Source organism: Alexandromys fortis, unplaced genomic scaffold (assembly GCF_014885135.2).
Source record: "Alexandromys fortis isolate MF-2015 unplaced genomic scaffold, M_Fortis_MF-2015_v1.1 scaffold_7, whole genome shotgun sequence".
NCBI classification, from domain to species: Eukaryota; Metazoa; Chordata; class Mammalia; order Rodentia; family Cricetidae; genus Alexandromys; species Alexandromys fortis.
This window is the reverse complement of record NW_026067920.1, coordinates 7501000-7642903: the sequence shown is the minus strand read 5'-3', so window position 1 is coordinate 7642903 and position 141904 is coordinate 7501000. Positions and strand designations below refer to the sequence as shown.

Sequence of the window (141904 nt, the reverse complement as noted above, 5' to 3'; positions counted from 1 at the left end):
TGGATGCTAAGCCAAGAAGTGCGGTCTAGCCTGAGGGAAAGGAGGATCTACTGGTGGATTTTCAAGTAGGATTTATTTATTTTTGGTTTTGTTTTTCAAGACAGTGTTTCTCTGTGTAGCCCTGGCTGGCTTGGAACTCGCTCTATAGACTAAGATGGCTTCACATTCACACATCTGCTTGCCTCTACCTCCCAAAGGCTGGGATTAAAGTCATGTGCCACCATGCCTGACAAGGTAGTATTTTTTTAAGGTTCCCAGGCTGCTTGGGTTATATTCTCTCCCTAGAGTATTTTTTCCTCTCTATGTAAAGTGATAAAGATCAGGGGGGAAAACAATATCTCTTCTGGCTTGTGATAATCTTAGCAGTGTATCTTAGGAAAAAAGATCTATTGAGAAACAGAAATACCTTCAAGGAACAAGTACCCCTTAACCATCTGAAACACAACAAAGTAAAAACCTAGCACAAACCATGCCTGCTTCCTGTTAGCACTTCAGGCTCTGGTGCCCGACTTCAGGGTTTTTGGGAAGTGAGCAGTGCAGATGTGCAAGTCTCGGGTATGACTGGCAAACGATGACAGTACAGCCCAGCCTCAGCTACACCCACAACTAAACTGTCCTTACAAACTTTTAGGAAGTGAAGTGAGAAGAATGGATGGGAGTGGTCCTTAACAATTATTGATCTAACTGGAGAAGGAAGCAGTAACCTTGCTGGGCAGCCAGCCTTCCTCAAACACAGGCCCCAGCAGGTGTCATGTCAACAGTAACATGCTCTGCAAGACAGGCTCCTCTAACACCTACAGACACGGGAGGTGGGTCAATAGTGCTTCCTTATGATTATGTTGAGACACGGTCTTTTTATGTAGCCATGGCTGGAACTTACTATACAGATCAAGTTGGCCTCGTCCTGCCTCAGCCTAATGTGTGGCTGGGATTATAGGCATGTACCACCACATTTCCCCCAAAACCTTATTTTTATTGGTGGTAGGAATGGAAACCAGGAGCTCGCAAATGCTAGACAAGTACTCTGCCACTTAGATATACCTACATATTTTATTAGGATAGAAACCCAACTGAAGCGAATTATCCCAGCCACACTACTACGAAGCTGCTGACCTGGGGATGGAGCCAGGAGCTGACTGGTAGGCAGTCGGAATGCTCTTTCCATTGGACCTCTGAGCCTGTCAAGTTACCCAGCGTGAAGATTCCAGTCAACCCACATTCATTAGATGATCGCTACACAGACTCTGAAGGTCTGAGTCTCTAGGACTAGCAAAGGCCTCTTGACAGTTCCTAAGAAACAGAGGGTCAGGTGGGCTAGACAGTGCTAGAGTCCTGAGCTCTGTGTCTGTTCCTACAACCTGTGACAAGTTGTTCTATTTCCAATTATCCTCTGGAAGGATAGGGATAAGGTGACACTATTAAGTTTCTGTGAGTTCGATAGAACTAAAAAAAAAAAAAAAAAAAAAAAAAACAAACAAACAAAAAACCCAACCCAGACTACAGAGCTTATAATAAATAAATAGGAGAACTGGGTGTGGTGGCTTAGGTCTGTAATCAGTCCCAGAACTTGGGAGGCTGAGGCAGGATGACTGCTATGGATTCAAGACACAATGAAATCCTGGCCAGCGTGGAACTAGAGCCCCTTTTATTTTTTAAGAAGGCAACTAATGTAACATTTTTACTTACTACTTTTTCCAAAAGCACAAGAAAACCTCCACAGTTCATTATAGTTCAATGCACTCAAGAGGAAGTAAGAAGGAAGTCTTTTTGGTTGCTGTCGGGGAAACTAAGGCATAAGTGGAGCAAGAAAATGTCTACAGAGGAAGAGAATGCCACCATCCAGCCACCAAATCACTGTGCCATCTCCCTGGCAAGTAACTCCTCCCAGGCACCACGACACGGCCAAAGCCCCTTCCTTCTGGCAGGTTCTTCTAGAACCTAGCATCAAGGATCCCCTAAGTGGTCCTGTTGTTCCAACCACGGGGTAGGGAGTGTCTGGATGTTAGTTTCATGAATAGCTCATTTGGTCTTTCACAGTTCCCAATAGTAAGGAAAACCTTCGGACTCTTGCCCTGAAAGGAAAAACACTGAAAGCGCAGAGCCTGCGACAGAACAGCCTCCTAATGAACGTGAAGCAAATGCTTCTTCTGAAGATCAGACCACACAAGAGGCCAGAAGGCGGCCTCCTGACACCAATCCAAACAATATAATGGCGGGCGACTAGATATATCAAATCACTCCTAGACCCCAAACGGGCTTCTGGTTCCTTTGTCCCTGGAAACCTGCAGAGGAAGCCTGGTTTTGCCTCTACTCCTCGAATGACCTTCCATATGTGATTTAACCTCCTGTGCCTCCGTGCCCTCGTGGATAAAACGACTAAAGTAATAGTAGCTACCTTGCAGGGGCTGCTGTGATCAGGACACAGAGTGCTTAGCACAGAGCTTCGAAGTCAAAAGGGGTGGACAACCAATGACAGACATCCTTGTTGTGTTAGCACTACTACAAGTGTCCCCATTCCGTCAACGTGTCCCTGAGGACCCTAAGGACGGGGGGCGGGCGGCATAAGGCCATTTCTAGATTTTTGTCCCTTTTTGGTGGCGGTGGCCAAGAGATTAAAGCCCTGAACGAGGAGGCCTCCGGTCGGCCACGGAGTGGGAATGGGAAAGCAGAGCGGAGGAGTGGCCTAAGTCCAGGAGTCTCTCCAGCCGGCCACTCCAAAGGGGACTGCGGACCTCAGGTGACGGGGTGACGCCGGGCCACCAAGCGGGGGGTGAATGAATGAGCACGCAGCCCTTTCACCTTCGCCGACACGCGGCTCGAGCCCCTCCAGCGTGGCGTCCTCTCCGTGACCTCTGACCCCGCCGACCCCTCACCTCGGACCCCTTCACTTCTTTTATCTCGCCGGGGCGCCTTTTTCCTCACCCGCAAGTCCAAACGGCTCCGGGCGCCACGGCTCGGCTTGCTTCAGCAGCAAAATGTCCGCAGCCTCCGCCTCCCTCTCCGCGGGTGCGTCGCTGCAGCCGGCCGCTCCGAGCCCCGCGGCTGTCACCTGCCGAGCGGAAGTGAGCTGCCAGTGCCGCGGAACTTCCGGTGGACGCACACCCCGGGGGCGGGGTCAAGGGTGCAACCCGGGAGGGAGGGGCTGGGGCCAAGGTAGGGCGGGGCCTGGAGCGGGAGGGGCGGAGCCTTGTGATGAGGGCGGGGCCTGGGCGGGTCAAGCTGTTGTGGCAGTCTGTGCAGTCCTTGCCTAGACACCCTGGTCGGGCAGGAGAACCGCGGAGTCGGAAAGGGTCTTAGAAGACTTAACGTCCATCTTTTTCTGAGTTACAGATGGGAAGACTGAGGCCAAGATTTTGGCCTGGTAAGTGGAAGAGTCAAAACCGGAGCTGTAATCAGCCGCCAAACTACGGCTGTCTACTAGGTTGAATCTAGACTTCTTTCTACAGTCCTTGGAGAATTCATTGTTCTAGGAGGACAGCATAAGTTACTCCTAAGACTTTTCACCCAAGGGGAACTTCAGAGTGAGCTAAGGTGTATACATCTCCCAGGACCTCAACTGACACAGCCATTTCTTTCCTGACTGTGGTCCTATTAATTTTCTCTTATAGATAATTTGTGTTCGTCCCCTTTAAAACATTATAAAACAGCTATCCTAACATTTTTATTGAACCAATAATATTTGCAGTGCAGAAAAAAGGGAATATATTAGAAAAAGAGGAAGAAGAAGAAGAAGAAGAAGAAGAAGAAGAAGAAGAAGAAGAAGAAGAAAAAGAAGAAAAAGAAGAAGAAAAAACTATGCAGGCTTCTGAGACACTTTTTAATACTTGGTTATTAAACCTAGATATGATGTGTCTTCTGACTTTTATTTCATTATTTGTGTGTTCGTTATTGTTGTTTTTGAGACAGGAGCTCACTAAGTAACCCAGGCTGGCCCCAGTGTTGAGGTTTCAGTAATGTATTTCCATGCTTTGTTTATGTAGTACTATGAATCTGACTCAGGGTTTTGGGCATCCTAAACACTCTAACAACTGAATTACTGTTGCCGTGACTGACCGGGAACTCTCTGTGAAAACCAAGGAAAGATCCCCCTGCCTCTGTCTCCCAATGCTGGAATTAAAGGTGTGCACAACCACACCCATTCATTTTTACATTCTTCAAAGCTTGGCAAAAACTGTGGCATTACAGCAATTGTAAACAACAACAACAACAAACTACGGACAAAGTAGAATCCCATGGGGCTAGAGAGATGGTTCATCAGTTAAAAACACTGGCTGCTCTTCTAGACAACCTGAGTTTGATTCCCAGCACCCATATGGCAGCTCACAGCCATCTTGTAACTCCAGTCCTAGGGGATTTAATATCCTCTTCTGACCTCCACAGGCACATGCATGCACATGCCACACATACATATGAACATAAAATAAAAATAAATAAATCTTGCTGGATGGTGGTAGCACAGGCCTTTAATTCCAGCACTTAGGAAGCAGATGTAGGTGGATTTCTGTGAGTTCAAAGCCAGCCTGATCTACATAGAAAGTTCCAGGCTAACCAAAAGTTACATAGTGAGACCCTGTCTCAAAAACAAACAAAAGCAACAACAAAAAGAATAACATATACCCTTCACCCGGCTTCTCTCAATGGTGACATTTTTATATATGTAGAATAACATTAACACCAGGAAATTGTCACTAGTAAAATATCTTTAGTAGAGTGCCTTGGTTTGAAAAACAGGATCTGAATGAGATTACAACTGACCTAGCTCAGCCCAGAGAAGAATGCTTGAAGAGACAGCCTGTCTCCCAAGATCATCTGTCTTGCTTGACACAGACAATTCCAGGAAAGAGAGATCACAGACCTGCACACAGCCTGCACACAGACCTGCACAACTGCATCAACTTCCTCAGTCCAAAACCCCTTCCCTCCCCTTATAAAGGGTCTCAGCAGCTCACCCTCCATTCCCTCTGGAGAGAATCTGCCCCTCGCTCTGTGCTGTGTGTGCCAATAAACACAGCCTCATCTGCTAAGGTCAGACTCCTGCCTCTTTCTGCTTTCTGCCTCCAAAATCCAGCAAACTTTATCTCAGTGGCAGACTTTATTCCATTTTTAAATCCTTTGTTAAAAATACAAAGGGGGGGGGGAGCTAGAGAGATGGCTCAGTGGTTAAGAGCATTGACTCTTCTTCCAGAGGTCCTGAGTTCAATTCCCAGCAACCATATGGTGGCTCACAACCATCTATAATGAGGTCTGGTGTCCTCTTCTGGGGTGCAGGTACACATGCAGGCAGAATACTGTATACATAATAAATAGATCTATAAAAAATATACAAAGCAGGGAACCTTTTTGGTGCAGCAACAGAAATTTTTCTCACAGTTCTGCTGGCTGGAAATCAAAAGTCAAGACCAGGTTGGTTTCTTCTTTACACCTAGAATAACTGTATATGAACATATCTGCCTGTTGATATGGTGATAGCAGGTGTCTGGAGGAAACTTCTCTAATGAGAAACGCTGGCAGTTGTCAATCATACAGAAAACAAAATTTCACTGGGTATGTGAAATGAAAAGAGAAGAATTATCCAACAACAATGAAATAAAACAATTTAAAAACGCCCTAAAAGCACCCTGCTGCTGGGAGTTCATGGCTAAGTGACTAAGTTATGGGAGAGGCAGAACCAAAAAGATCCAAGCAATGCGGGTGTGGTGGGCACACCTGTAACTCAGCACTGGGGAGTGGGCGGCAGAGACAGGAGCATCACCAGCTCCGTGCAAGCCTGGGCCACTTACAGAGACTTTGTCTCAAAACCAAAATTTCCAAGGACTTAGAGGTCATGGACCTGACCCCTAAGGAAGACCTCCAGGGGCGTGTGGCTTTTTTGCTACATCTTCTGAATGAGAATGTGGTTTCTTCTTACACTGAGATGCTGGGAAAGGGAATTCCAAGAAGAAAAAAAACCATTTCAGAGGCGGGTAAGGGGGGGGGGGGAAGGGGAGGGAGGCTTGCAAGGGAAGTCCTGTGGAAGGAAACTAGCTAGGCATCTGTGGAGTCTTCCGGATTTGTGAATCTCTACTATTCAGCAGGTACTGAGGGAGCGAGTGCTGGACAGTCAGAGGATAAGGCAAAGGCCTGAGCCCTACTGAGTTATGTCCCCAGCCTCCAATATAACAGCTATTTACATAGTTTCTATGCTATGTTACATATTATACAAGTCACTGAATAATGTCTTAAAGTATACAGGAGGCTATATGTAGGTACTATGCAAATATCATATTTCAATATCAGGGCCTTGGGCCTCTAGGGACTTTCGGTCCTGGTACCACTTCCTGGTAGCTAGCAAGCTAGACTTAATTTGGGCAGATTAAATAAGTGTTCTTCACTTCTGTGTCCACTAGAGGGTCAACAAAGGCCGTTAACTGCCTTCCTTTCTCTAAACATGATCTTGGCACAGGCCCTGCAACATGCCCTTCTAGTCCCAAGTTTCCCAGCTCGTCTTCCTATATGATTATGGATCTGAGAGCCCAGTCTTCGCTTCCTGCTCCTTATTCTTTTTAATCCCTCAAATCCCTAAACGTTGGCACGGATCCTTTTGGACGTGAGGAAGGAAATGACTATGTTCACCTCCTCACGGATCACCAGTCCTGCACCTGCAGAGGATGGCCAGCTTCCTATCCTTCTACACTGACCGAGTGGGGCACAGCTAGCAGAGGGCCCCAGAGGCATCCGGGGATCCCTTCTTCCCCACTCTCTCCTTGCTGCCAATGCTGCCATGACACCATTGCAGAATCAAAACTCTGGCCAGCCCCCCCCCCCCCCCCCCCCCCCCCCCCCCCCCCCCCCCCCCCCCCCCCCCCCCCCCCCCCCCTCTCAGAGGACTCTCTGCTTGCTCCAGTCCCTGGGCAGGACCAATCTCTACTGCACAACTGAAGTGTTCCAGGCTAGAGTTGGGGAGATAGAGCCCAGTGGAAGAACACTTGCCTAGCATGCTCAAAGGCCTAGTTTCAGCCCCCAGTACAAGGAAAGAAAGAAGGAAGGAAGGAAGGAAGGAAGGAAGGAAGGAAGGAAGGAAGGAAGGAAGGAAGGAAGGAAGGCAGGAAGGCCACCCAGGCTCCAAATCTCATCTGGATTCAAATCCCCAGCTGTGGGAAATCTGTCCTCAACCTAGAAAATGGGACGACAGTGATTCCTTGTAAGATTGCTAATAGAGATACAGAGATTAAGTCTTAGCATTTATGGACAGTCCCGTCATCTTGATGTCTCTGTTAAATGGCATCTACTGTTTGCATTGATTTTGGTTCAACTCGGCCACTTGCTGACTGTGTTCAAGAGCATGTAATTCAGTGTCTTTGAGCTTCAACATCCCGTTTAAAAAACGGGACTAATACCCTATTTTATACAGATGTCAAGAAAATCTAGATATTTTCTAGATAGGTAAAGTGCTTAAGGCACAGATAGCCAGCACTAAGTATCAGTAGTGACTGCAGATTCTCAAGACACCAGGTGCGAGCCATGCACACCTGCATTTTCAGCATTCAGGAGGCAGACTAAGCCAGCCTGTACTGCATATTAGGTTCAAGTCTAGCCTGGGCTATTTAGGAAGACCCAGTCTCGAAAACTGCAATGAACCTGTCTATCATGTGTAAGGCCTTGGATTCAACCTCCAGAAAAAAACAAAATCCAAAGTGGGCACAAAGAACAGAGCAACAAGCCCAGATACTGCAGGGATGGTTCGTGCCCCGGATCTGAGCACTTTACCCCAGTGTGCAGTCCTTACCTGTATTCGCCTCCCTACAGAACCAGACATTCTCATCTCAGACGGAAACCATGTGCTCCCACTGCCTTCCCTCCTCAGTCTCTGAAGGACCTACCTCAGCTAGTGGCTACTCAGGGCCACCGTGTGGGAATTCTATACCCAAAATGAACGGCGGCTTGGAGCCTGACTACGGCTGGCTAGAGCCGCCAGAGACTCTAGCCCCATGTTGGGCACCAACTGTAAAAATTAGCTCAATTTGGGAAATAACCAGGCTAGCTAAAGGATAAAACAAGAAGTCCAAGACCCCACAAATTCACTGCAATATTAGCTACAAATGGCCTTAGCCTTCCTCTTTGCCCTTCAAGGTTCATTGATGGAGACGCCTTGTTAGCCAACTATCTTTATCTTTAAGAGGCGGGTTCAAGTTAAGGTATGGCTTTCTGGGACTGGGAAAAAAATGAGTGCATGGCCCAGGTGTGCTCTCTCTGTGTGATTCCCACGGGGCACAGCTGAGCTTGGACTTCTTGTTCCTGTTTCGTGAGTTTTCCCCTTATAATAAATAAAAATATAATTGTTTTACCCTTTAGCTGGCCTGGTTATTTCTCGAATCGAGCTAATTTCTACAGTTCATACATGGTGTAGCCTCTGTGAGAATCCCTTAACCCAGGGTCTTGTGTAACCTAGGTAAACAAACACTCTACCACTAAGCTACACTCCCAGACCTCCTTCTTAATTTAAACACGTGTGTCTTTGCGTGCACACACGTTTACATAGAAGATGGAGGACAAACTGCAGGAGACAGTTCTCTCCTCTGCCATGTGCATCCCGAGGGATCAAATCCAGGTCATCAGGCTTAGCAACAAGCCACTTCTACCTGCTGAACCATCTCACCAGCTCAAAGCTGGACAATACTCCTAGATATGTGTGTGTGTGTGTGTGTGTGTGTGTGTGTGAGTGAGTGTGTATCCTATCATTGTTTATTATTTCATTTGTCTCAACTGAGTGGAGTTTTTAAGTTGGCTCCTTCCAACAAACACAACTCTGTCTGTCTGTCTGTCTGCCTGTCTGTCTGTCTATCGAGACAAGGTCTCTCTATGTAGCCCTGGCTGTCCTGGAACTCACTCTATAGACCAGAGATCTCACTGCCTCTGCCTCTGAGAGATTAATAAAGATATACACACCTCCACCCCACGACACCCCCACCCTGGCAAACATTATCTATTTTTGAGACTGGCTGTGTAGCCCAGATAGCCTTCATCTGGAGTCTCCTGAGTGCTGGGATTACAGGCATGCACTGCCAAGTCCAGCAGCTTTTTTAGTTTTATTTTCTTGTAGCACTTCCTTACTTTCTCGTAACTCAAGATGACCCAGGCTGGCCTTGTACTTCCCCTGTTCCACTACCGTTATCAATCATTTTTCCAAATGTTCTTAATGCCTTTTATTGAGAATGAGGGTAGAGATCCACCCTGAATGCTAGGTGTGCTCAGTGCTATGAGGTGTTCTAGAACTTCTCAGTGGTCAGAGGTAAACCTGACCATATCATCTATTACAGCACAAACGGAGGGCAAACCTCGCTCCCTCCGAACCACTTAAAAACTGAGGTTGTTGACTTCCGTTTAAAGTACCCCCAAGGCAGTGGTCCTAGCCTTGCAATGGGCATTCCCAGTGCCCAGAGATGGAAGCAATGGTTTGGACTGGGTCCTTGCAATCGCTGGGGAATGAACACAGCACATCCCAGTTTGTTTGCATGACAGGTACTCATCGTTATCTTTCTTTCTTTTCTTTTCTTTCTTTTTTATTTTTTAAAGACAGGATTTCTCTGTGTAACAGTCCTGGCTGTCCTGGAACTCACTTTGTGGACCAGGCTGGCCTCGAACTCATTGAGCTCTCCCTGCCTCTGCCTCCTGAGTGCTGGATTAAAGGTGTGTGTCATCACAGCCCAGCTCCTCATTACCTTTCAACCTTCAGGAAAAGCCTCACGGGACAGGAGCCAAGGGACTCAGTCCCAGAGTCCTCAGATCTTCTTTTGGAGCTCACTCTTAATGTTTGATCTTTGAAGGCTATTAAACCCTTCTCCAAGCCACGTCATCAGTCGGTGTAAAGCCTAATGCTTCCCCATGGGGTTGCAAGAGTTAGCGACCTCATAGCAAATCTATATTTGTTTTCTATTGCTGGGTAACAAATTACCACCTCTTTAGCAGCTTCAGACAGCATCCACTTATTACTTCACAGTTCTGTGAGGCACACAGTCAGCATAGTTTGCCTGGGTTCTCTCCTGGAAATCTGGCTTGGGCTGAAGCAGTGTTGGCTACCTTGTACTGCTGTCAGTCGGCCGCTCCTTTCCAGGCTCAGACAGGGTTTCTCTGTGGCTTTGGAGCCTGTCCTGGAACTCACTCTGTAGACCAGGCTGGCCTAGAACTCACAGAGATCTGCCTGCCTCTATCTCTCAAGTGCTGAAATTAAAGGCCTGCACCACCTCCACCCCGCTCAGTTATCAGCTTTGTTAGAAGCAAGGGGATAAAAGGTAATAGTCTTAACAATGGCTTTTGTCTTACTGCTAGCATCTCTGTCAACAGCCAGGGGATAACCCTCCTGCTCCTTACAGCTGACAACTGCCTGGACCAAGGTTAACTTTTAACAAGTTGTTCCTCTGTGACTTTGGCTTTATAGAGTTTTGTATCCTTCCCTGCTATGGGAAACCGGTTGTGCCAGGAAAGTTGTAAAGTTCTTTACAGACACTATCAGCTGGGAAGGAGATCCGCAGGCCTCTGCAGACACCTCTTAGCTGAAACCTTTGTTATCGAAAACTGTAATCTTAAAATGCAAATGTCTCTGGGCTTTACCTTGAAATTGTAAAATTTCCTTTGTCCGTGTTTAATGTTTACTTCTTGCTATAAAAAGGAGGTCTCAGATACTGGTAACTTTGTTGTTGTCATCATTTCTCTTGCTGACCAAGCCTTTCCTCTCCTGGAATGCAGTCCTCGCAATCCCTATCTGCCTCTTGAAATAGATTCCTCCTTTGAACTGAGGCTTCCTCCCAGATAAAGTTGCCTGTTTGCTTGAGGATCTCTTTCTTTATTATTTGGTTTTTGTTTTGTTTTTTCCAAGAAAAGGTTTCTCTGTAGCTTTGATGCCTGTCCTGGAACTAGCTCTTGTAGACCAGGCAGGCCTCGAACTCACAGAAATCCACCTGCCTCTGCCTCCCGAGTGCTGGGATAAAAGGCATGTGTCACCAATGCCCGGCCTGTTTCTTTATTATAATGTTAAAATCTTTGTGCCCCCTTCCCAAGTGTTGTATCTCAGCCTCCATGTTTACTTTCATATCAAGGTTTTCACTGACTTCCCCCACTCTGTTTACCGTGGCCTGCAGCTCATTTGGACGTTCAGCAAGTAGTGCTGTATTGTTGGTGAAACACAAGTTATTGATCGCACACAATCTATCTGCACACCTATCTCCATCCTCCAGGGCTGTCGCTATTGTTAATTCCAGGAATAGATTAAAGAGTAGCAGTGAGAGGACGCATCCCTGCAACACTCCTACGATTGTGGAGAACTAAGTGATGAGTTTAAGACAGACTTTGACTGATGCAGAGGTACCTTTATAGGCATTTTCTAATAGTCTTATGATTTTCCCTGGGCACCTGTAGAACCTCATTGTTTCCCAAAGTCCTTCCCTCCAAACGCTACCGAATGCCTCCCTGAAGTCAATGTAACAGACATATAAGTCTTCTCCAAATTCTTCGTATTTTTCTGCCAGTTGCCTCAAAGTGAAGATCTGATCAATTGTGTTCCTGTTAGCTCTGAATCCGCACTGGGCCTCTGCTAGGATTTCCTGTTCTGCCCTTGATCCTTTGCAGGATAATGGAGGAGAAGATCTTGCTGCTATGGCACAACAAACTAATGCCCCTGTAATTTGAGCAGTCCAGCTTGTCCTTCGTGTGTGTGTGGGAATTATGGCTGAGTGCTTCCATTCTGTGGGAATCACTTTGTGTTCCCATTGTAGCTGCCTCCAGCTCCTCTACCGTGATGTCATCCACTCCTGGGGCCTTCGTGCCTTTCGCTCTCCTCTTCCTCTATCTCACTCCTGTTAATAATTCATATTTTCTCATCGGCTCTGGTGTTTGAGTGGCTGCCGAAGTGTTTCTCATTGTAGTCTACGTTGACAGCTACCTTCTTTACAACTCCGAAACCTGGACAATGAGACACTCCTCAGAGCAGCGGCTGAATGTGTTTGAAGGCTGGAGAAGTTGCTCAGTAGCTAAGAGCACTGGCTGTTCTTCCAGAGGACCCAGGTTCGATTCCCAGCACTCACATGGCAGCTTATAACTGTCTGTAACTCCAGTTCCAGGGGATCTGACACCCTCATAGAAACATGCATACAGGCAAAACACCAATGCACATGAAATAAAAATAAATAAATAATTAAACAATAAAAAAAACCCTTCATTGACACTATTAACCAGCACATGCCTATGACTAATCAGCCTACATCTAACAGGCTGAGTTTATATATATATATATACATACACACATATATATATGATTTATATTTATGTATTTATGTTACATTCATAGGCATTTTGCCTGCATGTGTGTCTATGTACCACTTGCATGCATGCATTGCTGGAGAAAGCCAGAATCCCCAGGAACTGGAGTTACTATAGTTATTAGTCTCCAACATAGGTCTTGGGAATTGAACTCAGGCTCTCTGGAAAAGCAGTCAGTGCTCTTAATATCTGAGCTATCTCCCCTGCCCCCTTTCATGTATTATTTCTTCTGCATGAATCTACTTGTAAGGTTCTACTTCCATTTGTTCAGTTGTTTCTGCAGTGCTGGGGATTGAATCAAGGACTTTGCACAGACTGGTCAAGGACCAATGAGCCATACCTCCAGCTCTTGCAACAGAAATTACTGTGGGATTTTAACTAAGTGCAGATTAAACTTATTATTTTGTTTTGTTTTTCCCGATACAGGGTTTCTCTGTGTAGCCCGACTGTCCTGGAACTAGCTCTGTAGAGCAGGCTGGCCTCAAACTCAGAAATCTGCCTGCCTCTGCCTCCTGAGTGCTGGGATTAAAGGCATGCGCCACCACTGCCTGGATCCAGATTACTATTAATTGGATCACCAGGTATGTTAGGTTCCTATTGCTGGGATAAAGATCATGACCAAAAGCAACTTCAAGAAGAAAGGGTTTACTTCTCCTTAGAGCTTACAGGCCATCTAGAAGTCAGCAGTAGTCGAGGCAGGAACCTGGAGGCAGGAACTAAAGCAGAGACCATGAAGGATGCTGCTCACTGGCTTGCTCAACCTGCTTCCTTATACACCCCAGAACCACTTACCCATGGGAGGTGCTGCCACAGTTGGCTGGGCCCTTACACATCAGTTGTCAATCAATAAAATGCCACACAGACTTGGCTACAGGCCATTTAAGGAGGCATTTTCTCAGTCGAGGCTCCCTCTTCCCAGATGACTCGAGCTTGTTAAGTTTGCAAAAAACTAAGTGGTACAGCCAGGATTCACCACCCTGCAAACCTTACCTACATTCATGGATTATATATCCGTGGGCTCTGCCACCCACACACGAATATATACTAGAAAAAAATGTCTACAAAACACACACAAGGGGCTGGAGAGATGGCTCAGTGGTTAAGAGCACTGCCTGTTCTTCCAAAGGTCCTGAGTTCAATTCCCAGCAACCACATGGGGCCTCACAAGCATCTGTAATGAGGTCTGGTGCCCTCTTCTGGCCTTCAGGCATATACACAGACAGAATATTGTATACATAATAAATAAATAAATATTTAAAACACACACACACACACAAGCTGTGGTGGCGCACACCTTTAATCTCAGCACAGTACTAGGGAGGCAGAGGCAGGTGGATCTCTGTGAGTTTGAGGCCAGCCTGGTCTACAAGAGCTAGTTCCAGGAAACCCTGTCTTGAAAAACCAAAAAAGAAAGAAAGAAAGAAAGAAAGAAAGAAAGAAAGAAAGAAAGAAAGGAAAGAAAAGAAAAACCTTGCTTCAAAAAAAAAGAAGTTTTTTTCATTCATTACTTCCTTAACAATGTAGCCTAACCCAGTGGTCCTCAGCCTTTCTAATGCTGTGTGACCCTTCAATATGGTTCCTCAAGTTGTGGTGACCCCCAACCATAAAATTATTTTCATTGCTACTTCATAACTGTAATTTTGCTACTGTTATGAACCAAAATGTAAATATTTGGGGAGATAGAGGTTGTGACAACCAAGGGGTTGTGACCTACAGTTTGAGAACAACTGGTCTAACCATTATTTCCATAGCATTTCGATTGTATTTCTTATCATAAGTTATTAGAGATCAAAGTATAGAAGGGCTGGGTAAGCATAGCTCAGTGGCAGAGCACTTGCCTGGCGTGTCTGAAGCCCAGGACTTCATCCTCAGAACTACAGATAGGAAAAACCAATAGGACTGGCAAGATGGTCCAGTGGGTAGAGGCTTGTCGCCTGGCCTGGCATTCCATGTGACATTCCACGTGACAGGTGGCCTGCAGCTAACCAAGTAGGCCTCACTAGCATTCTACTTCCCCCACAGTACTGAGGTTCCAGGCTCTTGTCACCATGCTCAGTTTCTCATGTGGATCTGGGGATCAGACTCCAGGCCTCACACTTGAGCAGCCGCCTCCGTCGCCTCCCTTCTCTGCCTGCAGTGGACTTCTCTTTCTTTGCTTTGAGGTTTTCTGAGACAGGGTCTTACAATATAGCCCAGGCATGCCTGGAACTTGCTCGAACTGTTTTCTAATTCACTGAGATTAGCCTGACTGCCCATCTCGTGCTAAGGTTACAGGTGTGACCACCTCACGTGGCTTTCCTGGTGGATTTTTAACATACCATTTGGCTGGACTGACATTCCTCACGTCTCCTTTCTCAGGTGGGACAAAAGAAAGACTCGCGCTCAGGAGTGGAGGGCAGAGGTGGAAGCACCACTGCCCGGTGTGTGGCTCTGGCCAGGACCCTCCGACTAGCTCAGCTTGTTGTGGGAAGCTACAGCCCTTCCACAGCTGCTCTATTCTCCCCCACATTGCTTGGGCTCCCTGACTCCCAGGCCGTGAGAGTGTGTGTGGCTTTCTAGGAAGAAGTCCTGCTTCTTTTTATTTTTCTCTTTCTTCCTTTTTTTTTCCCCTTTATTTTCATGTTGTTTGTTTGCTTGTTTATTTATTTATTTATTTTGAGACAGGGTTTTTCTGTTTAGTTTTGGAGACTGTCCTGAAACAAGCTCTGTAGACCAGGGTGGCCTCGAACTCACAGAGATTCATCTGCCTCTGTCTTCTGAGTACTGGGATTACAGGCATGTGCCACCACTGCCTGGCTGGAGTCCTCCTCCTCCTCCTCCTTAGTTTTGGAGACTGTCCTGAAACAAGCTCTGTAGACCAGGGTGGCCTCGAACTCACAGAGATTCATCTGCCTCTGTCTTCTGAGTACTGGGATTACAGGCATGTGCCACCACTGCCTGGCTGGAGTCCTCCTCCTCCTCCTCCTCCTCCTCCTCCTTCTTCTTTTCTTGTTTTTTTTTTTTTTTTTTTTTTTTTTTTTTTTTTTTTTCAAGATAGGGTTTCTCTGTGTTGCTTTGGTGCCTGTCCTGGAACTAGCTCTCATATACCACGCTGGTCTCGAACTCACAGAGATCCCCTGCCTCTACCTCTCAAGTGTTGGGATTAAAGGTGTGAGCCACCACTGCCCAGCCGAGTCCTGCTTCTTTAAGACACCCACACACCCAGGTTTACAAGGGCCAACTTAGGGCTGTGCCCATTCACCTAGGCTCTTGAGGCTTTCTGTGGGTTCCAGCATATTTGTGCTATTTTCCATTTTGAATTCCTCTTCTCTTGTCTTCCTGTGTATTTAAAGCTCTCACATCAGGCTAAAGGGCGTCAGTCTTTCAGAAAGTACTGATGCAGTTACCACAAAAGCAGCTCCCACCATCACATGAGTTCAAACACCTGGGACAAGCTTTTATTCTGTGACCAGGATTCTGCCTTCTGATTCTGAACCCTGATTAGATCGATGTAGCTGCTCTGGGTGAAAAAAAAACTGTAGTGATATTTCATTTGTATTTTAATAAATAAAGCTTGCCTGAAGATCAGCGAGTAAAATAGCCCCACTGGTCAGTCTTACAGATCAGCCAGTGGTGACACACACTTTAATCCCAGTAGCCACACTAGCTGCCATAGAAACCAGGCTGTAGTAGTGCACTCTTTAATCCCAGCACTAGAGAGGAATATAAGGCAGGAGGAGACAGCTCTTGGCTCAGTCTCATCCTGAGATTTCTGGAGGCAGGATCGCCATTTCAGACTCAGATATAGGTAAGAGCCAGTGGCTGGCTGTTTTGCTTTTCTGACCTTCAGGTTGAACCCCAATGTCTGCCTCTGGGTTTTTTATTAATTGTGCTACATTAGAAGTAGGCACCGGTAAGACAGTGGAGTAGCAACGGTGGTGCGCGGTGCACTAGCTGTTCAGGCTACCAGCTGACTTTGGGTCCAGTCTCTGCAGCGGCAGTGACCACTGAGCGAAGAGTGTGTTTGTGTAGTCGCCCAAGATGCGGAATATCAAAATCTTCAGTGGGAACTCCCACCAGGACTTATCCCAGGAAATCGCTGACCACCTGGGCCTGGAGCTAGGCAAGGTGGTGACTAAGAAATTCAGCAACCAGGAGAGCTGTGTGGAGAGTGGAGAAAGTGTACGTGGAGAGGATGTCTACATCGTTCAGAGTGGGTGCCGTGAGATAAATGACAATCTAATGGAACTTTTGATCATAATTAATGCTTGCAAGATCGCTTCAGCCAGCCGGGTTACTGCAGTCATCCCAAGTTTCCCCTACGCCCGCCAGGATAAGAGTCAGGCTCCCGTCTCAGCTGAGCTTGTTGCAAATACTCTGTCGCAGGAGCGGATCATATTATCACCATGGACCTACATGCATCTCAGATTCAGGGCTTTTTTGATAGCCCAGCAGAAAATTTATATGCAGAGCCAGCGGTCTTAAAGCGGATAAGGGAGAACATACCTGAGTGGAGAAACTGTACTATTGTCTCACCTGATGCTGGTGGAGCCGAGAGAGTGACCTCCATTGCAGAATGACTGAACGTGGATTCCGCCTTGATTCACAAGGAACGGAAGAAGGCCATTGAAGTGGATTGCACAGTGATGGTAGGAAACGTGAAGGATCGGGTGGCTACTCTTGTCGGTGACATGGCTGACACTTGTGGTACAATCTGTCACACCGCTGACAAACTTCTCTCAGCTGGAGCTACTAGGGTTCATGCTATCCTGACTCATGAAGTTTTTTCTGGCCCACCCATTTCTCGCATCAACAATGCATGCTTTGAAGCAGTAGTAGTCACCAATACCATGCCTCAGGGGGATAAGATGAAACACTGCTCCAAAATACAGGTGATTGACATCTCCAGGATCCTGGCAGAAGCCATCAGAAGAACCGACAATGGAAAGTCTGTTGCCTACCTGTTCAGCCATGTTCCTTTATAGTAGAATAACTTTGGAAGCATTTTGAAAATAAAACCAACCCTACCTCTCATATTTCTTGGTATTTGAGTTCAGCAGAAGACTCTTTGCTTAAAATAAATGCTTTTTTTTAATTTTCTTTATTGATATTTACTGAGCTCTACATTTTTCTCTGCTCCTCTACCTGCCTCTCCCCTCCCTCCTTCAATCCTTCACCAAGGTCCCCATGTTCCCAATTTACTCAGGAGATCTTGTCTTTTTATACTTTCTACTTCCCTTGTAGATTATATCTAAGTAAGTCTCTCTTAGTGTTCGTATTGTTGTCTAAGTTCTCTGGGATTGTGGTTTGTAGGCTGGCTTTCTTGCTTTATGTTTAAAAACCACCTATGAGTGAGTACATGTAATAATTGAGCGTTACCTCACTCAAAATAATGTTTTCTAGCTCCATCGATTTTCCTACAAAATTCAAGCTGTCATTTTTTTCTGCTGTGTAGTACTCCATTGTATAAATGTACCACATTTTTCTTCTCCATTCTTCGATCGAGGGGCATTTAGGTGGTTTCCAGGTTCTGGCTATGACAAACAAAGCTGCTATGAACATAGTTGAGCACATATCCTTGTGGCACGATTGAGCATCCTTTGGATTTATACCCAAAAGTGGTATTACTGGGTCTTGAGGAAGGCTGTTTCCTAATTTTCTGAGAAATCACCACACTGGACATCCAAAGGGGCTGTACCAGCTTGTATTCCCACCAGCAATGCAGAAGTGTTCCCTTTTCCCCACAACCTCTCCAGCATAAGTTGTCATCAGTGTTTTTGATCTTGGCCATTCTTACAGGTGTAAGATGGAATCTCAGAGTTGTTTTGATTTGCATTTCTCTGATGACTAAGCATGTTTAGCATTTCCTTAGGTGTCTTTCAACCATTTTAGATTTCTCTGTTGTGAGTTCTCTGTTTAGGTCTGTACTCCACTTTTTTTTATTGGATTATGTAATCTTTTGGTGTCCAATTTCTTGAGTTCTTTGCATATTTTGGAGATCAAACCTCTGTCTGATGTGGGGTTGGTGAAGATCTTTTCCCATTCTGTAGGCTGTTGTTTTGTCTTGTTGACCATGTCCTTTGCTTTACAGAAGCTTTTCAGTTTCAGGAGGTCCCATTTATTAATTGTTTCTCTCAGTGTCTGTGCTGCTGGGGTTATATTTAGGAAGTGGTTCCCTGTGACAATGTGTTCAAGTGTACTTCCCACTTTCTCCTTAATAAGGTTCAGTGTGGCTGGCTTTATGTTGAGGTCTTTGATCCATTTGGACTTGAGTTTTGTGCATGGTGATAGATATGGATCTATTTTCATTTTTCTACATGTTGATATCCAGTTATGCCAGCACCACTTGTTAAATATGCTTTCTTTTCTCCATTTGATATATTTTTTTTGCTTCTTTATCAAAGATCAGGTGTTCTTTTTTTTTAAATAAAGGCTTTTACATACAGGACTTGGTCTCCTCGTTGGTTTTTAGGAGACTTTGCATGTCTGGGCATAACATTAGGCAGGGGCGGGTAGCTCGATGCAGTATTAACTTTGGGGAGGAAGAAGCCTGATCCATTGCCATCTGTTTAACTCTATAGCTTGAATTCTCTACACCTGTTCCTTTCCTTTTGGCTTTACTTTTAGCCATCTTGACCTTTTTCTGGCCAAATATCTTGGACTCAGGCAGGGATCATTGTACTTGTACCATACTCTTCTGAAAGACAGACTTGCTTCCTGATGTGTAACCGCTAACATTCATATAAGATAACTTGCTGTGGAGCAATCTTCCTTAGCCTATTACCACTGTGGCGGTAGGTTTTAGGTGGTGTCATAGTGCCTTTCTGCTGCAAGACAATGGTCTTGTATTATTTTAATAAAACGCTGATTGGCCAGTAGCCAGGCAGGAAGTATAGGTGGGACAACCAGGCAGGAAGTAGAGGCAGGGCCATGAGAACAGGAGAATTCTGGGAAGAGGACTCAGTTTGCAGTCATCCAGACACAAGATGAGAATACCTCACTGATAAAAGGTACCAAGCCACATGGTTAACACAGACAAGAATTATGGGCTAAGACATAAGAAATAAGAGTTATAAGAAGCCTGAGCTAATAGGCCAACCAGTTTATAACTAATGTAGACTTCTGTGTGTTTCTTTGGTACTGAATGGCTGTGGGACCAGGCAGGACAGAACCTCGCTCAACACCTTTTGATTAATTTAAGTATTTAATTTTCATCTTTCTTGGATCCATTTGGTCTCTCAATTCAACAGGTTTCTGCTAAACAATTTGCTGTTATAGCTCTTATAGAAAACAAACTTAATAAAATGTCTGTTAATGTATGCACAAAAAGGAAGAAGCCAGCACCAAGAGTTCTGGGCCACAAGCCACAAGCAGCAAGACCAATTTCTTATCTTTTCTTTTTTAAAATTTATTTATTATGTGTACAATATTTTGGAGCACTGGGATTAAAGGTATGTACCACCATCCATTTAAAATAAACTGATAAAAGTCTACTAGATAAAGTTTATTAGATTAAAATTTTTATACTAGATTAAGCAAATTTTAAAATCTATAATTCGCTTTGGGTGTGATGCATACACATGTAGCTCCAGTTAATGGGGAGGCTGAGTCAGGAGGATTTTGAGGTCAACCTGACCTAAACAGTGAGACCCCATTTTCTCTCATTAAAAGTCAGATGTTCCCCCATTATAGGGACTTTAATAAGTGGGGCACCTGAAACTGGTGTGTTCTGGGTACAAAATGTGAGAGAACTTTGGGAATGTGTGCTAGCCACTTCATCCCACCAGTCTGCAGGTGTGTCCTAGCCAGTTCACCCCACTAGTCTGGGGATGTATCCTAGCCAGACCACAACATCAGTCTGCGGGTGTGCGCTAGCCAGTTCACCCCACCGGTCTGCGGGTGTGCGCTAGCCAGTTCATCCCACCAGTTTGGGCCCATAGCTCCCCTGGAGTGGGTCTGGTTTCTAGAGTTCTTCTTGAGTGGCTGCTTCCAGCTGGCACAGAGGCACAGCTGAGTGGGATCCCCAGGGTTGATACTCTCTTGCTCTACCCTTTGCTGGCCACTAGGAGGCTCTAAAGTCAAGTCTAGGAAGGTAGTCTGTCTCTAGGGTGCAAAACAAAACAAAGCAACCACCACGAAGGGGCTTAATCCCGGGGAGGGGGGGGGAATCAGCTGATTGCCTGAGGGGTCTCCAATAGTGAGGAATTTCCCTTCGAGGCTGTCAATTTTGCCGGCGAGAACTCGGTTGTGATTCACCTTGAGCAACTGGGAGGACTCAGCAGGGTTGGTAGGGTCTGGCCTTGCCAGCTACCCTCCTGGCAAGGAATGGTTCGTCACCAGCCAGGGCAGGAGGCTGGAGATGACAGGCTTCATACCCAAGAGGATTTCAGAAGTTTCTTTCTGATTACCAGCCAAGACCCACATGCCCCGCCTGGCCTCAGTTTCTTCCCCTGTGCAGTAATCACTGGGCTGAATCACCCTTCTAGCTTCCCAGTAGGGTGCAAACTGTGGTGCCGACGGTGCAATCACACTGCTACCCTGTATACAGTCCCTCGTGTTGCGATGATCCCCAATCATAAAATTCTTTTCGCTACTTCATAGCTGCAATTTTGCTACTATTATGAATCATAATGTAAATATCTGATGTGCAGCCCTGTGGGGGTCGTGACCCACAGGTTGAGAACAACCGCTAGAGTCTAGACTATGCAAATACATCTCTTCTTTTACACAATGCCGCTGGGATAAGCAAAACTGCTATCCTCATTTCTTGAAGACACCTAAAGCTCAGGGTCTGTCCTGGGAGGAAGCTAGTACTTCCGGAAAGGGTCTAGGTATGATTACATAGGCCCGGGCACCTTGGACACAGGATCTGCTGTTTTGGGCTGTGTGAGCCTGAGTAAGGCTCTTACCCTTTCTGTGCACACAGAGACGTCAATCATTGTGTGTTCAGTGCATCTTCGTCCGTGGCTTGGGTTTGAACCACACTGTCCTTTTCATCCCACAGCCCAGACGCCCCACCCCCGTCCCTGCCCACTTCCCTGTGGGTGAGGCTTTGAGGCATCCGGAGATCTAATCTGGGACTAGGATTTCGGGACAAACTCAGGTTTCCCCCTAGAGGACCCTCACAGGGGGCTGCCCACAAAGCTTCCTGCTCCAGGCATTTTCTCTTGTCCCAGCCAGCAGCCTCTGCCACCCACCGTGGCCTCCTGGCAGCCAGTCTCTTCCGGTTTGCTCCGTACCAAATGCTCTCAGTCTCCTCAGCAAGGCCTGCTGGGGCCCACTTCTCTCAGCCCTGTACAAGCGGTACACCTTCAGGGTTTCAAGAACTGCTATCTTCCCCAAGTGCCCCATGGGATTAAGTTATTCCTGGCAGCTGCTGCCATGTTAGTTCTTCTGGAATTCTCTGGAATCTGCCGGGGACGCTTTGCTCCTCACCTTTATTTCATCGATAGACGCCATGTGTTCCACCTTAGTAGCATCCACACACCATCTCTGTGGAGTCAGAGACAGAATTTGTCATGTCCATCACACACACACACACACACACACACACACACACACTCACACGGTTTCTCTGTGTAGCCCTGGTTGTTCCGAAACTCGCTCTGTAGACCGGACTAACCTCAAGCTCAGCGAACTGCCTGCCCCTACCTCCTGAGTGCTGGGATTAAAGACGGGTTAGAGGTAGAATTGGAATGCAGGATTCTGCTCCACAATCCACATTGTTTACTGGCTGTGTCTTTCCTCGTGTCTCCATCAGTCAATACCCTCCACTTCTCTGAGGAAGGGCCTCATCCATAACAGGCTGGACTGTTCCAGACCCAGAACCACACCAACGTTACACAAATCTGTCTCACACCACCTGTTAGTTGTTGACCATGCTATTTGGCTTTGTTCGGAAAATGAAGGTCACAGGACCCAGGAAGAGAATGGAATGCCCTGGTCTCTCTGAAACAAATCTGAGAAATGCCCTGGGATGTTATTGTTTTGTTCTCTTCAATGCTGGGCACGGAACACAGAGCCGCCTACAGGCTCGGCAGGTGCTCTAAACTGAGCTCTGCCCCCCTCCCCCTCCTGCTCACAGTTGAGGAAAGTGTGTGACTTCTTTGTCAGGCTTAGTTCCTGGGACCACACCCTTTCAGACAATAAAGTTAGGGAACAGGAGAGCGCTGGGGGCTCTCTGAAAGAGGCCCTGTGTATGGCCCTGCCCTCAGGCGCGGAGCATTGTAGGGACCAAGGTTCGGATTAGAGCTGTGGGACTCGCTAAGTATCTTCAGGTCACTCATGTGGCTACCCAAAAGTCGCTGTAGTAATGGTTTAGATAAAACAGCACTGTTCCCTGAGGGGCAGCAGCGAGCCAGAGGGGCAGCGAGGTCCCACCACCCGAGGCCTCTGTGGGTCCCAGGCAGGTGGGAGGCGGCAGGTGAGAGACCTTGGCGAGTCTGCAGGTCCTAGGTCCCAGAGGAGCCGTGGTGGGTTAGAGATGGATAGACGCCATGCAGAGAAAGTGGGTATAGTTTATTTAGTGGGTTATGGAAGAAGAGAGGAGCGGGGAGGGTGGGGCTTGGAAGAGAAGAGAGACTGGATAAAGAGTGCCGATTGGAGGCAGAGGGAAGAGCCAGGCTGGAAGTGGAAGGGGGTAGGCGGGGCTTGTCTCTTAAAGGGACAGGACAAGCCAGTAGCAGGTTATAACAGCTGTTAAAATGCAAACAGTGAAGTGACTCACACTCAAGCCAACCCCCAGTGGAGGTTAGGTGCACAGTGGGTACAGAAGAGATCAGCCAGCCAGGTACGTGGCTCGCTCTGTTCTGAGCTTTCACAATTGGTATTACTACCTTTTTGTTTTTATGAGATAGTTTCAAAGTCAATGTATAGCTAAGGATGACCCTGAACATCCGATCCTACTGCTCTGCCTCCTGAGTGGTGGGAATACAAGCAAGGCTCACCATGTCTCCCATAATATGTGATATTGATTGAGCCCAGGGCCTTGGGCATGTTAGGCAAGCACTCTACCCAGTGAATTACGCCCCCGAGCAAGTCATTAGTCTTAAGCAATTATCACTACTAAAACTAAGGAGCAGTTCAGGTTGAAGTTTGCTTAACCCCTAAGGAGCAAGCCAGGGGTCCTGGCAGCCCCACTTCAGGGGCCTTAGTGAACACATCATTTGGTCAATCTCTCCTCATGCTGCCTCCTCCTCTTTATTCTTCTTCCGGGTTGTGAACTGAATTGAGGGCCTCGCCTGTTAGGCAGGCACGATTACTGAGCTATTGTCCCAGCCTTCAATCTGCCCTTTGAGTCTTTTTCTGGTTTCATAGCACTTCAGATACTCAGCTGTGTGGTCATTAACCTGCGTAACACTGTCATATGCAGGATGAGAGAGAGGAACACTAGTAAAGATATAGCCTCTAAGATCCCAAGGCCATGTGGCTGCTGCTGAAGCCACCTAAAATGGCACTAGGCTTGGGAGCCAAAATTACCTGGGTTATGGAGAAAACAAATGCATCCATACACTAGATAAATGCTTGTATTTACACAAAGCCACGAAACACCAACTCACGCTACAATGCAAATGAACTGTGAAAACTCGCTAAGTGAAAGAAGCCACACATAAGAAGCAAGCCTTGTATACATCTCATTTATTGACATGCCCAGAGCTGGCGAATCCACAAAGAAGGATTTAGTGGTTGCCCGGGACCATAGAGGATGGAGAGGACTGGAATGTGGTAGGTAGATTTGTGTGACTCTATCCCCTTACTCTCTGCTTGCTGGCCTATGACATCACAACCCTGCCCAGGCTGCTTCTTCCCCATGTCCCTCACCCTCTCATCACAGGCTGTTCTGATAAACATTATGTCTGGGGCAACTCAGGAAAGAAAGCCTTTGATTTGGCTTGTGGTTCAGGAGGGGTAGAGTCCACGATGGTGGAGTAAAGAGTGTTTAGAGCTCTCATCTTGATCCACAACCGTGAAGCAAAGAGAGACTGGGAACCTCGCAAGTCTTTTGAAACTTCAAAGCCTGCCCCCCAGTGACACCCCTCCTCCAACACCACACCTCCCAATCCTTCCCAAACAGTTCTGTCAACTGGGGACCAAGTATTCAAATCTAAGAGCCTGTGGGGGCCATTCTCATTCAAACCACCACAGAGAACATAGGCAGTTCAACCCCCGACCTTGTAACTTTCTCTCTTTCTCACTTGACGGCCTCGGGTAGTCACACAAACCTAACTAACGCACCCCAGCTCTCTCCATTCTCTGGAGTCCCTGTGGAGGTGGACTTGGAAGTCTCATGGATGCTTAAGCCACATCCAGTGGAACAGCTCACTGCCTGTTGCCTTTGGATCGAAGCGTAGAATTCTCCAGCACCATGTCTGACCGCATGCCACCATACTCACGGCCACCATGCTCCCTGCCATGGTAACAGAACAACCTCTGAAACTGTAAGCTGCCACCTCAGTTAAATGTTTTCCTTCATGAGAGTTGCCATGGTCACGGTGTCTCTGCACAGCAACGGAGACCCCAGCTGACACAGCCTGTGATAAAAAACGGAACTCTGTACTTTAACATGGTGAATACACCATGTTGAGTGGGTTGTACGTTAGTTAGCGAAAAGGAAAGAGGACAGAAATTGCAGGGCCGCTTCTAGCTGTGTGACACCGGGCACGTTTCCTTCACTTCTCCTTTAAAATGTATTATTTCATTATTTTTGAATAAAGTGTTACCCAGGCTGATCCTAAACTCCTGGATTCAAGGATCCCCTGCCTCAGTTTCCAGAGTAATTGGGATTATCGGTGTGCGGTCAGGTAAGTTTTAAACCATCCGGCACCTCCTTCCTGTCCTCTCCACCTGACAAGCTGCAAGAAGTGGACACAAACCCAAGTGTGAAAGTGCCAAGGGCACATAGATGCCTCTGACAAAAGGAGGACGCCTGACTCCTGGTCACCCTTGTGCCCCTCCCTTCTTCTCGTCTGCTCACTTGCTCCTTCAGCTGCCCAGGTTCAGCCTCCTGGTCCACCACAGGTACAAAGGTTCTCCAGTCCACTGCGGTCCAGGGCATCCCGGGCTGTGGACTAGGAGACTAATTAGAGACCAGCACATGGATGGCTGGATGGCCTATGGAGGACATGCTACAAATCCCCCAGAGACCACAAGACCAAGACAAGGGACACCCCAAGGTTTCATGAGGGTGGTAGAGTGACCACACTCAGGCCAGGGTTAAAACCTTTGTGGGGGTGACATGTCACCCCGCTCCCCATCCCTGTGAGAAGACACGTCACTCAGCTCCCCATCCCTGTGAGAAGACCCGTCACCCTGTTCCCCATCCCTGTGAGAAGACCCGTCACCCTGTTCCCCATCCCTGTGAGAAGACCCGTCACCCAGCTCCCCATCCCTGTGAGAAGACACATCACCCAGCGCCCCATCCCTGTGAGAAGTACCAGAGACACTCAATGTATAGAGAGAAAAGGGTTATTCTGGCTCACAGCTCGAAAGCTTACAGCTTGGGCTTACGATGAGAGAGATCACAGCATGAGAGGACAACCAAACTGCTTCCTTACCATCAGCACACGAGGAAGAGGAAGAAGCCAGGGTCCCATGATCCCTGGTGACTCAAAGATGTCCCATTGATCCTACCTCTTAAAGGTTCTGCCACTTCCCTGAAGGAACAGGTTGGGGACCAGGGCTCTGATACTCAGGCACCAGGGGAATACTCCAGATCTAACCCGTACCAGTGACTATGTAAGTGGGCACCGACCTCTCAAAACTCAATATCCAGGGGCTGGAGAGATGGCTCAGTGGTTAAGAGCATTGTCTGCTCTTCCAAAGGTTCTGAGTTCAATTCCCAGCAACCACATGGTGGCTCACAACCATCTGTAATGAGATCTGGTGCCCTCTTCTGGACTGCAGACATACACACAGACAGAATATTGTATACATAATAAATAAATAAATAAATTAAAAAAAAAACTCAATATCCAATCTCCAAATCCACAAGGAGCCCTAGCCTTGCCACTTGGAAGGGGTTGCTTCCGTGTCCCCTGGTCTGGCCTCCTGCGCTGATTAGCTTTTGTCAATTTGTCACAGGCTAGTCACCTGAGAAGAGGAAACCGCAGTTGAGGAACTGCCTACATCATATTGGTCACCGACAAGCCTGTCATTTTCTCCCAGCCCAGTGTGGGCGGTCCCGTTCCTAGGCGGGTGGTCCTGGACTGTGTAAGAAAGCCAGTCCAGCAAGCCAGAAAAAGTAAGCCAGTAAGCAGAGTTGCTCCACGGTCTCTGCTACCTTGTCTGCCTCCAGGTTCGGGCCTTGACTTCCTGCCCTGAGCTGCATCAGTGTTGGGGAATGACCTGGGAGTTATAAAATGAAAACGTTTTTCTTCAAGTTGTTTTTGATCAGTGTTTTATCACAGCAATAGAAAAGCAAACCAGGATGCCCCCCTTGGCTCCACTTATTTACATGCTGGGGTACCAAGCAGATGTTCTCCGAAGATACTGTTGTCATCTATGTAGGTCCCTGAGCAGGAGTGAAATGCCACCGGGGAGTGAGGCATTATTCTTTTTTTGAGATTGTGTTATGTTTATTTTCTTTTGTTTGTATTTCAAGACAAGGTTTCTGTCTAGCCCTATCTGTCCTGGAACTCTGTTGACTAGGCTGGCCTTAAACTCAGAGCTCCACCTGCTTCTGCCTGTCACTTGCTGGGATTAAAGGCGTGCGCCACCACTGCCCAGCTATGGAATATGATTTCTGCCATGGATTTTCATCCATGTGCTCTGTCATTTTCCAGCTGCATTGTCTTTTCTTTTTTCCCCTGAGACAGGGTTTCTCTGTGTAACAGTCCTAGCTGTCTTGGAACTAGCTCTTGTAGACCAGGCTGGCCTCGAACTCACAGAGACCTGCCTGCCTCTGCCTCCCCAGTGCTTGGATTAAAAGCATGCACCACCATTGCCCAGCTCCAGCTGCAGTTTTGAAAGAATATCTGTATGCAGGTGCACAAATACGCATACACACAGTGAATACACCCCAAAAATAATAAAAAGAATTATAGGGGCCATGGATGCAGCTCATTTGGTAGAGGGATTACCTAGTATGCACAAGGCTCTGGGTTCCATATTCAGCACTGCATAAACCCAGGTTTGATGGTGCATGCCTGTAATCCCAACACTGAAGTGGAGGCAGGAGGATCAATTCAAAGTCATCATCTTCATACAGAATTTGAGGACAGCCTGCCAGTTATGTTTAGGACTTCAGAAATGGCATTCCAGACTCTAATCCATTGATGACCCCAGTGGCCTTGTGCAGGCTTCTGTTTTCGTCAACGTTCTCTGAGCTATACCTCAGCTGCTGGGCAAGCATTTGGCTTCTCTGAGCCATATCAGTGGGGAGAGTAACAGAGCCTCCCTGCTGGGTTTGAGGCTGCTTGGTTGGGGCTACCTGAAGAGTGAAATGGGGGGTGGGGCGATGGGACAGGGGTACCACGCTTAGTAGAGGAGACTTACTCAATGACGGTAGCTGCTTGTTTGGGTGATATGAGACCATCCTGCTGTAGCTAGGAAAGGCCTGCATATCCATGTTCCATAAGGCCTGCCTGGCCGTATTGATGAATCATTCTCAGACGGGCTGGCGATGTAGTTAATAAGTGAATAAGACCTTGCCTAGTATGCACAGGGTCCCACAAAACAGCCAAAATAAAAGAGGGGATCAGGTTCTGCCGATAGGGGTCCTTGCTTGCCCCTTACCCACTCATACTTATACCAGCTTAGGCTAGTTCTGGGAGGGCTGCCCGGAATCTGGAGAAGCCAGCCGCCCACAGGCACTGCAGAGTCCCTGGTACTGCACCAGGTCTTTTCTCTGTAACCTCTGTGGGTACCTGGCAGCTGTAAATCTCTCAGTAGGGACTGCAGAGGCTCATCCTGGCAGCTTGAGCAGGCTGACTCCCTCACCCTCCTGACTCTGCAGGACACAGCTCCTGATGAAGCCAGGGCAGGGTGCCCAGGTCCAGGCGGCTGCAGTATTCTGTTACTGATCTCAAGGCCATCTGAGGGGCCGGTTCCTCATTTGCCTCATCTGAGTCCCTTTCCACCTTGGCCCCTCTTTCTCCATCTAACAAACAAGAATCTTACATCTGGATCACCTTAAATGTAGCAGAGGGGTCACAGGCACTGCTTCTAAAGCTGCTCACAGTGCACCCAGCTCGGTATTTACACAGTGGACTGGTCACTTCACCACAAACCCACCAGCTTAAGAATTTCTGCATTTCAGATGGGTGGTGGTGGTGCACGCCTTTAATCCCAGCACTCAGAAGAAAGAGGCAGGTAGATTTCTGAGTTCGAAGCCAGCCTGGTCAACAGAGTGAGTTCCAGGACAGCCGGAGCTATTTACAGAGAAATCTTGTCTTGGAAACACTCCCACCCCTCCCCCCAAAAATATTCTCTGCGTTTCAAGAGCTACTCTCCTTTGCCTGGTTTGGGCTTTTTATTTCTGGCCCCCAGCTAAGCAAATGGTCCATCATCTCCACATCCAAAGAGCTGCTGCTTTCTGCAAAAAGCAAACTGCAGAACCAGGATAAATGCAGCACGATTGTTTACTTGCTTGTGTTCCCCCACCCCGCAAGGCAGGGTTTCTCTGCTTAGCCTTGGTTGTCCTGCAACTCTGTCTGGGCCTAAAGATGTGCATACCACTGCCCAGGTTAAAAACCTACGTTTTGCCAAGCAGTGGTGACACACGCCTTTAATCCCAGCACTGGTGAGGCAGAAGCAGGCAGATTTTTTTGTGAGTCTGAGGCCAGCCTGGTCTACAGAGTGAGTTCTAGGACAGCTAGGGCTATACAGAGAAACCCTGCCTCAAAAAAACAAAACAAAACAAAAAACAACAAAACCTCCTAAATTTTAACATACACTTGTCCCTGCAGAGGGAAGTCTGGGGGGCCTTATGATGGACAGCTCCATGGCCTATCTCCGGAGAGCAGGACCTCATGGGGCCCCAAGAGCTCTCACTGCATCTGGCAGACACTTTGTAGCATCTGCACTAAGGGACAGTATGGAACCAGGAAAGGGGCTGGAGATTTAAACACATACACACACAGACCAAGACTTGGGGACATGGGTCATCCTTGAAACAAGAACGCTAAGAATGCCCCCTTTAGTGTGGTCCAGGGCAGCTTATATAGGGATCTTTAACTGCTAGCCAGCCACGCCCCAGCCAAACCCACCAGAAACCAATTCTCTGCCATCAGGAACTCCTGAGGGTCTCCTGCTCAGAGTAGCTGCAAACACAGACAAATTGTTTTGCTCAGAGCAGCGGCAAGCATTATAACTCTCTGGTAGGCAAGGGGGGATCACAGGAAATTCAGGGTCTGGGGGTCCACAACTCCCAACACACTTCTGTAATGGGATCTTCCATTTAATAGGTTCATGTTTCTTCTGGAGATTCCTCTTCATTTAAAATACAATCCTAAGTTGGGTACAGTGGCAGATGCCTGTGCTCCCAGCACCCAGGAGACTGAAGCAGGGGGATTTTGAGTTTGAGGCCAGCTAGGGATACACAGCAGGTTCCAGGCTACACTGGGAAATCCTGTTTCAAAGAAAGTAACATAAAAAAAAAAAAACAAAAAAAAATTAAAGTGAAATAAGATGAAACATCTGTACAATACTACAAACACTTTCAAATTCTCTAGGCTGTGGGTCCTTTTGTGGAGCATACAAGAGACCCAGAATAACCGTGAAGACTCAGGCCCTGGAAGTCTGACCCACAATTCATCAATAGCACAAAGTCATGACTTGACACTTAGCTCTAGGCCTCTAAAGGCAAGATAATAAACCCATGTAGGTTTATCCTCTAAAAGGGGTAAGTGGTAGTTCCTACACCTCAAAGAGTTACTTACCCTGGTCAAATGAAATAAAAAATAGTTGTTATTTATTAAAGAAAAGACTCAAAGTTGGAGGTGAGGGAGAAAGACCAGGCACTCAGGGTCATACTTGGCTATACACTGAGTCTGTGTTAACCTGGGCCACATGAGACCCTACTTCAAAAAAAACCAAAGAAAGAGAAAGAAAGGAAGGGAGAGTGACTGACTGACTAAGGGCTCTGCCTGGGTTCCCAGTGGAGGCTGTAGGCTTCATCTGCTACAGGCAACTTTTCTCCAAGGCTGGATCTCAGCGTAGACCCTTAGGGCTCCCCAAGGCCAGGCACACAGAGGACAAATGTGGCTCATGGGATTTGGCCTGGCCTGGCACCTGGCACCAGCTCAGCCGTGGTGCTATAAAAACCCAGACATCACCTCATTGCTGTCTCATCAAAAAAGGGCATTTTCCTGCATCCCTCTCCAAAGGACAGACTCCTGCCAATGTGCTGCCTGGGAGGAGTGCAGGGCAGGATAGAGGGCCTGCAGAGTTCTCCTCTTGGGGGTCAGAGGGCAGGCCTGGGCATCACAGCAGCCCCGAACTGCCTCTTAGTAACCATGGCAGCCCTACTTCAGGCACTGTGTGCCTGCTTACCCCTGCCCTGCAGCCCTGCAGCCCTGCAGCCCTGCAGCCCTGCAGCCCTGCAGCCCTGCAGCCCTGCAGCCCTGCAGCCCTGCAGCCCTGCAACCCTGCAGTGATGGGATTGTTGGTGTCCTTGTCTCATAAGAATGCTTTATTCACGGGGGCTTGCCTGGGTCCTGGCTATGATCTGCATTTGCGGTGCCACTAACTCCAGAGCTGGAGGTCTCAGTTTCCCAGGAGTCAAGAGGCCTCTGATGCGAGCACAGCTCTCCTCTCTCTATATGTAGCCCAGGTGGGCCTTGAACTTGCTATCCTCCTGCCTCAGCCTTCTAAGTAGTCAATATTACAGGACTGTATCACATCCACCCTAGCTAGTCAAATCCCATGGGGAATTCTGGTCTGAATTCAGGTCTGAACCCCTCTCCTGAATACTCTGGTATTCTTCTCAGAGGTATTTGGTTGCTCAGTTGGTTAATATCTCAGACCCACTGCCTGGTCTTCCTCTACATGCGCAGCCTCCTGAGAGCTCATCTCTGCAAACCTCATTTCCCAAGCTCCTTTGCCAACCAGCTCTGGTGCAGTCCAGCCAAGGGAAACATTGAGGGGCCAGTACTGGCTTGAATGTGTTAGGACTAGCATTTTCTAAGTCCCAGTTCCCCAAGGACACACTTCCTCATAGTTCCAAAGGGCTTTGATCTGGGGCACACAACCCCCCCCCACACCCTATCTACTCCCATTGGGCTGGGCTTTTCCAATTGCCCCTACTGAGCTCCATAAAGGGCTGTTTTCCTCACAAAGCAATTACTTCAAATCCCTTCCTCTGACATACATGTTTTAAAATTTGTGTAAAATAGTTGGGAAAAAAGAGAAAGCTCATTTTGCATCACAGGCCCTCTCAGGCTGGGGATATAGCTTAGCTTGTGCTTGTAAAATACACAAAGCCTTGGTTCAGTACCTGGAATTGCATAAACCAGGCATGGGAGGTGGAGAAAGAACGCTCAAAAGCTCAAAGTCATCCTTGACTACCCATTGTCTCTAAATAAATAAATAAATAAATAAGATATGGCATCTTTATTAGTCTTTAAAGCTCACAGCACTGCATCACATACATTAACAGAACTCATGCTGTACCCCAAATTATCACGGTCAATCATCACCCATGTTCACAGTGCTCATGCTGTACCCCCAACCATTATTGTTAATTTTGCAACCCTGTGAGCTACTTGGTTGTGACTTCTACTTTGCAGGTGGTAAATACCCTCTCAGGCATTCCCTTCCCTGACCACCCCAAATCCCATGGGGTTAATGTGAGAGGAATGATCAAGCCCATTTCTCTGGGGTGGAAACTGAGGCGCAGGCAGGCCCAGAGCTCTTGAGTAATTAAGAAGTAGATCCAGAAACCTGACTCCCGACCTGTGATGTTTGTGACCCCCACTCTGGCTCTCTGTGAGCCTCTCCCTTTCCACACCAGTGCACACACCCACTGCTGCCCCCTCTCTAGGTGAGAATAAGTAGCTGTCATTTGATTCATCCATCACGTGTCACCTGCTGGGAGGGTCTCTGCTGTTCTCACACCTGAGAATACCAGGTAAGAGCATAGCAACAATGACAGTGATCATCAATGACAATGCATCTTGCTGGTGCATGCTCAGTCTCTCTCTCTCTCTCTCTCTCTCTCTCTCTCTCTCTCTCTCTCTCTCTGTCTGTCTCTCTGACAGGATTTCTCTGTGCAGCCCTGGCTGTCCTGTCATTCACTCTATAAGACCAAGCTGGCCTCTAACTCACACAGATTCCTCCTGCTTCTGCCTCCCAAGTTCAGGGATTAAAGGCGTGTGCCACCACCAACCACCCTAGAATCTGATTTCTAAGCAGTGGCTCCAAGGCCTGGATGCCTCCAGGAATCAGATACAAACTGGGCACTGGGAAAGTCCAAGTCTCTATAACGAAAGCAACTTGATCTTCTCTTAGGAAGTGCTTCCTCTAGTCCTCAAGTGTATTTAGATCTTGTGATTTCTATCCTCTGAGAGTGGAGAATCCTAGGGAGGCTCATCCACCGGGGGTGAGGGGTGGGAGTGGGGTCAAGTATCCACTTGAAGGGTGACTCCTACAATCTGATGAAGTCCTGTAACACAGCAGTAACCAGGACAGTGAGCCAGAATGTGATGCCAGCAGAGCTGGCCGGGAACCTGGCCATTGGGGAAGGCGAAGCAGCAGCTGGAGGAGCCTGGAACTCGGGATGAGCACCAAAGACTTCAGTGGCCCATATTGCTGCCAGGACATGGTGGGCACACAATATGAGCCATAAACAGCCTAGAATGGAAGGCATCTCACAGGCTCTGATAACCACATATTGGATTTGTCTATAAACCACATATTGGATTTGAGTATAAAAACCTGTTTAGAACGATTTGGAGACTCATCTTGGTTATTTGTCAAGGAGGACCGAGTAGCTGGGAATGGGTGACTCAACATTTTTCAGCAATCTTCTTGTTCCACAATCAGGCTAAGTACAAGGGTACGGAGGTGCAGATCAGGGCTCCAATCTCCTGGCAGAGCCAAATACTGGCAAATGCTTTAAACAAGAGAGGAGTGTTGAGTGAGGACATAGCCTTCCCCAAGAGAGAATTGGTTAGCTAGTATCCATTAGTCAGCCCTGAAAACACATACACACAAGTAACAGACTGGGCAGGTTGTATTTATGTATACAGGAATACAGTCATACTCACACACACATATGTACCAACAAAGAAAAAAAATCACATCACAATCTCCCCTGAAAAAATTTTTTTAAATAGAGACGAATGTTAGAATGATTGTAGCACGGGGGGGGGGGGCAGAGAGGAGGCTCACGTGTCCCATCAGGGAAAATTTAACAAAGTGCCCAGTTTTTGAGAGCAGATAGGGTCTTACCAGGTGTTTTTGGATGCCCTGGAACTTACTGTGTGGACCAGGCTGGCCTTGAACACATAGAGACCCGCCTGCCTCTTCCTCCAAGTACTAGTATTAAGGTATTAAGGACACAACTTTTTTTTTTGAGACAGGTTCACGTGTAGCTGAGGCAGGCCTTGAACTCCTAACTGCATTAAAGGCATGTGCCACGATGCCTGACTCACAGTGGAGTCTGGACCAGCAGTGAGTGGATGAACTAGTGAAGAGGGGGTCAGGAATGGTCAGAAGTATGAGATTAAACAGATTATTCCAGAACTAGTAGGAAGATGGCTTCGAGAACACTGGGAGCCTGAAGAACAGCTTGTTTACTGGGACTATCGGCTTCAGATCCTGGTTAAACCACATATCTTCTGGGTGGCCTTGGGCCAGCTGAGTGACCTCTCTGTTAAAATGAGCCCAGGTAGTGTCATCGTTCTAAGAACAAGGTACTGCAGGAAGGTGCTTTAGGACTGCTCTCCACAGAAGCACAAGGCCACCAAAGAACAGACTGTCAAGCTCTTGGAAGTCCAATGCCCTCCTCACAGGCCCTCAGTGTTGGGACCCACTCCAATGTCCCTCTTCCTTCCCGTAATGGAGCCAGGGTCACCTAGAACACTTGGCTATACCATCACCCAAGTGCTATATCACCACTACCTTGTCCACCACAGATACCCACAATCCATCTTCCTGCTGTTGACTTGGGCCTGAGCCTTGTGACTGGAGCTCAAGGACACTGGGCTGGGCCTTGAGGGAGCAGGAGACCCACGTCTATTGTCACCTGCTAGTGCTGAGTCCGCACAGGGGTCCTAATTTAATAGCCGGGGTTGACTCTTTTTCTGGATGAGAAGGTTGAGGCTCAGAGACTGGAAGCACTGAGGAAGTCAGGAGTCCTGCCTGATGCCACAGGATTCCAAGGCTAGATAGGCCTCTCATTTTCCACCATTGTACACCCCTTTCTAGTCAGCTCCTGTTTGCCTGGTTATCATGGTCCCCACGCAGAAACAATTCGGCCAAAGGATTCACGGATAAAGGGACATGGAGGGGACTCAGAAGTATGGCTATCAGTAGATAACCAGTTTCCCAATCATTTACCCTGAACAAATGGAAAAAAAAAAAAAACAAGGCACAGAGCCCCACTCCTACCCCAGAAAGACACCCATGCCAACCTATGCTGGCCCCCCCCCCCCCCCCCCCCGGGCCCCCCCCCCCCCCCCGCGCGCAGCCCAGGCTGTTGTTTGGAATAATCTGTCTGCACACAGGGATCTAACAGAACTCTTTAAAAGGGTTGTTTTGCCAGCAGTTTTCCTGGAGAGAGCCCAGACAGAGCCGTAGATCAGGCGCTGCAGCTACTGGTGCAGTGCAGAGAGAAGGCCAGGGCCCAGCAGAGCCTCCATTGTGGCCCTGGCTCTGCAGGAGGGACTTGCAAGTTAATGCTGAGCTGGGCTCAGATGGTTCCAGCTCAGTGCGATCTGGAGTCGGAGTGGCCCTTGGGTGCTGCCTGGTGAGCTTCCCTGCAGCAAGGTGGGAGAGGCAGGAGGAAGGCCTCTGGCTGTGACTTCTGCAGCTAGCCCCTACAGGCAGACCACAAGCAGGCTGGGGCTTCTGCCTAGGAGGGGCCAGGTGGGAGAGGCCACAGGGAAAATGAGAATCCAGGACAAGACAGACTGTGATGTAACTCACTGGCAAGGTGGCTGGAGTGGTGTCATAAAAAGGCACTTGGATGCTGATCACTTTCTGACAGTGATTGAGAATATTGTTCTGGGGCAGGGCAGGGAGCAGAGAATATAGGCACTGAAGTACAGACACTGCCAGTCTCCATGACCCCCAGGACCATCTGACAAGGGGGCTCCAGTCAGTGCCCATTTACAGGAAGGTAACCAAGGCCTGAGCAGTGATGGTCACACAGCTGTAGCAAGGCGTCTCCTTCTCAGAACCCAGGGACCTTGTCATCGTCATCCCGGGTTCCAAGGGCCGGCAGGATATACTGTGGGGAGTTCCTGTTCTGTTCACACAGAGTGCCCTGAGTGACATTAGCCCCAAGAGAACAACTACAAGGGCTGAAGGAAGCCACCCCTGGGCAGAGGAGGCGCCAATCCCCAGCCAACCCATGGTCTGATCTAGCCAGCACCTGGAAAGACACCCCATTCCCACATGAGAAAAAGCCCAGGGAGGCGCGAGCCTTGCTAGCCCTCCCTCCCCTTCTCCTGCAGCTGATACAGGCCAGGCCCCTCCCTTCTCGCAGACTTCTCCAGAGGAGGGAGGACTATTTATAAAACACCTGAATTAAGAACATTTTAGGGTATATTCATGATGTACCAGACATGTAGCTTCTCATCTAATTCTCCTAGCAATAGTTGTTATCAGCATTCAGTACAGTGAGGAGTGTCATACTTCTTTACGCAAGTACAGCATGCACTTTGAACATACTCAGACTCCGTACTCTCTCTTCTCCAAACTCTCGAGTCTTCTCCCTTCCCCATTTGCTTCTGCTTCCATGTTATATATAAATGACCCTACACATCTACATAAAGTCTAGGACCCAGGGTTGGAGCGATGTCTCAGGAGTTAAGAGCTCACACTGCTCTTCCAGAGGACCCGAGTTCATTTCCCAGAACCCACATCAGGTAGCTCGATGGCCGCTAACTCCAGCTCCAGGATTAACTGATATCTCTGGCTTCTGGTTATATTGATATAGACATACCAACTCTCTCTCTCTCTCTCTCTCTCTCCTCCCCTCTCTCTCTCTCTCTCACACACACACACACATGACAAAAAGAAAAAAAAACAAATAAATACTAGGCCCTGGGGTGGTGGTGCATGCCTTTAATCCTAGCACTCAGGAGACAGAGGTAGATGAGTCTCCCAGTTCCAGGCCAGCCTGGTCTACGGAGTGAATTACAGGACAGCCAGGGTTACACAGAGAAACCCTGTCTCAAAAAAACGAAAATAAATAAATCCTAAAAAGCAAAGTCTACGGTTTACAAAATGAGAGAGAACAAGCCGTGTTTGTCCTTCTGCAGCTGGTTTGTTTCACGTAACACGTTTTCCAGTCCCATCCATTTTTCTGCAGTGCCGTAAGTGCATTCTCCTTCAAGCTGAAGATGGCATCATTGTGTTTATAGTGATCTGAAAAAGAACGGCTTGCATACTCATATATTTCAATACTTGGGGCCCCAGTTGGTGGAACTGTTTGGGATGGATTAGAAGTGTGGCAGAAGAAGGTGTGTGACAGTATGGGGGGCTTTGAGGTTTAAAAAACCCATGCCAAGCAAAATTAGCTCTGTCTCCCTCTCTCTCCCTCCCTCCCACTCCCTCCTCTCCTCCCGCTTGTGGATTAAGAAGATGTGAGCTCTCAGCTATTCCCTGCCACCATGCCTTTGCTCAGCCATCATGGACTCTAACCCTCTAAAACCATATGCCCGATTAAATTCTTTCTTTTTTAAGTTGCTTTGGTCATTGTATTTCCTCACAGTCATACAACAGTGACTAAGTGTGTATGACACACTTACTTTTCTTATACATTTGCTGGGGACATAAACATCGAGGCTGATCCACAGCTCAGCTGCTGTGAATAGTGTAACAGAAACATGGATGTGTAAGTGTCTCTGTGATGTGTGAAGGGTTTGTCAGGCAGCCAGGCATGGTGGTGCATGCCTTTAATTCAGTACTCAAGAGGCAGAGGCAGAGAGCTCTCTGAGTTTGAGGTAGCCTGATCTACTAAGCAAGTCCCAGGACAACTGGAGCTACACAGAGAAACCCTGTCTTGAAAAAGAAGAAGAAGAAGAGGAGGAGGAGGAGGAGGAGGAGGAGGAGGAGGAGGAGGAGGAGGAGGAGGAAGAAGAAGAAGAAGAAGAAGAAGAAGAAGAAGAAGAAGAAGAAGAAGAAGAAGAAGAAGAAGAAGAAGAAGAAAACATAAACTAAATTTGTTTTATCAATCCCTAGCACCTGTGTCAAGAGCCTGGCATGATGGTGTGTACCTATCTATACTTCCAGCCCTGAGGAGGGGTGGTGGGAAGATCCCTGGGGCTTATTGGCCAGCTAGTTCAATCAGCAAATTCAGGTTCAGTGAGAACACATGCCTTTAATCCCAGTTCTTGGGAGGCAGAGATAGATGGATCTCTGTGAGTTCAAGGCCAGACTGGTCTACAAGAGCTAGTTCCAGGACAGCCAGGGCTGTTACACAGAGAAACCCTGTCTTGAAAAACAAAACAAAGCAAATCAACCCATCTGATCCTGCAGTTTAGGGAGACCCTAGTTCCACACTCACTGCTACCAGAGGGATGTGGTGGCAGAAGTGCCCTTCGCCCATGGTACTTGCTGTGAATGCAGTACGGCCATCCTAGCATCAGCCCTCCAACAGCACACAGCCAGGACCCCTCCCCAGAAGCTGATGCCAGCCCGGAGACACCCCAGGCTGAGCAGAGAACACCTGCAGCCTCAGAGGCCTTCCACACAGGACCCCACTTGTCCTCCTTCTCCCTGACACTATCATAATGGCCCCAGAGGGAGGAGTTAGGGAGTGCAAAGCCCAAGGAACTCCTCCAGGGTCCAGACAACATAGACTCCCCCACCCACCACCAGTTTTGTTTACTGAGTTTTCTCCCTAAGCCCAGTGACAACAACGGCTCCCACTGGAACCATAATTTCTCCACTTGACAAAGGCAGAAACTGAGACCCGGAAAGAAGATGGTGCCTAAGACGCCTGGCCAGAAGTGGCAGTGCTGGCACCCAGCTTTAGGTTAACCCCACTCCAGAGGGAGGCTCTAGATCACACAGGGAGCAAGCACTATGGTCACTGAAAACATCTGGCTGCATCACCAGGGATCTGCTCAGTAAGGTAGCAAATTTTATGCTCACTAGAAATTCTCAGACCTGGGGGAAGAGCTTGGCTACTGTGTGTAAGTCCCGAGGGTCATGTCCAGGAGTGTGATGGGGGAGAGAGAGACAGAGAACAGGAGGAGGAGCAGGATGAAAACGAGAAGAGGGAGGAAAAGAAAGGAAGGAGGGGAGGGGAGGGGAGGGAGGAGAAATACTCAGAGGATGTAGTTTGTTGAATCTCAGGTTGTCTTATCATCTACAAAGTATTGAAGATGGAAGACTGGCAGGGGTGTAGCTTAGTGGTAAGATACTGTCTAGTGTGTATGGGGCCTTACATCCTATCCTTAACTCAGGTGTAACACACACACACACACACACACACACACACACACACACACACACACACGGTGTGTGGACAATGGTGGTGCAAGCCTGCAATCCAGGCACTGATGTCTAAGGTTTTCTCTTGCTGTGAGCACATACCCTGACCATAAAGAACTTGGAATTTATTTCCGTTGAGTCTCAGGATATACTCCATTGCTGAGGGAAGTCAGAGCAGGAACCTGGAGGCGGGAGCTGATGCAGAGTCCATGGAGGATGCTGCTTACCGGTTTGCCTCCTGTGGCTTGTTTAGCCTGCTTTCTTATAGAACCCAGAAACACCAACCCAGGGGTGGCCCCACCCACAATGGACTGGACCCTCCCTTACCAATCACTAGATAAGAAAATACACTACAGGCTTGCCCACAAGCCGATCCTGTGGGAGCACTTCAGCTGGGACCGCCCACCAGTCATTCATCAATGCCCACTCATGCCCACATCCTGGGCCCCTCGATGCAAGAATCACTCCCTGCTCCCGAAGGCTCATGCTGGGAAGGACCTGTGACTCCAGTGCACACCATTACCTAGGTCCCAGGTTACACGCTCAGGAAATGAGCAAGTCACACAGCACTAGGGAAGAGGCACACAGAGGATGAGGTGGGCATCCTGGGAGAAGACAAGCTCTCGAGTGGGACAGCGGTCTTCCAAAGCCAGGCGTGAAATTTCAAATTCTAGCTCTGTATTTGGCAGGTGCCATTCTTTCAACACTAAGCATGGGACTTAGGACCTCATGGGTACAAGCACTCCACCATGGAGCTACACTCCCAGCCTGTGCTGGCAGGTGACTTAACTTCTGCAGGTGACTCCAGCTTCTGCACCACAGCTTTATTGCCTTGTTGTGGCATCTAAACGAAGTAGTGTGTGTGTGTGTGTGTGTGTGTGTGTGTGTGTGTGTGTGTGATACTTTATAGCATGGCTCTTTACGGGGTATGGATGGGTAGGAGAGACCAGATGTAAAGGAACTTCTGCTTTAGGGACACTGACTTAGAAGGGACATTCCTAGACTTTTCCAGAAATTCTGATCTAGATAGTCTGAAGGAACCTGGGACTCAGCATAACACACAGTACTGAATGAAAGAGCCTGGGACTCAGCATAACACACAGTACTGAATGAAGGAGCCTGGGACTCAGCATAACACACAGTACTGAATGAAGGAGCCTGGGACTCAGCATAACAAAGAGTACTGAATGAAGGACAGTTTTTTGTATATGTGTGCCCACGTATGACTGTGTTTGGGTGGGGGTGAGTATGTGTGGTCAGGGCTGAGGCAGACTTCAGACCCTTTCCTGGCACGTCTTCCACGCTGGCATCGCTTGCCTTTGACCAAGTGCTACACTGCTGTCAGGTTATGTCCTCACACAGCTTGTCTGCGGAGTGACAAGTCGGAGTGTGCTGTCCCAGGAAGAACAAGCCTCATCTCCACCCAGCCTGGGGTTGCAGAGCCGCTGTCCCAGGAAGAACAAGCCTCATCTCCACCCAGCCTGGGGTTGCAGAGTCTTATTTATTTGTATGAGACAGGGTCTAATGTATCCAAGGCCATCTTCAAACTTGTGACCTGAGGGTGACTTTAAACTTATGATCCTCCTGCCTCTATCTCCCAGGAGCTGAGATTACAGACATGCCCACCATGGCCAGCTGAAGTAGTGCAGGGGACCAGCTGAATTGCACCTCAAGCCCCTACAGACCTCATTCAAAGCCCAGCCTTGCCTTGTTCACCTGTTAAACTTGACCACCAGGAATAAAATTTTCTCGTTTGTCTGTTTTTGCTTTATTTTTATTTCAAGACAGGGTCTCACTGTGTAGCTCTGGCTATCCTGGAATTCACTATGTAGAGATACCAGGTTGGTATCTCTGTCTCCCAAGTGCTGGGATTAAGGGTGTGCACCACTATGCCCAGCCAGCAACGAACTTTTAAGCCAATGTTAATTATTTCAAGGTCCAACAACTCCCTCTAAATTCTGGCATTGCCTATTCTGGGCTGTGGATGAAGCATCAGTGTGGCGTGGCCACCACCACCCTAGCCCCTTTCCCGGCAGCCTTGTCAGGCACATTCTGTCTCTGACCTCAGTGTCCCACTCTGCAGGAGGATGACCCTGTACCTCTGACAGAGCTGCTGCCGGTACCACGTGTCAGCAGCCAGAACAAGGAGGCAGGTGCTCCTATGCTGAAGCCGCTCAACTGCTTCCTGGATGACTCAGATTTACACTGTGAAAATCAATCATCCTCATCATCACTTTGACTTAGGCGTCTCCAGGACTGGGCAGATCAGGAAGCCAAGCTCATCACCATTTTGACTTCCTGACTATGCTGCCTGGGAATTCTCCCTCTCCCATGCCTCCCATGACAACCTAAAAAAGACAAAAACCTAAAAGCAGAAAACCCAAAGCCACTGCTCAACTCCCCTTACTTCCCACAAGGTGCCAGGATGAACTCCAGAGCAAAGCCTCAGGCAGCTGTAAGGAAGTGGAGAAGGGCTGGCTGCCTTCCTGTGAAAGTGCCGCATGCAGTCTCATGGCTGAGCATATCTGCTGCCCAGCCCAGAGACCGGACAAGAATCCCAGTTTACACACATTCTAGCTGTGTGATTTGGGGCAAGTTACTCAACCTCTCAGAGTATGAGTAGGTAAAGTAACAGAATTTACTTTATAGGGTTGCAGGTATGAAAGGGTGGGCAGAAAAACAGGCACTGGCAAGGGGTGGTGGCACATGTCTACAATCCCAGAACATGGTAGAGGCAGAGAGGGAACAGGTTTGAATCCAGCCTAGGCTATATAGAGAGTTCCAAGGCCAGCCTAAGCTATGCAGTAAGATCCTGCTTTGCAACAAAACAAGAGAGGCTCAGAGGTTACAAAAACTGGCTGCCCTTCTAGAGGACCTGTTCCATTCCTAGGACCCATGCAGCAGCTTGCAAACATCTGCAAATCCAGTCCCAGGGGACCATTCATTCTCTTCTGATCTCCACAAGCACCAGGCACACACAGTGCAGATGGATATGCACAGAAAACACTCAAACACATAAAATAATATCATTAATGAAAAATAAATAAAGCCAAGAGCTGGAGGTACAGAGTGCACTGGCTAGCTGCATGAGCAAGGCCTCTGTGTTTGACTCAGCATAAATAAAGAAATATCATTCTCCCTTTCCATAGGCCACAAGCTTCACGTGTGCTGGTACACAGCTCCTTGCTCCCGGTAAGGAGAGTTCTAAGACCCACAAAGCACTTGTGATAAGCAAGCCCTATTGAATCACTAGACAAAGGTCCCTCAGGACAGACAGATTGACTATTTCACTCCCCATCTTAGAAGCCACTCAACCAAAACACCCCAGAATAGGTATTGGAGCTGGCGGCTATAGGGTAAGCCAGACCTGTGGACCCACCCACCAGCACCAGCCTTCGAGGAGAATTCAGCTTCCCTCTCTACTGAGTCCCAGAGCATCAGATGTGTGGGCTGAATGCAGAACTACTGAAGGCTTCATTGCACCAGGCAGTCCAGCAGTGGTAAGGCCGTGGGTGGAGCTACAAGGGAAGATGCAAAACTGCACATAATTCTGTCATTGCCGTTTGTTTCCCAAAGGGTGTAGGGGTGGGGAGGCTACCTCCTTGTTACTACAGACCAGATTTAAGTCCAGCCAAACGAGGACACATCGTAGAAAGAAGAGGTTGGAAGGGGGAAGAGAGACAGGAGGAATGAAGGCTAAGGAGAAAGGAGGGGGCACATGCTAGAGGGAGGAGAAGATAGGAGGGGAGGGAGGAGGAGGGGGAAGTAGGAGAAGGGAGAGGAGAAAGGGGATGAAGTAGAGAAAGGAAGGGATAAAGGACAGAGTCAAAGGATGTTGCATACACGGCCTCTGAAGAGAAAGAAACAAAGCAAATAAGCAGATTTCACAGACATAAAATTGCTGAACCAGAAAAGGCGAGTCTACAGGTGGCAGAGTGGGCAGGGCCTGAGCCTCAGCAAAGATGACCCAGGGGCTGGATGTGCTCCTTCCCAAGCACCCTGTGAGGTGGCTACCAGGCCAAGCTGAGATCGGGAACTGTCCGCATGCCTGGTGCTGAAGTGTTACCGCTAACCGGGCAGAGCGTTGCTGCCATTTCACAATTGCTTGCTAAGCACCTACTGTACAAAACCACTATTCCAAGCACTGGAGGAAATCAGCAGTGGATAACACGGACAGATATTTCTCTGTAAAAAACTTACAGTGCGTGGGATAAGACAAGGCACTCCTTAGAAAAAGAGAAACAGTAGGGCTAGTGAGATGGTTCAGTTGGTAAAGGCACTTGCTACATACACACCATAGCATCAGTCCATGCACCCATACATGCACATGCACACATACGTGCACACGCACACACAAATGCAATAAATTCTCTCTCTCTCTCTCTCTCTCTCTCTCTCTCTCTCTCTCTCTCTCTTGAGGCAGGGTTTCTCTAGCTTTGGATCCTGCCCTGGGACTAGCTCTTGTGTACCAGGCTGGCCTCCCAAGTGCTGGGACTAAGGTGTGCACCACCACAGCCCAGCAATAAATTCTTGAGAAAGAGACAAGTATTTGAGAGGTACAGACAGAAGGGTCATGAGTTCAAGGTCAATTTCGGCTCTGTACTGAATTTGAGGCCATCGTAGGCTACCAGATATGGGAAAGAGAAAGGGAAGGAAAGGGTAGACAGGCTGAGTGCTGGAACCCACATGCAGGAAAGAGAGAGCCAAGCTTTCCTCCGACCTCCATACGCATGCTGGGGCCGGTGTGCGGCACCTGCACTCTCCCACACACATAAAGAAAAGATAAGTAAGTAGGTAAACATGTGTTTGGAATGAGAAGTTCCCATATTCCTGGACACCTGAATACTTGGTCCCCAGTTGGTGGCACCATTTAGGGAGGCTTAGGAGGTGTGGCTTTGCTGGAGGAAAAGGGTGTTCCTAAGGGTGGGCTTTGAGGTTTCTGTTTGCTGCTTGTGGCTTGAGATGTGAGTTCTCAGCTGTTCCGGCTGCCACGATTTCCTGACTGTGATGGACTCATCCCTCTAGATTGAACCATAACAATCCCTTCCTTCTATAGCTTGCCTTGGTCATTTGTTTTTGTCACAGTCACAGAGAAGTAGCTAATACAAAATGCAATACTCTTAAAAAAAAAAAACAAAGAGAAAGAGCTCTTGTCACACATGAGGGCCTGACCCCAACACCGGACACTAAAAACAAAACATAAACCGGGCAGGCTGACACTGGGTCACAAGACTCACAGCAGAGGCCAAATGCTTTCACCCACCTCAGCTCTAGAAAGCTGCCATTCCTCCTCCAACTTCTCATTCCCGGCCCCAGACATCTGGGCCTCTACCGTGGAGGAGAAATGAGTGGTGCAGTACTGGCTGAGGGTGATTTAAGCTCCTGGGTTCTGTTTGCTATAATACTGAGTTAACTCTGATAGCCCACTCAGGCCTCCTCAGTCTACAAGTCTGTAAAATAAGAAGGATCCCTGCACAGTGGAGGGGTACCACTGAGGCAGCACCAGAGACAATATAGTATAAAAATTCTCTGCTGTACACACAGGACGGGAGGGACCCGTCCCCTGCAGCCTCATTCTTCTGAGTTATCAGAACTCACCAGCAATACTGAACGAGAGAAGTGGCGGCAGCAGTACCTGCTGGGTACTCACAAGGAAGGCCACAGCTTTATCTTGCACCCTGCAAATATGTTTCAAGAAGCAGCAGCCAGGACCATGGAGAGCAGGCAGCAGCCCTGGGGCAGCAGAGGGTGAGGCACCCTTCCCAGTCCTCCACCAGGCGCCCCTGGGACTTTGTCTGGGAGATATTTGAAGCAAGATAGACTCAAGGGCAAATAGGTTCAGGTACTTCAGCATATATGCTTGTCTCTGGAAGATTCCTAAGACTAGGCTCTGGGAAGACACATTGACATCCCCACCTTTTACTCTGTAGTCTAAGCTCACCTGAGATTTACTATGTAGCCAGACTGATCTTGAACTTAGAGCAATCCTTCTGTCTCAGATTCTCAAGTGCTAGCAGTAGTAAGTCATCATATCTGGTTTCTCTTTTCCATTTTGTTGGAGGAATAGCCATCATATTCATAAAAAGGTTCATCTTGGATGGCAGTTTTGGAGGTTCTAGTCCAGGGTCAGCTGAGTCCACTGCGTTGGTGCTCTGAGGTAAGGCAGTTGATGCTGTTGGCGCTCTGCGGTAAGGCAGGTGATGCAGTTGGCGGTGTGGTAAGGCAGCGTGATGAAGTGAAAAAGCAATGAAGATGCCAGGCCTAGTGGTGCACACCTGTAACCCAAGCTCTTAAGCAGGAGGATCAAGGGTTTAAAGACAGTCTGGGTGGCAAAGTTAAGACCCTATCTCAAAAACTAGCAAAAATGATTGTAATATCAGTACTCAGGAGGCTGAGTTAGGAGATCAAGAGTTCAAGGCCATTCTAGGTTACATAGTGATACCCTGCCTCAACAAACCAATAAAAATGCCTGTAATACCAATACTCAGAGCCTGAGACAGGAGGACAGACTTTTTTCTTTTTTCCAGTGTTTTTCAAGACAAGGTTTCTCTGTGTAAAATTCCTGGCTGTCCTGGAACTTACTTTGTAGACCAAGCTGGCCTTGAACTCACAGTTCTCTGCCTCCCAAGTGCTGGGATTAAAGGCGTGCACCACCACTGACTGGCAGACAGAAGGACAGACTCTAAGGCTAGTCTAGGCTATGCTGCAAAACCCTGTCCAAAAAGAAAAAGAGAGTGTCCTGGATAGTTTTATGTCAACTTGACACAACCTAGAGTTATCTGAAAGGAGAGAACCTCAGTTGAGAAAATGCCTCCCTAAAATCTGGCTGTAAGGTATTTTCTTTTTTCTAGCTTTATTATTATTATTAAAAATTTCCACCTCCTCCGTTCTTCCCATTTTCCTCCTCCTCCCGTCCAAAGAGCAGTCAGGGTTCCCTGCCCTGTGGGAAGTCCAAGGTCCTCCCCCCTCCATCCAGTTCTAGGAAGGTGAGCATCCAAACAGACTAGGCTCCCACAAAGCCAATACATACAGTAGAAACAAGACCCAGTGTCATTGTCCTTGGCTTCTCAGTCAGCCTTCATTGTCCGCCATGTTCAGAGAGTCTGGGTTGATCACTTGCTCCATCAGTCCCAGCTGTAAGGTATTTTCTTAACTAGTGATTGATGTGAGACTCAGCCTATGGTAGGTGGTGCCATCCCTAGGCTGGCAGTCCTGGGTTCTATAATAAAGCAGGCTGAACAAGCCACTAGGAAGAAGCCTGTAAGAAGTATCCTTCCATAGCTTCTGCATCAGCTCTAGCCTCCCGGATCCTGTCCTGATTTCCTTCACTGATGGACCACAGTGTGGAAGTGTAAACGGAAATAAACCCTTTCCTCCCCAACTTGCTTTTTGGTTGTGGTATTTCATCACAGTAATAGAAACTCTCACTAACACGGAGTGGGGAAGGAAAAGGAAGAAGAGGGGAGGAAAGGGGGAAGGGAAGAAAGAGAGGAAGATGAGAATAGGAAGGGAGATGGGAGGAAGAGGAGAGGAGGAAGGAGAGCCAGGTCTCAGTCTCCTTTAGGAGCAGGCCCACAGTTCCTAAAGACCTCTGAGCAGGACTTAATTCCTTAAAATTTTCACCATCTTCTGATGGCAACTTCCTGGGGACTAAACCTATAACATGGAATACTGGGGATCCAAGTCACACCTGGAATCATCTTAAAGGTACCCCGGGACATTCTGGGCTGAGATCTGGGAAGGACTGAGAATTTTCCCCAGGGGATACCTGGCAAGGTAGACTTCCAGATTCAGTGACATCATCATCTAATGTGTGCCTATCACACACAACAGAGGCTTAATAAGTGGACGGATGTATAGATGTTGCCTTGTTCACTGCTAAATGTTAACAATGCAGGTAGGGAGGCAAAAGTAATTTGAACCACAAGGTCTCAGGAAAGAATCATTCTTAGTTCTTGCTGAATCCCATGTTTTGCTAGAGAACTAATAGAATTCACTCGTTCATCTACCCATCCATCTCACCCATCCATCCATCCACTCACAATGACAGACTGGTAAGGATACTGCTAGGGATCAGCACCGGGGACCACAGAACCCAGGAGGAGATGATGACGTAAGCACGGGTGATGGAGGCCACAGACAGCTCTCTGAAGGTGAGGCTGAAGGACTGACCAGGGGACCAGCCTTCATGCCCATCTTATAGCCACAAAACTCACACCTGGTGCAATCTGATGGTCACCCCTTTACCCCACATTTCCTGCATTCCTTTTTTGCTATCAGCTGCTTACCAGACTTCCCACACCCAAGAAAATCATGCACATTCTGCAGTCAGCTGAAGAATCTTTGTTCAAAAGAACAAGGATCTAATGGCAAAATTCCAAGCAAGATGAAAACTAAACGGGGAACAATCTGGATGCACGGGGGTCCCTCCCCAGTGACATTTTTCAGTGCCTCATCCTTTCAACAACACCTGCCAACCAGCCCTTCTGGCCCTGCAAGCAGCAAGATGTCTGGACCCCATTGGGAAAATGCCTCATCATGTTCTGTTCTGCATCGCCACGAAAAACTAGAAACTCCCTTCCCCCTCCTCCCTAGTGCACTCTCCTTCCAGTAAAACGTGGTTAAAGGGACAGCGCCATCACTTCCCTAGCAAGTCAGCCTGCAGCCAGAGGCTGGGAATAAAACAGAGGGTAAAGAAAGGGGGACCTGCAGAGGTCTTTTTTAGTTGATCTGCCACGTTCTGGTCTTGAGGATCCCTCTAGAAAGAAAACCACAGTAAACTGGGGTGCAGTAGGACTTGAGGTAATTTCCTGGAAGAAGTTCTGATCTGAAGAAATCTACGCTGGTTCCCAGCACCTGTCAGTGGGCACTGGAGTGGGGTTCTCTCTGCTCCCGGTGGAGAAGGTGTACAGGGAGAGCTTCACAGAAAGCCGGGAACTGGACAGGACATGCAGGGGTGGGTCACTTACATGCAAGGATAGGTCATTTCGAGACCCTGCGGTATGATTCATCCCACCCCTCCCGAGTTCCCACCCGCACAACACAAGGGTGAAGAAGCCTGGTAGAGCTTTGAACCTCTCCACTCTTAGAGGCCTAAATCAATCCGCCCCGGTAGTCTCTGTCTCTGGTGCTGAAGCGGCAGCGGCATAGAAGCTCCACTAATGCGGCATTTGACAGGAAGAGCAAACCAAGAATGAGCCAGCCCTGTAACACAGCAAGGCCTCCAAGTTTGAGCCCCTCCGCCGCCCTTTTACCTGACTCCTCTGTGGGGCTCACGAGGGCGGTAGACTTGGACCTGAAAAGCCACCCACCACTTCTTCGGGATCATGAAGGGATGCCTGTGGTACAGGCTTATCTATTGTGGGGCTAGGAATGGGGTGACAAGATGAAACTGAGAAAAATCAGGCAGGGAAGGGAGAAAGACGAACTTCTCAGGTGTGAGAACGTGGGTTCTACACATCCACTGTCAATGCGGGCTCTCTTCCCAAAATTCAGCCAGAGACTCCCCGAGAAGGAAGCTCCTGGGAGCACTTGGGGGTTTGGAGTTGCATCTTGCCTGTTGTACGCAAGGGAAAACCAAGCAGGAGAGAATACAATTTGTACAAGGTCACTCGGCTAGCAAAGCACAGAGCTGACCCCCCCTCCCTCCCCCGCCCTGTTTGCAGAACTTGGCTTTGGTGTTCTCTGATTCCACACTTAGCAGGGTCTTTCTGCCTAGGCAGGGACCCTCTGCTTCTACGCAGACAGTTTCCCTTGCTGGAAAAGACGCAGTCTCCGCTTCCGGTCTTGGCCACTGGACTTTGTGGAGAGCTCCAAGTTCCCCTCCCATCCTCTGTTCCCTTTCTCCTTCTGCAGTTTCCCAAGTCCCCTCAGCGTAGCTCTGCAGTCCTTTCAAACTCCACACCCCCCTTTCCTACCCCGATGTCAGCGGTAGAGTTCCTTAAGCCCCTCTTGGGTGGCTGCTCTAACTATCAGGGGAGCACTGCACCTCCAGCAAGGGGGTTCTCATTTATCCTCGGTAGCGTCCCTCATGCAACGTCATTCAGAATCCCTCCATGGGTGGTTGTGGTCTCTGTACTCCTCATCTCAAGGTCTGCTCTATTAGGGAACCTTGTGTTGCCTCTCATGAGGGGTCCTCTCGTACTAATCCCTGCAGAGTCTCCCATCGCTTCAACTCGCAAGCACCCTGCCCCACCAGTTCTCAAGCCCTCTTCCTATTTCAGGGGCCCTCTAATTCTGAGCCCACCAATAAGGGTCTTCCTACATGCACCTGGAGGTCTGCACTTGTCCGCTCCGGAAGTCCTTTACTCCTTGGTCTGACCTCGGGAGGCTTCGCTGACGATGCGACGATTCCCCTTCACTCCTGGCCCCCCCCGCCCCGCCCCTCTCACTGCGGCGGAGCCGGAGCCGGTCGGCCCGGGCCGCGGGGGAGGAGGTGGAGAGGGCGGGGCCCTCCTCCCCAGCCCCCCACTGCCGAGGGGCCGGACGCGGCCACCGCGGATATAAAAGAGCCGGCGTCCCGGAGCTGCCGCAGTGCTACCCGCCCCGGCCCCTCGCTCCCGCTCTGCCGGCGGCCGCACCTGCTCCGGCCATGATGAGTTTCGGCGGCGCCGATGCGCTGCTGGGCGCACCGTTCGCTCCGCTGCACGGAGGCGGCAGCCTGCACTACGCGCTGGGCCGCAAGGCGGGCACCGGCGGTCCGCGCTCCGCGGCCGGCTCCTCCAGCGGCTTTCACTCGTGGGCGCGGACGTCTGTGAGCTCCGTGTCCGCCTCGCCCAGCCGCTTCCGCGGAGCCGGCGCCGCCTCGAGCACCGACTCCCTAGACACACTAAGCAACGGGCCGGAGGGCTGCGTGGTGGCGGCGACGGCGGCGCGCAGCGAAAAGGAGCAGCTGCAGGCTCTGAACGACCGCTTCGCGGGCTACATTGACAAGGTGAGGCAGCTCGAGGCGCACAACCGCAGCCTGGAGGGCGAGGCGGCGGCGCTGCGACAGCAGCAAGCCGGCCGAGCCGCCATGGGCGAGCTGTACGAGCGCGAGGTGCGCGAGATGCGCGGCGCCGTGCTGCGCCTGGGGGCGGCGCGCGGGCAGCTGCGCCTGGAGCAGGAGCACCTGCTGGAGGACATCGCGCACGTGCGACAGCGGCTGGACGAAGAGGCCCGGCAGCGCGAGGAGGCGGAGGCGGCGGCGCGCGCCCTAGCGCGCTTCGCGCAGGAGGCGGAGGCGGCGCGCGTGGAGCTGCAGAAGAAGGCGCAGGCGCTGCAGGAGGAGTGCGGCTACCTGCGGCGCCACCACCAGGAGGAGGTGGGCGAGCTGCTCGGGCAGATCCAGGGCTGCGGTGCTGCGCAAGCGCAGGCGCACGCCGAGGCGCGCGATGCCCTCAAGTGCGACGTGACGTCGGCCCTGCGGGAGATCCGTGCGCAGCTCGAAGGCCATGCGGTGCAAAGCACGCTGCAGTCGGAGGAGTGGTTCCGAGGTGCGCGGGCGCGTGGGTTGGGAGGGGGTCGCTCCCCCGGCTGGCCAGTGAGCAGCTGATGATGGTTCACCAAGGAGTCCTCCCTAAAGCTGTTGGACCCTCTGCAGAGTGCATATGCAGCCTCATAAAGTAGCGGTTTTACTTCGGCTCTCCCTTGGGGCGCCCCAACCTTGGATTTTCCTTTAGTTGACGACCCTCATATTATTTATATCTGTACTTAAACGTTGGGGCTAGCTAACCCCTCTGTTCCCCACATTATTAGACGGACCCCAGTTTCAGACCAGTCTCCCTTTCAAACTGAACAAGCTCCATTTAGATTTCAGGGTATCCAGTACCCGCTTGTCCTGCCGACTCTGCCCACCCTTTCTCACACCCTTCGCAGAGGGTGGCACAGGAGTATTCTGCTGACACGTACCATGCTTTTTCCTACTACTAGCTCAGTATGTAACATAATGCCCCCACTTTAGGAATCTTCTGTGTGAGATGAAAGGAGCCTCTCATTTTCACGCCCTTTCTAACCAGTATGGAACCAGCACATGGACCTCATGATTGCAAGTGGCCAAGGCAGCCTCTATTATTAAATATACCCTTTCTCCTCTCAAAAGCTGGCACCTCCCATCTCCCTTTCTCCCCCAACTTCCCAGGGATTCTGAGCAGGCTAGGCTGTAGTTGCCCTGAATTACCGCCCAGTAGCTGCAAGGTGACCTTGACCCTCTCTGGCTCTTGTTTCTTTGGGGACTGGGACATGGAGTCACTGAGTTTCCTAGTTTTACATGCAGAATCCTCTCTGACATCATCTCTATAACCCGGGGCAGGAGAGTGCAGAGCTGAGGTGTCCAAGGCTGTCTGCAATCCATAGTAGCCGAGAATCCTCACTGGGGTAATTTTAAAGCTTGCTAACACCAGGGAAAGCCAGGAATACCAGGGTGGCAGTGAACCATCCCTTCCCCCGTCCCTGCAGCAAGGTTCCTCCCAGAGGGGAATGCTTCTTTTAGGTTTGCCCTTCACCCAAGCAGAGCATCCGAGGATATATGTCCCCACCAGCTGGCCTCTTTCTTTCCACCAGGGTCAACCCTTGAATGTGGGATGTTCCCTTTCAGGAGATTAAGACCGATTTCTGATTTGCACTGGATGATCTGAGAACCAGTTGGTGGCAGAGGCCATTGTATACCTTCGGTTGGCTCAGAAGCTGCTGTGCTAGACAATGAAGTCAGGTAGAGGAAGGGGAAACGGACTGGTCCCCCGTGACCTCGGACTCTGCAATGTCTGTGGGGAGTTACCATGACTACATTGTAACTGACGTGACTCAGGGATGCTAACTTCATCCACAAGCCTGCATTAGACCTCATGGCTTGATTTCCCACCCGAACCCCTCAGTATGCCAGCCCTTTGTTAAGGAACTCTGCCTGACCCTTCCTTTCTCCTGAGTTTAGGGAGAGACAGTCTGTTTTTTAAAACCAATAGACTAAATTTGAATCCTGCCCCTCACTGGCTGGATGGCTTTGGACAAGAGCTTCTGGACTGTCATAGGACGGGGTGGATTAACACCTTGGCACATCTTCACCCCATGCATGTCACCTTCCAGATCGGAGCCCAACTTGGAACCCAAGTTCAGGTGTGCCTAACCCTGTGCCCTGGTTCCTCCCTTATTCAGTGAGGTTGGACCGACTGTCAGAGGCAGCCAAGGTGAACACAGATGCCATGCGCTCAGCACAGGAGGAGATAACAGAGTACCGGCGGCAGCTGCAAGCCAGGACCACGGAGTTGGAGGCGCTGAAAAGCACCAAGGAATCACTGGAGAGGCAGCGCTCTGAGCTAGAGGACCGTCATCAGGCAGACATCGCATCCTACCAGGTGAGCAGGAGGAGGGGAATCACTTTCTTAGCGAAGGATCCTGGTCTCTGAGTCAGACATCGCAGCGTTGCAGACTGTGAAGATCACCAGTGCAGGGGTGTAGCTCAGTGGGAGAGGTCTTGCCTTCCCAGTGTGCATGAGGTCCTGGGCGCCATCCTAGCACCTAATGAATAATTGCCCTCTTAAATATAAATGCTCAGCCTAATCTTGATAGAGTGGGTATTCCATTACTTGTCACCAGAGTCTGTGGCTGGAGGGACAGCCTTGGCAGATTTCTCTGATCAAAAACAACCCTGGGGAGAAAAGTGTCACTTTCTTAGGACTGGATAAATAAATAAACGTGATTACAGAAACATTGGGAACTGGAAAAACATAACAACGCAGGAGGCAAAAGGTAGTTGTAAAGGTTCACTTTAAGCAGTGCTCCAGTGGGAAGAAGTTTCATCTCTATTCAGTATGCTTCTGGGGACCCTCTGCCTTGGCAGGTAATCAAAGAGCAGACACTTGCCAAGCATTTTAGAAAGAATAGAAAACAGAGTAGCTAAAACTGCTTTCTCCCCAGGGCCCTGTGTAGGATGCTACTCAAGTGTCCTACCACGGGGCTACACTTCAGCCCTTCCGTGGAGCACTGTCTAGGACATCTGCAAAAATGCACCCATCATTTTACTTACTGAGTCAGTGTCTGTGATATCTCATTCCAGGTCTTTCCTCAGGCTGAGATTTCTGATCTAGATTTATTTTTCATGTCTGTACATGAGCAGCTTACAGTTTTGACAGGGTGGGGCTTTGTCCCCAGCCAGGTGGCTGAGCAGCATGGCCCCAGCTTACCTGGAACTGAGGGCCAAGTACCAGCTGGCAGATGACTTGCCTGATCTGTCATCCCCAGGATGCTATTCAGCAGCTGGACAATGAGCTGAGAAACACCAAGTGGGAGATGGCTGCACAGCTCCGAGAGTACCAGGACCTGCTCAATGTCAAGATGGCCCTGGATATCGAGATTGCTGCCTACAGGTGAGATGGCCCAGGAGCCTTGAGACAGTATAGAGCCCGTGTTCTCAGAGCCTTGAGACAGTATAGAACCCTGTGTTCTCAGAGCCTTGAGCAATATAGAGCCCCGTGTTCTCAGAGCATTGAGACAGTGTAGAACCCTGAAAATTGTCCCCAACAATGCATGCAGACATGTACCCAAACCCACACATACACATAATAAAATAAAAATGTTTTAAAATCCCTATCATGCTGGGCAGTGGTGGCGCACGTCTTTAATCCCAGTACTCTGGAGACAGAGGCAGCTGGATCTCTGAGAGTTTGAGGCCAGCCTGGTCTACAAAGCAGGTTCCAGGACAGCCAGATTGTTATATAGAGAAACCTTGTATCTTAAAATTTGCCATTTAAGCATTTAAAATCAACAGTTTAGGATGTTAAGGGCATTTGCGTAGGCAGCACTCATCCCCATCCATTCAGAGCTATTTCACCATCCAGATTCAAACTGCACACCCCTTATGAGACGCCTCGTTGTCCCTGCCCTCAGCCCCTCACAGCTATTCTACTTCCCAAGAGGCAGAACTCTTGAAGCCTATTTTCTTTTAATTACATTTTATTTATTTATTTGTATATGTGTGTGTGCTAGCATGGACACACATATGGAGGTTTGAGGGTGTGTGTGTGTGTGTGTGTGTGTGTGTGTGTGGAGAAGACAGTTTGGGGAGTTGGGTGTTTTTTTTTTTTTTTTTTTTTTTGCTTCCACCATGTAGGTGCTGAGTATCAAATTCCCAAGTCTTTGGGCTCCATGGTAGGTGTGCTTACCCACTGAGCTATCTCATTGGCTCAAGAGTGACTTGTTTTCTTTCTGACTGTGACTTACAGTTTAAAGTCTTTATCTACCCCAAACCCAGCTAGTCAGAGACTTGCTTTAGAGGAAAAGAGGTGTTTAGGTAGTCAGGAACCATTATAAGCCCACCTTAGCTCACCAGGCCTTCATTCCTTGCAAGGATAGGCGGAAATGACAGGAACAACATGCATACCATGAATTGTTGGGAGGCTCAGCCAGTCCCGTTCATAGGGAAATCCAGCTGACACAGGTTCTCCTGGGCTCAGTGCTTACTGAATGGCAGCCACGAGAAGAGCAGTTCCCAAAGATGAGCCCTCCCAGTCTAGCAGGGCTGACATCATGAAGGCCTCTTCTGGCTGGTGACCCTTGACTGCCTACCTCCTTGCTCTGGTCTAATCTGCTACTCAGTACAGTGTACTAACCAGGAATCAGAGTGATCTCTGAGTTAGAAAGACAGGCCGGGGCTCTGCCCCAGGCTGCTGGATTGAGCTCTGTAGTTTACCAAGAGCCGGGGTAATGTCAGCTGTTCCACTTGGAAAACACTGTTCTAGGGGAGACCCCCTTTACTTCCCAAGCAGGCCCTCCGCCAAGCCTTTAATAGTCATCATGTCACAGAAACAGCCCTCTGAGTAAGGACTCTGGAGTCATCTCTCTACCAGTGAGGAAAGCGAGCCCTTAGGAGTCTGGGTAGCTTGGGTAAGGTCACCACCTAGTGAGTAGCTAAGTGAAAGGACAGGTCCCAGAGAATGGCTGCAAAAGGTGATGGGACAATTCGAAACAGCAATACTCCCAAACCTCAAACTGAATTTATAAGTATGGGCTTACTTGTTCCCAGCTTTCTTCTTTCAGCCATGGGAGGGATTTATTTTTCATCTTAGGGTGTGTGTGCACAGTGTGCGCATGCAGTGTACCTGCACAGTGTGTGCACAGTGTGCACATGCCATGTACCTGCACAGTGTGTGCGCAGTGTGCACATGCCGTGTACCTGCACAGTGTATGCACAGTGTGTGCGAAGTGTGTGCATGCAGTGTACCTGCACAGTGTGTGCATGCAGTTTACCTGCACAGTGTGCGCAGTGTGTGCATGCAGTGTACCTGCACAGTGTGTGCGCAGTGTGCGCATGCAGTGTACCTGCAAAGTGTATGCACAGTGTGTGTGCAGTGTGTGCACATGCAGTGTACCTGCACAGTATGTGTGCAGTGTGCACGTAGAGGTTTTGCACAACTTTCAGTCGTCCCAGTAGTCACGTCTCTTTTTCCAAACCTGGGACCTCATACACACTGGACCAGCAATATACCACTGAGCCATAACCCCAAACCCTTCAACTTTCTCTTAAATTAGGTTTTAGTTAAGAGACAGTTATCAATGTAGGAGTTTTCTACTGAGGATATTCTTTAGGGAGACATTTCCTCCCATAAACAGCAGTGCATCCCCCAAGGTCAGGCTCTGTGGGTGGCCACGGGAACTTTCTCCATCCTGACAGTGCTTCCTGCTGAGTGGAGAGTGTTCTTGACATGGCTCATGGCTCAGTCCTCAGCACCAGAGAAAAACAGGAGAGCAATGGGGAGGAGAGAGGAAGAAGAAAAAAGGGGGGATGAAAATGAAATTCCTGCCATTCATTCATATCTTTCATTCACCAAACCCTGTCATTGAATGTAATGGGACTTCCAAAAAAACCAAGAAAGATTGCAAACCTGCAGCTCTGCTCCGAGTTAATGGTGTGTCTCATTATCCATTCCACAGAAAGCTTCTGGAAGGCGAAGAGTGTCGGATTGGCTTTGGTCCAAGTCCCTTCTCTCTTACCGAGGCACTCCCGAAAATTCCCTCCACATCCACTCACATAAAGGTCAAAAGTGAAGAGATGATAAAAGTGGTAGAAAAGTCAGAGAAGGAAACCGTGATTGTGGAGGAGCAGACAGAAGAGGTCCAGGTGACTGAAGAAGTGACAGAAGATGAGGAAAAAGAGGCCAGAGAGGAGGAAGAAGGTGAAGAAGAGACAGAGGGAGGAGGAGAAGTAACATCTCCCCCTGCAGAAGAGGCCACATCTCCAGAAAAGGAAACCAAGCCTCCTGTGAAGGAAGAGGCCAAGTCACCAACTGAGACCAAGTCACCAGCTGAGGCCAAGTCACCAACTGAGACCAAGTCACCAGCTGAGATAAAATCTCCAGCTGAGGCCAAGTCACCAGCTGAGGTAAAATCTCCAGCTGCAGCCAAGTCACCAACTGAGGCCAAGTCCCCAGCTGCAGCCAAGTCACCAACGGAGGCTAAGTCACCAGCTGAAGTAAAATCTCCAGCTGAGACCAAGTCACCAGCTGAGGCCAAATCACCAGCTGAGGTAAAATCTCCAGCTGAAGCCAAGTCACCAGCTGAGGTAAAATCTCCAGCTGAGGCCAAGTCACCAGCTGAGGTAAAATCTCCAGCTGAGGCCAAGTCACCAGCTGAGGTAAAATCTCCTGCTGAAGTTAAATCTCCAGAGAAGGCCAAGACCCCTGTGAAGGAAGGTGCAACATCCCCAGCTGAGGAGTCCAAGTCTCCTGTAAAGGAAGGAGCGAAGTCCCCAGCTGAAGTAAAATCTCCAGAGAAGGCCAAGTCCCCAGTCAAGGAAGAAGCAACATCTCCAGCTCAAGTCAAGTCCCCGGAGAAGGAAGAGGCAAAATCACCAGCAGTGGTCAAGTCTCCTGAGAAGGCCAAGTCCCCTGTGAAGGAAGAGGTCAAGCCTCCAGCTGAGGTGAAATCCCCTGAGAAGGCTAAGAGCCCAGTGAAGGAGGAATTGAAGTCTCCTGAGAAGGCCAAGACTCTTGATGTGAAATCTCCAGAAGCCAAGACTCCAGGGAAGGAGGAAGTAAAGTATCCTGCAGACACCAAATCTCCCCAGCAGGCCAAAAGTCCTGCCAAGGAGGAGGTCAAGTCCCCAGAGAAAGTCAAGTCCCCTGAGAAGGAAGATGCCAAGGCTCCTGAGAAGGAAGCTCCCAAGAAGGAAGAGGTAAAGTCTCCTGTGAAGGAGGAGGTGAAAGCCAAAGAACCCCCAAAGAAAGTGGAGGAAGAGAAGACCCCTGCTACACCAAAAACGGAGGAGAAGGCGATCAAGAAAGATGAACCACCCAAGAAGGAGGCCCCAAAGCCCAAGGTGGAGGAGAAGGCCGCTACAGTGGAAGCCAAGAAGGAAGAGTCTGGAGAGAAGAAAAAAGCAGCGACCCCAGAAAAGGAGACTCCTGCCAAGACAGAGGTGAAGGAAGAGAAGACAGAGATGCCCAAGGCAGAAGCAGATGACACCAAGGCCAAAGAACCCAGCAAACCCGCAGAGAAGGAAAAGCCACAGAAAGAAGAGATGCCGGCAGCACCAGAGAAGAAAGACAGCAAGGAAGAGAAGGCCACAGAGTCCAAGAAGCCCGAGGAGAAACCCAAGACAGAAGCCAAGGCCAAGGAGGACGACAAGAGCCTTTCCAAAGAGTCTGGCAAATCCAAGACGGAAAAGGCAGAAAAATCCTCTAGCACAGACCAAAAAGATAGCCAGCCTCCAGAGAAGGCCACAGAGGACAAGGCTGCCAAGGGGGAGAAGTAGGCTGACACAGGAACACCAGAACAGCCAAAGAAACTCAGGAGGGTCCCGGTACTTAAGGGTCAGTGCAATAAGTTTTATTTCTTCCTTTCCTCTCTGTAAGAAGCAGCAGTGTTTAGATGATGGGCCTGCCCTCACCAAACAGGAATTTCTAGTAGGATTAAGTTAGCAAGAGAAGATACCCTGAGCCCTGACCCCCCACATCCCAAGCCCACCTCAGGTGATGGACAATTATGATAGCTTATTGTAGCCGAACGTGATGTATGCTGAATGCTACATGAAAACCACTCGACTAAAAACTGCCCCCTCCTTTCCAAATAAGTGCATTTACTTCTTGTATGTACAATGACAGATGGCCGCAATAATGAATGAGCAGTTAGAAATGCATTATGCTTGAAATGTAACCTATTCCTGAATGCCTTCTTGTTTTCCAAAGGAGTGGTCAGGCCCTTCCCCAGCACTCTCCTGGAAGAGCTGCAGCAGGTGAAGCAGGGCACTGGCCACGGAACCATGCCAGGGCGCACTTTCCACTGAGTCCACTTTCAATTGCTTCCGTGCAATAAAACCAAGTGCTTCTAAAATAAAATGGTGGCTGTTCTTATTTGTTCTCTTCCCTTGGGAAGACTAGGGACGGGGACAGGAGGTCTGGATGTTACACCAGGTCTGTGCTGGTGGCCTGGGGCATCATTCCCGCATATGGTCCATGGGTTACCTTCATCAGCATTACCTGGGAGCTGCAGACTCCTGACTGCGCAGTTAATGTCACAATCTGAGAGGGAGGCATAGGGAAAGTCCACACTTTGCCAAACCCCAGTTTACCCTATGTACATGGATGCTGGGATGCCTGGGAACAGTGAGCGTCAGGAGGATGCTGAATGGTTCACGGACCATAAGAAGTACCTTATATAAGAGGCCACACATGGCTAACTCATCTGTGGTGAAGACTACAGCAGTCACCTAATTTACACCCAATGTGCTTATCTGGGCATGGATTTTACCTTTCTCGTTCCCAACTCCCACCCCTTTTATAGTTTTATTTGCGACAGTGGCTTGCTTAAATGCCCAGGGTTATCTTGAACTTGTCTTCCTGTCTCTGCCTCCCAAATGTCTGGGGTTGCCTGAATCTACCACTATACCTGGCTCTGAAAGCTATAGTCCTGCAGGTTTCCATGGCACCCTCACTGTTAAATCCTTGGTGGGACTGGCATGACCTCTTACTCTGCTTGGTCAACACCTCTCCCAGGAATTGCTTCTCTGTTCCTCACCTTTCCCCCACCCCCACTAGATGGCTCTCGGCTATAATGTTTCTTATTTCCTTCCTCTGGTCACTCTGAGGATTGACCCAGAATAGCCAATGAACCTCTTTTCTGGGATTTTAAACTTGGTCGTGAGATGTGAGTCAGGAGCTGTGGGCAGTCATGTTTCCAGAGCTACGGTAAGATAGTCTGAGAAGGTGAAATGAACAAGACCCCTATGGTGGATTTCCTAACGATCCAACCCACAGCTTGTGGCCATTCCTTGAATGATAAATCCCCTTCTTTACCAGCGCTCTTTGGATAAAGACACCGCTTTACAAACAGAGGGCTCTGAATAACAGTGACTAAAGCAGGAGTCGCTATGATCAAGAATAAATGGCGATACTGCAGGGAAGGAGCGTGCCCCACCCTCAGCACACCCGAGTTCTGGTTCACACTCCAGGCTAGGAGCCACACGTCATCTTCGGCACCCATCTCCATCTGTCACAAAGATTGAATTATTAAAAGAATGCCAAGGTGATCACCTCTAGATAAAAATATTTTTTGACCCAGTCTCATGTATCCCAGGGTTACTTTAAACTTGTTATGTTCCTGGATGACCCTGAATTTCTGCTTCCACCTTCTGAGGGCTAGGATTATAGGCATGCACCTTGGTCCCTGGCAAATAACCACTTATCAGCATGGTCAAGGACTCTGACAACTGAACATTAATTTTCTGAGCTGTCTGCTCTGGAGAAATCAGGCATCCATAGGCCCTAGCACATAGCCACATCTGCACATAAAGTGGAGATCTGAAGGCAAGAAATAAAATCAGTACTAACAGTCCTTGCCTCAGCCTTCTGAATACCATTATTTCAGGCATATACCACCTTGCCTGGCTCTCCCCCATGTAGCTTGCCTAAAAGTGTCAGTCATCTGAATACTCTAGAATTTCTATTTATTTATTTATTTATTTATTTATTTATTTATTTATTGTTTTGTTTTCCGAGACAAGGTTTCTCTGTGGCTTTAGAGCCTGTCCTGGAACTAGCTCTTGTAGACCAGGCTGGTCTTGAACTCACAGAGATCCGCCTGCCTCTGCCTCTCAAGTGCTGGGATTAAAGGCGTGCGCCACCACCGCCCGGCTTACTCTAGAATTTCTTATGATGACAAATATGAAGAGTAGCCATGATATTGCATACATTATCTGTAGTCTGTGTGGGCATCACTCTTTTGAGACAGGGTCTTGTGTAGTCCAGGCTAGTGTCTAATTCACTATGTAGAGAATGACATGGAACCCAAGGGCTGGGGTTCTCTGTGTGTAGTGAAGGACCCTATAGACCACCCCCCCTCTCAGGACCTGCAGCTAGCCGGCTCTCATGAGAACATCCTGTTTGCTTGAGACCCCCAGGACCCTCTCAGGACCTGTAGCTAGCCAGGCTCTCATGAGAACGTCCCGGTCACATAGGAAAATAGGATGCCTATAGTCAGCACATGTGCCTAACTTAAAATATCAGCAGTTTACAAAAGAAATATAAGACCCCAGCTTAACTGCTGTAATACCATTTTACAAGGCTCTTGACAAACAAATGTAAGTGCAGAGTGAGGTCAGAGGCTCTGGCTGTCAAGCAGGATATTTATGAGGTCAGAGTCTCTGGCTCCAAAGCAGGATATTTATGAGGTCAGAGTCTCTGGCTCCAAAGCAGGATATTTATGAGGTCAGAGTCTCTGGCTCCAAAACAGGATATTTATGAGGTCAGAGTCATCTCTGTGTGGGAAAAAGGAAAAACCACTTATGCCCCCTGCCCCATTCTAATCAGACCGATAACCATGCATCTGCTTGGTAATTTGCTTCCGGGCCAGCCCCTTACCTATAAAAAGACCTTCCCCCAGTCTGCAGGCGCGCAAGTCCTCCGAAAGACTTTGCCGCCCGCAGGTACCTGTGTTCACCTAATAAACCTCTTGCTATTTGCATCCGAGTGGTCTCGGCCTGTTCCTTGGCGTCGGGGGAGTCTCCTCTCCAGGGGAGTCCTCTTCGGGGGTCTTTCAGTACCACCATCCCTGGTTTATGTAGTCCCAAGGATCAAATCCAGAGTGTGTGCTCTCTACTAATGGAGCTATCTCCTTAATCCCATTTTCAAGGTCAATAAATGATGGAGAAAGGTGAGGTGGGAGCCCAAAGCTATTTGGCTGGTTTGTGGATTAAAAGAATTAGTGATTAACTGTTGAGTCACCAAGAATACATTGGTGTTGTATTAAGTAAGGATTAAAAAGGATTTTGCCTTGGGAAGCACCTGTAAGGAAGAAAGCTTGCTGCCTGCCCAGCCTAGACATACCCTGTTGACCTTGCTGTGGCCCAGCCTAGAAGACTTACCCTGTTGACTTTGCTGTGGCCCAGGCCCCCATCTTCCAGTATATCTTTCCAATTGTGTCCCTCATCTTCTTCTCAGTTCTAGTTCTCTAGTCTCTGTCTTTGCCCCCTTCTGATGGCATCAGCCCACCCAGGTAACCCAGGCTAATCTCCACATCTTGAGACTCTTGCCCTCATCCATGCAAAGTCCCTTGTGCCATATGCTCTTGTACTCTGTAAAGGTTTGTCACTTGTACTGGTTTAATAAAATGCTGATTGGCCAGTAGCCAGGCAGGAAGTATAGGCGGGATGACCAGAACAGGAGAATTCTGGGAAGAGGAAAGGCTCAGTCTGCAGTTGTCACCCGGACACAAAGGAAGCAAGATGAGACTGCCTCACTAACTTGCTTTTGGTTATGGTGTTTTCATCACAGCAATGGGAACCCTAAGACAGATGGGCTGAGGGGTGTGCTCAGTGCCTAGTAAGCATGACACTCTGTATTATTGGATCCCCAGCACTGAAATAAATAAAAGGCAAGGAACATGAATGGGGTTTCCTGGTGCAAAGCAAGCAGGCAGGGGCTGCAGCTTGGGGTGTGCCCCAGCTCAGAAACTGCAAAGACTATGGGCAGTTCTAGCAGAAGCAGCTGTGAGGTCCTTGCCCTATATAGACATTCTGAAGAGGCTGATTGTCAAGTCTGTTTTGTTACCTTTCTTTATAAGACCAAGAGATTCCTTTGCTCTGCTGGCTCTTTTGCTAGGGACAAGCTGTAACCAGCAAGCAGAGCTCCTCCCAGCACTCTCCACCCAGTCCCTGCTTCTCTAGAGGTGAGCTTTTGTGCTGAGTCAGTTTGGCTGTCTTCCAGACAAGACCAAAGTGGTGGCTGCAGTGCAGGGGCCATTAAAGGAACTAATTTTAGGCCCTGTTTTAATCTTATTCAGCACAGACAGTGAGACACGGCCTGAAAGTAGCCAGACCAAGAAGATGCCAGCAGGGACAAAGTCCCAGGCAAATAGGTCAGGAAGAAAAGCACCCAGAAGCTCAGCTGCATAAGACAGCAGAGAAGGAGCTGCTTAGAAAACTGCCTCTCCCGTGTTCGTGTCGCCAAGAAAAATGAGGGAAGAGAAGGGATAAAAGTACGCCTTCACAGAAAGGCTTCGGCAAAATGCATTTCAGGAGCTTGTTAAAAATGTATTTCCTTGGTCCATCTTAGGCCAGCTGAGTCACTTGGAAAAAAGTGCTTTTCAGATCAGCTTGTAGATCTGTGTAGGCAAGTCTGTGTAGTTGAGGGCCTCTGGCTGAAGAGTGCCTTCCTCTGGTAGTCAGAGAATGGGGGCAGTGTGGGCTGGCGAGGTGTTGATGCTGGACATTCAAGGCTACCCTAAGGAATGAAGAACTTGGCAAGTTTTGGAGTCTCTTGGCTTGTCTTAATTTTATGTTTTTATTTAAGTGTGTGTAGGGTTAAGTGGTGTGTGCATCAGTGCTGCTGCCTGCGGAGGCAGACACACTGGATCCCTTGAAGCTAGAGTTACAGGCCATTGTAAGCCACACCACAAACTTGGGGGCCTCTACAAGAGCAGTACATGCTCTTAACTACTGAACCATCTCTCTAGCCCCAAGCTCCACAAAATCTTTTTCTTCTTCTCCCCACCCCCAATACATGGTTTCTCTGTGCAGCCATGGCTGTCCTGGAACTAGCTCCTTAGACAAGGTGGGCCTCGGACTCACCTGTCTCTGCCTCCCAAGAGCTGGGATTAGAGGTGTGTGCCACCATTGCCTTGCACTCCCCAAAATCTTTATCTTTGAGATGCTCAGCAGAAAGGGCAGAAAAAGCAGTTTCTATGTGGGAAGTTCGTGCTGTCAAGGCTAATCTACTAAGAGTAGACGTGTTTGCAAAGTGCTGGATTGATTGCACTGTTCTACAGAGGTGAAAAGCTTGGAAAATCTTGCCTGGAACTATAATAAAAGGCACCATTAATTTGCCTTTGAGTTAGCAAACCAGATTATACTTCTAACAATAGAATGGTTATTGTTGAAATGATGTGTTCAGTGGCTCAGCTGGCCTCCAACCTATATAGCAGAGAGTGACCTTGAATTGTGTCCCTCCTGACTCCACCTCATGCTGGGATTATAGACATTCACCAGTACAGCTGGTTTATGTGTTGTTGGAGATTAAATCCAGGGCTTCATGAAGTTTAAGCACTCTATCAACTAAGCTATATGTGTAGCCCACAACCATAGAATAATTCTTAATTTTTGTTTTTGAGACAAGGTCTCTCTATATGACCTCCAACTGTCCTAGAACTCAAAATGTAGTCCATGCTGGCCTTGAACCCACAGACCTGCCTGCCTTGGCCTCCTCAGTACTTAAAGGTGTGACCCTCAATAATTTTTAAATATTTTTCTCTGTGTATCCTCGTTCTTTACTTTTTGGTGCTAAGGAATGGCTTGTGCTCTACCACTGAACTACACTCTCAGCCCTGTATTCTACACTTTATGCCAGAAGAGGGCACTGAATCTCACAATAGATGGTTGTGATCACTATTTTGTTGCTGGGATTTGAACCCGGGTCCTCTGGAGGAGCAGTCAGTGCTCTGAACCACTGGGCCATCTCTCCAGCCTCCCTATTCTACTTAAGGTGAACTGTGAATTTAGTATTGATTGGGGCAGAGAGCAGAGTTCTTCAGACAAGTGTCTAAGAAAACTTAGGACAAGGAAGGCTGTTCTTTTTGCATGCTGAGGACTGAACCCCAGGCCTTTAGAATACTAGGCAAGTGTTCTACACCGAGCTTCACTTATAGACCCAAGAACGGATAGTTTTGCAATCATTTTCCTAACCTTTGAGTCAAAACATTTTAGTTTTTGAGACGGAATCTTGTTGTGCAGCTCTGTGGGTCTTCACCTCTGGTGAAGTCCCTGTCATAAGGATCCTCCAGTGTCACCTGGTCTCGCTCTCCATCCATCTCGCTTAACTTCTGAGCACGTCCAGGGCAGTGTGGCCAGCCTGGTCTCAGTCTCGCTATGACAGCGTGCTGCCACGGGTAGTCATTCTGCACATGCCTCTCCAGTACTGGCTCACTGACCGTGAACACTTGAAATATTTAGACCTATTCTTTGTGATGTCTATCTGCTTTCTATTTAAGGTTGCTGCAATGCTAGGCATTTAAAATATCCACCTGCCAAGTGTCAGGCCTTCAAGGAACAAAGACAGTCTAGCAGAAAGAATGAAGGCTGAAAGAAACATCTGGATTTACTGACTTTGGTTTCTCTTGCAACTTCCTAGTAAGTAGAAATCTAGGATAAAAACAAAACAAAAACACCAAGATACTTTGCCCCTGCAAAACTACACAAGACAGGTGTGGACAAACAGGTGTCACCTCCTAGAACCAGAACCGACATTTCTTAGTCTCTCTCTCTCTCTCTCTCTCTCTCTCTCTCTCTCTCTCTCTCTCTCTCTCTCTCTCTCAAAACAGGATTTCTCTGTGTAACAGCCCTGGCTGTCCTGGGACTCACTTTGTAAACCAGGCTGGCCTTGAACTCACAGAGATCTGCCTGCCTCTGCTTCCTGAGTGCTGGGATTAAATGCGTGTGACACCACTGCCTGGCTTCTCAGTCACCTTTAAAAAGCACATCCAGAGTTCCAGAACAGGCAACAAAGCTACACAGAAATTCTGTCTCAAAACAATAAAAAAACAAAAACAAACAAACAAACAAAAAAACCACATCCAAGTGGGAGGTTGGTGGTGGCGTACACCTTTAATCCCAGCACTTGGAAGGCGGAGGTAGGCAAATCTGTGAGCTCAAGGCCAGTCTGGTCTACAGAGTGAGTTTCAGGACTTCCAGGGCTGTTACACAGAGAAACCTCTGTCTTGAGCCTCCCACACCCTACCAAAAAAAAAAAAAAAAAAAAAGCACATCCAGAAATAGTCCTCATGCCATGGTCCCTCCTGCTCTTCCAGACTGCCCAAGTAGTTACAAAGGCCATTTGGTCAGGTGACATTTTAATCAGCTGGTGTCTTTGGAAAATAACAAGAACATGTGGCCAGAGCAAAAAGCAGCGATGCAGGACCCAGGGTTGGGCTTTTGGGGAATGATAGGTTAGAGAGGGAAATCACCGGTGGCTGAAGAATCCTTGAGGATGGTTATATTTAAATGGCTTCATCCTACTTGGACCCCTAGAGAAACAAGAAAAGGGACAGTTATAACATACCTTCTGGACTGATAAAATCAATTACAGTTCACTCACAAGAGAACGCCAGGTAGCTGTCATGGGGAAATGTTACAATTGCATGGCTTAGGCGCAGGGCACAGTGAGAAAATCAGATCACACTGGTTAAGGTGTGACACCATTTTCATAAAAATGTCTCTATATGCTTGCAACATGTGTGGGCCTGAAAGATCCCTTAATGAGGCAGACATTTCGAGGACAGTACATGAACATTCTCATTTTTTGGATCACTATTTGTAACTCTGTCAATGAACACTAGATTCCTATAATTGAAAAAGCAAAAAGAACATTTAAAACTGGAGAAATAGGCAAAGGAAGCAAAATTTTGCACAATAGTATACAGCCAGGAAGCAACAGAAAGAAAAATCAGAGGTCTGACACCAAAATCTGTTCCAGGAAGGCTGAATCATGGTCAAGCAGAGCAAGACCCATGTTCAGACTTCCTCCCAGTGAGAATCAGAGCAGGAAAATGGGTCCTCAACACAACTCTCAGAGGGGCTCTTACACAAAACACAAAGACAAACATCTACAAACAGGACTTCCTCCCCATGTCTGTCTAGGACTGACATCCAACAACAGCTACAGAAGGTGACCCTCCGGGACTTGATCTAAGGGAGTAAGGATGTGCATAGGATAGTTTTTTGTCAACTTACACACGTCAGACCAAATGAGAAGCAAGTGGAGTGAGCAAGTTGGTAAGCAGCACCCTCCATGGCCTCCTCTTCAGGACTACAGAAGGAAACCCTTTCCTGCCCAGGTTGCTTTTGTTTATGTGTCCATCACATAAACAGAAGAGTAATGGGGGATGTGTGAGTAAGAAGCAGGGGTGTAAAAGGTGAGCAAAGTTTTATTCTTCACCAGGGCTGAAGGGAATTAAACCTTCTTCTCCTCAGTGGCTGAGGGCTTATCCAGCCTGTGTTGTGCTGGCACTGTAACATCCCCCATCTCACTTTAATCTTTCCATCAACACATGGAGTATGTGCTGCTTGGAGGATTAAGTACAGAGATCCTTATGTCATGGGTGAGAGCTGGACCTGAAATCTCAGCCTGGATCATCTATGGCATTATAAGCCTACAATCAGAGGGGTACACCTAGGCAGAGTGGTGAAGTGTCAGTCCAAGACAAACCCCAGGTCTACTACTGCCCACACCAGCACCCTGTACTTAGTAGTCGCAGGACCCCAGGTCAAGAACCTTGCAGCCCCATCCATCAACTCTGAAGCTGTCACCTCCCAGAGCACTGATGGAGCTCAACACCTCAGGAAGGGAAAACAAGCACAGGCTGAGCGCGGCTCCCACCTGCAAATGTGCTAGAGCAGGTGGAGAGGTGGAGAGAGCTGAGATTTCACACAGACCCACTGGAGGGAATAAGCTTCAGAGTGGCATTGGTGGTCAGCTCTGCCTTGCAGCCACTCAGGGCTGGAGCTAGCTATTATCAAACACCATAAACCAGGACAGTGGAGGTGCCAGACAGGACATTCCCAGATGTCAGAACTTGCTATTCAAGAATAAGACTGAGAGCAAGGTGAGAACTCTTCTGTTTTATCTGTTCTGTAGCCAAGGTCGAACCCATGGCAATCCTCCTGCCTCCAGCTTCCAAGTGCTAAGATTTTAGGCATGAGCCACGACACCAGGCCTGATAGATTATAACAAATTATAATCCAAACACCCTCACCTTCCTCACTCCCTGCCCAAAAGAGAAGGGTGGCCTAGAAGTAATCTCTAGTTTTGAAAGAATGGAAACACACGTTAGGAAACAAACAGGAAAGAAGACCCCAATACCCAAGAAAACGGAAAAGTAGCCTGAGGTACTGCAAGTCCAGACACTCTAAACACCATGTGCCAAGAGCTGCTAACAGGTCTAAAGAGCCCAGGAACTTCACTCAAATGATCTCAGGCACCCTGAGCTCCTCTTCAGCCCTAGAGCCAGGGCTCAGTGCTGCGCGGATGAACCGCTCTGTGGTAGTGTGCTGTGCTCACTCCCTGCCTTCTGGAAGGGCTGTTTTGGTTTGGTTTTTCTCTAGGCTGCATGGTTGCCCACTGACTTGGTCTCACCGAGGGAAGAACACTTGAAGATGCCAGCAAACTCACTAAGATTGTGGGGGTACCACTTTAAGTGCTCACTTGGACATCAAAAGTAAACAGGCCCTATTGTTTCCCACAGAAAACACAGTTAGCCAAAGCTTCTTAGCATGGCCCAGTAGTTTCCTTGGATGGGTGACCTTCTCCAGGGATGACCAAGAACAGGTGAGCCAGCTGCAGGGAAGTCTCAGGAAGGAGAAAACAAGTTCTTCCTGGAAATATGGCAGCAGAATTTTCTGTTATGAATACAGACAGATGTCCTCTTTGCCAGGCCCTGTCCAATGAGACCTAGTCTTCAAGGGAGGCTCTGACCTCTGCCCATGTCCTCATGAGAAGTCACAAGAGCCCCTACCTCTACTCACCTAAAAAGTCTCAGGCACATCTTCTCCTGGGGAAATTCCTTGGGGCCCTCTACACTATCATCATGGCTCTCGGTCTCCAGGTAGACGTCCAACAGCACACATAGCCGCTGCAGCTGGTTGGTCAAGAGCTGGTGGCTGGGTCGAGGGCCACAGAGCTCCTTATAGCACACGTTGACCTCGCTCTCCATAGCCTGTACGGGTGGGAAGCCAGCACCTCAGTATTTCCTTCCTAGGTATGGCGGGGCACACTGGCCAGGCTTTTACCCCAGAGCTAAGCCTGAGGGCACCACAAGATTTTGTGCAGGCACAAGCACATATGCACCCAGAGGAGCTGTATAAGCAGAATAGTACCACAGCTTTGTCCAGAGACCCTTGATTTTCACAATTTCCCCTAAGTGCCTACAGCAGAAACACAGGACTGCAGGGGAAGAATCTTAAGCCCCAAGTCAGAAGGTATTAGGCTTTCTGCTCTATGGCCATAAGGCTACCAAATCCCACCAAGAGGCGTGACCTTAGCAACAACCTCAGCATCCTCACGGTCATTGAATCTGAGTGTTTTCGTAATGCTTCTGAATTTATTTACCATCTCACAGAAGCCCAAGGTGATGACAAGATTTTAAGAAAACTTTTTGTTTGTTTGTTTGTTTTTTGAGGCACAGCCTCACTATGTAGCCTTGGCTGGCTTGGAATTTACTAAGTAGACCAGCCAGGACTTGAATTCACAGAAATCTGTCTGCTTCTGCCTCCCCAGTGCTGGGATTAAAAGGGTGTAGCACCATGCCTTGGAGGATACCGAGTGCATGAAATCCAGAATAACATGTATTAAGTGCTGAATGAATGTGTGTTCTTGACATGAGCTGGCCATGGCGAGGACCCTAACCTCACATCCATGCAAGTATGGCAGAGCCTTCCCCTTCCCCCACGAGGCTAAAAGGAATGGCAAAGCCTTCCCTTCTGCTCCAAGTGGGAATGCTGACAGTGTGTTCAGAAAATGTCAGCCATTACTTTCAACCCCACAGATATTTACATATTCAGGGCCCGGAGATTGCTCCCTACAGAGCCTGCTCCTACTGGGATTAGCTAAATCTGCCTCCTTGGTCCGTCTGTGCACCCTGACTCTGCCTCCACGTACTCTATGTAATAAGCATGCTGGGTCTGGAGGTGGGCTAAGGTTTCTCTAGTCCAGCGCGTCTGCTTCCAGGTTTCTGTGCATCTCTCTCTTCTCCAATCCTTCACGGCCCTCAGTAGATCCAAATCCCTGGAGAGGTGCAAGGATGCCGCACCCAGCTAAGAATGTGATCTGGTGAGTGGGAAAAGCTGTGGGCTCCGGGGAAATGGAGGGGTGAGCACGTTCTATAAGTCCTGTCAGGCCCTTCCTGGGACTGAAGCAGTGCCCATGGCCTCCGCAGCTGCAGCCTTGGCCACCTCCCTAGGGGTTCTCCATGTTCCTCCTGACACACATGTGGGTCTTACCCGAATATTGTCATCATTGCTGTTGGTTTTCTCCCCTTTCCAGTTTAGACAGAGTCGGAAAATGGGTGGGATGGAGGAATAGCCAGGGTTCAACACCACAGCAGCTTGAAGTTTCGCTGGCAACAGGGGAAAGGGAGAAAATCAGTGACCACCCAGCTTCCCATGGTGGTCTACACACTGTACCCAAGGTCAACACAAATGTCTCCCATTAACGTAAGTGCTGCCAAGTGTATGGGTACATACTGTTTTAGACTCTAACAGAACTGCCAGGTTGCTGAGAGTAAGGCACAGTAATTCTGGTTCTTCCCAAGATCTGCTTTACTTACCGGTATTTGTCAATGGATTAAATCTGCTCTTGAGAAATGTCATAATTTTTAAAACTGTGTGTGTGTTTATGTGTGGTTGGTTGTTTGCCTCCACATATCTTTGTATCTTTGCACCAACATGTATACAGTGCCTTTGGAAGCCCGAAGAAGCAAATGCATTCTAGGACTGTAGTTACAGGTGGTTATGAGCTGCCATGTAGGTACTGGAGATTCAACTCAGGTCCTCAGGATGAGCAGCCAGGGCCTTTAACCTGGCTGGCCTCGAACTCAGAGATCTGCCTGCCTCTGCCTCCCAAGTGCTGGGATTAAAGTCATGCACCACCATGGCCGCCTTTTTTTTTTTTTTTAAAGAATTTATTGTTGTTGAGAGTCTCACATAGTCCAGGCTAGCCTAAAATTCAATTTATAACCAAGAATGACTTTGAATCCTGGTCCCCCTGCTTCTGATTCCCAAGTAGGACTAGTGGCAAATGTTCCCAGCCTCTCAAATCTAATTTACATGAGGATATGAGGAAAGTGAGACTTCCAGAAACTTCTCCATCATTAAACAGGTACAAAAGCACAAGACAGAGTATAATCAGAACTGCCTAGTATAAAAATCTGCATTCATAATCACTAAACAAATTATCTTCATATATTAATTTCCCCCAGTGATACTTCTGACCCCTCCTGTTGTTAAGATGGACGTAGGTACTGTGTGCATGTGTCTGAGTGCAGGAGGATGCCACAGAGTGCATTGGGCAGAGGACTGTTTCTCGGGAGACGCTTCTCTTTTTCCACTTTGTTTTGAGGCAGGGACTTTCCCTTCCACAGCTATGGTACTTATTGGAGCTTCCAGAAGATTCTCCCATCTCTGGGATTACAGACGCATACCATTCCATTCAGGTTTTTATGTAGGTTCCTGGACTTGATTTGGCTTATACATATCGTCCAAAGGTATTTATACTAGCCTGAGCTGATTTCATAAACAAAAATAAAAGAGCGTGGTGGTACAAACTTTTGATCCCAGCACTTCAGAGGTAGATGAATCTGTGAGTTCTAGCCCAGCCAGGTCTACACAGTGAGTTCCAGACCAGCTGGAGTTCCACAGTGAGACTCTTTCTCAAGAAGACAAAATATACAGCCAGTGAGGCAGCTCAGTAGGTAGGGGTGGCCGCTCCTAAGCCTCATGACGTGGGTTTGATGCCTAGAACCTGTAAGACTGAAGGAAAGAGCTGACTCCCCTCAGGTTGTCCTCTGAAATATGTGTGTGTGTGTTGCTTAGACCTGAGTGCACACACACATACACTAAATAAATGTAACAAAAACTGTAACAAACTCTCAAGAGTATGAGTAAATAAGCTCTCTTTTATAACGTTTCCAGCTTTGGGAATTTAATTTTGCTTTACTTATCTTATTTGTCTTTTGTGGTATTGGGGAATAAATCTAAGGCCTCAGGTATGCTAAACAAGTGTTCTAACACTGACTCATATGCCTAGTCCAGGAATTTTACATCTCTCACAATACTGACTAATAGAGGACCCCAGGCAGCTTGCTCAGCTCAGGGGTCACAGCCGTGAGGCTGGGGGACAGAATGAATAGGCAGTGCCAGGCTGCTGAGGCTGGGATAGAACAGCTGACAGCCCAAGCAGGACATCTGCATGGCTCCAGAAAGGGAGGGAGGTTCTGTTACCCAACCTTACAATCAGAGTAACAGCCCTACCCTTCTGTGTGGAGCGCCCCTCCACACGAGACATGCCCCTACAGGGAACTAAAACGAGAGATAAAACCAAGCTGAGGTGAGACCAAGCTTGAGCGTTGGCCATGATTGATACAGCTTTAAAACGGATGAGCCCACCACCCCAGTGACTGCATGAGGATTCACTGACATGACACATGTGTGGCTGTGTTATAGAACAAGTCCTCACTGAAAAAGTGGTTCCCTAGTCACCAGTGTTGGAAATCTCTACGGAGGATTCTAGGGTCTTTTTGCTAGGCATGTGTGCTATTTGAGAGCTCCCTTGATTAGAGAGCCCTGTGGTCAGTAGAGCAATCACCTACCTGTTCCCCTTTCAATAAGCGCCAGGTAGTAGAGATTGGTGTCCCCAGCCAGTCCTGCCTCTACTATGTCCTTAGTGAAATGCAGTTCCTAGAACAAGAACCAGGGTGAACTGCTGCTCCCCTAAAGCCTCTGCCCTGATGGCAGGGGATAAGGGTGGGGGGGACAGGAGCTGAGGGGTGACATGGTCACAGGGGCTGCAGTTCTACCTACCATGTAATCTTCATGGGCAATTATCACCCACTTTACCAGGCGAGAAACAACCTTGGCAGGAAAGAGGTACTGGCAGTCACTGGTAACTGGCACAATGCCATGTTCTAAAAGACAGCAAGGCAGGAGGCATTACAGGTAGAAATCAGGTAGCACAGCTGTGGCTTGCTGGAGGGCTATGGTGGCCTTGACACTTGTCCAGTACACCTGATTGTTCATTATATACCAGGAATAGAGAAGCATTTCAACCTGACATCCACTTCATGCAGGACTATGTATGCCTGCGGCCAGACCCAGCACCCGCATTCACGGTGCTTTAATCTTAATGCAGACAACGTCCAGTAAAACAAATCCCTGAAGCCACAACTAGTGTCAGTGCCTCTGCGGCAGGAACGGTTAATTAGATCAAATAGCTAAGAGGGCTGACTGACCTTGACAGAAAAGCCCCAGCAGTGTTCTGTGTCAGTTCCCTGCTGGTGTCTGGGTAAACAAATACGCAGACAAAGGGAACACTCTGGATGACAATCACCCAACCTTGGAAAAGTTAGCAATGCTGAGTAGGGAGCAAGGCCTGAGGGATAGGTGATGTTGCCCTGGAGCTCAGTGTCCATATGGAACCAAAGAACTGGCCTGGAGGTGGGAAAGAGGGGTCTTGTCTCCAGTTGGGTCCTGGAAACCCAAATGCCTAGCTTGACAGTGACTCTAATACCCAAAACTCTGACTCCCTCCAAAACCTTACCCCCACCCTGCAAGTGCCTTGTAAATACCCATCGAGTTTTTACTAGAGAACTGAAAGAAGCCATCCGGCTACCACCTAGGCCAGTGGCTCATCATAATCACTTGGGAGCTTAGGGGAAAATCCAAGGGGTTCAGCTATACCCTTAGAAGCACTAGCTCAGTAGGTCTTAAGGAAAGGATAATGGGATGACCCCTGTCTAGCTACAATCAGTGAGCTGAATGTGAATACAAGGGTCCCACTGTTTCTCCCCTCAGGCTATATGGGGTACCAGCATAAATTAGACTCATTAAATACTGCCAAGTGCATATGAATCTGTGATGCACGGACCTGGATGAACCCGTGAACTTGTGCCAATAGCCAGTGTCTTCTGGGAGGTCTGGCAGAGAACTGATGCTTCTGCAGGGAGCTCAGACCTCTGCCTGAATGGGCCTGCTGCTCTCCCCACTGGCCTACCATCCACTGCTCAGTAAGGCTGGGAACAGGATTCACAAGTTCTGAGGGAAACTTATTCCCATGTTGACTGTCAGGCTTACCCAGAGATGCGAACTGTTTGTGGAGAGCCAGGCGAGACTGTACCCTGGTCTTCAGCAGTTTCATGGTGGTCTCCATGTGGCTGGCGCTCTGTGAGTGGTCAGCTATCACCGTGTGCTAATAGGGAACGACAGTGAAAGATACACATGAGAGTCCCCTTTCCTTTCTCCAGGGACCAGCCAGACTGCACAGCCAGTCCCAAGGTGGGTGCTGTGTGAGAATGACAGTATTTCTCTACGTAACAGGTCAGATGCTAAGCCCTGGCAAGAACACAAGATACTGGGGTCCCATGAGGCTGGGATCAGCTCCTGAGAAAAGGCAGGATTCTATAGTGTATAGCCCCTGGGATCAGCTCCTGAGAAAAGGCAGGATTCTATAGTGTACAGCCCCTGGGATCAGCTCCCGAGAAAAGGCAGGATTCTATAGTGTACAGCCCCTGGGATTTTGCCCATTCTTATTTGTAGCAGCCTTATGCACAAGTCCAACAGCAGCAAAAGCTGTAACTGTGCTATACCTTGGGGCAAGACCAAGTTATCTTTGGTTTATAAGGCGACCAAGCTCCTAGGGAAGGTCAAGTCTTTTCAACACATGAAGACTAGGGTAAGGTATTTTAGTGCCCTGAGTGGATGGAGGTCAGAACACAGCCTCAAAGGAAGATTCTCTGCTAGATCACAACCCTATGAAGCTATGAGAGGCCTTTCTGGAATCTGTCTAGGAAGAGGAGCACTTCAGACCCTCAGCCAAGAAGGTAGGGCCAGAGTACACACCTGGGGCTGCTCTTTGGGGAAGTGGAGGCCACCCAGCTTCTGCACCCACAAGTAGGGGTGACCCAAGTCAAGAACATAGTCTCTCAAAGTCAGGATGCTGCAAAAGAGAAGACAGAATAAAATAATTTTATGAGTTGGGAACACAGCTCAGGAGCAGAGCTCTCACACAGGCCCTAGGCTCAGTCCCAAGTACTGCCTAGCCCCAGGACACAGTCCTTCTGTGTACCCTGGGGCATTCCCCAGTGCCCCCAGACAGGCCAATCCCAGTCCACAAGTCCTTAACTGTACAAAAATCTCTACTTGAAACTTCATCTCCAATATCCCATCTTTTTCCCTAGAACCTTTGCCTCATGAAGCAGAGCTTGAAAAGGCAGCCATTGGCCTCTTCTCTGCTCTATCCGCTCATAAAATAGCTTTTAAAATCTTGAGTACTCAAGAAAATTAAGATGCCATTCCTTTTATTTTTACTGTTTTGTTGTCTTTTGTTTTTGGCAGACTAGGGATGCAACCCACCATACCAATACTGAGCCATATCGCTAACCCTCATGTCCCTATATTCCAGATTTCATCTTTCCATGACATCCCTTTGCCTTCTATGCAGGAACAGAAAGATGTCCCCTGCAGCCCCAAAGTCCTCTGGGCCTACCAGGTATCCAGTTTGGCCTGAACTAAACAGATACAGACACAGGATAAGGGAAGGTGGAAGCCTGCTTACTCACCCAACTTTATCAAACTGATACTGATTGGCTGGGTTTGGAGTTTTCTTTCCATGATCTCCAGGATACAAGCAGCTCAGGACCGAGTCAGGAGACAGCAAGTCTCTACAGAAGACATGACTGCGGTGAGAACGCCAGTCGACACGGTGCCTCAGAGTGCACCTGGGCATCTACCAGTGGCAATGTACCACTCAGCTGTTAAGATGTCAACTACCATCCTACCATCTTTTATGTTGTTTATTTTTGGAAACAAGCTTTCTCTGTGTAGCCCTGGCTGTCCTGAACTCAGAGATCTGCCTGCCTCTGCCTCCCGAGTGCGTGCGCCACCATACTGGGCTCTACCATCATCTTTCATTGTCTGCTTCCTGTGCACCAAATCCTTTCAGTGCTTCAAGTCAGTGACTCTCAAAATATTATGAAACAGAGAAGATCTTCATCCCATTTCTCAAGGTATAAATTTAAGGTATTGGAAGGTCAGACAGTGACATTCATGATGCTACCAAGTACAGAGGCCACAGTTAGCACTATCTGATCAGAAAGAATAGCTTTTTTTCTTTATTTTGTGCTTATGCGTATGCACTGTGGCACACAGAGAACAATTTTTAGTAGTCAGTGCTGTGAGATATGTGATTACACCGTTTAAAGATATGCCACTGTGATTGGCTTAATAAAAAGCTGAATGGTGAATAGCTATGCAGGAAGACGTTAGGCAGGACTTCTGGGGACAGAAGGGTCTTAGAGAAGAAGGCAGAGTCGCCAGCCAGACACAGAGGGAACAGACATGCAAGAGAAAAGGTAAAAGCCACGAGTCACGTGGTAGCACAAAGACGAATAGACATGGGTTAATTTAAGTTATAAGATCTAGTGCGACAGGTGTAAGCTATAGGCCGGCTTTTATAATTAATAATTAGTCTCTGTCATTTTTGTGAGCTGGTGGCCCAAAGGAAAATCCATCTACGAGTCAGTTCTCGTCGTGTATCTTATCAAGGCAGATCTTTCCTGCTTCTGCCATGGCTCAGTGTACTCCAGGCAAGCTGGGCTGAGTGCTTCCGGCTGATTTTCCTGCCCCAATGCCCATCTCACAAAAAGAGTGTCCTCAAACTGCCCAGTCAATGAAAGACCCAGCTGAGATGTGGAACTTAGAAGAACCAGGCTCTGGACTCCCTCTGCTGGGAGCATGGTCAACTGCACCCAACATGCTGCCAGGCAGTGCAGCACCACCCAGCACAGGCTGCAGCAGCCAGAAGAGAGTGTAATAAACCTAAATGCAGGGTCTACAGCCAGGAGAGGCCTCTCATCTGGCAGAATGGGAAGGGACAGGCAGAGCTCTGCTCCACTACACATTAGGCCAATGCTTTTTCGCCTCAGTGTTCTTTCTCGAGTTGACAGCAGGACCAGGCCAGGCAGGGCCAGGCCAGGGCAGTGATCCTCTAAGTGTAGGTTAGTTTACCCCCAGGTTCTTTCTGTTCTCTGTTCTTCTTCTCTAGACTGTAGAAGAAGACTACCATGGTCAGGGGCTTCCTTGGGATGCTGTCATTACCTGTTTATAGTCTTCTACTTACCACCAAGTTAAGGACAACCCTAGGGAATGAACCGAGCTAGGAAACAAAAATCCTGGCCCCTTGGGGCAGAAATGGGAAAAGAAGGGCCAAAATTTGTCAATTTGGTCATGTCTCCCATACTTCATTCATGCATTTACATGAATTTTGTTGGCTATAAAAGCCTGTGGATCTGCCCAACAAGCAAACGTGCTGTTATCACTTGTTTTATCTGCTGTAAAGAACTTCACAAATGTAAATCAGAGAGCACTTCTGTATCTCAGGGATGTGTCAGGACTCCATGTCATGGGGACACAAGAACATAGGTCAACATGGCAAAGGAACCTCCCATAGTCAGAAGGAGGACTGGAGAACAGGGGCTCTCACCACATCCCCGCCCACGCACCATCCCCAGTGCCTTCCCCCTACCCTGCACTGATGGGGGTGATCAGCTCAACGGCGGTTGTCACTTTGGCTTTCACTGTCATGATGTTGAGGTTCATGAGATAGTAGAAAGTCAGGTGAAGCACACTGTTGTCTGGAGGAGCAGGGAGAGAAGAGATCATTTATGAATCAACACATCTGAGGCCAGGCGTGGTAGTGCGTATAGTTAATCCCAGCCTTGGAAGGCAGAGGCATGACGACATCTAAACGCAAGGCCACCTGGCCTACAGAGCAAGTTCTAGGACAGCCAGGGCTACATAGTAAAGATGCCACCAACCTCCATCTCAAAAGGATAAACTAAAAAAGCAAGAGACTCCATGTAAAGTGAAAAATGGTCAGAGACAGTTCAGAGGATAATGGCTCTTGCCACCCGATGGTCTCAATTCCTGAAACCCACATGGTAGAAAGAATCAATTCCCACATGCTGTTCTCTAACATCTATGTGACTGCTGCAGTGGTATGTGCATACACGCATATACACACACATACACACATGATAAATACACAGTAAAAAAAGTATAAATAGGAGATTGAAATATTACAGGCAGAGTCTTGAGCTTACTGGACCCTTTGCACCAACAACTGGTCAAGCTTGTAGGCACTATTAGAATTAAGAATGCAGTCAGACCTTTGCATTTTAGATCAAGCAAGACAGATAGCGGGTGCCTTTTCAGCATCTCCTTGCGTTTGTCATCCAGCTGAACCCCAAGGGTGGGTCGACGCCGTTTCTGGACAGAGAAAACATACAAGCATGAGTCATATGAATCTCCCTTTTGCATCTCTGTGTCCCAGAGCCTCAGCACAGCTGCCTGTGACCTTTTACCCCAGGTACCCAGCTGCCAGACTCCTGTCCCAGCAGACACTTATTCAGATTCTTCGGTTTGCTTTCAGGGCTGTGCTCCTTGAAAACACCAGCGTGGCTGCGATATTCCCAAATCAGGAAATGGGGCTCACCGTGGTCTGCTCTTCCTCAGCATCGGAGTCACTCTCGTCATCTGAAGACACATAGGGAAGGCAGTGAGAAGGGAGGTAACTGCACAGGCTCCCTAAGAAAACCTCCACCATGGGGACTGAGGGGCCCACCCAGACTTCCTTCAAATAAGGAGTGAGTTAACCGGCTGCTTCTTACTTGGTATAGAAAATATAATGTAAAGAAAGAATGACTTAGAAACCTACCAGCCAGCCTGGTTTTGTTTTGTTTGGTGTGGTGGTGGTGGTGGTGGTGGTGGTGTGTGTGTGTGTGTGTGTGAACTTGCCCATATGAGCACTGTAAACCAGCTCCTGATGTGGGTACTAGGATCAGAACTCAGATCTTGATGCTGGCAGCAGTACTTCACCTGCTGAGCCATCTCCCCAGCCTCTAGCCCTGCTTTTCAAGAGTCTTTGAAATGTCATTTCTATGGAGCATAAAGTCCTTTGTTGGTAGGACGGTGGTAAGAGCAACATAAATAACAGTAGCTGTCTGTATAGAGGGCTGCTGTGTACCCAAGTCAAGACTGTTCTTTCATGCAACCCACACAACAGGAATGGACGGAATATGAGGAATTTATAAGTTATATGAGGAATTTATCATTTTTTTAGGAGAGCCGGGGCACTGAGACAAGGTCTCAATATGTCACCCTGGATGGCTTGGAAGTTGCTTTATAGACCAGTTTGGCTTCAAACCTGTGGCAATTTTCTTACTGCAACCTCCAGAATTTGGGTATTATAGGCATTAACCTGTAACCCTTCCTCAGGGTCGAAGTGCTGGTGAGTGCTAGGGATAAAATCCAAAGGCTGCATTTCGTGATTCTGGGAACTGAGTTCTCTTGGGCCTACCCTAAAAAAGGTCAAGCCTCCTGCTACACCGCATCAGTCCAGCTATTTAGTATCCTTGAGTGAGGTATCCCAATCCCCATGTTACCTTGAGAGTCCTCAGGGGGCTTGAAGAGAGCTTTGGCTTCATCCACACTGCCTTCAATTGCCACAGACAACGTCTTATCTGGAGGTGAGAAAAGTCCTCTTGGGAAAGCTGCTGGGAGGTTGCTGAGTGCAAGCCAACACAGCAGCTGTGTTTTCTCAACACCTGCCCCCGTTTTTGCTGACTGAGGGGGAGGGCAAACTCACTCCACACAGAGGAAGGAAATAGGAACTAAAATCTGTTCTCTATGGTTCACTAAGAACATAAAATCCAGAGTACTGCTTCGCAGCTACACATCCCTGAGACATGCAAACCCTGGGCTTGTCACCCCACAGCCTCTTCCACCAACTGTCCTAAAAAGTTCTCTCCCAGAAGCCCACACCCATCCACACCCCAGAGATGATGGGGCACTCTCTGTAAAAAGGTCTGTGTTCAGCACTGTCTTGTTTTACAGTGCAGCAGAGAAGAGGAGGTAAGAACATGGATGCTGCAGCCTAGTCTCAGACTTGACTCCTGTCCCACTCATTACTGGATTTGTGACCTGGAAGGGAACTTACTGGTCTGAGGCTCAGTTTCCATAGCTAAGAAATGGCGACTTGGAAAACAGCAACTGTTAGTTGAGTGGTAGGAGGTAAATGAACTAAGGCTTAAATTTTTAGTTACATTAGTTTTGGGGATGAGGAATGTAGCACAGAAGAGTACAATTAACAAGCATAAGGCGGCTTTGATCCCCAGCACCACAAAATAAATAAGTAAATGCATCCTTTAGTCTCACGACAACAGAATGGGGCATTCTATTATTATAGACATGCAGAGAAACCTGACGCTCAGGAAACAGAGTTCTCTCCAGGCTCATTCACTTTGGGCTTGGCTCTCAACCACTCAGTTATCAATCTGTTTCCCACTCTGCCTGATGTGGAACTCTGGGATCCTTCTGCTATGAGCAAATAAGACACACTCCACTTGCTCTGTCCTTTTATCCCCTGATTGTGGTGGGATGGAATCCAGGGCTTAAGCTGCACTACGGCTCCTCCTCCTCTATCTCACAGGTAAGAACATCATGGAACCCTGGTACCATTTTCCCAGCTACACTATAAAGAAGGAAAGCCTCCCCCCAATATCCAGCTACTGCTTTACATCTGGAAATAATACACAAACCAGCCCAGCCAAGCCCAAACAAGCCGGTTACCCCAAGTGAGCACTGGAGCCTGTCTTGGGGATCACACCCTCCACATGCTAGACAATCACTCTACCACAGAGCCACACTCCTTACCTACAATATTCTTTTTAATAGTTTAGTCTTGAATTCAACAGGAAAATAGAAGTGGAAACAGTAGAACTTTAAACACAAAAGAAATTTACTCACCCTGTCTAGGGGGCTGGGAGGAGGATTTCATATGAGCTGATGATGGCAACGGAAGAGAACAAAGGGGAAGGAGAGGACGAGACGGACCAAGAAGACACAAGAAAAGACACAGTAATGCCTTGGTGCCATGGCTGGGACAGGGGCATGCACAGGTATAGTATATGCCTTTCTGATGCCATGGGGCAAGGTGTGAACAAGCAGAAAAGTTTAGTGCTAAGTGAAAGCTGCATCGGAGCAGATCAAAACCTAAAATCCTTAGTGGAGTCACAGGCTGTCCTGAGCACACTGGGGGTATGTCCTTCCCCCCCAGTAATTCACCGTAAAGTCATGCAGGCTGATTCAGGAGATGTGGAAGCCTGGGAATGCTGCCTAGGACCTGAATCCACTAAGCACCCCACCCCCAAAACACAAAGAAGACACTGATCCACCTGCCAAGTATATCCTGCCGGGGTGAGCATCTGAGAGCCTACACAGGCTGCCTGGGCACTGTACCAAAGAGCTATAGCCATGTTCATAAAGATTCAAAGCATCCACCCTGAGATGTCCATCACATTAGTCAAGCCCCAGGCTAGCTGGTTCAAGCATCCATGCTGAGGGAGCAAAGGGGAGGAAGCATCTGTCACCTGAGGGCTCTTGGGCAAAGCTGGGAAACTCTTCTGGGCAGACAGTGCTTTCTCACTCTGTCCGCATCTCCCATAGCTCCCTCCCTGCCTAGCCCCCATACTTACCACAGGCCTGCCCATATGCAGTGGCCTGCACAAAGAGCACATAGAGGGGAGGTGGCAGGTGCCTCGCAGTCTCATACTGTTTGTGTGCCTGGTCAAATGGCATGAACAGGTATTCTTGCACTGGGAGGGAAGCCTGCAAGCAATAAAAGGAAAATTTAAAGCTGGGCAGTGGTGGTGCACACCTTTAATCCCAGCACTCGGGAGGCAGAGGCAGGCGGATCTCTGTGAGTTCGAGACCAGCCTGGTCTACAAGAGCTAGTTCCAGGACAGGCTCCAAAACCACAGAGAAACCCTGTCTCGAAAAACCAAAAAAAAAAAAAAAAAAAAAAAAAGGAAAATTTAGTCTATCTGCATGGATGTTTTATGATAGTTTTGTTTTGCTTTTTGTTTGTTTGAGATAGAATTTCTTGGGTTAGCCCTGGCCATCCTGGAATTCACTCTGTAGACCAGGTTGGCCTTGAACTCACAGAGAGCTGGGACTAAAGTACTCAGGATGCACAGACAAGCAATCTCTGTGAGGTTGAGGCCAGCCTGGTCTATATAGGGAATTCCAAAAGCCAGGACTAGAGAGGGAAAATGAGACCCTATCTCACAAGAGAAAACAATACAAAACAATAACAGGAAAAAAGAGATACAAGGTATACTCAAGCTTATTTTATAAAACAAAACCTCCCAATTGGCAAGGTAACTGTTAATGGCTTGGTGTGACTAAAGTTTTTTTTTTTTTTTTTTTACTAAGAACACACAAAACAAAATGTAGACCAGGCTAGTTTGGAACTCTTATGCAGACCAGGCTGGCCTCAAGGCATTTACCACCATCCTCAGTTTCTTGGTTTTTTGAGAAATAGTCTTGCAATGTAGTCTAAGGAGCCTAGAGCCTGCTCTTTATTCAGCCCAAACTGGCCACAAAGTCACAATCTTCCTGCCTCAACTTCCTAGGTCCACTACCAGCCCAGCTCAATGTCCTGTTTTTTTTTTTTTTCCTATTATGAAGTTCTATTATAAAAATACATTTTTGTTAACAGTTCTAATTCCATGCCTACGAAGGAAAGAAGGGCAGACTTGCCAATTCCTAGAAAAATGGATTTATAATTTCCCTAAAATCCTTTCACAAAGTTCCTCTATTAGCCATTTATCTTGTTTCATAAAATTAAAAGGATTTAGATCAAATCTAGCATCACAAACCAACAAAACTCAGGTCACATACACAAATGTGTGTGTGTGTGTGTGTGTGTGTGTGTGTGTGTGTGTACACATTTTATAGATAGACAGAAAAACAGAGAAAGAGCAAGTGAGCTAGAGGGAGATTTTATATGGGTAAAATGGAAGCTTTTCAAATTGAGTCAAGTTCTTTTTTCCCAGAGAGCAATCCACTTTTCACCATCAGCCCCTGAGGTATCAAGTGAACCTATTAGATGTTCTCAGGAAGCAAGTTTAAATGCCTAGGGACAGCAGGCTGGTGAGGAGCATGCAGGGAAGGGGTGAACTGAACTTAAGGAATCTGAGACAGTGTTACCTCAAAGCTATAGACAGGCAACAGTCTGGGCATGTGTATGAATGCTCTGGACCCAGTAGCCCAGTATCTCTTTACTCCAGAACATAACTTGTCTTTCCCAGAAAAAGCATTCTCAGTGTAAGCTGACTAGGATGCCAGAGCTTGGAAGCCCAGATCGAGGCCGGCCCTGTGGCCTCTGGTCTGTGGTGAAGGCAGAGCCATGCTCACCTGCATGATGCTGTTGAGGCGAGGCTGCAGGCTGCTCAGATACTCCTTCTTCACCTCAATCTCCTTCAGGATCTTCTCCTTGTTGGACAGACATTCGCGGTACTTCTCTGCCAGCCTGCAGGGGCACACAGGGCACTGTCACCAAGGCATTGCAGGGATATTGCAGCACAACGGTTCAGATCACTTTAGCGACAGCCAGCATTTTGTGCTGAGTCCTTTGTCCATACGAGCACCATCAAACTTAGTAATTGCATAAATCCTCGGGTGTGTTGACGTAAAACATTTTTATGACATCTTTTATTTTGTGTGTGGGACAGGGCGAGAGCACATGTATCAGAGCCTGCATGTAGAAGTCAGAGAATAACCCACCTACCATGTGGTTTCCAGGGATCAAACCCAAGTTGTCAGGCTAGCAATTAACCCCTGAGCTGTGTCATTGGCCCTTTATTTAACAAGGTCAAGCTGGTCTTGAACTCGTGACAAGCTTCCTGTATCAGTCTTCCAAGGGAAAAGATGACAAATGTGAGCCACCATTCGCAGACGTCAGACATTTTTATCCTTTCCTTTCCTTTTCATTCCCCTTCCTCTTTTTCTCATTGTGAGACAGGGTTCTACTAAGTTATACATGTTAACCTTTGTCTTGTTAGGGCTTCTAGTTGTGATAAAACAAGACAAAAAGCAACTCAGGGAGAAAAGGGTTACTTCATCTTACAATTCCAGGAAGGAACTCAAGTTAGGAACTGGGGGGCCAGAACTGGGCCATGGAGGAATGCTGCTTATTGGCTGGTTCTGCACAGCTTGCTCAGTTTGTTTTATTTCTCTCTCTCTCTCTCTCTCTCTCTCTCTCTCTCTCTCTCTCTCTCTCTCTCTCTTTTTGGTTTTTCAAGACAGGGTTTCTCAGTATAACAGCTCTGCTTATCCTGGAACTCACTTTGTAGACCAGGCTAGCGTTGAACTTGAGATCCACCTGCCTCTACCTCCCAAGTGCTGGGATTAAAGGAGTGCACCACCACTGCCCAGCTCAGTTTGTTTTCTTACACACCCAAGGACCACCTAACTAGGGCTAGCACTGACCACAGTGGGCTGGACCCTTCCACATAAATCAAGAAAATGCTCCACAGAGTGACTTACAGGCCAATCTTAAAGAGGCATTTTCTCAGTGAAGTTCCTTCCTCTCAGATGTCTCTAGCTTGTATCAAATTGACAAAAAATTTGTCAGCACAGGACTGGAGAGATGGCTCAGCAGTCAAGAGCACTGGCTGCTCTTCCAGAGGACCTGCGTTCAATTCCCAGTACCCATATGGTAGATCAAAACTGTCTGTAACTCCAGTTCTAGGGAATCTGGTACCCTTACACTGATATCAGTGCACATAAAAATAAATATTTTTCAAAAAGAAGATATGAAGTCATAAAGAAATAATATTTTAAAAAATTAGCCAGTACAACCTTTTCTTTGAGTACTTTGAGCTCCCTTTGTAGCTTAGGCTAGCCCAGCCTCCCAAGAAGCTAGGATTAAAGATCTATACTACCAGCCCTAGCAAGAAGATTTTTTTTAAATATTTATTTATTTTGTATACAATGTTAGTTTCCATGTCTGCCTACATTCCAGAAAAGGGCATCAGACCTCATTATAGATGGCTGTAAGCCACCATGGTTAAAAAGCCAGGCATAGTTGCATACTCCTTAGTCCCAGCATCTAGGAGTCAGAAGCAGGTGGATTTGAGAGGCCATCCTGGTCTACATACTGTGTTCCAGACCAGCCAAGGCTATAATAATGAGGCCCTATCTTAACAAAAAAACAAAATGAAACTAAACAAAAAACCTCTAAAAAAGAACAACAGAAACCAAACAAATAAAATAAAAGCAATAAAAAAGAAAAGTTGGTCAGATCTCTGTGAGTTTGAGGCCAACCTGGTGGTATATAGAGCTAGTTTCAGGATAGCCAGGGTACACAGAGGAATCTTGTCTCAAAAAAAAAAAAAAATCCACAGGGGGCTGGAGAGATGGCTCAGCAGTTAAGAGCACTGGCTGTTCTTCCAGAGGTCCCGGGTTCAATTCCCAGCACCCACGTGACAACTAACAACTGTCTGTAACTTCAGTTTCTGAGGATCTGATATCTTCACAAAATACCAATGCACATAAAGTAAAAATAGGCAAATTATTAAAAAAAAGAAAGAAAGAAAAAAAAGACCAAAACCCAAAACAAACAAAACTTTAAAAAAAAATCCGAAAACAAAAAGAAAAGTTGAGAGTGCAAAGCAGTAACATCAGTCTCCCAAGAGGCTGAAGCAGGAGGATTTCAAATTTAAGACTTACTGGAGTGGCAAAGTGAGTTCAGGGCCAGCGTGGTCACAGAGCCAGGCCCTGTCTCACAGCAAACAAACAAACAGGGTGAAAACAGTCTGAGGCTATGTGCAGTGCAGTCACAGAATCCTCGTTTACATGCGCGAGGTTCTGAGTTCCAAGCCCAGTACCAAAAGCAAAACAAAATAACCCCCACCTCCATAAATAAAAACAAAACCACCTTGTAAGGAGCATTATTTATGACAGTACAATATGGAAACAACCTAAAAAGTCTGAAAGAAGAATGGTTTCTGATTTTTCTATGCCTAGGATTGTGATTGTGGTACAATCTTCTGAAATAATGCTTACAAAGTTTTTTAAGACAATAAGCTTATAGATGTGGAGAATATAAAATTCAGAGTTAGACCTACATGGTTAGATCTATAGGGGTGCAGCTCAGTGGTAAAGCACTTGCTTAATATGTATGAAGACTTAGAGTGGATCCCCAGCATTGCAGGCAGAGATTGATTCCTTTTTTTGTTTTATCAACTTGACACACACCAGTTATCTGGAAGAGGAACCTCAGTCTAGAAAATGCCTTCCCAGCATACAGTGAGCAGTGCCACCCTCTGGGCTAGTGCTGCGCAAGCCAAGAGGAGTAGGCCAGTAACAGCATTCCTCCATTGATCTGCTCCAGTTAAGAACTGCAGCCTCCTGCCTGGCTGCCCTCAGTGAGCTGAAACACACCCTCCCCCACAAGTCACTTTTGGTCACAGTGTTTATCACAGCAATAGAAAGCCTAACCAAGATAAGCAGAGGCAGGCTGATTCAGTGAGTTCAAGACCAGCCTGGTCTACACAGTGAGTTCCAGGACAGTCAGAGATACACAGAGAGACCCTGTCTTGAAAGAAAAAAAAAAAACTAAAAGGACAAGCAGCAACAAAGAGTTTAAGATATAGTACAGCTGGTAGAGTGTTTGCCTAGCACCATATAAATCCAGATGTCATGGTGCTTACCTATAATCTCAGCACTTGGGAGGCGGAGGCAGGAAGAGCAGAAATTCAGAGTCACAGTAAGTGGATAAAAGCACTTGCTGTGCAAGCCTGATGACCTGAGAGCAATCCCAGAACTCACAAAAGGGGGAAGGAGAGAACCAACTCCAAAGTTGTCCTCTGACTTCCATACACTTGTTATGGTACATACACCATGCACACACACAATAATAAAAGGTAAAATTAAAAACAATATTAGGAGTCCATGATGGACGGTGGTGGCGCACACCTCTCATCCCAGCACTTGGGAGGCAGAGGCAGGCAGATCTCTGTGAGTTCGAGGCCATCCTGGTCTACAAGAGCTAGTTCTGGGACAGCCAGGGTTACATAGAAAGACTCTATCTCAAAAACCCAAAATAAAAATAGTAATCATTTAAAAGGAAAAAAAATAATTCCATTCTCATTTATTAACATTTTTTAAGATTTTATTTTTTTTTTTAAAGATTTATTTATTTATTATGTATACAACATTCCTTCCATGTATGCTTGCATGCCAGAAGGGGGCACCAGGTCTCATTATAGATGGCTGTGAGCCACCATGTGGTTGCTGGGAATTGAACTCAGGACCTCTGGAAGAGCAGTCAGTGCTCTTAACCTCTGAGCTATCTCTCCAGCCCTTAAGATTTTATTTTTAAATTGTGTGTGTGTGTGTGTGTGTGTGTTGGAGGTTTATGTACATGAGTGCAGGTGTCCAAAGATGACAAACATTAGATCCCCGGAGCTGGAGTTACAGGTGAAAGTGAGTTAGCTTAAATAGGTGATAGGAACTCAACCCAGGTCCTCTGGAAGAGCCACTATGTGTTCCTAACCACTGATTCAGCTCTCCAGCCCCTCAGGTGTTACAATTTCAAAGGAAAAAAATTACTTTCATGCCCAGACACGGTAGTAGCATGCCTGTAGTTCCAACCACTGGGAAGCTGGGGCAAGAAGAGGGCTTGTGCAGCAGTTTGTGACCAGTTGAGGTAATATAGAAAAACCTGCCTTTGGACACTGGATTTTGAATAGTGTTAAGAATGCTAAAAACTATGGGGACTTTTAGAGATGGACTGGATATATTCTGCATTACGGAATGGCTATGAGACTATGATTACAAAAAGGAGATATAGATATGCCTGGTGTCACCTTGACAAAGGACGGGGTTGTGATGGTTAATACTGACCCGACTGGATGAGATCTAGAATCTCCTAGAGGGCCAGAAAGATGACTCAACATGTCAAAGAGCTTGCTCAAGCCTGATGACTGGGGTTCACTTCCCAAAACCCACTGCCGAAGGAACAAAATAAAAATCGTCTTCTCACCTCCCCATGTATGAGCATACCCCCCCCCCCCCAAACACACACAATTAGAATCACCTAGGAGATGAGTCTCCTGGAATATCTTTGAGGGAGAATCTTGACTAGGTTAATGGAGGTGGGAAAACTCACTCTAAAGAGAGTAGCAGGGCTGGGCAGATGTCTCAGCAGGTAAGAATATCTGCGACTCTTGCAGAACATTGGGGCTCAGTTTCTGATACCCACTGTCTTTAGGCAGCTCACAACCATTACATGTAACTCCAGTTCTTTGCATGGGTGGGGGTGGATATGATGCTCTCTTTTGGCCCCTGCATGCATGTGGTGTGAGTGCGCATGCGTGCACACACACACACACACACACACACACACACGGTTAAAGTATAGGAAAGCTTTAAAAGTAGGCAGCATCACTCCCTGGGCTTGAGTCTTACACTACATAAAAAGGAAAAAGCCAGCAATCAGGAATACATTGCCTTCTTTCTGACTAGGAACAGGGACCAACTGCTTCATCTTCAAAGGCAAAGCAAAATAAGCCCTTTTCCCTCAAGGTGCTTCTGTTTAAGTGATTTTGTCACAGAATCAAGGAAAATAACTAATAGTTACTAAACAAAGAGATGGGTTTCACTGTGACTTTTTCATACATAGATATCATCATATCTTGTTATTTGTCACCCCCGCATTCCTCTATGACTCTCCCCATAATTTCTTACTATGACTATAATGTTTACAAAATGTGTGCATGGACATGTGAGGGTACTCATCCATGCATGCACATGTAGAGACCAGACATCAATCCAACTTTGACAGGGTCTCTCACTGAACCTGGAGCTCACTGATTAGGCTAGGTTGGCTGGCTAGAAACTTCATGGGATCCACCCGTCTACACCCCAGACTCATGCCACTTAGTCCAGCTTTTTCACATGTGCTTGGGACCCAAATTCAGGTCCAAAATCTTGCACAAGTACTTTACCTACTGAACCATCTGATCCATCTTCCAGTGCAGTTTTTAACTTATGGTCTTGAGAAATGAGCCAAGAGCCTTGTGCACGGTAGGCAAACATTCTACCACTGAGCGCAGACAGAGGTCAGTCAACTTTGAAAACTCCACTGTGAATTAATGAGAACTGGGATTTGGTCCTGGTCGTTCTGCCTCATCCTGGCCAGGATCAAGCACTATCAGGGTCCAGCCCCAACATAAATTATTTTTTGAACCAGAGTGGAGGTGTGGGAATAAAGACACAACTTACATGACTTTATCAGGAGGAAGTTTTTAGGGGTCCTTTATGAAGTCTTGAATTTACATCCTGAAAATTATCCAGGTTTATTTTCCAAACAGCTTTTATATCAAAACATAAACTGAGGGGGAAACTCATTAGCATTTTGTTTTCTAGCTAGCCGGGAGAAAGATTGTGGTCAAGTCCACACCTTTTTATGCCCATTTAGTCCCGTCTTTCTATCTATGCCTGCTCTGTCTCGTAGACTGAAAAACACTTTTTCCCCAGGCAATCTCCTAAATCACAAAGGAGCACAATGGCATTAGCATATCCTGACCACTTGCTTTGGATGGCGTTAGTTTGTCTCACTATCAAAGGGCTAGGCGACCACTTTTTGTATGGCAGGTGCAAATTGTACCTTGTCAAGTAGTTTAGAATTTTGACTGCCATACACTGTAGAAATACGGACCTGTATAATCCAGCCATACAATTTGTGTGGTTAATGGGGTCAGGGAGGAGGAAGCACTACCTTTTCCGCTGCTCCAGCTCCCAGTCCAAACGGGCCAAGGTCTGTTGGTGGGGGTCTCCCATGGTGATTTCAGCCTTGCTGATGTTTGGTGGAGCCTCTGTATAAAATTCCTCTAAACTGACCAGATCAATTTCTTCATGCTTTGACCTGTAAGCAAAAACTAAGTTATCAGGCAGCCATTTTCAGGACCCCAAACTGTGACTTTCTAGGAGCAGTTGATCGATTTATCCCCATGCAGCTCCACATATAGCTACTTAAGATCCCAAATTCTCTCAGCAAATGCTCAATGACAGACATTTCAGTATGGCAAAAGGCTATTAGTAACACAAGGCCATTTGCCCATGTTGCCCAATCATTTGTCAACAAATTAGTTGAATACTTGAGAAGGATGTTTGATGAATTGACAAATGTCTCCTGGTTGAACAGGAGAACTATTAGCCAAGAAACTCAGAATTCCCACAGTCTAGGTTCATGCCATCATATTGAAACCAAGATAAGACACGTCATCACAAAGGAATAAGCCTAGGCGTCTACACCTAACTTTAAGACATTTCACTAGAAAAAGCCAGACTGGCAGAACTGGATGTGGAAAAAAAAAAATCTAGTGGCTTTAATTTCTGTTTGTTTCTAAGTATCCTTATAAAAGAAGCCTGATTCTGTACTGGGGAAATAAGCATCAGAGTTACCATACATTAATAAACACCATGTGAGGCTGTGACGGCACACACCTGTAATCCAACACTCAGGAGGCAGAGGCAGGTGGATCTCTATGAGTTCGAGGCCACCCTGGTTTACAGAGTGAGTTCCAGGATAGTCAGGGCTACACAGAGAAACCTGGTCTAGAAAAATCTCAAAAATAAAATAAGCACCTATTATATGCTATCCTCACCTCATCTAGTTCTTAAAGATGAGGATTTTATCTCCACTTAAAAATCATTACTTATTATATAAATTAGCTATACTTTATTTTTTTCCCATTTTTCTTGTTTGTTTGAGACAGGGTTTCTCTGTGTAGCCCTGGCTGTTGAGGGACTCACCCTGTAGACCAGGATGGCCTCGAACTCAGAGAGCTACTTGCCTCTGCCTGCCAAGTGCTAGGATTAAAGTTGTGCACCATCACTGCCTGGCTCTTTTTCCAATGTTTCCAAGATCATACAGCTAGTGAGGGGCAAAGCCTGGATGTTAACTCCAAAGCTCATGATCCTTCTCTGTGGCCACCTGCCTGAGTTCTATTATATTCTGACTTTGCCAACTTCCATCAAAACAATAATATGATTATAGAGTAGGGGATCACATTCGTGTTGTTTTTATACATTTTCAACTGTCATAATGTCAAAAATAGTATTGGAGAGGGAGATGTTGACCAACAGGTACATTATTTTTTCAATAGAGCAAGTAGGTGCTGGTATTCTAGCACAGTACGTAGATATAATAATAATACATGTTGAGGAGAAAGAATTGCTTTTAACAAGTGCTGAGCCCAAAATGCAAAAGGTCAGAGAGGTTTCCACAGTTCTTTGTGTAGTTTGAAATGACTGCTTGAGATTCTCCCACTCCAAGTAATCCCCAAATCCTGCAGTCTTTAAGCTTGCTGATGCTCTTATAAAGAAGGGATCACTCACACCATGAAGAACAAGCATTACCACATGTACATCAAAGCCCTGTCCCCCAAACTCACTTGAACTCCAGGCATTTGGTGATTTCCTTCTGCAGGTGCATCACTTCGTAGAGCAGGTTCTGCAGCTGCAGGTGGTAGGCATCAACTTTCTGCTTGGCCTGAAGGAACACGAGGTGAGCAGGGCAATTTAGGGCAAGACTGAGTATCAGCAAGTCAGATCAGTCAGTTACAGTAGGGACAGAGAATAGTCAGGCTATTAATTTCAACTCTACCTCATGGGTCTGATCTCTTCCTTTCTTTAACCTGATGTGGGCTAATCGGTTAAGCTTCTTTAGAGTCATGAAATGCACACAGCTCTGGATCCTTCGTTCTTCAATTTCAATGGCCTGTGCACAAAAAAATGGTAAAGACCAACAGATGATGGATCAGATCCCTTCACACCCTAGCTGCTGCCAAGCCAACACCATCCAGGGCCACAAACAAACTCTAAAGGGAGCCTGGAAACAGAAGACTGACCACGTAGCCAACAGTCTGCAGAGCAGCATGCCTAAGTTTTATTGTGACTACTGGGGTATATATCTTAGCCATGGCTCTCCATCTGTGAGAGAGACACTCGGCACAGTCTGTGATGTGTATCTTATCCATGGCTCTCCATCTGTGAGAGAGACACGCTGCAGTGATCTGTGATGTGTATCTTATCCATGGCTCTCCATCTGTGAGAGAGACACACTGCAGTCTGTGATGTGTATCTTAGCCATGGCTCTCCATCTGTGAGAGAGACACACTGCAGTCTGTGATATGTATCTTAGCCATGGCTCTCCATCTGTGAGAGACACACACGGCAGTGGTCAGAAACACAGAGAGAATGTGAAGGACTTAACACCAGAAACAGATGGAAGAGCAGGCCCAGAGGCTGACTGACAACACAACGGCTGCATTTCAACATGGAAAGATACCTCCAGCTCCATTCTTTCCTCTTCCTCCTCCTGCAAGGGCCCATGATCCCACCTCCCCCAAGTCTCCCTCCTGGAATGAGGCCAATTGTGGGTAGCCCTATGATGGTGGCCACTCGGCCTGGCATGACTCGGCCAGACAGAAAGGCTCTTTATCAGTTCTGTATTTCTTGTTCTGTTTCAGTAGAAGATCAGGGTGCTGAGCCTGAGTGTTTTTCAGCTGCATGAGAAGGAAGGCTTCCCCCCCCTTCCTAACAGACAGAACAGTTTTGTAGGGGAGAAGTAGGATTTAAAAAGTGCAGCTTTCACTTACATTGTGAAATGTGAAACTAAAACTGTCAGCTGTTTTAAAGGGAGGGAGGGAAAACATGATGGCACACGCCTTTAACCCTTGATGTGGGAGTCCCCTCTGCGTGCTGTGATTACCATTAATGAATAAAGAAACTGCCTTGGCCTGTTGATAGGGCAGAACTTAGGTAGGCAGGGAAGACAGAACTGAATTCTGGAAGGAAGAAGGCAGAGTCAGGGAGATGCCTTGGAGCTGCTCTGCCAGAGTCAGACATGCCGAAACTTTGCTGGTAGGCCACAACCTCGTGGTGATACACGGATTAATGGAGATGGGTTAAATTAAGATCTAAGAGTTAGCCAATAAGAAGCTAGAGCTAATAGGCCAAGCAGTGATTTAAATAATACAGTTTCTGTGTGATTATTTCGGTTCTGGGCAGCCAGGACGAACAAGCAGGTCCTCCTCCAACAAACCCTAGCACTGAGAAGGCAGAGGCAAGAGTTCAACAACATCCTGATCTACACAGGGAGTTCTAAAGACAAAGAGAAAAAGAAATAAAAAGGAAAGAAGGAAAGAAGACAACTAGTTCACATAATAATATCTACACCTACTGATCCTATGAAGACCCTCATCACAGCAATGCCATGCCATAAAACTCGGACTCCTATAAATATATGACAGCAATAAAAGTAACAGCTATGAAGCTTGGTAAACAGAGCTATAGAATGTAATAATATTAACAATACTGGTCATCATACATGAAAATAAGTAAGACTGCTGGGAAAAGGTGAATTTTCCTTTAACCCACCAGTTTTATTTTTAGATATACTGTTCTGTTTTCTATCTGCCCAATTTATCCAACATCCAAGACAATGTTGGGCTCTATGATTTACCTGTACATACTTCCTAATAGTTAGCAGAATACCTGAAATGTAAAAAATATTAAGTAGATAATATTAAATTATTATAATCATAGAAAAAAGTTATCTTGTACTTTTTTTTTGTTTTTTTGAGACATGTTTTCTCTGTGTAACCAGGCTGTCCTCAAATCACAGAGATCTGCCTGCCTCTGCCTCCCAAGTGCTGGGACTAAAGGTGTGTGCCACCACCGCAATACTGTACTTTTATTACTATAATAAGAGATTGGACTAACAATTTAATAGGCAGCTCTCTGGAAGCTCCAGACGCCAACCCTAATCACAGCCGGGATAGAGTACAAGATCAGGAAGAACCTAGTGGCTGCAAAGGGAGCCTCAGCTGTGCAGACACACACCAGGTTTAGCATGCCTAGCCTTTCTCCTTACCACATCCTTGCTGCCCTTGCTCTTCAGGTCCTGGATCTCAGCCATCAACCTTTGTAGCTCCTGGCAAGTATACTTGTAGAGATCATAGTCTCTGCCAGGGTCCCGCAGGTCAACCTCAGCCTCCTCGCTGTAGTATTTGCCTTCCTGGGGAGGAAAGGAGAAAGGGCTTGGGTAGAGGGTGGAAGTCTCCCTGCCAGGATCACAGACAGTAAGAATGAGAGCCTTCTAGATGTAAGAACATTACAGTGTTGGTGCGACCGGTCTGGTCTACACCATGCCAGGCCAACTAGGACTACACAGTGAGACACTGTTTCACAAAACATAACTTTACAAAGAAACCCCAAACCAGGGCATTTATGGAATTGGTCCTTTTGTTGTTTTTTTGGGTTTTTTGTTTGTTTGCTTGTTTTGTTTTTTAACACAAGATTTCTCTGTGTAGTCCTGCCTGTCCCAGAACTTGCTTTGTACGTGATTAGGCTGGCCTCAAACAGAGATGTGCCTGCCTCTGCCTTCCCAAGTGCTTGGATTAAAGGCATGAGCTATCACCCAGAGATTCTCAAGTAAAATTTTCAATTACTTATTTATTTATTTGTTTTTTTTGAGACAGGGTTTCCTCTGTGAAACAGCCCTGGTCATCCTGGAGCTCACTCTGTAGACCAGGTTGGTCAATAATTTATTTTTGTTTTGGTTTCAAGATAGGGTTTCTCTGTGTAGCTTTGGAACCTCTCCTGAAACTCACTCTGTACACCCCAGGCTGGTCTTGAACCTATAGAGATCCACCTGTCTCTGCCTCCCAAAGTGCTGGGATTAATGGTATACCACCATCACTTGGCAATAATTTGTTTAATATTTTGAAATTATGCATATGTGTGTATCTGAAAGTGGTTATAGGCATGTGGAAGTCAAAGGCATTGGGCGCTCTGGGAGCTGGAGCTATAGGGGATTTAAGCCACCAAATACAAGTGCTAGGAGCTTAACTTAGGTCCTTTGCAAACAATTTAATTGAGCTCTTATTTGCTGAGGCATTTCTCCAGCCCCTAAAATGTTTTTCTCGTTTTCAAAATAGAAACCTCTGTGTTTTTTTGATTATGGAATAATGCATACCTGATGTCAAGAATTCAGAAAAGAGACATATCAAAAACAAAGTAAAATATGACCTGTGAGGTCAACCTAATGACCTGAGTTCTGGACTGCCAGACCTGAAGGAGATGACTCCCACAAGCTATTCTCTGAGTATTAGATGTGCGCCATGGTCCACTAGTGCCACATACCCCAAATATACACAACAGATTTTTTTAATGGCCTGTAATTTCACTTCTCATCCCAAAACAACTTCACTGTGAATACTGTGAATTTTTATTTTTAAACAAGCTAGGATCACATTGTCCATACTGATTAAGGAAACTTCACATCCAGATAAACACAGATGTTTGCCTTAATAAATAAGGTAAAGGAAGATACCAAATATCAACACCCAATATCAGCCTACAGACACAAACATACAATGTGTGCACACATACATACATGTGTACCCACACACATATGAACATATATACACAAACAAAAACTTAAAAAGCACTATTTGCCAGGCATTGTGGCCTATTCCTATAATCATCGCACTTGGAAGATGGAGGCAGGACAAGGTTGACTTCAAGCCAGCTTGGACTATAGCACAAGACCTAAAATCAAATTAACAATGCTATAGTCAGAGCAAACACAGAAAATCTCTACAGTAATTTTGATTTCCTTAAACTAATGGGAAAAACTGTGTTTTATTTTCTCTTCACTTTATTCTTTCCATAAATTCCCATTTAAATGTATTAGAATTAATTCAGAGTCTTAGTAATAGCTCAGTGATTAAGAGCACCTGCTGATCTTGAAGAAGACCCAGCTTCAGTTCCCAGCAACCACATGGTGGCCCACAATTGTCTGTAACTCCAGTTTCATGGGAACCAGCACCTTCTTCTGATCTCTACAGGTACTGCACACAAATGACTCGGGCAAAAAAACTTAAAACACATAAAAATATTTTTTAATGAGTTCTGGGTGGTAAAAGAGGACTTATTTTCTGCACTTGTTTTTACCTGGGCTGGAGAGATGGCTCAGCAGTTAAAAGCACTGGCTTCTCTTCCAGGGGACCCATGTTCAATTCCCAGTACCCACATGGCAGTTCAGAGCTGTCTGTAACTCCAGTTCCAGGGGATCTGACACCCTCATACAGACATGCATGCAGGCAAAACACCATGCACTAAAACAGAAATAAATAAATCTTAAAAAAAAAAAAAAATGTCGGGCTGGAGAGATGGCTCTGAGGGTAAGAGCACTGGCTGCTCTTCCAGAGGTCCCGAGTTCAATTCCCAGCAACCACATGGTGGCTCACAACCATCTGTAATGAGACCTGGTGCCTTCCTTGCCAGCAGTACATTGTATGCTTAATAAATAAATAAATCTTTAAAAAAAAAAGTCACCAGAGAGTGGTGGCTCATGCCTGTAATCCCAGTACTTGGGAGGCAGAGGCAGGCAGATCTCTGTGAGTTCAATGGTCTACAGAGTGAGTTCCAGGACAGCCAAAGTTACACAGGGAAACCCTGTCTCAAAAATAAAATAAAATAAATCTGTGCCTGTGAGTTAAACAAATATACAAATTATAAAAGCATTGGCTTATTTCTTGATAGGAGGCTCTAATCCAGGGCCTTGTACAGTCTGAACACAGGCTCTACCACTAATCGGCACATAAACCCATGTTGCTTTTTTTTTTAAATATTTTTATTTATTTATTATGTATACAATATTCTTTCTGCGTGTATGCCTGCAGGCCAGAAGAGGGCACCAGACCTCATTACAGACAGTTGTGAGCCACCATGTGGTTGCTGGGAATTGAACTCAGGGCCTTTGGAAGAGCAGGCAATGCTCTTACCCTCTGAGCCATCTCTCCAGCCCCCCATGTTGCTTTTTAATTTAAATTTAATCTGATTTGTTTCCTTAGTCTATTTCAATAAATAAGCCAGCTGTGGTGGCACACACCAGTAATCCAAGTATATCCAAATGATGATCCAAGATATCTCCAGCTTGGAGCTAACCTTGACTACATAGTGAGACCCTGTTTCAAAACAACAGAAACCAACCAATCAGCCTGGGGCTGTTAACTCAGCAGTTAGCAGCAACCAGTGCTCTTCCAAAGGACCTGACTCAATTCCCAGGACCTGCACAACAGCTTATAACCATTTCACTCCAGGTCCAGGCATTTGATGCCCTCTTTTGGCCTCCAAGGGAACTGCACACATGTGCGCACAGACATAGATGCAGGCAAAACATCCATATGCTTAAAATTAGTGGTGGCGCACGCCTTTAATCCCAGCACTCAGGAGGCAGAGGCAGGCAGATCTCTGTGAGTTCGAGGCAAGCCTGGTCTACAAGAGCTAGTTCCAGGATAGGCTCCAAAGCTACAGAGAAACCCTGTCTCGAAATAACAAAATAGAATGAAATTTCTTGGTCTTGGAAGCTCTAGAGCTGTGCAGTTAGCGCAAGCAAACCTTAGGTTCATAGGAAAGCTGGGAGCAGCATGCTGGACATGCTCTCTGTGCAGGTATCGATCATACCCAATATTTGCACTTGATGTGAATATTCCTCTTTTGTCATATCATGGGAATTCCAGTTACCTGGTCTAGTATGGACAACCAGAAGTCTCTGCACACTCCTGGACAGTCATTTGGCCAGTCTGTACTTTTCCAGCAGCACAGAACCCTGGCTAACTTTACCTGCTCTGTGTCAGATCGATTCCGTTTCCCTTCAGTTGGGGCTCCGTCACTTCGGATCACTTTGGGCTTCCGTTTTTTGCTGGATTCTGATGACATTGTTGCTCTTCCAGGTCAGAGAGCTATTAAGAAGAGAAAGCTTTTAAAGATTTCCCAGAGGATCTGGATGGATGTCTCAGCAGTTAGGAGCACTTGTGGCTTTTCCAGAGGACCCTGTTTGACTCCCAGAACCCAGCCGACAGTTCATAACCATCTAGAACTACTGTTCCAGGGCACCCAATGCCCTCTGACCTCTGCAAATACCAACTGCATATGTGGTGCACAGATATATGTTTGGCAAAACATATACACTCAGAAAGTGATAACTGAAAAATATATTGCACAAAATTTTCAAAGGATTAATAAAACTATTTATTTATTTTTTTTTTTAGAAAGAAAAGGGCTGGAGATATGGCTCAGTAGTTAAGAGCACTGGCTGCTCTTCCAGAGGACGCACGTTCAATTCCCAGCACCCAAATGACAGCTCACAACTGTCTGTAACTCTAGTACCAGTGAATCCAACACCCTCACACAGACATACATGCAGGCAAAATACAATTACATAAAATTAAAAAAAAATGAATCATTTTTAAAAAGAGAAAAAAGAAATGCCAATGAAAGAGCGGATTCTTAACTAAGACAAACAGATAGCCAAACTAACCAAAAGAGAGACTGGCAAACAAAAAGATTTTCCAGAATTCAACTTGGAGACCTTCCCACCTCAGCCTCAGCAGTGCTGATTATAGCTGGGGGTCACCATGCTGTGTTATCTCTTTTTCATTTTTCTTTTTCTTTGTTTTTCTAGACAGGTTCTCTCTGTGTAGCCCTGGTTATCCTGAAACTTTGTAGACCAAGCCGGCCTTGAACTCACAGAGATCCACCTACCTTTGTTTCCCAAGTGCTGGGATTAAAGGCCCTCGCTACCACTGCCCGGCTTGTGTGTTATCCCTTTTCAACTTTAAAAAGAAAAATCCTGGCCAAGTGTGATGGGTGGACACCTCTAATCCCAGCACTCTGGGGGTGAGGAGCAGAGGCAGATGGATCTTTGTGAGGTTGATGACAGCCTGGTCTACATACTGAGACACTGTCTCAAAAAACAAAATTCACAAAGACAAATTTTGATTGCTTCAAGTACATCTAGTTTCCTACTCTGTCATTAGCATTTACAAATGTCAAGGTTCTTATAAGAAATGGATTCTCTCTCAGAGCCTTGGACAGGGAAACTAAGGCAGAATTTATCAATAACCATCTGTTTTCATTATTTATGTTTATTATGCAAGTCTATCATTATCGTAAGACAAGTGCAACCAGTTTCCTGTTTATGGTACACAGACCTCAAGTTTTCTACCAAAGTCAGTTAAGCTTAGAAAGTGACTGTGAAGTTGAGAATGCAATCCGGCTGGTGGAGTGCTTGCCTAGCCTCCTCAAAGACCTGGGTTTGAGCTCCTGGACCTGAGAAAACTGTCTGGGACATGCCTGCCAAAACCACTCTGGAAGTAGAGGCTGCAAGATAAGAAGTTCGAGATCATCCTTTGCTATATGGTGGATTAAACGTCAGCAGGGACCACATAATAAAATCCAGTCTCACAGGAAAAAACGGCGGGAAGATGGGCTGAGACATCAGTAACCACAACACTTGACTGAGGCAGAAGGATCTCCGCGAATGTGAAGCCAGCAGGGGGAGCTACCGGTCAGAAGGGACTCCAGTGACTGCATTTAAAAACTTCACTGAGAAAGGGCAGGTGGTACATCTTCTTACTACTTAGGCCTTTGCAATGTAACTTTTAAAAAATCTTTTATTTTTCTTAAAAATGAGATAAATAAAATATTTAGTGAAACAACCAAATTAAGTCCGGCCAGCTAGCAAGGAAACAGAGGGGACATTAGGAAAAAAAGCCCAGCCTCCCTCCCCTCCTAACGTACGCATTTTGTTTTTATTGCTCTCAGCCTTTACGCTGCAGCAATAAATGCGTTCATCTTTCTTCACTACGACTCCCTGCAGTCGTAAGCAGCGTTAAGTGAAGAGAGCGCCGGTCTCTCAGAAGGGCCTCAGGGCGGCTGCGAGTGACAGTTCATCAAGCGGCGGCTCATCTGACAAAAGCCACAAAGGTGGCATCGAAAATCTGGGAAGTCACACCGTCACACCGGAGCGCTTCCCCTCACACACACGCAAAAGGACCATAAGGAAGGTGTCAGCACCTCCACTGCCTTCAGCACTCCCGGAGACTGAAAGGATGGAGCTCCGGCGAGTTCCCAGGAGGGGAAAGCAGCCACGAGCCCCGTGGGAGCCCTGCGGGTGAGCACCCCAGCCCGGGGAATACGCGTCGTTCCGTCGGCACCTCAGGCCCCGCGCGCCCCGCAACCCCAAACCACAGCACTCGACTCTCGCTCACCACAATGCTCCTCACGCCTTCCAGCCAGGCGGCCACTTCCGGCTCACGACCATAGAGAACCGGAACAAAAGAGCTATTGGCCGGAAGTGAGATACAAAGGCCAGATGCAGCACGGGAAGCAAGGAAGGGGCGGATAAGCGGCTGGGAAACCTTTCTAATGGCCCCTCTGAAACTGTAAAACTGCGACGAAGGGGACCAAGAGCCTGTGTTCCGTTCCCCTCCGCCGACTTACTTGAATTTGCGATATGCTCAAGGAAGCACAGGAATGTCGCTGTGCCATAGCTTGGACCCTAGTGGATTTGCCTTCTCTGTGCGAGACAGGGTCTCATTCTGTAGCACTGGCTGAGCTTTAACGCTGTGCAGTTCAGGCTGATCTCTAACTCACGGGGGTCCGCCCGCCTCGGCCTCACTGGAATTAAAGGCCTGTGTCACCACGCCCGGCTCTAACTTGTCTTCTTGACGCTGTCAGAGTCATTACACCGTAGGCGGCAGTAATTTAGGCAGGGGCATAATCCCTTGTTACACCTATTCCACCTTCCACAAGTGAATCACTTTCTTCATGTTAGGTTTGATTTTCCAAAGACAAAAATCGTCATTCTAATGCAGTATTCAAAAACTTCCCGTGTTTCTTATCCCTGGTATTTCTGGAGTAAATCCTGCTTGTTTGGGACTTAAAATGTGTATGAATACCAGGTGGTGCAGAAACAGTTTCTTCTCTTGCCCTGGGGTGAAGATGAAGTTGTCTTCTCTAAGAGATCAAGGGCAAGGTACGCCTCAGCCACCTGGAAGCTTCCCACCTTGAACAACTGCTGAGATTCCTCGCAGAGGAAGACACCACACAACTTACAGTAAATATTTAATTTGGTTCCATCAACTATCCCAGCACATTTCCCTGGTACAGTAACAAAACCATGCTAAGCTGGGGTTCATGAGGTAAGGGGGTCACTGAGGAGACCCCAGAATCACTGAACCCATTCCACAGGCCTGGTGGTTCTGTAAAACGAGGGTTTGGCTGACAGAATGCCAAGTTGGGGAAGAAATTCAAGACAGGAATATAGGTCTCTAGCTGCATGTCTGCCTGGAGGAAGGAGAAAGTACGGAAGAGCTGGAACACAAATTCCAGTTTTAACTGCATTATAGGAAAGAATGGCTAAGCCTCTCCATCTGTCTTAGGGCCCTCTCCCTAAGGAGTTCTGTCATCTCCGGTCTCTTCCAATTCTGTTTCAAACCCAAAACCTGAGTCCTATGTTCCAGCTTCTGGGTTCCTGCAAGTCTGTGTCACGTACCTAAGTCCTCCTCCCTCCCTTCCATCATTTTCCCAGCCCCTCTCAGAATTCTGGGTCTCCTCCTGACTTTGCTAACTTCAGAGTTTATGGCAGTTCCACATTGTTAAGGCTCAGACTTGCTTTTTTAATGAGTAGAGACCATGAGGCCATACCTGGTCTGATATCTTGTCACACCCCACCTCTTAACTATGAGTTATGCCACCTGTTAAACTAAGCCATGTCCACAGTGTTAGCTGGACTTGACAGCCTGGAGACAAGGAGTCTCAGGGAAACGAGTGAATGGCCAAAAGGTTGCTATTCTTCATTACGGGAATTTGAAATGTCTTCCGGCCTGGGAGAGAGATGGGGCAGGTACAGACAGAACTGTAAGTTCTCAGGAAACAGCTTTTCCAAGCTGAACACAACCCAGCAGAATTCTTCCAAAGCTGAGAGAAAACTATGCCAGCAGGCCTAGAAGTTCCTCTGTTCCAGCTTGCTCCAAAGAAGGAAGGGAAGGAGGTGGAGGCAGGGCCAGTCTCACTGGAGAGGAGAAATCTTCAGAGGGATCATGATTCGTGATTCCATGTGTCGAACCAAGGGGACTATGGAGAGAGAAGCAGAGGTTACCGGGTGCCTGAGGCAAGCCAAGTACTCTTGGTTCCAGCCTAAAAACTCTCAAAACCTGTCATTGGAAGAGGTCCCTTCTGACTTCTGAGAAAGGTCAAAAGCATAAGGATTTAGGTGGTAATGAGCTGGATTTTTTTTAAGATAATTTTATTCATTTTCTTATGTATGTGGAAAAAAAAAACTACCATAGGGCTGAGAGGTAACTCAGTGGTAGTGCGGCTGCCTAGCACGTATGAGCCCTTGGATTCTACCCTCGCTTCCAGAACAAACAAAGCACACTAAGTCAAATAAGATAAAAGCAAGGACAAGCCACATTAAGGATAACATAGGAAGATTTGAAGAAAAGAATTTTGGGGAGGGGGGGGTCAATGTAGCTTTGGAGCCTGCCCTGCAACTAGCTCTGTAGACCATACTGGCCTCAAATTCACAGAGACCAGCCTGCCTTTGCCTCCCGATTGCTAGGATTAAAGGCATGCGCCACCACTGCCCAGGAGAAAAGTAATTCTAAGGCCTAGGGTGTAGTTCTTTTTTTTTGTTTTGTTTTGTTTTGTTTTGTTTATCGAGACAGGGTTTCTCTGTGGCTTTGGAGCCTGTCCTGGAACTAGCTCTGTAGACCAGGCTGGTCTTGAACTCACAGAGATCCGCCTGCCTCCGCTAGGGTGTAGGTCTATGATGGGGGCAATGCTGATGAATATGTATGAGGTCTTGGACTCCACCTCCAGCACCAACAACCAAAGATCAAAGAGAACTGTAGTGGTACACAGGCAAGGTGAGAGCTGTAAGGGCTGACTGAGGCTTGATTTAGTGCAACTGCCCTCATACAGCTAGGGAGGCCATGCCCATGGGGGTATGGGTGTCAACAGAAAGTCCCCAGGAGGTCAGGTTTTTTTTTTTTTTTTTTAAGAAATTTTACCTATTTTTTTTGTAATGTTTATGTCTCTATGTGGGTTCAAAAAATTTACTGCATGTTTTGATGGTAGATCAGGGCAAAGCAATTTCCATATATTAATTCTTAATGTCTTCCCTGCAGAGACAGCATCTACATTACCATCTGACTAGGAACAGCTACTTCTGTGAGGGGCACAGCTGACCCAGGGGCACATCTCACATAGGGATCACCTGCCTGTGTGAGTCCTAAAGCCTCAGGGCGGATTGTATCATGTGGAATGTGTACCCCACTAACAAAGACAAAAGCCTACTAATGCATGTCAAAGTAAGTTCCTACTTGGGCATAGTGGTATAGGCCTGCAATCCCAGCAACTTGGAAGACTGAGGAAGAAGGTCCATGCAGGATGAGCCTGGGCAACACAGCAAGGTAATGCAAAAAGCAATAGAAAAGGTTGGGTGGGCAATGGCACACAACAGAACAAAGAAAATAGTGTGGGAATACACTGGAGGTAACCAAGGGATTGCAGCCGCCTGCAGAGATCTGCTTCCTCTGGTCTCCCAGCAGACCACCTGCAGAGCAGACACCCACCTGCAGAGCAGACCACCTGCAGAGCAGACACCCACCTGCAGAGCAGACACCCAACTGCAGAGCAGACACCCACCTGTGTAGTAGACGTTTTCATCCCAGCCCCTCTTCCTCCAGGCCGCATTTCGAGTCTCCTCTCGAGACTGCAGATCTTTGTAGGCTGTGAGAAAGGCACAGGTTCATTCGTCAGAGAATCTGATCCCTTCCTCAGCGCAGGGACCCTTCCATTGTTCCAAACCCTGCCCTACTATCTCTTCATCCCTAGGTACCCCTCCTTAGACTGTCAATAAACACGGCTGTCACTATCATCCAGTTGCACATACTAAAATGATTAATTTCACCCGGGCAATAGTGGCACACGCATGTACAAAGGCCCTGTGGTAGGGATTAAGGATTTTGAAGCATATATGTATGCTAGTAACTCTTTCTATTTCCACTCTCAAACTCTCCTGTGAACTCCTATATCTGGTGCCCATGTGACATTTCTAGTTGGGAGCATCTGTATTTTGTAGTTTTTATTGCATTTATTTATTTATTCATGGTGATCAGGAGATAAGTTGCAGGAGTCAGATGACTCCTGCCATGAGGGTCCTGGGAATCAAATCCAGGTTGTCAGGCTTGGTGGCAAATGCCTTTACCACCATTTGACTGGCCCAACACCGGCATCCTAAATATAATACTCCCAGAAACCATAGTTACACTTCAATCCCATGACCTAGCTGCTCCCCCTGACCTCCTTGTCTTACAAAAGGACAGACAGCTGCTCCGGGAAGAATCTGAATGCTCTCCTTTCTCCTCCAGCAGTTCATCCCAGGTCCCACCGATTCAATCTTTAGACCAATTCATCTGCCTCAGCACACCACTGCCATGACCGGAAGCCAGCCCGTGCCTACCTGGTGCACTAAAGCAAGCACCTTCCCATGCCCAGTTTCCAACCTTGCTTCCCCGCGAGGCACTCTTGGAAAGGAGCATGGCAGCTTCAGAACTTAGATGCTGCCGCTGCCTCCACCCACCACATCCATGATAAACCCCAGCTTTTATTTATTTTTATTTTATTTATCATCCATGATAAATTCCCACGGCCTGCAAGGCCCAGCCTGATCTGGTGGCTGTCCTCCTCCATCCGTCCCATACACATACTCTCTTCCTAGTTCCCTCCAAGTCCTCCTCGTTTCCACTCAGTGAAGGCCTCTCACATGCTGCTCCTTCTGCTGCGACTTCCCCCCAGCAATTCATAGCTGGCTTCCTCACCGTCAGTTCAGGACTCGTATTTTACCCTCCAGAAGCACCTTGTCTATCCAAGCCACTAAGGTCCCTGTGCTTCTTTCTTTCTTTCTTTTTTAATTTTTTTGTTTTGTTTGTTTGGTTTTGGTTTTTCAAGACAGGGTTTCCCTGTAGCTTTGGAGTCTGTCCTGGAACTCACTTTGTAAATCAGCCTGGCCTCAAACTCACAGAGATCAACCAGCCTCTGCCCTCCTGAGTGCTGGGATTAAAGGCGTGTGCCGCCACCACCAGCAGGCTCCCTGTGCTTCTTTCTGCTGTCACCCCGTGCCTAGTCTCCTGCAGCATCTGTTATCATGTAAAATTGGGCCCTTTTTTCTAGTTTGTCTGAGGCTGCATCTCCCTCAGCTAGGATGTAAGAGCAATAGGAACACAAACGCATCCACATGTTTTACGAGTGACAGGGGACAAACAGGGGCCCCTTGAGTGTCTCCAACCTACCCCATAGGTGGTGCACGACGTAGAGCTCTCCTATTTGTGAAAAGAAGCCTCCCACTGCCTCCTGGTTCTCTTGACGGTACTTGATGGCCCGAGCCCTGGAGACAGCAGAGAACATGGGACAGAGGCCCAGCCAATGGTCCCTCAAGGTGGCCCAGGCTGATTCACTGGCCACACTTTATGGGCGGGATCAAAGTGGGGCCCAGGGCATGGATTCTGGAGGTGCAGCGCTGACTGGTTGGCAGCACTTTCCTCTACAGAATCTGCGCTGTGCAGGTGGCTCCTTCTCTGAGATCTGGGAGGAACAGAGCATCCCTGAGAGAGCCCACTGGGAGCTAATGGGGCAGGACAGCAGGGGCCACCACATTTCCAACACGAGTGCTCCCACTTACCAGTTGTTTCCCCACTCAATCATGGTTCCTGGCTGAAAAAGATCCAGAGGAGGAGGAAGTGAGCACCACCTTGGACTCCCAACATCCCAGGGGCAGGGATGGGAAACTAGCCTGATTCATGCCTGTTGTGCAGCTACGCACAGGAACACAGGAACACACATACCTCTCTCTGCTCTGAGCTCATAAGGAGGGAGGAGCATCAGGCCCTCCTAACCTGAGCTCTTGCAAAGCAACACAACAGAGGGGAAGCAAGCAAGAGGGGCTCTGTCGGAAGGCAGGTACCTTGAGCTTGTATGTCCTCAGTTCATAGATGTTGGGGCCAGCTCTGGGCTGTGGTTCATTCCAGAAACTGAACTCCAGAAGCAACTGGTTTCTCCTAGACAGCAGCATCTTGCTCCGTTCCTTTCGGAACTCCAGGTACTCCTGAATGTAAGGCATTGTAGGCACAGTAGCCAGGGGGGGTTATGCTACCCTGTCAGTGTGCTCTGTGGGTTAGAGGAATCTCCCACACTCCCCTCCACACAGGGCTGGGCTGGAAGCAACATGCACACAGGATGCTGGGATACCTTGTTGTTTTTTAGCTTGTTCATGCAGTCCATGAGGGCTGGATAGCCACCTGAGAACCGCCATAGGTGCACTGTTGGGGATAGGATACAGGTCAAGGGGCTACCAAGAGCCTGCCTGACTAACCAGCACCAAGACTGGACTGTGTATGTAGCAGCAGAGCAGGGGTCTCCTGGTGCCCTTTGTCTTGGTGAAGAGTAGCACTGGGTGGGGGGATGACCTTAGGTGCAAGCCCAGGGGACCACTAGCTTTGTTCTGCTTGGGTATTCTTTGACCCTTCTAGGACTCAATGTCCTCATCCACAAAATCCCACCAACATTTCTAAAATAGCATCAACAAGAGGATTAGATGTGGATAGGAGTAGCTACTGATAAAACACATGCCTGGCACACAGAAGGACCTGGGTTTCATCTACAGCATCACAAACAAAACCAAACAGAAGGTGATCTGAGTGTCTTCCACCCCAGGAACACCAGGAAACACAGGGCTGAACAGAACACTCCGAGAGGGCTGATGCTGCAGCTCAGTGGTAGAGCGCTTGTCTAATAGCAGGTATTGGGGATTATCATTTTTTTCTTTTTTTTTAAATATTTATTTATTATGTACACAATGTTCTGTCTGTATGCCTGAAGGCCAGAAGAGGGCACCAGATCTCACTACAGATGGTTATGAGCCACCATGTGGTTGCTGGGAATTGAACTTAGGACCTTTGGAAGAGCAGGTAATGCTCTTAACCACTGAGCCATCTCTCCAGCCCCCTGGGGATTATCATTTTAAGGTGTGTTACTTTTGCTTATGCTGTGGAACATTGTTTAATGATGTAAAGATGTGTTGTTTTTGTTTATGTTGTATTTGTTTAACTCTTTGAAGCGATGATTCTTTGGCTGTCTAAAACACCTGATGGTCTAACAAAAAGCTGAATGGCTAACAGCGAGGCAGGAGAAAGGATAGGCAGGTCTGGCAGGCAGAGAGAATAAACAGGAGAAACAAGAAGGCTGAAAGAGGAGGAGGAAAGAGAACGAGAGGAAGATGTCAAGGATCAGCTACATGGTCAGCCATGGAGTAAAGCAAGAAACACAGAAGTAAGGAAAGGTAAAGGCCCAGAGGCAAAAGGTAGACAGGCTAATTCAAGATAAGAAAAGCTGGTTAGGCCAAGCTGGGTGGTGGTGCATACCTTTAATCCCAGCACTCGGGAGGCAAAGGCAGGCGGATCTCTGTGAGTTCGAGGCCAGCCTGGTCTACAAGAGCTAGTTCCAGGACAGGAACCAAAAAAAAAAAAAAAAAAAAAAAAAAAAAAAAAAAAAAAAAAAAAGGAGAAACCCTGTCTCGAAAAATTAAAAAAAAAAAAAAAAAGCTGGTTAGAGACAAGCCAAGCTAAGACCAGGCATTCATAAGTAATAGAAAGCCTCTGTGATGTGATTTATTTGGGAGCTGGGTAACAGGTTCTTCAAAAGAGCCCATAAGGGTCCAAATAGGAAAACAACCAACAACAGCAGGGGATCTAACTAAGTTCCATTTCTAGCACTGCAAAACACAACCAACCAACCAGTTACAAAACAAGAATGTTCCAAGGCAGTGAATTTAAGAGAAAAATAAAAATAAAAACTACAGCTATGTATGGAGACAGGGACACATAGTTCCAGCCACTTGGAAAGCTGATGCAGAATGATGCCTTGAGCCAATCAATATCTGGGTAACAAAGGGAGACCTTACCTTCTGAAGGAAGGAGGCAGGCTGGGGATATAGATCAACTAGTAGCCTGCACAAAGCCCTGGGATCAAATTCCCATAAAACTGGGCTGGTGAAGCCGAGGCGATAGTGGCGCACGCCTTTAATCCCAGCACTCGGGAGGCAGAGGCAGGCGGATCTCTGTGAGTTCGAGACCAGCCTGGTCTACAGAGCTAGTTCCAGGACAGGCTCCAAAGCCACAGAGAAACCCTGTCTCGAAAAACAAAAACAAAACAAAACAAACAAACAAAAAAAAAAACTGAGCTGGTGACACACATTAGGAGGGAGACAGGAGATCAGAAGGTTCAAGGTCAGCCTGATCTGTGTAAAAAGGGGTGGAGGAAAGAAGGTAAGGGTGGGAAAGGACTGGGATACCCGAAAACACCAGCCTGTGGTTAGGGGTAGAAGGATACACACAGAGATGCCAACGTACACATGACCTTCATACACATGCCATCCACACAGAACAGGTACTTACAGAACTCTCTGTGTACAGACTTCCTATTTTATTTCTTGAGTCAGGGTCTCTATGAGGCCCCACTGACCTGAACTTGATATGTGGACTAAGCTGGCCCTAGACTTACGGTGAACCTCCTGCTTCTACTTCCCAAGAACTGGGGTTACAAATGTGTACACACACTAGGTTTACAGGTTTTTTTTATTAGACACACATTTATCAGGATTGAGACAGGTTGGCTTATGGGGTGATGAGCCCCATTGCTGGGCATATGCAAGGGAGGCTCAGAGGATTGTCTGTAGTGGCTGTGGTACTCGGGAAATGTTTACAGCTGCTGTCATCAATGGCAGATTCTGTGGACAACTGGAATGTGTCAAAGATGAATGAGGAACTGTGGATTCTTTGGTTGTTTTAGTTAAGTTTGGGTTTAATTTTTTAGACATAGTCTCATTCTGTAGACCTGGCTGGTGTGGCTCTCACTCTGTAGACCAACGTGTCCTCAAATTCACAGTAATCCTTCTGCTTCAGTCTCCTAAATCCTAGGATTACAGGAGTCAGTCAGCATGAGCTTTTAAAACAACAATTTTTTTTCAAGATTAAGTTTATGAGTATGAGCGCTTTGCTTGAATGCATGTGTGTGTACCATGTGTGTGTATCATGTGTGTGCCTGGTGTCCATGGAGCTCAGAAGACGACGTAGATTCCCCAGAACTGGAATTACGGATGGTTGTGTAATAGTTGGATTCAGAAATTGAATTCAGGTCCTCTGCAAGTACAAAAAGTGCTCTTAACTGCTTAGACACCCCGCCAGGCCCCAGCATTAAGTTTTTGAAAGTAAGTTTTCGAGGGACTATTTACTTTTGAATTTTATGAGCATAGGTGTTTGGCTTACATGCATGTCTGTGCACCATGTGCATGCATGTCTGTGGAGGCTGGCAGAGGGTGTGAGATTCCCTTGTCACTGAAGTTACAGACACTTGCAAGCCACCATGTATGTGCTGGGAATGGAACCTGGGTCCTCTGGAAGAACAGCCAGTACTCTTAACCCCTGAGCCATCACTTTAGCCTACCCTACTCCTCAGCATGAAATGTTTTAAAGAGAGGAAATATTTATATTGAGTATTAAATACTGCAAAGAGACATAGCCCTGACCCCCAAAACTCACTACCTATACGAGAAGGCAGGCAAGTATTTCGGCAGCTACAGGGACACATGATCAGGGAATGAAGAGGCAAGAGGTAAAAGAGCCAGGGATAGAGCCTGACCCAGCAAGGATAGTACCTGATCCAGCAAAAAATGCAAAGAATCCAGTTTTTCAGAAGGATGCCATGTCTACACCAAAATATAAAACTGTAAGACAGGCAAGAGTTGGTAAGATGGCTCGGCAGCCAAAAGCTCTTGCTACATAAGCCAGACAATCAGGGCTTGATCCCTGGGACCCGAGAGAAAGCTAGGTATGGAAGCACACACATGCACAGCTGAAATCTAGCCCGGAGTGCACACAGTGCACACGGAAACAAAGGGGACCCTGCCTCAACAAGGTGCAGAAAAGAACATTGTCCGCTGACCTCCACAAGAGATCAGACCATTTCAGTACTCAGGAGGCTGAGTCAGGAAGAGTACGCCCTAGAGGCCAGTCTGGAATACACAGTGAGTCTTCATCTCAACAAAACAAAAAACAGGGAAATCAAACCAAGTAAAGCAGGCAAGGGAGAAAAAACACTTCAGTTCAGCCACCTATAAGGTGAGTAGAGCCGTTCTGTCTGGGCTGACGAATCACAGGCCGGCAGCACAGTGAGCAGAGGGTGTAGTGAAATGGGGTTGTGGACTGGGCAAGGACGGACTCACGGACCCCACGGGCTGCTTGAGAGCACGGCGGAGCCACCAGAGGTTGAGTGGGGCAATGGGTATGAGAGAAACACACTTCCCCAGAGGGCAGTCAGACATGAGAGCTGCTGGAGACCCGGGCTAGGAGGCCATGGTGGCACAAGAGGAGCTCACCTGCCTGGTCCTGCTCCCCGTACCATGTGTTCCAGTTGCCCACAAGCGAGCAGGGGTAGTCCTCATCCAGGTGCAGCTTAGGCAGCACAGCCTCCCTGTGGGAGGGGCACAAGAAGGAGCAGGGCTTGCACTGACCATTAAGGGACTAAGGGCCGGGAGGTAAAGGTTCCAACTCAGGCCCTGGGGCTAAGTTTGTCTCCCCTCTAAGAAACATCGGTGGGGAAGACATCCTTAAGGCTTCCAGCTCTAGAATCCACATCCCTTGACTTTGGCAGGAGAATGAAGCAGAGAATGATTTAAGGGCTTCTTGAGGAAAGAGGGCCCTACCCCCTACCTCCCAACAGTGGCTGGGAACAGTAGAGGGAGGACTCACGTCAGACTGTTGTAGGCATCCAGACATTCGGGCTTCACATTGTGAACTGCAATGCAGGAGAGAGAGCAGAAGTGAATGCATGCGGTACTCACACACGCTTCTATGTACGTGTTTGGGTGAGCAGGTTCCAAATCGGGCCAAGGCTCTCAGGACAGCATCCGGGATCCTCATCCTCTCATCTCCAGTATCACAGCTCTTTACCCCGAACCCACCCACAAAAGAGAAACCTGAGGTGCAGCTAGCCAGCTTAGCAGCTACTCACACTGGATCTTGTAGAGATTACTAGTCTCCTTTTTGGACAGCAGAGTGGAGTGGGCGTCCTTCCGAGGATCCACCTTGTGAACAAAGAGGGAGCGGAACCAGCTGCCTTCGCTGTCCTTGGAATAGAAGCTGCAGAACAGAGAGGTTGAGAGGGCCACGTGGAGGCACAGGAGCCCTAGCTATCCCCCTGTGCCTGTGTGCTGCTCCTTGATCCGATGACCTACATTTCTGAAAACAGGGGCATGGACTCCCACAGTTAGAGTGCAGTGTCATCACCTGGGCAGACGGTGCCTTCTAGAGATTCCAGCTGCTCAGTCTGCATCTGTATCCTTGTAGGGCCCAGGAGACCAGGAGAGAATTTGTGCCTCCCACCTCTCTCCCTTCACTCCCTGCCCAGGGGTTCTCCAGCCACACATCACAGTCTATTGCTAAGAGGAGGAACCCCCAAACTCACCATGCCTGATGCCCACCAGATGGGACCCTTGTGATGACAAAGACCCTCGCCAGCCTAAGGCAAACAATCACTCTACTCCCCGTGAGCAGCCAAAATTCTTCCTTTTGCCGTTCTGAGTTCTATGATACAATCTTACAAGTTCCTTCTTCTCGTTCCCTAACATACACGACTTCTGTAGCAGCATCAGCTTTTCCTGCATCACCAAGCCCTTTTCTCTGTACATGAATAAGAGAGAACAGAATTCCCAGGAATTCTGAACTCAAATACTGGGGCCCTCGGGGAGCCCAGCCATTGACCCTTCCAAGTCATTAGCCCCCGTGGCATGGGACAGCTGTCACCCTTGTGGCTGGAAAGGACTCCAAATTAACCCTGGACCAGTATGACAGTTTATATGGTCCATCAGGTCAATGTCAGTTCAAGAGCCCTCTACTGGATCTCAGAGTCAACAAATACCCAACCTTTGCACAAACTCCGGAACTTACCACAAAATTTACCGCCAGATCCTCACCTTGAGCCCCCTTACAACACCCCCACCCCAGACTACCTGGCTCATAGGTATTGACAGCTTCATGGTGGCAGGACGGAGCTTAACAGAGGCCCTAAAATCTGGACTTTTTCTGGGTAATAACCTCAAAGGCAGAACTGCGTTCACCAAGGGCAGAAATGTAATTTCTTTTTCATGTAATTTATGTGTACACAGTCATCTGGAAAGGAAGGGGTCTCCTCACTGCCCATGTTGCCCTGATTAGACATGACTCAGAGATTCTGACCCTACTAGAAGCCACCAGGCTTCTAACTGGAATGCCCATTATTCATTGCCAAGCCCACTCTGACAGTTCTTAGGGTAACAACCAAGCTGACCAACAGCCTTCCACTCCACTCCCCAATCCTGCTTTTCCACGTTCTCAGGAAACGCAACTAAGTCTTGCCACTTCCCCCTAGCATAATGGCCACAGATAAAATATTCCCAGCATTCGTGATGCAATGGAAGAAGCAAATTCTGTAAGCAGAGGGAGAGAGGGAGAGTCTATCAGGCCGCCACCCACTGTTCTCTAGAACATATCCTTGCTTTGCCCCTCCCCCCTCTTACCCCATGCCTACAGTCTGAAAATGCTCAGCTTTCCTTTTCAAGATTAAGAATTAAATGAAAGCATCAAAATTATGGTATGATTTCCATGCTTGTTTGGCAACCCTCTAACATCTGAAAAGGCTGAAATGGTTAATCTAGTTCTTTTTATTTATTTTTTTAAATATTTTTTATGATTTATTTAACTTTATTTTATGTGCATTGGTATGAAAGTGCCAGATCCCCTGCAACTGGATCTTCAGACAGTTGTGAGCTGCCATGTGGGTTCTGGGAATTGAACCCGGGTCCTCTGGAAGAACAGTCAGTACTCTTAACCACTGAGCCATCTCTCCAGCCACTCTAGTTCTTTTTATTTTTATACAGATATTTTATGTGCATGTGTGTCCAAGTGTATGTTTGTGTGACTCATGCTTACAGGACCCCACGGAGGTCAGCAGAAGTGTTAGATCCCCTGGAACTAGAGATACAGATGTTTGTGAGCTGCCATGTGGGTGCTGGGACTCAAACCTGGGTCCTCCACAAGAGCAGCCTCCTTAATCTAACTCTTAGAAGCTCTCTAATTCACAATTAAGACACTCCTCAGCCCACTTTTCCTCCCAACTGCACTTTTAAGATCTCACACCCAGGTGTGAAGATGCACCCCTTTAATCCCAGTACTCAGGAGGCAGAGGCAGGCGGATCTCTGTGAGTTCAAAGCCACCCTGGTCTATAGAGTGAGTGCCAGGTCAGTCAAGGCTATTAGAGAGAACCTGTCTCAAAAAAGAAACAACAACAACAACAACAAAAATTCACCTCCAGGCCGGGCGGTGGTAGCACACGCCTTTAATCCCAGCACTTGGGAGGCAGAGGCAGGCAGATCTCTGTGAGTTCGAGACCAGCCTGGTCTACAAGAGCTAATTCCAGGACAGGCTCCAAAACCACAGAGAAACCCTGTCTCGAAAAACAAAAAACAAAAAACAAAAAAAAAAAATTCACCTCCAGGCTGGAGATGGCTCAGCAGTTAGAGCATTGGCTGTTCATCCAAGGACCTGGGTTCAGTTCCTAGCACCCAAATGGTGGCTCACAACTGTTTAGCCCTCCTGTCTCGGGAGATCTGGTGCTCTCTTCTGGATACCCGGGGCACCAAGCATGCGCATGATGCTCAGACATAAAAGCCAGCAAAACACCCATAGTCATAAAACAAATAAATAAATGTTAAATAATTAAAAAGATCTCACACCCCTCACTCCAATAGCTCGGGCCCCTATACCTGGCCTAGGGCTTGGCCGCATCTTTCCTGACGACTACTGTCATACTCTTTACCTGCCTTCCTGAAATCACCCAATAGTGTCATTTTTAGCCATTCTGACGTGTTATTCTGCTCCTCTGGTCTCAGTCCCTCCTGCTTTACCGTCCCCAAAAGACCCATAAACTCCTCAACTAACACACCTGGACCCTCATGGAGGACTACTGCCTTTGCTTGCCCTAACTCCTACCTGGGTGCATTTCCTGCTCAGCCACTTATTTACACGGATGCAATTAATAATTTCCCTCTATCCATATTTCCCACAGAACTCTAGCTCCGTGGGCTTAGCACGCCTCTCCCAACACTCTCATAGTCAAATGTAACCTACATTCACTTCTTTCTGTCTCCTCACTCACCAGTTCAGGGTGTAGTCTTGTCAAATGCTGGCCTAGTAAGCCAGGCTCATTTGAATTGAGGCCACAAGAGGTCCCATCAGAGGCAAACTTTTAATAGCCCTGGCTGTCCTGGAACTCACTTTGGAGACCAGGCTGGCCTCAAACTCACTAAAATCTGCCTGCCTCTGCCTCCCGAGTGCTGGGATTAAAGGAGTGCGCCACCACCGCCCGGCCCACCTGGATGTGGTTTATTCCTGAAATTTTCCACTTCTTTTTCTTTGGTGTTTTTTTGTTTTGTTTTTTTGACACAGGATCTCGGTGAAACCGTCCTGGCTGTCCTAGAACTCACAGAGATCCGCCTGCCTCTGCCTCCCAAGTGCTGGGATTAAGGCGTGCGCCACCACCACTTGGCTACATTTCATATCTTCCAACAAGAGCTGCTAGCAGATAACCAAAACTACAGGAAGTGAGACAGGAGTAAAGGGTGTAATATCTAATTGCCATTGTTCACCAGACTGGGTTTGGGATAACCTAGGAGACACAACTCTGGTCATGTCTGTGAGGTGTTTCCAGCAGCTTAACTGAGAAGACTCATTCGACTCAGTGACTAGAGACCTAGACTGAATAAAAGAGGAAATGGGGGAGGTGGAAAGCCTACTGAGCCCTTAAATTCATCTCTCCTGCTTCCTGACTACAGACACAACATGAGCAGCCACATCAGGCTCTGGCCGCCGTTGTGGACTGTTCGCTCAAACACAGTCGGCCCTTCTCTCTTAAGCTGCTCCTATCTGGTCACGGGAAAAGTAGCTTACAGCAATGGAAGACTCTGCTGCTTACCTGGGAGAGGGAAGATGGTTAGCGTTTCATAAAGCGAGAAGAATGCTGGCTTAAACACATCTAACGCCATGGGCTCCTTCAGTTATTGTGCATGTATTTGTTCACAGCAAAGAGCAAAAGGACACGTGTCCTTAGATGGGATGCATGGTGACTTAGGGTGCCTGAGCCAGGCTCTAGGAACTTCACTGCAGGAGCTCCATGAAGCCATGCAACCCTTAGAGTGTGGGTTCTACTACTGCCACCTTCAGGATGAATTAGCTCACAGTTTAAGGAACTTGTTAAGGGATATGGAAAATCAGAGAACAGCACTTTCCTTGACAACCAGTCCCTCAGGTGGGACACTGAAGGGCATGGCCTTTGCTCTGAGTGGTGTGACTGACTCCCCAGGAGATGGTGACAGGGAGGAAAAGTGGCTCTATTTGCCCACCAAGACCTTTGCTCCAGAGCGAGGCTCCCAGTAACTCATTAACATCACTAATGGCCAAGGTAAATATCCAGTGGTGAGTTCTGAAAAGCAAGCCCAGGGGCTTCAAGGCTAGGCAGGGGCGGTCCTTGGAGCTTTGAGGCCTTTCCTCTCCTCCAGCCATGCTAATTCTGCAGTTCTGCTTCCCCATGTGTTGAGTAGCAAAACACAGCAGTTCACCCAGCTAGGCCTTTTCTTTTACATTAATTTTTATTTCATTTTATGTATACGGATGTTTCACCTGCATGTATGTCTGTGCACCACTTCCATGTTGGCTCCCTGGATGCCAGAAGATGATATCAGATCCCCTGGAACTGGAGTTATAGACAGAGGTGAGCCACCATGTGGATGCTGGGAATCAAACCCAGTTACCTGGAGGAGCAGCCAGTGCTCCTAACTGCTAAGTCATCTCTCCAACACTAGTTGTTGGAAATGGTTTATTATATAAGTAAAACTCTAATAAGGGACTTGTTCAGAACCAGAGAGTTTCTCCATTTCAAGCCAACACCCTCAAGCACATTATTTTTTTAAGAGATATATTTATTTAATGTGTATGAATGTTACCTGGATGTATGTATGTACACCACATGGGGGCCAGAAAAGAGCATTAGATCCCTAGGTACTGGAGTTACAGATGGCTGGGAGCCACTGTGTGGGTGCTGGGAACTGAACCCCGGTCCTCTACAAGAGCAGCAGCAAGTGCTCCAGCCCCAAAGTACACATTTTTAAGAGTTCAAATTTTACTTTTCTAGTGAATTCCTGGTTTTCTCCTACCCTTGCCCTGCCCAGTCTTTCTCACTTTGCTCCCTCCCTTGTTTTGTTCTACAGCAGTGGTTCTCAACTTTCCTAACGCTGCGACCCTTTAATACAGTTCTACAGTTGTGGTGACCTCAGCCATAAAATTATTTTTATTGCTACTTCATAACTTTAATTTTGATATTGTTATGAATCTTAATGTAAATATCTAATATACAGGATATCTAGTACGCCACCCTTATGAAAAGGTCATTTGACCACCAAAGGGGTTATAACCCCCAGGTCAAGAACTGCAGGAACATCTAAAACCCTTCACCTGAGCTAGGCATACAGATCCATGGGAGAGAGCTGGAGAGATGGCTCAGAGGTTAAGAGCACTGGCTGCACTTCCAAAGGTCCTGAGTTCAATTCCCAGCAACCAATGGTTGTGGTGGCTCACAACCATCTGTAATGAAATATGCTGCCCTCTTCTGGCCTGCAGGGACATATGCAGGCAGACCACTGTATACTTAATAAATAAATCTTTAAAAAAAAAAATAGATCCATGGGAGAATATCTGCCTACCTAGCATGCATGACACCCTGTGTTCAATCTCCAGCACTACAAAAAAAAAGAAAGAAAGAAAGAAAGAAAAGAAAAGAAAAAAAGAATCACATACCAAAACCAAAAAAACCTCTGTTTGATTATTACACTTTATTTATTTATTGTTTGTCTCCTCACCAGATGCAGCCTCACAAGGGTGGATCTGGTATGTTCGGCTGTGTTTCCAGTAACCGGAGCAAGGCTAACACACAGCACAAACTCAATCTATGTTTGGGAAATAAATGAATGGGGCATAGATGCAAACAGATAGATAGACAGACTAAAGCCTGAAAGTAAAGAGAAGCCCTGACCTAGAATGTGGACTCAGACTCTGGGACCTTTCCATTCCAACCATCACAGCAGAATTAGTGCTAGAGACTAGACTCCTCACACCTGGCATTTGTTTGTTTGTGTAGCCCTGGCTGTCCTGGAACTCACTTTGTAGACCAGGATGACCTCAACTCAGAGATCTGCCTGCCTCTGCCTCCCGAGTGCTGGGATCAAAGCCGGTCGTGCACCACCACCGCCCAGCAAGTCTGGCTTTTTACGTGGATGCTGGAGATCTGAACTCAAGTTCTCATGTTTACACGGCAAGCATTTACAGACTTAGCTATCTCCCCAACCATAAAAGCTTTTTTCTCCCCCCCCCCCACAAGACAGGGTTTCTCTGTGTAGCTTTGGAGCCTGTTCTGGAACTTGCTCTGTAGTCCAGACTGGCTTCGAACTCACAGAGATGCACCTGCCTCTGCCTCCTGAGTGCTGGGATTAAAGGCGTGCGCCACCACTACCCAGCCCATAGAGTCTTATTTTTCACGCCATTCCTCTACTTGGTGCCCACAAAGCAAAATCCAAATATCTCTGAGTCCCTATTTGCGATTCTGGCTCTCTTTTAAACTTGGTAATTCTGGAGCTAGGTCTGCCTACTGCAGCGTTCTCAGACTAACACTCTCAGCACGACCTAAGAACTTACTCAGAAAGCTCAGGCTCCCCCACAGATTACTGCACAAAAGCTCGGGGGGGGGGGGGGGAGGGATTATGAGGCAGGCCTAGCAATTTAACTTTTTATGGGGGTGGGGCAGGGTCCCATTATTCACCCTAGGCTAGCCCGGAACTGCCTACACAGCACAGGCTGGCTTCAAACTGGTGACCCAATTTTTTAACTCTAGCCTGGAGGTGCTAGAATTACATGCATGCACCATGCATAGCTACAATCTGAATTTTAGAATGTGAGTGTGTGTTTCTGGTATTATCACATCTATGTACATAAACAAAGAGCATCTAGTTCCTCCTCTATTCCTCTGGGACAGGGTCTCTGCTTGAACTGGGAGCTTGCCCTTTTTCCTCCCTTAGGCTAACAGCCAGCAAGCCCCACTGATCGTCCTGTCTCTGTCCACTAGAGTACCAGGGCTACAGGCACTTGAGACAACACCCAGCTTGTCACATGGGTGTGGAATCCAAATCCGGGTCTCACAGTGACACAGAAAGCACTGCTAACTGCTACCATCTCACCAACCCAATCCCAGCTTTCAAAGTCAACAAAGGCCAGATTTGGTGAAGCATGCCTATAATATTTCAAGGTCATCCTCAGGCACATAGTAAATTTGGGCTATATGAGACCTTATCTCCAAGGAAAAACAAACAACAAACAAAAAAACTCTAAAGATGCAGACATAATGGCAAACATCTCTTTTTTTTGTTTTTTTGGTTTTTTGTTTTGTTATTTTGTTTTTGTTTTTATTTTTCAAGACAGGATTCTCTGTGTAACAGTCCTGGCTGTCCTGGAAGTCACTCTGTAGACCAGGCTGGCCTCTGCCTCCCAAGTGCTGGAATTAAAGGTGTGCTACACCACTGCTCAGCTAGTGGCAAACATCTTTAATCCCAACCTTTATGAGTTTAAGGCTAGCTTGATCTACATAGCAAGTTTCAGGACAGCTCAGGGTTCTGTTCCCAGCACCCATACCTGGCGGCTCACAACCACCTCCAGCCCCAGAGAACCCAGCTCCAAGGAACCGGATGCACCCCTCTGGCCTATCTGGCCCACACTCAGATATACATATATACACACATAATAAATGATGAAAACAGGCTGGGTTTGGTGACATACACCTTAAATCCCAAGGCCAGCTTGGGCAACATTGTGAGACTAGATCTCAAACGCAATGTTAAAGGGCGAGGAATACAGCATTGTGGTAGAACACTTGCCTCGCAGTCACAAGGCCCTAAGTTCAACCTCAGTCCTGAGAAGAATCAGAAGGAGCTGCCCCAGCGACCAGTCCAGCCCTTTTCTGTGAGACTCGCCCACAGTTTCACCTAGGCTCTTTCATTAGTTCCACACAGCCCCGCCTTTTCCCACAGCTATACAGGAGCTGCAGACTATCACCCTTCCATTCCCCGTGTGACCTAGCACAGTGCTTCTGCCACAACAGCTCAGAAATTATTCCACCTAGACAAGAACATTTCCATCTCCTGAGGCACTGGCAATGGATGGAAGTCAACGGCACAGGCCGCTCCAAGTGTGAAGGCTCGAGAACCTCGTAACTTTCTAGACCAGGATGCTCAGCTCTCTAGGTCCTGAACATCTTCTCAATTGGAGCTGGCTCCACATTTCTGCTTATCGAGAGAGAGGTGTTCCGGTTGTGAGAACCGAAGTTTGGGGCTGTGGGTGTAGCTCAGTGGAAGAGTGCTTGCCTAGCACACATGAGGTCCTGTGTTCAGGCCCCAGTGTCACAGGGGGAACACATCATAAACACATAAAAACAAGCGGAACCACCATGACTACTAAAGGCTTGTTGGTAACAAGATTAGTGTAGGAGTAACACGAACTTCTCTCTCTCTCTCTCTCTCTCTCTCTCTCTCTCTCTCTCTTTCTTTTTTTCTTTCAAAAGAATCTTGTTATATATCCCAGGCTTAGCTTCTAACTCATGATCCCCCTGCCTCAGTCTACCAGTGACATGAGTACAAGTATGCACCCTGGATAATAGCATTGTGTATTGAGCAGCTACTACATACTACAAGTTAATCCTCACAGTACATTTATTTTTAACTTATTAATTCTTCGAGAATTTTGGACAGTGTATTCTAATTATATTCACCCCTCCTTTTACAGTAAAAATTTAAACAATGAGGGGCCAGCAAGCTGGCTCACCAAGTGAAGCGCTTGCCATGCAGTGTCTTTACCATAGGTCTTTGGTAGAACTGCCAGCCCCAAGAGTGACTCCAGAAAGGTAGGGAGCAGGCTGAAGATCAGCAAGAAGAGGTGGTCTCGGGTCTCAATATGGGGCCAGGGCAAATAATAATAATAATAATGCAAATCATTAAGGGTAGGTATCATAGGTAAATGCTGTGTGTCTTCACAGCTCACAGCAGGGATTACCATGCCCACTGTAACAGAAAGACACCAAGGCTCACCAAGAATCATCCAGGGTTGCTACATTAGAAGCAGCAGGTGTCTCTAACCCTTCCCCCATCCCATTGTGACCTCTGGGTGTTTGCCACACTAAAGATCCTACCACTGTTCCTTTCTCAACCTCAGTATCTCCATTCATCTGGAAAACATGGTCTCCTAAAGATGACCTTGTGCCAGGCGATGGTGGCACATGCCTTTAATCCCAGCACTCAGGAGGCAGAGGCAGGTAGATGTGAATTCAAGGCCAGCCTGGTCTACAGAGTGAGTTCCAGGACAGCCAGGGCTACACAGAGAAACCCTGTCTCATAAAAACAAAAAACAGAGATGATCTTGTGGCTGGATATGGCTTGGTGGTTAAGGGAACACAAAGCTGCTCTTGTAGGGGACCCGAGAGTTGGTTCCCAGCGCCACATCAGTAGGGCGGCTCACAACTGCCTGGAGCTCCAGTTCCAAGGGATTTAGCTCCTTTTTCTAGCTCAGTAGCACCTGCATTCCTGTGCACGTTCTCATTCCTCTCCTCTCTACACACACATTTAAAAAAAGTAAATTTCTTTATAGAAAAAAAAAAACAAAACAGATGATGTTGGGCTAGTGAGATGTAAAGGCACCTGCTGCCAAGACTGACAACCTGAGTTAGATCCCTGGGAGCCACATATGCCATAGAATAGACACGCATGTGCGTAAGCACACACACAGACACACACATGAATACAAGTGTTCATTTGCACATCCACATAAAATAATTTTTAGATTATGTTATGCATGAGTGTTTTGCCTGTGTGTGTGTCTGTGCACCACTTGTACGCCCATGAAGGCCCAAAGAGGGTGTCAGATCCCTTGGAAGTAGAGTTTCAGACAACTGTAAGTGGTCTCATGTGTGAGCCGTGAATCAACCTGGGTATGCAGAAAGAGCAACCAGTGCTACGCCATCTCTCTAGTCCCCAAAAGAATTGTTTTTTGTTTGTTTTGTAAGACATGGTCTCTCTATGTAGTCCTATCTGTCCTGGAGCTGGATATGTAGACCAGGCTGGCCTCCAACTCAGAGATCTGCCTGCCTCTGCCTCCCGAGTGCTGGGTTAAAGGCGTGCGCCACCACCGTCAGGCTCAAACTAATTTTTTAATGTAAGAAGATTATTTTTCTGGATATCCTTTCAACTCTCACAATGACAGAAATTGCTTGAGGCCCAGACTTGGGCAATGGGTAACACAAACATGGCTTCTTCAGTACTCAACAATCCAATGAGGTCTAGAGAAAGTATGGTTTCAAAGAAAGAGCAGCAGCCTAGCGTACCTGAGCTCCTGGATTCTTTTCCCAGACACACAAAACAATCCTGTCAGACGAGTCCTGTTTCCTTCTTCTATCCAAGGTCATCCCTCCACAAAAGGCTGTTTACCAGGCACAACCCAGGCTTTTCCCCAATGTCAGCTTCTCCCTCTATATCCAGCATGGAGGTGACGGACCCGCTTTCCAAAAGTTCCCGTGCACAGTGATCTAATGGGGACTCTATGGCTTCCCTCCTGGGCTGGGGCAGGAGGAACGCGAATTCCTTTCCACAGGTGTGAGGACAGGTGTTTTCTCTCCTTTAGCAAATGTTCTTTGCGCTTACCCTGTCCTCAAACCTGTGAGGGTGCGGGGCTGTGGAAACAGGAGACCGACTAGGGAAGGACAGGTTAGCACCGGGTCAGAAGCGCTCAGGGTGATAAATGCAGAGATAGGGTTAGCACAGGGCACAGCTCGGAGGAGGGAGGAGTAGCCCAGAGCCAGTCAGGGGCAGCCAAGCCCTACAGCCAGAGCCGAGCCTCTCTCCTCCAGCGGTGGTGCAAAGTGCAGGGTGCATCATGAGACCTGGGTCCTACCTCCAGAGCAGCCTCCGAAGGGCTCAGAGACTGACCTTGACCAACTCCCACCCCCTTCTGTCGACCCACTGTACAGTGCAGGGTGAGGGACCACTTTGGGAATTCCCACTGTACCCTAGACCTCTCCTTTCTCCTACAACTTCCTGAGGGAGGAGCTGCCTGGCCCAGAAGCCCCCAGCGCGTGCTAAATCACAAAGGACAGACTAGTGGGCTGCTACCACTGTCCTCTGCTTTCGCTCCCCCACTCCCCGCTCCAGTGCTCAAGACCTGTCCCTCCCACTCACCTCATTTTTTATTCTCAGCCCAGACCCAGGTCCTAAACAGGACAAAGAACCTGCCCAGCAAGGCATGATAATGCACGCCAGTAATATCTAGGAGGCCGAGGCAAGAGGATTCCGAGTTCGAATCACATGTAGTGTGAACCTGCTTAAAAAATAAAACCCTACTCGTATCTCTTCACCTCCCTCATTCTTTCTCAGACTCTCCTCAGGCCTTCATTCTGGCAGCTCCTCCTCTAACCCCCGAATTCTAAACCCAAGAGTCTTCTCTTCATTCCAGCCCCCTCCCCTGCCCCTGTTCCGGGCACGCGGTCGGCCCCGTCGGCCTCTCACCGCACAGCAGCCGCAGCCGCGAGATCCCCAGCGCGGGGTCCCTGCTTCCCCAGCAGCCGCCGTACCGCTGCAGAGATGATGCACAGCCGCGGAGCCATGTTGGACCAGAGCAGGTCGCAGGAAGGCCACGCCCCAGCCCGGCGGAGGGGCGGGGCTAGAGAAAGCCACGCCTCCGCCTCGCCGGCCTACCTTTCTAGAACAGCCAGATGGGAACCCTCCAAATCTGTTGCCACACCTCGGAGCTGCTGGAGCTCTGCAGCTAACTGGCTCCGTTCCCTTGAACAGCCCTTTCCCCGCTCTGTACCTTAGAATTCACCTCGGTAAATGCGGGCGTCGAACAACAAGTTCTGGACATTCGGAGGACACACCAAGGAGGGTCTGCATACCCCAAAATTGTATACAAGTTTTGTGTGCCTGTCAGTTCCCTTCCTACTAGGGTACTGGGGGGGGGGGAGGTGGAACCCCTGCAGGATTTCACAGGTAGTTTGTGTTCTGGGTCAAGGCATCAGCAGTGTTTATCTCATCAAAAGAACAGACACTCTCCAACACTTACTTTTTTAAACATCTAAAGAAATTTATTTCATTTTTAATCGTTTGTGTGTGTACAGGCATCAGAGGCCTCCAAAATCCTGGAGCTGGAGTTTTAAAGGAGGTTTGAGGTATCCTAATGGGCTGGGATTCAAACTCATGTTCTTCTTCAAGAGCAGTACCGGCTTTTAACAGCCGAGCTATCTCTTCAGCTATTTAAGCCTGGCGGTTAAGGCTCTGGGCAAGCAGAATGCTTTCTCTCCAGAACCCGAGTGTGATGCTTTACACTTGTAATCCCAGCACTTAAGCCAAGACAAGATAATGAAGGCTACATAATTAAAAAAAAAAAAAAAAAGCTTTCTCTCCACCATCTATTCATCTGGGGCTCCTATATTTGATTTCTCAGCCCACAAACCCACAAATAGAGGTGGAAACCCTGCTGACTCCTGGGGGACCCAAAGACAGAGATATAACAACCAAAAAAATACCAACCCACTGGCTGGTAACTCCCACTCTGTGTGCCTGGGGTCAGGAACTTGCAGAGGACATAACTAACTTCCTGACTCCCTCAAATTTGTGAGTCTGGCTAGGTAGCTCCCACTTAAGGCCTTGAAACATCGAAATTTGACTGAACAAGTCCTTTCTGTACCAACTGATAGGCAAGACCTGGTGTAGCAGACAAATATCCAATCACTGCTGGCTGAAACCTCCAGAGCAGAGGGAGTGGCCATCCCTCATCCCTCCCTCTTGTCTAAGCTTCCCCAGCACTGGGGTTATGAACCAACTCCCTCCTGTGATGTGCTGGGAATTACAGTAAGGTCTTCAGGGTTATACTAACTGAGCTATCCGCAACCCAAGAATTTAGATTTAAACTACGTGTTGGTTTGACTAAAAATGACCATCATATGGAAATAGAAAACACTTTACTGAGTGAGATAACCCAGACCCACAAAGAGGAACATGGTATGTACTCACTCATAAGTGGATTCTAGCCATAAACAAGGGACATTGAGCCTATAGTTCGTGATCCTAGAGAAGCTAAATAAGAAGGTGAACCCAAAGAAAAACATATTTATCCTCCTGGATATTGAAAGTAGACAAGATCGCCAGGCAAAGGTTGGGAGCAGGGGGGTGGGTGGGTTGGGGGAAGGGGAGATGGGGAGATGGGGAGAGAGAAGGGAGAAGGAGAGGATTAGGGAGAGTTTGGGGGAATGGGATGGTTGAGATGGAGTAAGGGTGGACATGGGAGCAGGGAAGAAGATATCTTAACTAAGGGAGCCATTTTAGAGTTGGCAAGAGACTTGGCTCTAGAGGGGTTCCCAGGTGTCCAAGTGGATTTCCCCAGCTAGGTCCTTGGGCAGCAGAGGAGAGGGTGCCTGAACTGGCCTTCTCCCATAGCCACACTGTGAATATCTTGCATATCACCATAGAACCTTCATCTGGCGATGGATAGAGATAGAGACAGAGACCCACATTGGAGCACTGGACTGAGCTCCCAAGGCCCAGATGAAGAGCAGAAGGAGGGAGAACATGAGCAAGGAAGTCAGGACTGCAAGGGGTGCATCCACCCACTGAGATGGTGGGACTGATCTAATGGGAACTCACCAAGGCCAGCTGGACTGGGAATGAACGAGCATGTGATCAAATTGGACTCTCTGAATGTGGCTGACAATGAGGGCAGACTGAGAAGCCAATGATAATGACACCAGATTTTGATTCTTCTGCATGTACTGGCTTTTTGGGAGCCTAGTCTGTTTGGATGCACACCTTCTTAGACCTGGATGGAGCAGGGGGCCTTGGACTTCCCACAGGGCAGGGCACCCTGACTTCTCTTAGGACTGGAAATGGAGGGAGAGGGAGAGTGGGGGGAGGGGGGGAAATGGGAGGATTGGAGGAGGTGGAAATTTTAAATAAATAAATAAAGACCATCATAGGTAGGCTCATGTGTTTGAATACTTAGTTTCCAGTGGTGAAACTATGTGGGAAGGATTAGGAGGTGTGGCCTTATTGGAGGAGGTATGTCACTGGGGGCGGGTTTTGAAGTTTTAAAAGCCCACAGCTATTCCCAGCTACCTCCCTCTACCTCTGCTTGTGGGTCAATATGTGAGCTCTGAGCTACTACCCTAGCACCTTGTCTGTCTTGACTGCTGTCATGCTCCACACCATGATGTCATGGACTCCAACCCTCTGGAACATATGGAAGTCCACAATAAACTCTTCTAAAAGCTGCCTTAATCATGGGTCTTCTTGCAGCAGTAGAAAGTAACTAAAACAAACTATGATTCTTTTCCCTTTGAGTTTTTTTTTTTAACTTAAAAAATTTATTCAGCCAGGAAGTTGGTGGGATGCGCCTGCCTGTAATGCCAGCACAGGAGGCAGAGGCAGGCGGATCTCTGTGAGTTCGAGACCAGCCTGGTCTACAAAGGGAGTTCCAGGACAGGCTCCAAAGCTACAGAGAAACCCTGTCTCGAAAAACCAAAAAAAAAAAAAAAAAAAAAAAAAAACCAAGTTCCAGAGCAGCCAGGGTTCTTACACTGGCAAACCCTGTCTCAAAAACAAAAACATAAAACAACAAAAATCTTTTATTAAAGTTTATATGTGTATGTATAACCTAAATGAATATATGTGCACCAAATACATGCAAGTGCATGAGGAAGTGAGAAGCATCAGGTCCCCTAGAACTGGAGTTACAGGTTATGAGCCACAGTGAAGGTCCTGGGAGACAATTCAGCTCTTCTGCAAGAGCAGCCAGTACACCTAATTCTGATCAATCTCTCCAGGCCTCCCCTTGAATTTTCTTAAGATGATACAATGAATACAACTTACTTTGTGTGATTCTTTTACAAAGGAAACTGAGTATCAATATGATAAACAGAAGTCAGAATCAATTGTCACAGCAGGTGGAACCATCAAAATAAATGCAGCACCAATCAGGGTTGAGGAGAGTAGCTAACATAGCAGGCTGCCAGCCTGTGGCTTGAGTTCTGCGTGAGCCAAGTGAAGCACGCAAAGGGCATCAGAGATACAGCTGGACTTGGAGAAAGAGTGGTCTCTTCATTTTAGAAGTCAGTGTTATCTCCACAGGGTTCCAAGTCCACTGCCACTCAGGAAAAACACAGTTGGTTAGATGGAGGATCACCAGACAGAGACCTTGATGTCATGTGGTAGGATGTGCTTTCCTTTAAGAATCAAGAACCTGGCCAGGCGGTGGTGGTACATGCCTTTAATCCCAACACTCAGGAGGCAGAGGCAGGTGGAACTCTGTAAGTTCAAGACCATCCTGAACAGAGCAAATTCCAAGACAGGTTCCCAAATTACAGAGAAACCCTGTCTTGAAAAAATAAACAAAACAACAAAACAAAAACAGAATCAAGAGACTGGAGAGGCTGGGTGGTGATAGTGCATGCCTTTAATCCCAGCACTCAGGAGGTAGAGGCAGGCGGATCTCTGTGAGTTCGAGGCCAGCCTGGTCTACAGAGCTAGTTCCAGGACAGGCTCCATAGCTACTGAGAAATGCTATCTCAAAAAACAAAAACAACAAATAAATAAGTAAAACGGACAGGAGAGATGGCTCAGCTCTTGTGGAGAGTCTAACATCCAGCTTCCAGGACCCACATCTGGCTTCTCACAGCGTTCTTCTGCACCACTGCAGAACCCATGAATACAACTGGCTGACGACGAAGGAACTTCCAGCATGAAAGTACAATCCAATCACAAAATAATCAAAGGATGGATATTACCAGCAACACTATTTCACTCACTACAAGGGATCATTTTTTTAAAATAAATTGAAATGAGTAGTCTTGATGACCTTAACCTTTGACCATGTAACCAACAAAGGCTCTTGAGAATCAAGCCACAAAATAAGACATATGAACAAGAGGTGCTGGCTCTGCCGACCTAAGGTAACAACTTCACTCAACCCCAAGATTTCATTTCATTTTGTTTTATGTGACAAGATCTCCCTTTGTAGCCCGGGCTGACCTTGGACTCACAGTAATCTTCTTGCCTCCCTCTCCTAAATACTGACATTACTGCCATAATGAACCACCATACTTGGCATGAAGCCTGGAGCTTCTGAATGCCTCAGTCTTGCTGAGGTGGGAGAAAAGGAGGAGGAAGGGAAAGAGAAACAAAGGGATGACCTGCAGCTTTTCTTATGAATTGTTGCCTTTCTTTATTCCTTTCTTTTCTTCCTTCATTCCTTTTTTTTTGTTTGTTTGTTTGCTTGTTTTGGTTTGGTTTGCTTTAGTTTTTTGAGACAGGGTTTCTCTGTGTAACCTTAGCTATCCTGGAACTCATTCTTTATACCAGGCTGGCCTTGAACTCACAGAGATTGGCCTGCCTCTGCTTCCAGAGTGCTGGGATTAAAGGCATGTGCCACTACCACAGCACGATTTCTGCATTTCTAAAAAGTATTTTTCCTTCCTCCCTCAACCAAAGCTGGAGATGGATGGAAAGGAAGATGAAACAGTTTGGCTCTGGAACATTTCACTCTTGACTAGGAGAGAGGGAAGGCAGGTCTTACTCTCTATTCCATACAAAATGTTTTGAGTATTTGTTCCCCAGATTTCATATGTTGAAGTCCTGGTTCTTTTTTTTTAATATTTATTTATTTATTTATTATGCATACAATATTCTGTCTGTGTGTATGTCTACATGCCAGAAGAGGGCACCAGACCTCATTACAGATGGTTGTGAGCCACCATGTGGTTGCCGGGAATTGAACTCAGGACCTTTGGAAGAGTAGGCAATGCTCTTAACCACTGAGCCATCTCTCCAGCCCCCAAAGTCCTGGTTCTTAAAGTTATATATTAATGACATTGGAAATGGAAGGTGATGGGGTTGTGAGGATGCTGACTCATTAATGGTTAATCAATCCATGAATTAATTGATTAGTGGGTTATTGAGGAATTAGATCAGTAGATCAGTAGAGAGTGGATGTATTGTAAGACTAGGGTGTAACTCAGTGTTACTGGAGTGGAAGGTCCTTCTGTCTATGCGTTGCTTTTATTGGTAAATGAATAAAGAAAACTGACTTGGCCTGATAGGGTAGAACTTAGGTAGGCAGGAAAGACTACACTGAATGCTGGTATAAAGAAGGGCAGAATCAGGAGCCACTATGGAGCTGCTGCCAGAGTCAGACATGCCAGAACTTTGCTGGTAGGCCACAACCTTGTGGTGATGCACAGATTACTAGAAATGGGTTAAATTAAGATGTAAGAGTTAGCCAATAAAAGGCTAGAGCTAATGGCCCAAGCAGTGTTTTAAATAATACAGTTTCTGTGTGGTTGTTTCAAGGTTAAGCTAGCCAGGCAGCCGAACAAGCAGTCCTTCTTTGCAACATGTTACATCATGTATGAAGCCTGGATTCTATACCCAGAAACATAAACAAGTTTGACTGTCTTGGCTTTCTCTTGCTCTATATTCTATGTCATCTCTTGACTCTTTGGAGTCCTGGCTAGTAAGAAGGACCTCTCCAGGTGCAGTCCCTCAACCTTGAACTTCAGAATTATAATAAATAAATTTCTTTGTCTTTTCAAGTACTTATCCTCCATTATTTTATTAAAGCAATGGATAACAAACTCATTGGAACCATGATGCGTGGCAGCTCACTACAGAAGTACCCTCAATACCCATTCCTCTACCCTAGTTACAATAACCAACATAATCCAGTTTACACTGGAATGTTTCTGTTTTAGCACAGAAAGTTCCTTGTCCCAGGGACCCACGCAGTCCAAGAAAACTGGAAGGTAAAGTTATCCCAGTTACGGCTTTACTATCCAGGCTGTACAACAGCATCCCAGCATCTTCTCCTTGCTCTAGCCCTGCTTGTCGAGCTGTTCTATCAGTACACGCACTGCTGCTGAAGGATCATCTGTAGTGAATCTGGTCTTGCTCAATGACACTGTGTTCAGACCAGCAAATCAGTTGGACAAAAACTTCTCAAATAAAAATTTAGACCATTTTCAATAATGGTGGAATAGATTATCCCAAATCCCCACTTCAAAATAAAACATTATTTCTCAAGGCCCTGTGGGAGCAGAATTCCAGAGGAAGGGGTTAACAAGGGTGATGCTGGCTTAGGGATGCCTAAAAGGGTGCAGTCAGGATGTTAGCTCGAGCTATGATCACCTGAAGACCTCACTGAGGCTGGAGAATGACCATCCATGGTGACTCATATAATTTAATGCTAGTTAATAGCTGGAGGTCTCAGTTCTTTCTCCAGTAGGCTGTTCGGGTATTCTCTCATAGACACTGGCTTCTTCCAGACTAGCAGATCAGCGCATAAGAGGATATCTTCAATGACTTGGAAGTATGTTGCACTCTTGTCATTTCTACCCATCCTATTGGTTACACATGTGGGGCCAGTTCAGCATAGGAGTGGGCTATATAAGAGTGTGAATACCAGCTGGGCCTCTAATCCCAGCTACAAGGAGCCTGTGTCGGGAGGATCTCACGTACAAAGGATGTCTGGGCTACAGAGTGAGTTCAAGGCCAGCTTGAACAATTTAGTGAGACCGTATCTCAAACTAAAAAGTTCTAAGAGGGCTGAGGATCTAGTTTACCAGTAGAACACTTGCCTAGGATACAAAGGCCCTAGGTTCAATTTTTAGTACCAAGTGTGTGAACGCCAACATCCAAGAATGCCAAGGGCATATTGGTTACTACATTAGGTTTCACAGAAGGTCCAACTTAATGATTTGAATTGGACTCAGTCCTCAAGCTCAGCATGTTCTCCCTTTTCCGGTCTGAAGGTAGAACCCAGCATAACAAGAATGCTAAGCAAGAGTTTTACCCCCAGTCCTTTCAGTCTGCCTTCTGCAAGCAAGCCTCCCTAGCATCCCCAAGTCCTCCTGTCTCAGGCCATCCATCTCTATCAACCTTCCCATCCATCCCCTTGTTCTCTGAGGTGCCTTCCTGCCCACCATATGTCTGGGACATCTCTTGGGTGTGTCTCCCAACCATCCCTGCCTCCTCTGCAAGGAACAGGCCCGTGCTCTCAGCTTCCCTCCCTCCCCTTTCCCTTTCCTCTCTTCATTTCTTTCCCAAGCCACCCTCTAAGAATCCACCTTCATAACTCTTTGCCAAGGCCTGCTGTCCATTCACGGAATGAAATGAGAGGAGCCAGGGACAGAGACAGATGAGCAGCGCTGGGCAGAGAGGAGCAGGCAGGTTCATAAGTGTGAAATATGGACAAACCTGCCACCATCTATTCCCTGGGACAAATAGATCATCAGCGAATAGGCTACGGCAGAGCGTGGAGACAAATTACCCAGCTGTGGCACTGTCACCTGCTCCTTATTGATGGCCTTTTCTGCTCGGGCACAACTGCTCTCCGGGAACTATACCCTCCAGCTCCTATGGGACCCCAACAGGAGAGATGGTGGCTAGAAAGCTTTTATGCCTCTGCTGGGGCATGAGCCACAAGACTAAGTCCAGCCCTTTGTTCCCAGACATCTTATGCACGTATGAATAATGCGACTTTCACATAGTGCTACTAAGCATATTAATAAAATCCATTGTGTGTAAGTGATAAATAATACAAGTGCTCCCCAAAACTTATCTCAGGTATTCAACAATTTCAAAGCTGTTGGCTTGGAATGAATCATAAACTGTGTGCACAAACTATTGCCACAAGATGGCGCCACCTTGGTCTGGAAATGCAAGCTTGAATATGGGTTCTGCTGAGGGAATCTGACTGTAGCCATAGTTTGCTTGGACTCTAGTCTATCGGCCATTCACTTAGCGTAAACTGAAGAGAGACAGCAACATCATATGAGCATATGCAGAGTAGGTATTGGATATGATAAGGAAACTAAGATGAGCCGGGCAGTGGTGGCGCACGCCTTTAATTCCAGCACCCGGGAGACAAAGGCAGCCTGGTCCACAGAGCGAGTTTCAGGCCAGCCAGAGCTATCCAGGGAGACTCTGTCTCAAAAAACAAAAACAAAAACAAAAACAAAAGAAAAAGAAACTGAGATGAAGACTGGGCCACCCGTGTGACCTGTGATACTATTTATCGAGAGTATGTCTGTTAGTATTCAGGCATCTGTACCGGCCTGCCCTTGGGGTTCTGACAGAATACATCCTCAGCTGCAGCCACTAAGAGCACCTCCCGTGCACATTCCCTTTTAAAAGAGCCCCGCCCACCTCCCATCTCTCTGCCTCTTTTCTCTTCTGCAGCTCCTGTCTCCCCTCACCCCTTTTATGTTCCCTTTCCTTTAACAAAAAACCCTCCACGTGAACTCTGTTGCACAGCATCTTTCTCTCTCTCATGGCACTTTTTAAATTACAACACGGTTCCCTGATCAGGAAAGGTTCTCCTGGTGCTTCCTTCTGCCTGGAGCAGTTTGAGGCACACAGGGACCCTGGAACCCAGTCCACAACCTCACTTCTCTAACAGATCACTGGGTTTCTCCATTAAATACCGGCATGATGGGGACTGGAGAGATGGCTCAGTGGTTAAGAGCATCGCCTGCTCTTCCAAAGGTCCTGAGTTCAATTCTCGGCAACCACATGGTGGCTCACAACCATCTGTAATGAGGTCTGGTGCCCTCTTCTGGCCTGCAGGCATACTCACAGACAGAATATTGTATGCATAAATATTAAAAAAAAAAAAAGAGAACTCGGTGGGCTGAGTGTGGTGGTGCACACTTTTAATCTTAGCATTCAGGAAGCAGAGACAAGCCTGATCTACATAGCAAACTCTTGGCTATCCAGATCACTAGAATTACATAGTAAAACTCTGTCTCAAAAAAATCATGGGCTGCCGGGCGGTGGTGGCGCACGCCTTTAATCCCAGCACTTGGGAGGCAGAGGCAAGCGGATCTCTGTGAGTTCGAGGCCAGCCTGGTCTACAAGAGCTAGTTCCAGGACAGGAACCAAAAAGCTACGGAGAAACCCTGTCTCAAAAAAAAAAAAAAATTCATGGGCTGGAGAGATGGCTCAATGGATAAGAGCACTGGCTTCTCTGGCTTCTCTTCCTGAGAACCCAGGTTCAATTCCCAGTACCCACATGGCAGCTCACAACTGTCTGTAACTCCAGTCAGGGGGTCTGACACCCTCACACAGACATACATGTAGGCAAAACACCAATGTACATAAAACAAAAATAAATTATTTTAAAAAAATCACTTATGGCCTGGCAGTAGTGGCGCATGCCTTAAATCCCAGCACTTGGGAGGCAGAGACAGACAGATCTCTGAGTTTGAGGCCAGGCTAGTCTACAAAGGGAGTTCCAGGACAGGCTCCAAAGCTACAGAGAGAAACCCTGTCTCAAAAAGCCAAGAAAAAAAATCACTTAGTTATTGATACAGTATAAAGTAATAACCTAAGAAAAACAAGAGGTTGGGACAGTAGTGCTTACCTAACATGCACAAAGCCCCGGATTCAATCACCTATACCACATAAAAGAGGGTGTGGTGGTACACGTCTGTGTTCCTCGCACTTTTGAGGTGGAGGAAGATCAGTTCAAGGTCATCCTCAGTTTGGTGCCAGCCTGGGCTACAAGTCTCAATAAAAGAAAAAGAAAAAAAACCCAAAAGAGTCTTAAAGCAAGAGATTTGTAAATTTAGACATAAAACTAGCACAATGAGTAAACATTAATGGGTAGGGGAAAGCCATCGTAAACTTAATAAGGGCAGAAGGAACAGAGTGAAGCCAGACATAAGGAAAGCCTGGTAGAACTGCTAGAGGTCCTGAGTCTCCTAATAGCAAATTCCAGGAAGAAAACAAGATTGCTTACATGAGTTCTGTGCAGCCCTTAGAAAAATATATCATAGAATATTTAATAATATGGAATATATTTGTAACATTTAAAAAAATGTTTACTGGGGGGCTGGAGAGATGGCTCAGTGGTTAAGAGCATTGCCTGTTCTTCCAAAGGTCCTGAGTTCAATTCCCAGCAACCACATGGTGGCTCACAACCATCTGTAATGAGGTCTGGTGCCCTATTCTGGCCTGCAGACATGCACACAGACAGAATATTGTATGCATAATAAATAAATAAATATTAAAAAAAGACACAGTCTAACAGAATCCATCCTTTAAAAAAAAAATGTTTACTGGCCTTTCTGCGCTCCCCCGGCCTAGCGAGCAGGCAGGACCTCGACATGCAGAACGACGCCGGCGAGTTCGTGGACCTGTACGTGCCGCGGAAATGCTCCGCGAGCAACTGCATCATTGGTACCAAGGACCACGCGTCCATCCAGATGAACGTGGCCGAGGTTGACAGGGTCACAGGTCGGTTTAATGGCCAGTTTAAAACCTACGCTATCTGCGGTGCCATTCGCAGGATGGGCGAGTCAGATGATTCTATTCTCCGATTGGCTAAAGCTAATGGACTTGTCTCCAAGAATTTTTGAGCAGAAGAGATTGGGGGAAATCTGTCATAAATAAAAGTGAGAAAAAGTAAAAAAAAAAAAATGTTTACTGGGGCTAAAGGGATGGCTCAGAGGTTAAGAGCGCTGACTGCTCTTCCAGAGGACCTGGGTTCAAGTCCCAGCAATCACATGGTGGCTTATGACTGTCTATAATTCCAGTTCCAAGGAGTCTGACACTCTCACTCAGGTATAATTGCAAGCAAAACACAAATGCACATAAAATAAAAATAAATAAATCCTTTTTTTTAATTGTTTACTGGTTGATTTTGGTTTATTTATTTATTAATTTTTATAAAAGAGAGAGTCAGGCAGTGATGGCACATGACTTTAATCCCAGCACTTGGGAGTTTGAGGCCAGTCTTGTCTCTAGGATGAATTCCAGGACAGTCAGAGTTACACAGAGAAACCCTGTGTAGGCAACAAACAAAAACCCAAAAACAAAACAAAACAAAAACAGAAAAGAAAGGCTGGCTTGGATGAATTAGTGGCACATGCCTTTAATCCCAGTTGTCACAAGGCATAGACAGGCAGATCTTCAAGTTCCAAGCTAGCCTGGGCAACAGTTCCAGGATAGTGTGCACTACCGCACCCTTTGAGGAAAAAAAAAAAAAAAAGATTTTTTTAAAAGATTTATTTTATATGAATGTTTTGCCTGCATGTATATCTGTGTACCACATGCATGTTTCCTGTTTGAGGAAGTCAGGAAAGGGCTTCAGATCCCCTGAAACTATAGTTACAACTTGGGTGCTGGGAATTGAATGTGGATCCTCTGAAAGAACACCAAGTGCTATTAAGCATCTCTCAACCTAAAGTGTGTGTGTGTAGCCCAGGCTATCCTCAAACTAGTGATTCTCCTGCCTCTTCAGCATATCCTACTCGAAGGCACTACCACAGCCTCTTTTGATAAACACAAAAGATTAGAGATTACACGTGTTGAAATCCCTTTGTCATAAAAAGAACAAGAGGACTATCCTGCCAAATTCATAGGGTTTGTTCCAACTCAAAGCTGTGTATTATCTAAGGCCATGGACCACTGGAGGCCATTTCAGAATGAGATAGTTTTCTGTTTAACACTTATTTATTTACCTTTACCTACTAGTGTGTGTGTGTGTGTGTGTGAGAGAGAGAGAGAGAGAGAGAGAGAGAGAGAGAGAGAGAGAGAGAGAGAGTCTGAGCATGCCATAGCACACCTGTGGAAGTCAGAGGACACTTTTTTTTCTCTGAGTAACAACAGCCCTGGCTGTCCTGGAACTGGCTTTGAACTCACAGGAATCTGTCTGAGGGCTGGGATTAATGCCACCACTGCCCAGGTCAGAAGACAACTTTTGGGAGTCCTTTTTCTCCTTCTACCATGTGGGTCCCAGGAATGGAACTCAGGTCACCAGGCTTGCCAGCAGGGGCTTTTGCCCACTGGGCCATTTCACTGGCTCTTTTTGATTTTATTTTGCTGCAGAGATAGGATTTAGGCCTCATATTTACTAGCTTAGTCCTCTACCCTCACACTGCAGCCTCATCTTTACCCCCATTCCCTTCCTCTTTTCTTTCCTATCCTCTGCCCCCCCCCCTTTTTTTCAGATTCAGATACCAAGTTGGCCTGAACCTGTGTTAGGGAGGATGACCTTGAACTTCTGATGTTCCTCTAGAATGCTGGAATTATTGGAACAGGTTTACTTGGTGCTGAGGATTGAACCCAGGGCATTATGCAAACAAGGCAAGCCCTCTGCTAACTGAATCACCTCCTCAGCTCCTTTTCATTTTTGGAGAAAGGGCCTCACCACATAGACTAGACTGGCCTGGAACTCAGAGATCCACCTGCTTTTATCTCCAAAAGTGGAGTTGTTTTTTTTAAAACTCCTTTTACATTTATTCTTTTTTTTTTTTAATTTTTGAGACAGGGTTTCTCCGTAGCTTTTGGTTCATGTCCTGGAACTAGCTCTTGTAGACCAGGCTGGCCTCAAACTCAGAATCCACCTGCCTCTACCTCCTGAGTGCTGGGATTAAAGGCGTGTGCCACCACCGCCCAGATCTACATTTATTCTTTGATAATTTATTTATTTATTTATTTAATTTTTGGTTTTTTTGAGACAGGGTTTCTATGTGTTTTTTTTAATATTTATTTATTTATTTATTATATATACACTTTCCAGGATACAGTGCCAGATCTCATTACAGATGGTTGTGAGCCACCATGTGGTTGCTGGGAATTGAACTCAGGACCTCTGGAAGAGCAGCTGGTGCTCTTAACCTCTGAGCCATCTCTCCAGCCCTCTATGTGATTTTGGAGCCTGTCCTGGAACTAGCTCTTGTAGACCAGGCTGGTCTCGAACTCACAGAGATCCGCCTGCCTCTGCCTCCCAAGTGCTGGGATTAAAGGCATGCGCCACCACCACCTGGTTTATTCTTTGATAATTTCATACATGCCAACAATGTATTTGATATCATATCTAGCCCCAACTCCTCACTTCTCTCCTCAGACTTGCCCAACTCATTCCCTTCCCATTCCTCTTTGGGAGACAAGTTCTTGCTATGTAGCACAGGCTGGCCTCAAAGCTCCTGCCATCTATAGTACCTCAGCCTTTTGAGTGATAAAATTACATGTGTGCATCATCAAACCTGGCTTCAATTTTTATAAAATGTATACAGATTACTTTACTTTTAAAAGGCTGTAAATGACAATATGTTATTTAACTGGTCATTAATAATACAAGTAACTGGTCCAGTTACATTCACATTCACGGCATGGTTGAAGATGACCCTGAACTTGTGAACCTCCCGTTTTCACCTAGTTAATTCAAGCACAGAATTAACTAGCTACATCACCAGCATCACAAAAAAACACTTATTCTATGTGTTTCCACTGAAAGGATTCTGTGTGAGCCCTTTGCTGTCTCAGTCTCATTACATAGCCCTGGCTGCCTGGAACTCATGAGATCCACTTGCCTCTGCTTCCTGAGTACTGGAATTGAAGGTGTGAGTCACCTCAAGAAGAGCTGTATCAGGCTTTTCTTTTAGGTCACCAACCAGCTCCCAAATCATGACCCAGACCTAATTTAAGCTTCTTTTAGGCCTTAAATTAGCCTGTTTCTCTTTATCTTCTTTCTGCCTCAGGGATTTTTACTTTTCTTTCCTTCTGTTTATCTTACTGGTGTCTTGCCCCAGGCGTGTCCCTTGTTCTCTTCTCCTTCCTCCTCTCCCTTTCTTGCTCTTTCCAGAGCCTAGAGTCTGCCTCCTATTTATTCTCTCTGCCTGCCAGCCCTGCCTATCCTTTCTCTGCCTAGTTATTGGCCGTTCAGCTTTTTATTAGACCAATCAGGTGTCTTAGGCAGACAAAGTGAAACAAATGCAATACATCTTTACATAATTAGACACACATTCATACATTGTTAAACTTTACACGGCTAAAGTAGTATTCCACAGCATAAATAAATGTAACACATCTTTAAATAGTTAATATTCCACAACAAATGGCCATATCTATTGTTTAAGATTTTATAATTTTATTATATGTCCATTGGTGTTTTGCCTGCATGTATGTCTGTGTGAGAGTGTCATATCTTGGAGTTACAAACATTAACTAGTTGCCATGTGGGTGCTGGGAATTGAACCTGGGTCCTCTGGAAGAATAATCAGTGGTCATAACTGCCTAACCATCTCTCCAGTTCCTTAAAGATACTTTATAATTAAACTTTTTATGTGGGCAGGTGTTTTTCTTGCATGTCTGTGCACTCCTTGTGTGCCTGGTGCTTGAGTTGGTAGAAGAGGGCATTGGATTCGCTGGAACTGGAGTTACGGACAGTTGTGAGCCACTAGATGAGTGCTGGAAAACAAGTCTGGGTACCCTGGAAGAGCAGTCAGTGCTTTTTTGTTGTTGTTAGTGGTGGGTTTTTTTTCTGTTTGTTTGTTTTGTTGTTGAGACAGGGCCTCTCTATGTATGCCTGGTTGCCCTGGAACTCACAATTTAGCTGACATGGCCTCAAACTTACAGAGATCCTCCTCTCCCTTCTTCCCAGTGCTGGGATTAAAGGCATGCACTATCATACTTGGCACAGCTAGTGCTCGTACCTTCTGTCATCTCTGCAGCTCCTATTCTAAAACTATTATTTTTTTATTTTATGTGTATGGGTGTTTTACCTGCATGTTTATCTGTGTACCACATTTAGATGATCTAGAACTAGAGTTGCAGGTGACTGGGAGCTAAAATAATTGCTGGGAATTGAACCCAGGTCCTCTGGAAGAGGAGCCAGTGCTCTTAACCGCAGAACCATCTCTTTAGCCACCTCACCCATTTTATTTTGTAATTAGGTTTGTGTGTGTATGTGCACGTGTGTGTGCGTGTGTCTGTGTGTGTGGCAGAACCCCCATGTGAGTGCAGGTGCCCGAGGAGCCCAGCAAGAGGGCATCAGATCCCCTGGAGCTGGATTTACAGGCTGTTGTGAGCTGTCCCATTTGGGTGATGGGAATTGAACTCAGGGCCTGTTAATCACTGGGCCATCTCTAGCTCCCATTATATCTGTTTTCATTCCTGGCCCTCTCTTTTGAGATTCACAACTGCCTATCTTATCTGGACATCTTCCCAGGAACTTTGAATAGAGTATTTTGCAGATTAGCCCTGAGCCTAGCACCTAGGAAATCTTCTATAAAAATGAACTATTATTGATCATCAACATTATATTTTAGCTCCTGCTGTGTGAGCTACTTCCCTCTGCTGCTCCTCAGTGGCTTCCCCAAATCACTTATTTACTGGCAGTATCTTTGGCCCTGGGTTATTTGTTGTCTCTGCAGGAAGCCAAGGGAAGAATCCAACCTGGTTTTCCCATCAGCATAGAAAAACTGAAGCAATAAAAATATTCCCACACCAAGGCCACAGAACCCTAAAGGATCATTTTGGTGGCATCCTCTCTGGTGGGTCCATGCAACAATTTCCTTCCAGGGGTCTATTCCAGAAGAGCAAGACTTATGCTATGGTAGAGTTCTAACAGCAAAGTCTGCTGAATACTACAGAAATCCAATCTTGTTATTTATATAATGCCTTTTAAACTTTCTGTACATACAAAACCGGGTTTCATCATGATATTTTCACACATATAAATTCTTATATTCTGTTCTTGTTAGCTCCATTCCAAGTGTGTGTGTGTGTGTGTGTGTGTATTTGGCTTTTTTTGAGACAAGGTTTCTCTTTGTAACAGTCCTGGCTGTCCCGGAACTCACTCTGTAGATCGCCTGACTTCGAACTCATAGAGATCTGTCTGCCTATGCCTCCCGAGTGCTGAGATTAAAGGTGTGCACCACCACTGCCTGGCTCCCACTCCCTATATTTTGAACCTCAACAAGGAAAAGTTGGAAGCCTCACCCAGAGCAGCACACTAGTCAGCAGCTCTGGGTTAGAGCAGACGAGGACCCATTCTAGCCTTATCGTAAGATCTGAGCCCATAAAGGGTGGCTCATGCCCTTAATCCCATCACTCGGGAGGCAGAGGCAGGCGGATCTCTGTGAGTTCGAGGCCAGCCTGGTCTACAAGATCTAGGTCCAGGATAGACTCCAAAGCTACAGAGAAACCCTCTCAAAAAAACAAAACAAAACAAACAAACAAACAAAAACCAAAATAAAAAGAAATCAAACCTATTGTTGAAAAAAAAAAAAAGATCTGAGCCAAGCATCAGTTTTTTCTAAGCCTACAGATCAGGATATAACTCGCAGCTACTGCCCCAGCACCAGGATGATAATGGACTAAATCTCTGAAACTGTAAGCCTGCCCCCAATTAAACGCATTCTTTTAGAAGGGTTGCCTTGGTCATGGTGTCTCTTCACAGCAACAGGACAGTAACTGGGACATAGATCTTTAAAACAAACAAAACTCTACAACTCTCCTTGAAAGCTGAAATTCTCCTATACATAACACTTGATAACAGTAAGGCACAAGTACTACATGTATGTAGTGTGGAAAAACAAAAAATGCAGAGGACACAATGAAAATGCTTTCATTTTTCTCACCTCTTTTGATGTAGCTCAGTTTCATAGGATTCAACCTAGTAGGTGTCAGGCACCTTTCAAAAGCTTGCTGTATGTATTAAACAAGCTTCAAATTCCTCAACTACTTCAGAAGGTAAGGAAGGACAATCACGGTCCCTTTGGTAATTGCAGTTCTCGTAAAGAGAAGCTGGAGGATCAGGCAGGTAAGTGGGGGCCAAAATGGAATTTCGGCGGGACGATGCGTTTCTCTAGGGGCGGTCTCCATCCACGAAGCACCTCGTGAGGTGCGGCCGAGCTTCCACACGTTTCCCGGGAAAGGCGCCACCTGCGCTTCTCCACCAGTCTTGCTAGAGTAGGCGTACGCTTTACGAACAAAAGCGTTCGGAGTGACCGCCTCTCTAGCCACTCAACGCCGAGCACAACCCCGCGCCCCAGGCTCAGTGCAACTTTCAATTGGTGAAGTGGCCCTGGAGGAGGCGGGACGGAGAGGAAGTCCCGCCTTCCTTGGCACTTCAGCCAATCATAGCCTCTGAGATGTGTTAGGTTGCATCCTTGTGTAGCGTTCTGAGCGGCCTGAGGGCGGGGCGGGGCCCGGCGGGTCGCGGAGGTGGGGGTTGGTGGAGGACTCTTCCCGAGGGCGCGCGGAGTGACAGACGAGCACGCGTGCGTGCGCTCCCGACTCCTGCGCGGCCCCGCGACCCCCGTCGGGCCGCTGAGAGGCGCGCGGCGTCCGCGCCGCAGCCGTCTAGGATTCCAGCCCAAGGGGCGTCCCCGGGCGTCCCCAGCCCGAAGCTCCGAGCGCCGGGCCGCGCCCGCTCCTGCCCGCGTCCCGTCTCTGCTGCCGTCAGAGACTGTCCCTTAACTCGCCTCTCCACTCCGAGGGCCGGGTCCTCGCGGCCCATGGTGGCCGCTGGGGACCCACGCAGCCTAGGTCTGTCTCGGGCCGGCCAGCCGGCCACCATGGTGGCCCTGAGGCCTGTGCAGCTCCTCCAGGGGGGCTAATAGACCCAGAGCCTAGGGGTGAGAGGGTCCCAGGCCAGACCCCTGCGCCATGGCTGGAGCCATCGCTTCCCGCATGAGCTTCAGCTCGCTCAAGAGGAAGCAGCCCAAGACATTCACTGTGAGGATCGTCACCATGGACGCCGAGATGGAGTTCAATTGCGAGGTAACCGGCCGCCAGTCCCGACGGACTATGAGCGGAGAGCCGCGGAATCCCTGCCTGTCCGGCCGGAGTGCGCGTCTCCACCCACGGGGCGCCCTGGCTGCGGTGACAGTCGAGGTGGAAGCTTGAGGGATTCTGTAGATACCATCTCTGGGCAAGGGTGGAGATGGTCAGAACCGGAAAGGACTTTCTAGGCCCAGATCACAAGTTAAAGCTAGTTGTTGCCTTTTAAAAACAAAACGTGGGTCTCTTGGGTTTGGCACTTCTTGAAAGTTATTTTCATTCATTTGTTATTGGAAAAAACTGGAATCTTCCATAGTAACACACTAGTTTACAGTGTGTAGGGTTTGCGTTTAGTATTCCAGGGAGTTTTTCATTGGGAATTATTATGTACGCTAGATCTTAAAAATTACATCTAGCCGGGCAGTGGTGGTGCATGCCTTTAATCCCAGCACTTGGGAGGCAGAGGCAGGCGGATCTCTGTGAGTTTGAGGCCAGCTTGGTCTATAGAGCTAGTTTCGGTATAGACTCCAAAACTACAGAGAAACCATGTCTCAAAAAACAAAAGACCAAAAAGTTGCACCTAGTTTTGTTGAAAGTTTGTACTTTTTCCTGTCCAAAACTTTAAAGTTTCTAGGAAAAACTCTGAGGAAAGAGTGACTTACGTTTACTTTCCGTAGTTTCTAACATGGTAATAATAGCTATCATCTGTTGAAAGCGTGTGTGTGTGTGTGTGTGTGTGTGCTGTGCAGGCACTCCATCACTGGGTTATATCCACAGACATTTATACATTTAACTCTCAAAAAACAAAACAACCAAAAAAAAATCAGTCAGGATTATGACCCTGGAATATATTCAATCTGGTTTCCTGGCCCATTGCTTCTTGAATGTCCAGAGTAATAAGTGTCTTCTTGCGTGCTAATAAGTTGGCTTTAGTTTAGGATTCAGCTTGGTTGCCAGAAAAGTTAGCATCCTTAAGGTTGGGACTTCTCAATTCTTCACTCAAGATGGGATTGATGGTTAGATTGATCACCAAAAGCTAGTGATTTAATCAATAATGCCTTTATAATAAGCCTCCATAAACTCCCAAAAGGAAGGTGTTTAGAGAGCTTCCATCTGAACATGTGTACTAGGAGTGGGCATACAACTCTACACTCTACACCCTTTCCCACACGCCTTGCTTTTTGCATTTAAGAAAGCTGGTAATATCTTGTGTCCTTTGTAATATCCCTGATTAAAAAAATAGGTAAATATGAGTGTGAGGTGCTCTACTAAACAAACTGAACCCAAAGAGGGAGTGTGGCACCTCAGTTTGTTGCTAGTCAGAAGCCTGTGCTTGGCATCAGACACAGGAGGCCAACTTGTGTGACTGATACTTTAACCCATGAGATTTAACATTCCAAGTAGTGTGTCAGCATTGAATTAAAGGACACTCAGCTGGTATCCGATGAAAGAAAGAATTGTTTGATTGGTTGATATTACCCCCATCTTATTTAACTTTTTAATTTTTATTGTTTAACATTTTGTTGAAATATTTTTGGCCAGGTGCGTCAGCTCACACCTGGAAACCCAGTGCTTAGGAGACTGAGCCAGAGAATCGTGAGAGTTCAAGTCTAGTGTGGGCTATAGAATGTGGCAATAGCCTCTGAAAGGGGCGGTGGTGATGCTTTCAGAAGTAGCAACAGGTGGATCTCTGTGAGTTTGAGGCCAGGGTGGTCTACAAAATGGTTGCAGAACAGTCAAGCCATGGCTACACAGAGAAACCCTGTCTTGAAAAATCAAAACCAAAAAAAAAAAAATGTGGAAAAAAACCTTTAATATTTCCTTCCTTCTTACATATGTAGAGTGCCTCAAGATTTTGAGCTTTAGACTAAGCTTTTAGCCAGGATGGTACTTAATTTAGTATTTGTTATCCAGCAACATTAGTAGGAGTGACAGTAAGTCAGGAGTTACCAGATTGTTTGTACACACGGCTGTGTAGTAGTCAATCATTTCAGCTTTACAGGCTCTTGGAACTGTTGGAACAAACCACTCAGCTCCTAAGCTTTGGTTTTAGCTGACTGTATCAGGAGCTCCACTGATATATTCTACTTCAAAACTAGAGAACATTCTTTTTTTTTTTTTTTTTGGTTTTTCGAGACAGGGTTTCTCTGTGGTTTTGGAGCCTGTCCTGGAACTAGCTCTTGTAGACCAGGCTGGTCTCGAACTCACAGAGATCCGCCTGCCTCTGCCTCCCGAGTGCTGGGATTAAAGGCGTGCG

At 47.2% G+C, this 141904-nt stretch overlaps 6 protein-coding genes and 1 pseudogene across 10 annotated transcripts in view; 4 read left to right on the top strand and 3 right to left on the bottom strand.

Annotated features, from left to right (window-relative positions):
- Ap1b1 (adaptor related protein complex 1 subunit beta 1) overlaps positions 1-3084 on the bottom strand; it is a 54039-nt gene extending 50955 nt beyond the window's left edge. Inside the window, exon 1 of the mRNA XM_050140982.1 lies at positions 2923-3084. The gene's annotated coding sequence lies outside the window, so the exon portion shown is untranslated. The remainder of the gene's footprint in view (positions 1-2922) is intronic.
- A 13227-nt stretch (positions 3085-16311) lies between these two features.
- LOC126500919 (ribose-phosphate pyrophosphokinase 1-like) lies at positions 16312-17255 on the top strand (annotated as a pseudogene).
- A 32174-nt stretch (positions 17256-49429) lies between these two features.
- Positions 49430-58117, top strand: Nefh (neurofilament heavy chain). Its single transcript, XM_050141114.1, has 4 exons — positions 49430-50348; positions 52003-52202; positions 53089-53213; positions 55777-58117. Exons 1-4 carry the CDS (start codon positions 49466-49468, stop codon positions 57593-57595), a joined length of 3027 nt encoding a protein of 1008 aa, XP_049997071.1. The 5' UTR covers positions 49430-49465; the 3' UTR covers positions 57596-58117.
- A 7075-nt stretch (positions 58118-65192) lies between these two features.
- Positions 65193-99157, bottom strand: Thoc5 (THO complex subunit 5). Of its 3 annotated transcripts, none has more exons than XM_050140849.1 (20): positions 99067-99157; positions 96638-96756; positions 92880-93023; positions 90609-90722; positions 90397-90494; positions 88719-88865; positions 82349-82463; positions 80626-80758; positions 78535-78612; positions 77586-77626; positions 77260-77359; positions 76617-76725; positions 74653-74754; positions 73934-74030; positions 73169-73283; positions 71900-72003; positions 71689-71776; positions 69323-69438; positions 67850-68040; positions 65193-65352 (listed from the first exon to the last, which is right to left on the bottom strand). In XM_050140849.1, exons 2-20 carry the CDS (start codon positions 96731-96733, stop codon positions 65289-65291), a joined length of 2052 nt encoding a protein of 683 aa, XP_049996806.1. In that variant the 5' UTR covers positions 96734-96756; positions 99067-99157; the 3' UTR covers positions 65193-65288. The 3 variants fall into 3 exon arrangements, with proteins under 3 accessions (XP_049996806.1, XP_049996807.1, XP_049996808.1); XM_050140850.1 differs by lacking the exon at positions 99067-99157 and adding an exon at positions 98873-99060; XM_050140851.1 differs by lacking the exon at positions 99067-99157 and adding an exon at positions 98597-98845.
- Positions 99158-99909: 752 nt separating this feature from the next.
- On the bottom strand, positions 99910-121748 carry Nipsnap1 (nipsnap homolog 1). Its single transcript, XM_050140852.1, has 10 exons — positions 121600-121748; positions 109928-110055; positions 109666-109711; positions 109293-109387; positions 105110-105180; positions 104826-104966; positions 104544-104575; positions 104155-104249; positions 102509-102592; positions 99910-100933 (listed from the first exon to the last, which is right to left on the bottom strand). The coding sequence occupies exons 1-10, from the start codon at positions 121695-121697 to the stop codon at positions 100869-100871; spliced, it is 855 nt and encodes a 284-aa protein (XP_049996809.1). The 5' UTR covers positions 121698-121748; the 3' UTR covers positions 99910-100868.
- A 10469-nt stretch (positions 121749-132217) lies between these two features.
- On the top strand, positions 132218-132555 carry LOC126500912 (40S ribosomal protein S21-like). Its single transcript, XM_050141217.1, has one exon. It carries the CDS (start codon positions 132243-132245, stop codon positions 132492-132494), a length of 252 nt encoding a protein of 83 aa, XP_049997174.1. The 5' UTR covers positions 132218-132242; the 3' UTR covers positions 132495-132555.
- A 6566-nt stretch (positions 132556-139121) lies between these two features.
- The window catches only part of Nf2 (NF2, moesin-ezrin-radixin like (MERLIN) tumor suppressor), a 95563-nt gene continuing 92780 nt past the window's right edge, over positions 139122-141904 (top strand). For 2 of the 3 annotated variants that reach the window (XM_050141002.1, XM_050141003.1), the window contains exon 1: positions 139124-139647. In XM_050141002.1, the coding sequence (XP_049996959.1) occupies positions 139534-139647 (114 nt within the window). In that variant the 5' untranslated portion in view covers positions 139124-139533. Of the gene's footprint in view, positions 139648-141904 lie in introns of all 3 variants that reach the window. The other variant, XM_050141004.1, reaches the window with a different exon arrangement.

Coding starts and splice junctions, on each gene's coding strand:
- Nefh (XM_050141114.1), top strand. CDS start 49,466: ATGATGAGTTTCGGCGGCGCCGATGCGCTGCTGGGCGCACCGTTCGCT. Junction 50,349..52,002: donor GTCGGAGGAGTGGTTCCGAG/GTGCGCGGGCGC, acceptor TCCCTTATTCAG/TGAGGTTGGACCGACTGTCA. Junction 52,203..53,088: donor CAGACATCGCATCCTACCAG/GTGAGCAGGAGG, acceptor TGTCATCCCCAG/GATGCTATTCAGCAGCTGGA.
- Thoc5 (XM_050140849.1), bottom strand. CDS start 96,733: ATGTCATCAGAATCCAGCAAAAAACGGAAGCCCAAAGTGATCCGAAGT. Junction 68,041..69,322: donor GCAATGATGACAATATTCGG/GTAAGACCCACA, acceptor CCACCCGTACAG/GCTATGGAGAGCGAGGTCAA. Junction 65,353..67,849: donor ATGTGCCTGAGACTTTTTAG/GTGAGTAGAGGT, acceptor TTGTTTCTCTAG/GGGTCCAAGTAGGATGAAGC.
- Nipsnap1 (XM_050140852.1), bottom strand. CDS start 121,697: ATGGCTCCGCGGCTGTGCATCATCTCTGCAGCGGTACGGCGGCTGCTG. Junction 104,967..105,109: donor ACAAGCTAAAAAACAACAAG/GTATCCCAGCAT, acceptor CCTTACATTCAG/GAGTACCTGGAGTTCCGAAA. Junction 104,576..104,825: donor TGAGGACATACAAGCTCAAG/GTACCTGCCTTC, acceptor GATCTTTTTCAG/CCAGGAACCATGATTGAGTG.
- LOC126500912 (XM_050141217.1), top strand. CDS start 132,243: ATGCAGAACGACGCCGGCGAGTTCGTGGACCTGTACGTGCCGCGGAAA.